The 116,579-nt window shown below is 41.0% G+C and overlaps 6 protein-coding genes and 1 long non-coding RNA gene across 8 annotated transcripts; 3 read left to right on the top strand and 4 right to left on the bottom strand.

Annotated features, from left to right (window-relative positions):
- The first annotated feature begins 5,838 nt into the window (after window positions 1-5,838).
- On the top strand, window positions 5,839-8,512 carry LOC137589585 (uncharacterized). Its single transcript, XR_011034225.1, has 3 exons — window positions 5,839-5,976; window positions 7,919-8,281; window positions 8,355-8,512. It is a non-coding gene; the product is annotated as an uncharacterized lncRNA (long non-coding RNA).
- Window positions 8,513-51,000: 42,488 nt separating this feature from the next.
- On the bottom strand, window positions 51,001-64,130 carry LOC137589375 (cAMP-regulated D2 protein). 2 transcript variants are annotated; one of them, XM_068307097.1, is made up of 8 exons: window positions 63,570-64,130; window positions 62,532-62,733; window positions 62,048-62,181; window positions 61,298-61,425; window positions 61,011-61,129; window positions 60,401-60,541; window positions 59,271-59,443; window positions 51,001-52,007 (listed from the first exon to the last, which is right to left on the bottom strand). In XM_068307097.1, the coding sequence occupies exons 1-8, from the start codon at window positions 64,041-64,043 to the stop codon at window positions 51,555-51,557; spliced, it is 1,824 nt and encodes a 607-aa protein (XP_068163198.1). In that variant the 5' UTR covers window positions 64,044-64,130; the 3' UTR covers window positions 51,001-51,554. The 2 variants fall into 2 exon arrangements, with proteins under 2 accessions (XP_068163198.1, XP_068163199.1); XM_068307098.1 differs by lacking the exon at window positions 51,001-52,007 and adding an exon at window positions 52,780-52,979.
- Window positions 64,131-66,461: 2,331 nt separating this feature from the next.
- LOC137589655 (uncharacterized) lies at window positions 66,462-78,227 on the top strand. The gene is made up of 17 exons (XM_068307518.1): window positions 66,462-66,487; window positions 66,960-67,108; window positions 67,191-67,255; window positions 67,353-67,446; window positions 68,635-68,895; window positions 69,120-69,413; window positions 69,629-69,880; window positions 70,241-70,555; window positions 70,759-70,880; window positions 71,064-71,280; window positions 71,371-71,526; window positions 72,198-72,388; window positions 73,272-73,423; window positions 73,525-73,782; window positions 76,930-77,083; window positions 77,705-77,837; window positions 78,091-78,227. The coding sequence occupies exons 1-17, from the start codon at window positions 66,462-66,464 to the stop codon at window positions 78,213-78,215; spliced, it is 2,964 nt and encodes a 987-aa protein (XP_068163619.1). The 3' UTR covers window positions 78,216-78,227.
- Window positions 78,228-79,739: 1,512 nt separating this feature from the next.
- Window positions 79,740-85,855, top strand: krr1 (KRR1 small subunit processome component homolog). Its single transcript, XM_068307223.1, has 10 exons — window positions 79,740-79,815; window positions 80,460-80,638; window positions 81,611-81,745; window positions 81,946-82,071; window positions 82,582-82,665; window positions 83,113-83,169; window positions 84,331-84,501; window positions 84,714-84,791; window positions 85,046-85,142; window positions 85,227-85,855. The coding sequence occupies exons 1-10, from the start codon at window positions 79,746-79,748 to the stop codon at window positions 85,373-85,375; spliced, it is 1,146 nt and encodes a 381-aa protein (XP_068163324.1). The 5' UTR covers window positions 79,740-79,745; the 3' UTR covers window positions 85,376-85,855.
- A 145-nt stretch (window positions 85,856-86,000) lies between these two features.
- Window positions 86,001-88,789, bottom strand: glipr1a (GLI pathogenesis-related 1a). Its single transcript, XM_068307224.1, has 4 exons — window positions 88,495-88,789; window positions 87,291-87,536; window positions 87,074-87,186; window positions 86,001-86,536 (listed from the first exon to the last, which is right to left on the bottom strand). Exons 1-4 carry the CDS (start codon window positions 88,663-88,665, stop codon window positions 86,344-86,346), a joined length of 723 nt encoding a protein of 240 aa, XP_068163325.1. The 5' UTR covers window positions 88,666-88,789; the 3' UTR covers window positions 86,001-86,343.
- Window positions 88,790-88,967: 178 nt separating this feature from the next.
- Window positions 88,968-112,399, bottom strand: cmah (cytidine monophospho-N-acetylneuraminic acid hydroxylase). Its single transcript, XM_068307222.1, has 15 exons — window positions 112,269-112,399; window positions 100,949-101,159; window positions 100,785-100,876; window positions 97,462-97,571; window positions 96,580-96,770; window positions 94,970-95,050; window positions 94,801-94,867; window positions 94,639-94,720; window positions 94,421-94,558; window positions 94,112-94,247; window positions 93,723-93,866; window positions 93,008-93,182; window positions 91,901-92,017; window positions 91,144-91,259; window positions 88,968-90,838 (listed from the first exon to the last, which is right to left on the bottom strand). The coding sequence occupies exons 2-15, from the start codon at window positions 101,152-101,154 to the stop codon at window positions 90,700-90,702; spliced, it is 1,794 nt and encodes a 597-aa protein (XP_068163323.1). The 5' UTR covers window positions 101,155-101,159; window positions 112,269-112,399; the 3' UTR covers window positions 88,968-90,699.
- A 1,480-nt stretch (window positions 112,400-113,879) lies between these two features.
- On the bottom strand, window positions 113,880-114,529 carry LOC137588990 (2-oxo-4-hydroxy-4-carboxy-5-ureidoimidazoline decarboxylase-like). Its single transcript, XM_068306336.1, has 2 exons — window positions 114,355-114,529; window positions 113,880-114,214 (listed from the first exon to the last, which is right to left on the bottom strand). The coding sequence occupies exons 1-2, from the start codon at window positions 114,527-114,529 to the stop codon at window positions 113,880-113,882; spliced, it is 510 nt and encodes a 169-aa protein (XP_068162437.1).
- Between the last annotated feature and the right edge of the window lie 2,050 nt (window positions 114,530-116,579).

Below are 116,579 nucleotides of genomic sequence, written 5' to 3'. Positions count from 1 at the left end.
AGTATTGTTTAGCATCTGTGTGACATGGAAACATACACACAGCTGCTCCACCTGCCCAATAGAACGTCCCCACTAACAAAATATGTATTGTTATTACTGTCATATTTATTTGTCTTCAAACCCTCGTTTCAGGACCTGCAATATTATGTTTGAATGACTTATTATACTCCAAGAACTGATCAAGTAATAGAAAAAGCCATAAAAATGAATTTTGTCTGCAACGTCTCAAATAGAGAACTTCTGTTTTCATCCTAAACTGAATCAAATAATTTCACAAATTATAACAAATTATGAAACTAATTTGTTAAACGTGTTAAAGTCTATCTTTTAAAGGCCTAAAGGCAAACGAACATACATATACTGTACATAGACATTCATTTATAATCTAAAAAAGCATTGTGGGTAATTTGCAGTTTATTAAATAAACTTGAAAGCAGAAAGAATATAAGCTGCAGACAATATTTGGATTGCCATTTGCCAATGAAAGTGTCTTGTAATACCGGCAACTCACCCAGTTTTTGCCTCTCACGAAATCCCATGACCCTTAAGTCTGAGCAAGACTAACAATAACCAACACGCTTTGAAAAGCCCTGTGAGGTCACAGACAGTGCATACAGACATGCACTATGTCACGCCCATCAGACATGTTTATTGGACGGTGAAGTAGGACTGTTCACCTTGGAGAGTCTAGAATATTTTGTGGTCCAGCCTTCAGAGCAGCAGCAGCAGCTGGATGTTTGGAGTTTTCAAGCATCCACAAGAGGCCTCTTCATTTTTCTTATATACCTGTAAGACAGGAGACGTAACATACATAGAAATCATTACAGTGCGGAACATGATGTGATTTATTATTGAAATGTAATTGAGGCTACTACCCTGCTACATACAGGTGAAGGAAAATCAAATAATTGTCTTATTCCCAACAACAACACAAACAAATCATACTTCATTAAATTACTATTAACAATGTAAAAATGATGTTTTTTGGAGATGATCAAACACTGGTAACTTTTTGGGTTTTATTGACACTAAACCGCTGACAGTGATCCCAGAATCAAGAAGCAAGAATCGGAAGTGGAATCTGACTTGTAATGAGAATCAATAAAATCCCAACAATGCCCAACCTTTAATTAGACAGTATTTCTTCTGGGACACATCAATATCTAACGTATATTGAGGTAATCTATCTGCTAATAAAAACTGTTGTCAGCAGCACAAGGTAGATTAGCAAAAGGGATAAACCAGCAATTGTAAAAGGTCCTATAATAAACCCAAGGCGGATTAGAACAGAGATCTAATTAGTTTAATGACACACTGGATACACAAGCAAAGCAACACAATAACAACACAATAGACTCCAGATTTCTATTGTGATTTAATGATTCAGTGCTTGTGATCTTCAATTAGGGTGCCGCTAGCGTCGTCGGTCCTCACTGTGGGGGACACAAAGGACGAACGTCTAAAAATAAATGCAGCATTGTCTCTACACGTATGGTGCTCATGCATCCTGGCGCTGTCCCAGGGAACTGATGAATTTCAACAACTGTCAGATGTAAATTTGTTAAAAAAAATTTTTTTTTCTTTTTAAATGTCATCTGTTTCTTGAGGCAAAGGAACACAGAAAGAAAATCTGTGAAGGGGGGCGTTCGTACAGCCTGAAGGACACATGATCTGTGTGTCAGTCGTGTGTGTGTGTCATGAACCAGCCGGAGCACGAATACATTAAACAGGTTTAACCATATATTGAAGCATACATACATTTTAACCATATATTGAAGCGTGTTGTCTCATTGTCCCGCCTCTGGCTTTCCTTTGTTCCCCTTATCTTTTCTTGTCAGGTGATGATTTTTGTCTCCAGGCTGTCACCATGGTAACCTACATTCTCAGCTCACCCTCTTCCTGTTCACCTGTTCCCCTTCTCAAGCAGATTCACCTGAGGCCCCTGTTCTCGCACCCACTCCCCACCGAGCGTCTGCAGTAAGGTTAGACTGATATATATCCTGATTCTATTATCTTTTATTTTATTCATTTTTAGTTTATTCTATTATCTTTTGCCTTACTTGATCACGTCCACATTGAGACGTGTTTGAAAGACACTTGTCTCGCTTTCAGCCTGAACGTACTTACATTATTATCAAGATGTAGATAAAGCTTTGTTTATTTATCGTCTCATGAGACCATGAAGTAAAGGCAACTTATGTATTTAACAGAAAAGAACAATATTAGTGTATGTAATTAGAAGTGATGCAGTTCTTTTATCGCTCCCCCTTGGAGGTGGATGAATTCAAACCTCTTCTAAGGTCGTGTTCATCCTTTCAAAACCAGAAACGTGTCGACTAATGTTGGTGAAATTAGTTTCCTGCTGGTCTTCCCAGGAGAAGAAAGAGCCACGACTGTTGAGAGAAACAACCAACAGAGAAGTCGTTAGTTGTCGAACCAGTCCTGGCTTGTTTTCCATTTTCAAAGTTAATTTTTCCTGAGTTCGTCACTCTCCATCTGCATTGTTTTAAAGTATTGTTTGCCTCCTGGGGGGGGTGGGGGGACAGAAAACATTGTCTCCAACGTTTCTCATACATGATACACTTAATTAAATTCTCCCAAACAGCCTGAGGAGTAAAGGAACGTCCACACTCACGCTGCAAAATTAGTTTTTTCTTTTTTTTTTTTAGATTTTCGTACCACTGTTAACAGATTCTTATCCGTGCGGTATCCTCCACTTAGACACACATGCAAGGATGTAGTTTATCAAGCAGAGATGTAATCAGGTTCTTTCATACTGTTTGAGAAATGAGAAATCCTTTTCATTTTTGCAAATTTTTTTAATTTATTTACAAATGAGTCACGACCCACAGCAGTGCAATAGTGACGTGTTTCATTCTAAACAAACAAAGCTAACCTAGTGGAATTTGTGTCACTATTGTGACAAAACAACAGTAGAAAAAACAAAAAAACAAAAAGTCGTGGTCAAAAATGTAATCACTTTAATGGTGATGATTAATAATTGATCATTTATTAATATCAAGTTCTTTCAATGATCTGGGAATCCTGACCATCAGTGATTTTTTCCTGCATGAAGTTTTCATCTTAACATGACTTCTAGCCTGACAGCGTTTCCGGAGGACAAACATAGAAGTCGGAATCATGGTTTTTCAGTGACATTGTGTGTGCTACTTATGCATATGAAAAAATACAAATAAAATATCATTCCAAAATGTTTAATGACGTGATTCTATTTCATCTGGTCATGTTGTGCTCTATGAATTGCTGTAATCTCGTTTTTATTCCAGCAGCCCAGTCTCACAATGAAAAACCTGGTCTGTTTTAAGGGCAACTTTGGTGACATTTGATTCATTTTATCTATTACTTCTTCAAAGCCTTTCGGTTACATGAAACATGTGGACCGTACAGCATGACCTCGGCAGTTTTAAACATGAGGTTACTCTGTTAATGCAAACCGTTCTGGAACACACTTTTCTTTGGATGTTTCTGCAGCTGTCATTCAGAGTGCTACAGCTGAGTATCGCTGCCTCGTCCTTTTTCCCAGACAATTCGCTTGCTTGTACTTTTCCATGCTAGTTTCTATGGCAACAAAAGGGAAGAAGAGGCTGGGGACTGACAGAGGACTTTCAATCAGACAGCACAGGGGTGGTTGGGACCCTCACTAGTGTTGAAACTACCCACAGAACAGAGAGGAAGGCAAAACGGAGGGACGAAAGCTGAGGATGGATGGAAAGAAAGATTCAGGATGATTCTTAGCTGTCTGGTGACTGATTTTATTCATCTATCTATATGGTTGGTCTTTAAGGTCTTACTCCTCAGAGAAAAGCAACCAGTGCGCCCAAAGTCATAGTTTGCTCCCTGGGAAGAATGGATTCTCCTCCTGGTGGAAGAATTCACCTCCTCAGATCGTCATTGATCTGTAGTTTAACAGTTTCCTCACACGTTGAGCATTTTCAATTTTCACTTGCAAGCATTAAAGGGTTTAGATATCAGACTTTTCTACACAAGACTCCATCGTCTCCAGCTTAGACAATTTGTTTAAAAATGTTTACTTTAGTCAATGCAAAAGCTTTTTGTCATGGGTTTACAGCCGGCATCCAGTGGTATTCTGGATGGTGAGGGTGACCTTCTTCACAGCAGACGAGAGAAACAAATTGTATTAAATGGGTTTTAGTTCCATTCCACTCCCAGACAAACATCCAGCGAACCATCATGTACGATATCAGCCTGGAACAAGCTCAACTAAATGTCAGCACTTTTTTAATTGCTATGACATTCCAGAAGGTATGCAGTTATGCAGAACATCATTTCAATCTTTACACAATGAATACAGGTAGTGCTCAACTTAAAAACATTTGACTTACAAACATTCAGAGATATGAACAAATGTGACACCATATCTGGCTATTGTCCTGCAGTTCCACTTTTTGCCACAACCCCTGCAGGGGCAGCACTGCTGCGTCCACACAGCTCGTCTCCCCCTGTTGTTGTCGTTTTTTGTCTCTGTGAGCATCTCAGAGGCTTTGTACCTTATATATTATCCTGTTCATCATGGATTAAAAAGCAATTACATACGTACAGTATGTACTGAATCCGATTATATGCTTTGATTCTTATTTATTCTACAGTAAAATGATATTATATGCTATTAGTGGTTTTCCAATGTTTTTAATAGTCCAGTACTTTTGCGGACACACATCAAATAAAATGATGTAAACTTGATTTTTAATTTTCTGTGAATTTTTTTTAAACCAACACATAATCAAGAATGACTTAAGTCGAAACGACCTGTACCTGTATCATATTTTGTAATGTGTTGTTATTATGACCTGTTATTCTTTCTGGTAAGTCTTAGGGAATAGTACTTTTTTATTTAGCGTAGTAATTTAATAAATATTTAAATAATTTAATGAATTTAATAAATAATGACTTACGAACAATTCAGTTTATGAACAATCATTCAGAACCAACTGTTTTTGTATATTGAGGATCAGCTCTACCAGTGACGTGGTTAATATCTGCTTTAAGAGCTAGACAGAGTGTTGTATTTGCCGTTGATTTAGCAGCATTAACATTAAAAACTGGTTGAAGTCATTACAAGTGTACCACTCATTTTAAAAAAGGGAAGGTTATTTTCTGATCTAAAGTCCGAAGCAGATCTTTAAGCTCTGACGGTTGTCTTATTTTATTAATTAAATCTTGAGCAGGATTAGGACCCAAATGCAGGACACCAGTAGACAGAAGTCTTCTTTCACAGTTTATTCCGAACAAACAAAAATTAAGGTAACACAAGAAAATTCACTAAATCCAATAAACTACAGGCATGAACAGAAATACAAAAACTTATAAAGCCTCAGGCTAATCACCCCGATCAGGTAGAGGTGTGGCTGTTGGACTCGTAGAACTGACTTTAGTGCCTCACTACCATGAACCTCACAGCCTTGTCACTGACCTCTACCCCTTTAGCCTCAATGGGTGATAATCAGACTAACTTCAGCTTTCAATAATGTGCTGTGCATAAACACTTTAGGCCTGGACTTTCGTAGATACTAGAGAACCTACCCTACTCCCCCTTCCTTTCATTGTGTAACCCACAACAAGGTCAATGAAATTATGCCTAAAACACTGTTGACTAAATCCATTTAGATTACAGTCCCATCAGAGCGTGGGCGTGCGTTGGCTCAGTGAGTCAACCTTTATTGTTGACTTGTGCAACGCTGCATACCAACAAACCCAGACTCTAGAAACCACTGACTTCAGACCCTTTACATATCAGGCGTTCAACATGGGTGCTTTTCATTAGGCGTGGCCTTTCTAGGACGCTGCCATTGGATGTACTGGTTGACTGCTTGAATTGGTTGTGTTCATCATTTCGTGTTCTGGTGCTTTCCCTGAAACGAGACACTGACACAGGCTCCCGGTCGTGTAGCTTGCTGCTGGGAGTTGGGGACGGGTGATTGACTGAGAGGTGACAGGGTAAGAATTGAGTATGTGGTATTGTGTGTCACCAGGGACACACACACACACAAACACACACACACACACACACACACACACACACACACACACACACACACACACACACACACACACACACACACACACACACACACACACACACACACACACACACACACTTCCGGGCTCGTGTCAGACTCTGAGGGGGCTTTAGAAGAACAGGAAGTGAAGGCAGCATGTGACGACCACTGGCCAGCAGCCAGCTGTCACAGAACACTTTAGAATTACATCCAACGGAGCCGACACACACACACACACACTCACACACACACACACACACACACACACACAAACACACACACACACACACACACACACACACACACACACACACACACACACACACACACAAACACATGTGTTCTTGTGTCGGCACACACAAAGAAGAAAGGAAGTGGGGGCTGGTCAGACCAATTTCCTCTCTTGCTGAGTGGGCTAATTGGGAAGTAAAGTCATTAATCTACTCTGCAGCTCAGTTTACAGCCTCTATAGAGCCGTGTGTGTGTGTGTGTGTGTTCAAACGTTTTGTATTTCCACTACAGCTGTCTCTGTCCATCATAACCAAGCAGGCGTTTGTTTTGGCTGCTGGCGGAGGAGCTCGCAGTGTTTGACAGGTAGATTGGGGGGAGGATGGGGAAGGAAGAGGAGAGAGGAAAAAGGCAGATCTGAGAAAGGCGTTAACAGTCGGAGAATATAACCCCGAGGCATTGGAAAAACAAGCAACAGCGCTGCAAGCTGTCTAGAATACAAGTAGATACGTGGTAGATAAGAGCTAACAGCCTGGGGCCGTTGCCAGAACTTAGTTCTGACTGGACAACAGCAGAGATCTGTTTTAAAAGCTCTCTTCGGGGATCCGATTGAAGATCCATCGCTCAGTTACCGTTATCTGAGCAGCGGTCAGCCGAGGCCTCACTCCGATTCATCCGTCTTCTCGAAGGAAAAGGGGGAGAGGGTGGAGGGAGGTGGACGCTAATGAAGAAGCAGCTTGTCTCCACGTCGCTCTTCGCTTCTGTCAAATGTGATCAGAATCAGGCAGCGGGTGTTAAGAGAGACGGGAGGAGGATCCACAAAAATAATAATCATATTTCTAGCCTTTGCATTATACAGCTGACTCCATTTACACTTGATTGTTCCATACACAGAATGCCTCCATAAAAAACATAAAACAAACTAGAATTGGGAGTGCAAACAGCGAAATACTGTTAAATATTTATTGATATAAAATAGAATCACTGGCCAGGAAAATAATCTAATTTGATGGTAGAAATATTATAAATGCTGTGAAGTGGCTTATAGTGTGTGACAATCACAACTACGGTATCTCGTGACAATTAAAGCTGCAGAAATATATCTTATGGACTTGTAGGTTCTGTCTCTAATCGTTATATATATAATAAAATGACAGAAATCCCTCCCATAATTCTTACATTTCAGGGCTTCAGCTTCATTTTTGGACTTTTTCACAAGCAGCCCCTTGGTTAACTGGTTTTGTTTTTGGCTTCTGAACACAAACTACCACCACCTGATGGTGCGTGGAGTTCTTTCCTCTCATGCATGTGCAGACCTTAAATGCTCGGTTCTAGAGTTCTATTCTGTTGTAGTCTTTGCAACGTGTTAAGGTGAAAATCTTTGGTTTTCTCTTGCTTCTAGTTTAGTGATTCCTAGGAACCAGGAATGATAGGAACTGTTAAAAATTGTCTCCATTAACTTGAATTAAAAAAGGGCCCACACTGTACAGGTGAATAAACTGAACCATCGCTGATTTCCAGGGACAGATTTGTTTTCTCTGCATTTGATTTATGTGCTGATGGAAACGGAGGAGGAACTGAGACTGCATCTAGAAGGAACAGCTTCTTGTTTCATGTGTGTCTCTGAAACCAGCAGCGGTGTGTGTTTACAGCTACCGTCAGCTGGACTCGTAAAACACGGAGACAGCAGGCGTCCACGGAGCCAACGCCGCACCACCACCGAATGCAGCGTTGTGCCAGACCAGTCCAGAAGCGTGTGTGTGTTCTGCATGTGAGGGTTAAACCACATTCAACACCTACAGAAAAAATACACACAATCTCACAGAAGATGTGGGAGTCATTTGTGTTATCAGCGCTGATGTCATCACATAATAGCCAAACCCCACCCAAAAAATGGAGAAGTATGGCGGACAGACACATGGACAGGGTGAGCGGTGTGCGGCGAGGATGAAGGCTCCATCTGAATCACCAGATCCGTCATCTGACACTCCTTTGATCGCTCAGGATGTAAAGTGGTGTGTAGTTACTTTATCACCCTCATTAGGTTCTTATCAGACCACAGCAGCCATAAATCCACCGTTTTTACAGAATTACAGGGAAGGTGATGACTTATGAGGATGTGGTCGCTGCTTTACATGTGCTGAATTCCCCTGGAGGGACCTTCCTGTGATTGGTGAGCGTCCGGATGACAGTTTGGCCTCCATGAAGGACAGGAGATCTGGGGAAGTTGGATTTCCCGTTCAGGGTCAGAGGACAACTTGAGAATACGGGGGTGGGGTGGGTGACGGGGACAGATGGCAGTGGACGATCATATGTGACATGTGTGAGGTAAACACACACTCGCTGTACATATCCACACCGAAGCTCCATCTGTATGACAACACTTAAAGCAGTGATAGATTTAGAAAAGATGGGTATTTATTATATTTATTGATTTGACATGAGATGAATGTCTACTTTTGAAAGTATTAAGTTGATTTTACTCAAACAACAAAAAAGTCAGAAAGAATTGCTACAACATGTGCAGGTTAAGAATATAATTCATTTTGAAATGACAAACAGGGAAGAAATTTGCAGATTTTTTTTATATTCTCGTCATATTTTATGAGGAAAAAAAACCCTGTATAAATCTTACATTTCATCGTAAAAAATGTTTGAGAATATCTTTTCAAAATTATTTCACCTTTGACGTTTCAGATGACCCCCCCCCCCTTCCCCCTTTTCTCATTTCAGAGTTCACTGATGTCACATCCCATCTCTCTTTACTCCACATGGTCGTCTTTTATCATCTGCCAGCCTTCAGCTTTACTGTCCATTTTGGGGGGGGAGGTTGTGCTGAAAGAACTTGAATCCTGTCCTCTGAGCAGAGAAACAATCTCAGTCATTGTGTTTACCAGCAGAAACACATCAGTGTAACAGCTGCTGTTCTCAGTTTTCAGCTTTTAAATGCTTATAGTCTATTTCTTGTTTTCAACCAGTTTTCAACGCTGGGATCAGAATTGAACTGAGCCAGGATCACAATCATAAGAAGCAAACGTTACTTCATCTGCATCTAAGTGTATTCTGAAGGTGCATTGTGTATTTTCATTTGAAATGACTTAAAGTTAAACCTAATTGTGTGTGTTCAGAGGTTAGCAGATTTCTGCTGGTGCTAAACTCCAAATAAAATGCATCAGACAAAGGCAGAAAATAATGCACATGATCCTGCTGTGACATTCAGTTCTTTTTATTTAACAGTTTTGAGGTTCTTGACTTGAAAAACAAAACAAAAAACAGTTGGAAATCCTGTCGTAAAAGTTTCAATGAAATGAAGAAGAAACTGTTTCATAACCATTATATTTATCTTACCTCAAATCCAAGTGTCAGATTTTGAGTTTAAAATTCAAGACGACGTTCTGTCCTTCAGAATAAACTTAAATTTTAACAGTTTATCCTCTGTTTACCTAAATTTTGTCAAGATTGTATCATCAGGATGAGTGAAAAGGGATGTTGTGGTAATGGATGGAATAATTAAAATCACCGTCGCAGAAGTCATTGCGTTCCACCCATGAACTGTATCAATGTCCTCCCCAGAGATCATGTTGGACCTTTGGTGGTGGTCCTGCATTATTAGTAATCATTATCTTATTATGAATCTATCCATATTTCTTAATCATAGTCATCATAATTATTGTTATCAGTATTAGCCACTTGTGCTGGTCATACATAGTTAATACTGATCCCTTTATTTGCAGTATTTGATCCCATAAAAATAATATAATATGAATAAAACAAATGTGATTTAAACTTTTTTTTTTTCGTGTCTGAAATCATCTGTTTCCATCTAACAGAATGATTGTTTTTATTACTTTTAATACTGTTCAGATACGTTCTATCTGTGACACTCAGCACACATTCTGATTCCAGAAAGATCAGGCATCATTTCTCAGGATGATGAGTTTTGAATTCTGTCATCATGGTATTGGTATCAAGGCTCAGTGTACTGCTCAGTCACTGCTGGCATCCAGTTCATCTCACACTGGTTCATTAAGCCTCACCTTCAAACCAGTGGGCTGTGGTGCTGGCAGTCTGCCTCTGTTACAGCATCCTAACGTTATTTTGTGGTAGGATGGCAAAATCGGCAGCTGTCATCTAAAAAGCAAAGTCTGTGTGCAAATAAACCTGTAAATCAAATTTTCAAGGAGCCATAAATGATTTAGAATTTCACGTTTTAAAAGTTTAGAATTAGGTTAGGATTAATTAGCTCACATGTTTTCTTCACATTGGTCATTTTTCAGAGCTTCTGTGGCCTCTGTAGTTCAGTGGTGATATAAATAGTGACAGAATTCTCACACATCTGCTCCTTAGATGCAAGAAAGCCACAAAACTCAAATTATTTTACGGTAAACCAAAAGGAAATCGGGCTGTACTCTTTCCCGTCTGTTGTTGTGGCTTCCTGTTGTTGTGCAGAGGATGTCGGTGGTGCAGGAGGTCCTTCTTTGAATCCATGTTCACACATCTAACAGAACATCTGTGACACAGACCGGCTCTGAACCTGGCCTCGGCAATCGGAGCTCAGATCCCTCTTTGGCTCGTTCACACCTACCTGTATACTCGGAGCTGTTCACGCAATACGGATGTAAGTACCAGATCTGGACGGGGCTCACAGAACCTGCATCAAGTCCTTAACATCCCAGGAAAGAACAACTAAACTGGCTGGGATGATTCACCATCAATGATGTCATGCTACTCCCCGCATGTTTCACAGACAGCGTTTTGGCAGACCACCTTGAATATTTGCTGCATTACTTTATGTCGTAAAACTGGTTGTTTTGGGTCACATGTTTGAGTTCAATTCAGTACAGAAGTTGAATGGATTCACAGATGGATGGAGAACGATAGGCCAGGAAAGGCTTTAGAATAGCTTTACCCGGAAAGCAACACCTAACATAACCTGAGTTTGTTCATCTTACTAATAATTCAAATCAGCATGCAGTCAGAGCCAATATAACACATCTCAGTATGCTAATGCAGTGGTCCCCAAACTCCGGGTTGTGCACCGGTACCGGTCCGTGGGTCAACTGGTACCAGGTTGCACAAAAAGACAAGAGAACTGGCATTATTTCTGTTTTATTTATTATAAGATCCTGAATTATATTTTCTTTTGTAAAATTACAATATTCTCTCCTTCTAGTCTGTCTATGAGTTACTCGACACTTGTCAAGATGCTTCCCACGGTCACATTGGTATGATAATAAAGTTGATACACACTGGAATCACATTTATTATTATATTTAGAAAAAAAACTTTTTCATGCTGGTCCATGAAAATATTGCCTGACATTAAACCGGTCCATGGAGCAAAGACGTTTGAGGGCCATTGTGCAAAGGGGCAGGGCCGGAGGTCGGGGTTTGTTACCATAGTAACAGACTCTCTGAAGCAAACCTGGTCGGGAGCAGGTTTTACTCAACAAACCCAGGGTTTCCTCTGACTCCGCCCCCTTTTCACCGCCGCTCACATTGTTTCATTTTCACATCGCTCCTTGATCACGTCCGACCTTCTGGCCCCTTCACAGAAAATGTAAAGTGAATTACGAATGGGTGTTTGTTGGTTTGGTGAGTCTGACGCTTTATAGTGCTAACACTGGGTTAAACATTAGCATTTCTCTACTTTTACTGCAGAGGTTTTATTTGAGTCGACCAAAATTCTAAAACAGCATGCAGATTATTATTTTTTGACCATCTGAACTTCTCCACATTGCAATAACATAAAGCAAAGGATAATGAGTACATTATAAGCTTCTAGAACATGTTGTGCCACTGGGATTAGCTCGGCCACCTTTGGTTATTGTACCATTCCCTCTAAAACCCAAAGAGCAGGAAGGAGGAAGAGCAGCGGCACCATCACCGCTAATGTGTGTATGCAGACTGAGGGCAGAACATGGCTGCTGAGGTAATTAACATTTCCCGAGCATAAACGGATGGAGCCCAAGGCTAATGATCTACAGAGACTCCAACAGAACTGTAACGGAGATCAAATACTCACACAGAGCTGAGAAGACCGAAGTGAAACTGAGAGGAAGAACCAACGTTTACACTGAACATCGTCCAGTTAATGTTTAGTAGCATGAAAAAAAAATTATTATTTCATGGAAAGATGTTGAAGTGTTAAGATGGTCTTCAATTTTCATGTTTCTTGATGAAGGAAAATTTGTTGTAAAAAAAGTTGTAATATTCAGATGAGCTCGTCATTTATAAGAAGCTCATTTCTCATGTCTTTTAACAGTTTAATTGAGGTTTTATAAGTTATTACCTGAGCCAGAAAAGTGATGTTTTTGTGTTTGGTTTGCAGGATTACTCAAAAATTTCAGAGCTGTTTTTGATGAAATGTAATGTGGACGTACATAATGGGAGCAATCTATTAAATTTAGTTGGTGATCTGGTTTTGAAGAGTTACCACTGAAACTTAGCAGCCTCTGGCTTCACATTTACGTACTTAGATGAAAATAACACAATGACATAAGATCGAAAGCACATCAGAATCTGTCCCGTGTTAGAAGTTGTATTCTGAACCTGGTGATCCAAAGCTACTTGTCCAGATCCGAAAGGAAATCACTTGTGAAAAACTGTTTATTTTTAATCACTATCAAGCTAAATGACACCGGTGTGGGATGGGTTTTAAGGTGTTCATGGTCATATGAGAGTCGAATGTTCAACCTGCTTCTAGGATCCATGAGATAAACAGTGAACAACCTGGTGGAAGGTTTTTTTACTTCTATGTCATTATGTATGATCATCACTGGAAGCGAGCCTGAGATTTGCTGTCATTGCCATGCATATGATACTAAATATTGTGCAGCTTGTTTCCCTCTGGGTTCATGCACACTGAACTATTAATGGATGCTTCACCAAAAACCAAAATCTGTCTGATCCTTCGGCTGGTTAGTGAGCCTGGCTCACAGCAGCTCCAGAACACAAGTGTGTTTCTCCAGTTCTGTCCTATAATTCCTGATGTCGAGGTCTCACTTCCTCATCTGTGACATTCTGTGATAAATTATTTAGCGGAGCTCAGTTTATCTCAAGGTGACCTTGCATCCACCTCACATTTTCCACTCTTATCACTCTGACAGCTTAGGGGATTGTTTTTTCACTCTCCAAGCTGGCAGCAAAAGAGATCTAACCGTTTTTCTTCTAGTATTGTTTGGAACATTCCACAAGTTGAAAGAGAATTTATAGATGTTGCTTGGTAGGAATATTCCAACTTCATGCTCATCCCAAAGTCTAACTGTGGTTACTAATGAAATATAAGTTGTTTTTACTTAATTAAAACTAAATTATTCAATTAGAGTTCCACATTTAAATAAATTATTTAGATATATTGTATGTTGCTCTTTGAAATAAATTCCAAATAAATTCAACAAAAAAAAATCAACTATAATCAAAAACCATGTTTCTTGTTTTTGGTGGATGGATGGATGAATGGATGGTAGGACTTTTGAAATAACATATTTCCAATTTTAGCATAAATGTCTTGGTGCTGCTTCCTAGCTATTGGTGAGTTTAGTTAACTAGTTAGTTAACTAGTTATACATACAGATATAGAACCTTAAATCATCTGTACTCTCCTGGGATCTCTGCATCTCTCGAAAGATCCCAATCTCGCATTGTTGAATATATTGGAGTATTCGCATTGTAGTTGTTTTATTTGGCTGATTGGTGTGTATAGTATGTGTAGTGCGATGATTATGTTGTGTTTTCAGGATGGATGCATATGTTTTTAAATTGATCCAGATGTCGAATTTATTATTCCATTAGAATAATCGAGTGTTCCCAATGCACTCAGGATGTGACTCTTTAAATTAAGCTATTTGGACATTCATTTCATTTTCTGTGGAGAGGAGCAGATGAGAAGATGGTGCCTTGATGCACGCACAAATTTATTACCCCCATTTTATTGGATAAAGGCCTTAAAATATTTTTTATTTGGGTCTGCATGCGTGGACCAATCAGCAGTCTCTCTTTGGGAGGTCCCAGCAGCTGGAACCCCGATAGCACTGAGTAGATGAGGTGGATGTTGTATATAGATAATAAAACATTATTCATGAATAAATACATCATATGTACATTTTATTAGGAACTTTTCAATAAGGGCAGGTTTAGATTAACGCTTTTGCTATTTGTGTTGTTTCACTGTCACTTCGTTCAATGCAAACAAACAAACAAACAAACAAACAAACAAACAAACAACAACTGTGACTCCTGATTTGGTTTATTTGTTTTCAGTTCTTGTACTTTTCTGGTTTCCTGTTTCTTCCACATTCATGATTCATTACACCTTGTTTCGTTACCCTGATTGTTTCGTTTGGTCTTCAGCCAATCCGTGTTTAGTCCTCCCCCATTGCTCACGCCTACTTAGTTAGTTGTTCATTGGTTCTTCCTGAACCTAATTTAGCTTGTTACTTCCTGGTCTGTGTATTTAACCACCTTTAATGCAGTGCAGGCTTGTCGCTGTCTAGTTCAGTATTCATTTGTGCAGAGAGCTGTGTATGCCTTTTGGTATTGTGGCTTCCTTTTCCTGATTAAAGCCTTCTGATTTTTTAACACTTTGACCCTCGCGACTGTTTCCTTTGGAAACCGTAACAACAACATTGTAGAGAAAGGACCGTCACAGTGCATCTGTGTACTTTTGTGCATGCATTTGGACACACTATTTTGTTACAACTACCAAATGAACAAAAAATGTACAACATCCATTCACCAATTTTCTTAACCTCTTTCCTCCGCTGTCACAGGGAGCTGGAGCCTATCCCAGCTGGCTTAGGCGCGACGCCAGTGCACCGCAGAGCCACACAGACACAAACAAACACGCACCCACACACTCACACCAACGGTCAATTTGGAACCGGCCAATTAACCTGAAGCATATGTTTTAAAATTTTTTTTAAATTTTTTAAGTATCGCTTTTTCATTATTAAGATAAACAAGCAAGACTGCCAGCTTTCGACATCTTCCTCTGAGAAGACACGCACCCAGAAAAAATTGCCACCACCTGAGACAAATGATCACCTCTCAGCATCCAATCACTAAATAAATGTCGTGTATTGCATTCTAATCATTAAAATGTACAAATTTGGAGCAGGTGTTTAATTTACGCATGCGGTGAGATTCTCCCTTAGTGATTGATCATTTTCCAGTTCCAAACATACACCGACTCCCCAGAGGGAGTAGCAGTCATATTAATGGCTGACTTGGTTGCATGGTGAATTGAACATTCCTTTGGGAAAATACCATTCCTGCTGTGTTGTTCCCTGAAGAAATGAGAAGGTAACCTGATTGCTGCACAACCTGGAAATCAAACATCCTCCTTCAACACAGAACTTCCTGTCCACACCTTTCCTCATATGCGTGAGCTTTTTAATTCACCTCACCTAAACAATAGAAAGAAGGAGACTATTATTGCATTCCTTTAATTTTTATAATGGCACATCATAAATTTTTATATTAAACACAGAAAATGAAGTTTGGAGACCTCACCCTGGCCTTTATTCTAAATGTATTTATTCATATAGTTTTTGCACTTTTAATGATTGAGGCATTAAGTGAAATTAAAATAATTATCAGAGCAGCTCTGTCCGATTCAAGACTGAGTCAACTCTAACCATTTGGAAGCAGGATAACTAGCATCAAGATTAATGGTTGGTTAGTCTCAGGTTAAATGTTTAATGTTGACATGAACAGATATTTTACATTTTCAACCAATTCTGGATACACAATTCTCATTCTGTCAACACATCTGCCAGCAGGGCTGTCTCCTATCAGAGGCTTGAGCTTAGATACAGTATACTGTATATATGTAGAGTAAAAAGTGTGATTAAGTAAATCTCAGTTGCAAACTGCTAATGACTCTGTAGCAGAAGAAGTTGAACCACAGCAGAGACACCCTGTGGAGGATCTGCTGTGGTTCACAGACTTAGAACTAGTAGAGGATTATTTCCTTTTGAGACCCATAAGTTTAGCTGGATATTCTGCTATTTGAACAAGAATGATAGAATAAGATTTCCTAGTATTAACATGTTAGCAATAAGTAGCCATCACAATAATTTAAAAACAACAATTTATGTGTATGATGATATTTTTTTTTATATTCCTGACATGTGAATGAGATGATTAGCATTAGCGATTATGGAACATCAGCAGTGAAAAGCTGGCACACTATCAAAGCTCTTCATTAATATGATGACATCGATAGATCCAACATCTGGACTGTGTGTGTATGTGTGTGTGCGTATGTGTGTGTGTTACACTCAATGCATTCTGCATTTTTATATAAAGCACTCATATTTCTCTTCATGTGAATACACATGCATTAAAGTCTTAAGCCCACGGCTCTGCAACTATACGCACTTTTCTATATTTTTATCACATGGGCGTGAGTATGCCTGTCTATATTCGTGACTATTCATAAATTCAGTGTGTGCAGTGGATGTGAGTTTGAGGAGTGTGTGTCTCAGTGGACTGACAGCAGAGCTAAGACTGAATTTAAATGCAGGTCATTGTGCAGCTTGTGGATTCAGGTTCTGTCTCTCTGCACCAGTCTGTGCTCAGGATGGAAAACCATCCAACATGGCACGCATGCCAATAAATGCTAATAACCTCATCACTCTCACTGCAGTAGCCACTTGTGGGGGCAGCTGGTGGGGTTGGCAGGTTATCCTGCAAAGTACTGGTTCCCACACCTTTACTGATTTCAGAGGGGGTATCCTCGGATTGCTGTATTTCCATTGGAAAAGATCTGACAAGGACATGGTGATAATAGGATTGATGATGGAATATGTGTGGCCATTAGGTTCTTATTTAACTCCCCTGACTCATTAGACTTAGAAGCGTGTCTTTAATTATATTCAGTGCTGGCGGATTAAGGCAGGAAATATTGTGTGAATTAAAATTAAAAGTGGGCATCAGAGTGTTGACAGCATCGTACACGTTCCATTAAAAAAAAACAAAAAACTGGAAGGTAACTTCTATAATTGCAATGCAAAAATAACAAGGTAAGATTTTTGCCAAGGTGCATAAAGCAGGCTGAGAATGACTTCAAGGGAAGCAGCGTTGTGATTAATTCAATTCTACACGGATAGAAAAATACTGGGTGCAGATGGGTGTTATTGCAAGAGAAGATGTTGCAGAGAACATCTCACTAACTTAGGAAGTGGATCTAGATAAAGGAGTGATGAATATTGCATGTATTTTATGTGTTTGTGTGGGAGATGTTTGAATCGAAGAAATATTTCTCCTATTTTTTCTCTCTAGTTTCTTCTTTTCCTCTCTGTCTGCGCATCAATAACACCTGTTTGTTAATCCCCCTGGAAGCTGTTTCATTTAATATTAAAATTTGGTCCTGACACATATTAACCTTAATGCACCTCAGTGGGAGTTTGAATTATGTGCAGCTAACAGGTCATCAGCTTAAGATCAGTGAAAATATAGAAGTCAAAATCATACATTTGCGTTAATACAAATTATTTAAAGGGATTTCCAGTAAAGCTAAAGGTGTTGCCTCCATTAATATCATTATATCTCAATGTAATTCTAAAAACTAAAGCCATTAGTCACAGTTAAATGTCTAGAACCTTGCCCAAACCTGAGGAGTGGGCAGTGAGTTAGAAGTCTGCAAAGCGATGCCCCTCGTGTTGATTAAAACCAAGGAAAAATGTGTCAGATATGCAAAAAAGTCAGAGTGTGATCACATTTTCAGCAGTTCAAAAACATATCTGAAGCAAACTCAAAGAGGACCAGCTGGAGAAATTAAAACTGAGCGTTATTAACATAAATCGGAAAAAGCCAACGCTGGTTAAACAAAACAACGAGATAAGGGAAGGAATTATGAAATAAATGCATGCTATATATAAAATTGAAAAATACACTCTGAGTATAACACACACACACACACACACAGAGTGCATAAATTCAGCAGCACTGATACGCTCTTTGATTTGATGCTCCCATCTGCTCTGAGTTTCCCTCTGAACAGAATGTGGATGAGGATCTGTCTCCTCAGCCATGCCTTCATCCGGACCGCCGTTAATAATAAAGCCTCTTCATTTTGGGTCCTAATTAGGCAGCTTAAGCGGCTCGTGATGAGCTAATTATTGTCCATGGTCTGGACGGATTTTAGTTTTGCGCCTGTGCTATGATGGAGGAGCCTCATGCATTCCACTCTGCTGTGTTATTCTGATAAATAACTGCGGCTGCCTACCTATCAGCTGACTTTAACTCCTATCGCCTCTGCAGATTTATTTCTGTGTGCTTTCACCCAGGAGTTAGCCGCCGAGATTCTACATTTTCTTCACAAAAGTGTAATTTATCGGAGGCCAGCGTTAGCGACACGAGGGCGAGTGCTGACAAGCACAAGGTCACACCTGATGTTGCTCACCACAGGTGAGGACACCAGCTATTATAGGTGAGGTTAAATACAAACATAGCTTCCCATTTCCTTTGAGCGTAGTGAGTTATTGGCTCGATGTGGTCAGATCCACAACCATGTGAGCAGATGGTAGTTGTACATATCTAACTGCATTCTACAGCCTGCTGTGGATTGAAGCGGAGCTCGCCATTAGTCCCGTCAAGCCTCATTGACCGACTCGCAAATAAGAGTCCCATTGTCCTCTGCATTTCTGAGCCGTTTGATGATGCAGGCCACTCAGCGAGGGTTTTTTTTGCTCTTATGAGAGGCATCATGCTTTTATCATACTAGTACTTGGCAAGAAGAGCACAAACAAATAATTGTTAAGGGTACAAATAATTCCTTATTAATTCAAAACAGTAGGAGTGAAGAGCAAAGAGGATACCACAAAAAATATGTTCCAGCCCTTTTCTGTTTGCCACCATGATGCTAAAGGACCCAAAGACAATTAAACTTCATGATGTGCTGCTCCGATGGAATTAGAATGATGATTATTTGAAGCCAGATCTAATGAGTGAGCATTCAGGTGGAGATACAACTATAATGAATTTGTAATTCTCAATTTTACAGCTTCAGACTTCTTGCTTGTCAAGCTCCATCTCAACCTGGAGGTCTTTCCAAACAGAGATGAACCAGGACTAGGAGTGTTTTTCATACAAGAAATGTGTTTCATGTTGCCATGGTCAAACACATGCATGAAATAAAGAAGGAGTAGCCGTGTGCGTAATTCATTTTCTTCAGTCTCGTCCTCTGTCTGCGATAATGAGTCTATTTTGCTGTCAGAGCAGTTGATCATGAGAAAAAGCCCCTTTGAGGGGAGACAAAGGATTTTTTCCAACAAGCACATCTTCCAGTCTCTGGACAGAACATCAGTGCACCCCCCAGTAAACAGAGAGGTCACCCCATCAGCTGGTGGGGGTGTTACGGATCCTGCCTGTCCTTCATTAATGTTTTCAAAGCCACTAGAGGATTTTCTGCTGAATTTCTGCGGGCTTTGACGTCACAGTGATTGCGTGCCCCCGCCCCCCACGCCCCCACAACCACACACACACACACACACACACACACACACACACACACACACACACACACACACACACACACACACACACACGCACACACACACACACACACACACACACACACACACATACTACCCCCCTCCCGCCCCCCATGAGAGAACTGCTTATGGAAACACTCACCCTCAATGTGCTCTTGTTGTAAAATAGCCTGAAGGTAGCCATGATGCAGTAGCTTCGCCCATTTTTCCATTCAGTGACACAAACATCAGCCTGCTTTTAAGTCCCGATTTGATTTAGTAGAGAAGTTAACGACGCTGCAAGGAGAGGAGTACACTTCATATAATTAAAGTAATATGAGCATCAATCAAATACTGACGCAATAACCAACAGCTTGCTCATCGCCTGACTTTTCACTTCCCAGAAGGAATTAAAAGAGACATGAAGAAGAAGTGTGTCTGCGTGTTTTTCAGATGTGCTGCAGTAATTATTTTTGATATATTATGGATTATTTATTAGATTGTTCTTCCCCCCGCTGGTTTGGCATAGTTTTACAGCCAATGAGGATTTGGCATTTGGACAGAAGAGTGGATACAGAATGCTAAAAATAGATATTGTTAATATGCACTGAGGAAGTGCAGTGAAGTTTGCATTTGCCTGTTTGATGTGCTAAAAAAGCATTTTTTCCTAGGAAATGAATTTGTAAAAAAGTGAGTAAACCCAAAAACCCAAACCCAGAGAAAATGATAAAATCATGTAGCCTGGCCCCAGGTCAGGATTAGAAACAGAACCTTCCTGGGCGACCTCTTTGTTTTCAGTTTGATAAAATATTCTATAAAATAGAATAACTTGTTCATGATTTGGTGAAAATTGCCCTGTAGGGTTTTCCACAAAGCCTTTCTTGCAGTCGTTGTTCGTGCAGTATGGATAGCAGATGAATTACAGTTGGACTGAAGGAGACGAGCTTGTCTGGTCCAGACACGTCACTTTCCTCCATCTCAGGCACAGATTTGCTTTCAGAGTTTGTAGCTCTTCCATTTCTCCCTGCCGTCCTCTAGAGATGTGTGCAATGACTGCAATGATGTGTGAAATTGTCAAATCGCTAATGACATTTTCCTTGCATAATAGTGTCCCTTGAAATGGTGTTTTAGAGCTGCTTTGATTGAGAAGTATGGTGAATGTGTGAGAGTGTGTTGGTGGGACATGCCTGAGGACACATGTCCCCTATTTTTCAATTTTTTACAAACCAGATGGCCAAACGTGGTTATAAATCTGATTGCATGGATAGCTGTGCCCCCTTTAAAGCCACCTTTTTTCACGTCCTTGACTTCACTTTGACACAGACAACAGTTCGCCAGAGTGCTCTGTCCTGCGCCACTCTTTCAAACTGATTCCAGGTCTTTCCCATCCTCTTGATGTCGGCATCGAGGTCACGGCGCCAGATGTTTCTTGGCCTCCCTCTCTTTCCTTTCCCTCGTGGATTCCACTTCCTGCCTTGTGATGCTGTTGGCTGGCTTCCTCAGAGTGCCCAATCCATCTCCATCTTCTACGCCGGATCTCCTCATCAGCTGGCAGCTAGTTGGTTGCTGCTGATGGTCTCAGGCCAGTGCATCTGAAGGATCCTTCTCAGGCAGCTGTTGATGGAGATCTGCACTTTCTTCATGGTGGTCTTCATAGTCCTCCATGTCTGTGCTCCATACAGAAGTACTGACCTGATGTTGAAGTTGAACAGCCTGATCTTTGTGCAAGTTACAGATGTTCTTAAGCTGCGAGTATGCTGTCCTCGCTTTGCAGATTCTTGCTCTGACATCTGCGTCTGTGCCACCCTGTCTGTCAGTGGTGCTGCCCAAGTAGGTGAAGGTTTCCAGCTCTTCCAGCTCGCTCCCATGAAGTGTGACTGAGTCCTCGCTTGTTGTATTGATCTTGAGGATCTTGGTCTTGTCTTCATGGCTGCTAGCTCTGTTGTCTTATCTTGCACCTGCTGGTGTCTGATGGGAAAACAGGGCCAAGTCATCAGCGAAGTCTAGGTCCTCTAGCTGGTCAAACAGTGCTCACTGAATCCCGTTTCTTCATGGTCCAGTCTAACTTCAGAAGGAAGAGGAAAGGTGACAAAAGTGCTCTGCCCATCTGTGCAGGTGTCACTCTGTTACCTCTATAATGTTTCCCTCCTTGTCTTTGACTGGTCGTTCATGCCTGCTATACTTTCCAGTTTCTTCAGCTGCTCAATATTGTAACTGGCTGTTGCTTCTTCTGCCTCCTCTGCCAGACTGTCAATGAACTTGTGTTTGTCTGTTCTTCTGCTCTTTTTCACTTCTTTGTTGGCTTCTGTGAAGTCTTCTTGTGCTTTGGCCTTTGCTGCTCTCGTCCTGCGAGGAAGCTGCCTTCCTCTGCTTCCTCGCTTGGGTCTTGCGTAGTGTGTCAGCCAGTATCCATTTCTTATGTTGGTTCTTCAGCTTCAGTCTGGCTACTAGCAGACATCAGCTTCTCTTTTAAGCCTCACATCCTGTAGGTATCTGTGATCAATCTGGTTCTCAGGCAATACCCAGGTAGCCCTGTGTAGTCTTCATTGGGGGAAAGTGCTTCCACCAATGACCAGGTTGTTCATTGCACAGAAGTCTGCAAATCTCTTGCCATTAACATTCATCTCGCCCTGTCCGTGTTTTCCCATAACTTCCTCATATGTTGTCTTGTCCGATCTTGGCATTAAGATCGCCCATGAGGTTGTTGACATCTTTCTCTGGGTACTTGGCCATGACATTTTGCAGCCTGTCATAGAACTGGTTCTTAGCGTCTTAGTCTTTGTCATTGGTTGGTGCATTAGACTGGATAACATTAATCTTCTTCTTTCTTCTGAAGGATGCTGTGATGATTCTTGATCCATATGGTTCCCATTATATCATAGGTCTTTGTGCTGGTCATGAGAGTAACCCTTTCTGTGTGTGGAGCGTTTTCTTCTTCGTGGTCAGAATACAGCAGCATTTCTCCTGGGCAGTCTTCTTTTTCCTGACTATGTCCAGTGGGTCCTGGACTTTAATTCATAATTATTCTTGATGAATCTACTCACAAGTCCAAAAGTCCAACCAACAGACTAAACCATGAAAATGATTGAAATGATCCCAAGGATAAATATCACATGTCTGAAGCTGGAACAGCTGCCACTGATATATTAACTGACTAGTTGCTTCAGTTCTGTTTGCATGACCTGGTGGTGGTGGGGCACGCAGCAGAGGACATCCCTTTAAGATGTAATGGAGTAGAAGAAGGATAAGAAGATAGAACTCAAGTATGATAAAGTACCTCTGATTCAGTCACTTTAATGAATGTATTAACGTTTTACAAAGGATAGAAAGTACTCTACATAAGACACCATTTGCCAAAACAACAGTAAGATAAACTGTGGTTCTCAGGTGGCCAAAGGAAAGACACATTTTGGCAAAGTTCTTATTCATTAAATTATATTTTCTCAAGACAGACCTGATTTCTCCCCCCAAAAAACATAGCATTAAAAAAAATTAAACACTCAAAATTGGTGGTTTCGAAACAAACATTTTGCATTTCTGATACCCATATTTTTCTGTGCCGGGTCATTGAGGAGATTATCAGACACAAATGTCTCTAACAACTGAAGCCATGAAGGAACAAATTGTGTCATAAATAGTCAATATTCGAGATTAGTGCTTACAATTATACAATTAGCTTACAATTTCTAAAGTTTCTTACAATGTGTGTTTGGTATGGTCATTGGCACATAAATAGAGGCAGGACAGTGAGTTTGCTTCACAGCTAACACACTGTCTTCATTGTAAGTTAAACAGTGTTTTGTTGTACAGTTTCAAAAGATTGAAAGTTTAGTTCGCTGACAAAATTAACTGCTGCTATTTCAGTCTCAGCAAGTGACTCTGTACGTTTGTGTGTACATACAAGCAGGACTTTTGTGTGTAAGTATGTGTATTTGTATTTTTTCCCTATGAATGAGCACTTCTGTGTGTGGATCAGAACCAAAGGCCTTTTAGGTCAGTCTTGGTATGTTTAGAGCCCCCTAACTGATTGTTGAGTTTTAAATTGCTCATAATCATCAGACCAATGAGAGACAATGAGTGTGTATCTCTTTCTAGCCTTTAGAATAGTGCCGTTATCTGCATTTTTGGGGGGGTCAGTCTTGGCTTTGCTTCAGGCCATGTCAGCCAACGCTATCAAGCTTAAAAAGGAGCCTCTCTACTCACGAATAATAATTAGAGGACTGAGTGCCAGTTCACAAAGAAATGGACCATCTGGGTTGGATCCACCCAGCCTCAGTCTCTGTCGTCCACTGTGATGTGCCCGAAACTTGGACCTTGTGTAACAGGCATGCTTTTTATAGATGACAGAGCGTGTCCTTTGCCAGAGTGCATAATAATCTGTAAAGAGGATTGAAAGACGATTGCAGATAGACAGAAGCTGTTATGTTCATGTTGTAGTGACAAACAATATATAATTTAAAACTGACATTGTCACAACTAACTATAGTTTTATGGTTATGTCCATACATTATAGTAGCTATTAGCTCATGTGAGGTATTGATGATGCAACCCCAGCGTCTCACTATGAGCTTTCAGAGGCAGAGAGTGAAGTGAAGGCTTTTGCTCCTTTCTGGCTCTACATAGACCAACAGAAGGGCTGCTTGCCCATTTCAGTATTATTTTTTTATGCGATTAATCTCCAGGGAGCCACAGGGGAGGCGCTAAAGAGCCAAATGCGTCGGTGGCGGAGCTGCGGGTCGCCGACCCCTGCTCTAAGGCCTAAATTTCAATTCATGAAAATAATACTCGAAACATTTTTTCCCTATGGTATATTTTAAAATATATGTTTGGTTTATTTTAAACAGAAGGCAAAATATTTAGATTTACTTTTTTAAGCGCTTATGAACCCTCCCCATAATGACATTAATCCACCCTATATCTGTATTACCTATTCTAACACTCTAGACTGTTTAAGGTACTTTTGTGTTTTACGGAAATTCGCTGCTTTCCGTGAGTCTTGGAATGCAGCACATTCCCGGATGCTGTCAGCCAATAGCATGCGTGTACAGTATCACGTGACTACTGAAAATCCGCAATGTAGTGAAGCTGTGAATCTTCAAGCGTGAACAAGTGAGGGATTACTGTATACTGTATTTTTTTATCCAGTAGATGTTCTACTAGAGCAAATGAAGTCTCAAGAAGCTTTGCACTAGAGTGAAGCAATTGGTTAACTCCAGCTTGTTAAAGTACTTTACAGTACAGACTGTGTGTTAATGCACCATACAGGACTTAAATAAACTCCAAGGGTTTGTCCAAATCACCATCTTGAGCGGACTGGACAGATATCAAAGTGTAAATGCAGACAATTCACCCAAGACACATTAAGTAATTAAGAGTTAAATGGAGTCTTAATCAGTAAGTGCTCTGTGGAGATAGTCTCGACACAGAATGCTCCCTGTGATAACAGCAGCCTGCACGGAAATTACTCTGAAATTACACCAAAATTAAAATACCATTAAAGGAACAGAAAAATGTCCCTAATATACATTATAAAGTACATATAAAACCATTCTGTAGATGCACCAAGCAGTCATAATGTTCAACTCCGATCACTCGATCTATGAGTGAGAGTATTGATCTGGATGGATTAAGGTCCATTTACTCTAGAATGTGTCTATTGATACCATTCAAGTATGTTGTATGGCTGATGGACAGGTGAGGGCTCACTAAGCTGTTAACCTGTTCGGGTCAACAGTTCCTGAAGCCCTTTTGACAGACAGCTCTATCAGCGCCTGTCAGTGGAAAGACACACTTAACTGACACACTGCAAGAACACAAAACTGTGGTGGCATTAGGATCATGATATGTGTGACAGGAATGATGATGTGGAGGATGATGAAAACGATGATGATGATGTTGACAATGATGGTGTATGCGTTTTGCTTGACCATATGGGCCTCTCAGCTTGATGTACAGTATATTGTACTTTTTGGTAGTGTGTATGTGTTTCTTTTGTATATTGATGTTTATTTTTATTTGCGTTCCTTCATGATTGTGCGGTTTTGTGGAATGTGGGGATGTATGAAAGCAGATGGTATATGTAATTTGCTTCGGGATAAATAAAGTTTTCAATCTTCCTGCCTGCCTCATGTGTGGGGTTAGGATCCATAATTAGTACACCAGCAAAGAAGTTTTCATTCATGGTTTGATCAGATAAGCAAAGATCCAGAAAACACAAGAAACCTCAAAAAGTCCAACCAACTTGATGCATGGGAAGGGTAGAAAACGATCTGGCACAACACTAGTGTTGCCCCCTTTGACACAGAGGTGCTCAGATACACCCCCTCCCAGGCTCGGTAGGTGTTTCTTTCTGAAGCACTACTTCAAAGCCTGCTTCAAACATGGAAAACCCATGTGACTGATGACGTTGGACACACTATCTATCTATCTATCTATCTATCTATCTATCTATCTATCTATCTATCTATCTATCTATCTATCTATCTATCTATCTATCTATCTATCTATCTATCTATCTATCTATCTATCTATCTATCTATCTATCTATCTATCTATCTATCTATCTATCTATCTATCTATCTGCATATGCATATGTCCCAGTGATCAAGGAACAGCAGCGTCAGGGTATCATTGAACCACTGTCATGTTTCACTGTAGATTACATTAGTGCAGATACCATTGATCCATAGGCAGCAACCGTTAGTTTGCTTTCATAGTTCCACAGAAAACCATCTCAGAACTTTGGTGTCTTGTCTAGAAGGGTCTACCGTCTCTAAATACTCTAGTGTTTTTGGAACAACAGCAGTGAATGTTTTGGAGTATTGTGAATTTCCCAGTTCGGGATCATTAAAGTATATCTAATCTAATCTATTGGCCAGCAACCGGAAAAACATTGGAACTCGATGATAGTATTTCGAACATCTAATTTATAAATGAGTCTCAAATGATCGATGGCATGCAGGAGATATATCATTTAGAGACACCAATCATCAATAAAAGTAGCATTTCTGTGTTGAATGTGAGAAAAAACACACGCTAGTCCAAGGAATTTTGTTTCTGAGTACTTTCAAGTTTTATTATGTGACTCAGATTTTATAACTAGCACAAGACTGCAATAACAGCATACAGGGAACTATTAACTATGCAACCATTTAGAGCCACTTGGAGGCCAACAAATTTTCTAACAAGCAGGACAGAGCAGCCTAGAGAGCATTTCATCATGTTTTATGTACCATACAGGCATTTAGGGGTGCACTTTTACAGCATTTCTTCAACCATGGAGACATTTGAGTGAGTATCAAAAGTGAAATCATCCACTCTTTGCAAAGACCTTCAGGGTTGGAGTTATTGGACACAGAAAGAAAGGGTAAAGGGAGATGGAGACTCAGGGGGTGATGATACAGACAGTAGAGAAATTAAATATGGAGTTGAAAGTCGACGAAACCAATTCTGGCTGCTGGAAATTAGTAAAATAACACAAACCCCACAGCTTCTGGACCTCTGGTTTAGATATGCCTCATCTCTGGTTCTACATGTGAATGTTCTTTTTCATTTTCTTTCTGAACACTTGAAACACCTGCAGTGTCTTTTCATCCAGGTGAGTGGTAGAAATAGTAACAAATCAGGTAACAAAATATTTTTAAAAACAAAGTAAAGTGCATGGAGGATAACAGTGTGCTGAGTCCCTGCAGCATGCATAAAACAGGAAGATGTCCTCTGGGACGGAGCAACACCAGCTGCACCAGTGGAGCTGTGAAGGAGTGTTTTAGCAGCTCCCAGCTGGAGAAGCAAAACACAACAAGAGCATAAATTATCACTTAATCTGGAGCGGATGAGTAAAGGTTAGAAAATTAATCCTCTGTGAACACCTTCTCAGTCTGCTGTCTTGGCAAGTACAGATGAAAACATTTGATTGTGTTTTTTCTCGGACGGCGATGACCTCCCTGATGCGTCTTCTCTGATCCATGGAGGAGGCTCCTAGCGCCCAGACCAGTCAGCCAGTGGATGAAACTGGATCAGTGTGACAGTGATGGTGTTTTATGATGCCAATAAGATCCTCTCCCTACCATAGACATACACACACAGAGGTTGTAATGGACTGGGCTGCTACTTGTAAAGCTAGAACACTCTGGCTCATGAGAAATGGGATTCTAGTGGCTTCACTTTGTAAAGAAGGAGATTCAACTATTTTTTGCTTTTTGTGCTTCGACATTGTGCAAAATGATTCAACGTGCAGACCGAAAAAATTATCTCTCATTCCTCCTTGCAGCAACTCTCAGATATATTATAAATAATGGATTACCTTTATATCCTGCTCGACTATTTCTGTGTCCCTGGGGCTTCAGGTTCGCATACCATTGTGTTGTGTGCCTGTGTGTGTGAAGTGCTTTTGATGATGTACAGCCACAAAGGATGTCCATATTAACAGAGTGCACTACTCTGTAAAGCATAGGTACGTTAATAACATCACCGTAGAGGTCGATTCAGTTGAGTCCTATGTTTTCTCCACATTTATTTAAGGACACATGTGTCAGTCTGACTTGTGTGGAGCAATCACATCTCTTTTGGAAATTTATGAACACAAAAAACAAAACCATGCACAATGTTGTTACAAACCATAGAGAAATAAAAAAGTAGGAGCTCTTAATATTAATCTGAGACCACATACTGATGTCTGTACAAAACTAGGACATCTGGTGGTTTAAAGGCTGCTGTGAATATCTGATCATCTGAATCATGAATGCTGCTTGAAAACATGTTAAGAAGATTGTGGAATGAAAACACTCTTTTAATCGAGGACATCAGTGACACAAAAATAGAAACTTGATGGCTTGAACCTGAAGGTCAAGTGGGAGAAAATGTCATTCAACTTGAGTGTGGAAAAATTGTAGTTTTAGATGCATGATTTATCATAGTTACATAACAGTTTGAATACGTAACTATAATGTTATATTTTGTATTTTAATTTTATTAACTGTATTAATCTCCGAGGGGAAATTAGAGATCCGCTCATGGTGCGCCTCAAATGACCAAACTTGTAAAGAGGATGGTGCCTTGCTCAAGGGCGCCTCGGCAGTGCTCGGGTGGTGAGCTGACACCTCCCACTGTCATCTCACACTCCTAGGTGACTTGGCAGGAACTGGAATTGAACCACCGATCTTGTGGATGACCCGCTCTACCAACTGAGCTACCCACACTTCATGCACCCGCTTTCAGGGGTCAGGAAGTGTATATTGAGAGGTCTCTGGTATGGTGTCGGGCTCAATTTAGCCGGTAATTCACACGTGGTCGTGAAAAAAAAAAGAGAGATGGAGTCTTTTGCCCTATACTGGACTTATGAATGCCCAACACCTATCTGCAGGTGTTGCCTTTCCGTATGCGGAGGACAGCAGATGTGCTCCAAGTAGTCAGCTACACAGCTGGGTCATATCCATTGACTTAAAGAACGCATATTTCCATGTGAGTTTACAGCATAAAAGGATAAATTTCAAACAATGGCAGCAAAGAAATCAGGGAAAATAAGCAAAAAATAAGCAGCAGGAAAGTCAGTAGCTTCTATGGTATCTATAATAGGAGTTTTCTGTGAACTCAACATCATACAAACCTATTTTAGCTCTATTTTCTGTCTGAATGAAGTTTCTCTTTTTGTTCCACTACTATTGCACCAGAGCCGGGAAAGAAACGTTGAGATTGTGAGCAAAAATGTTTTGATAAAAATGTCCTCATGTTTCTCCTGCCTGTGAGCTACAAGACTATTCCCCCATTACCAACTGGCAGCGTTTTGAAATTAAATATTCTCCTTCATAAAAGAGAAAACCTCTGATGTGCAGAACTTTAGACAGTACTCTGGTACACTATAGACTCCCAGGCTGCTTCTTATGCAAGACATTTGATTAAAGAAGGGAAATCTGCTGAAAGCAAACTCTCTCTCTCTCTCTCTCTCTCTCTCTCTCTCTCTCTCTCTCTCTCTCTCTATATATATATATATATATATATATATATATATATATGTATATATATATATATATGTATATATATATATATATATATATATGTGTGTGTATGTATGTATACACACACACATATACACACACACACTCTCCATCCCTCTGTGGTTATGGACCTGTCTATGAGTTGGCAGAGCTTGATCAGAGATATTGCCGGTGTCAAAAGACCTTCAATCACGCAGCTTGTGTTGCTGCAGAGGAGCTCCTCCTGGGAAATAAAACACTATTCCAATAGGTCCATCTGGCATTGTGCAACTACGGCATGTTATGTACTTCACTCAACCCTCACCACTGATCCTTCAGTTTAGACATTCTTTCGTTAAAGCTTTAGACCACTTGCATAAAGATGTACTTTGTTGTGGTTTTGGTTCTCCTGTGCATGCTGTGCGGCTTTTTGTGTTTTCCCCTTTTGTCTTTTCCTGTCCTTCCAGGACCTGCAGGGCTGGTGTGTGGAGGGGGTAAGGCCTCTCTATAATGCTGGTCCTGACTCTCACTACAGTGCCAGGTAATTCTGTCTTGTTCGGTAGCGCTATCCAGACTTTTTTGTGACCTCGTGAGTACCTTTTGTTTGCCCCTTCAAAGCGTCTGGACCGGAAGTCATTTGATCAATATTAAATTGAAAATATTGAGGAACACAGATCAGTTTGGGGTAAGACATTTCAAATACAGTGTAGGTACACAACTGGCAGCTGAATGACATGAATAAAACGGGACCTTTAACTGTTTTGTCCTGCTTAATTATTATCCAACTCTTGCTTAGTTTCATTATCTGTGTAATTCCCAAGGTTCCACAGTAATCAATTTGAAACTAGAAAGTCTTGTAAGTCTGCAAAGGTCCAGTGTTTTGTGGTCTGGTTCAATCTTCTAGTGTTTAGAGGAAATCTGTAGTTTTTATTTAACTCTGCTAACAATCAAACCAAACAATCAAGTACTACATTTCCCACAATGCAGTAATTACAACCATTTTAACTTATTATTTTTGTTTATTCATTGGATAGTTTGATCCTTGATTGATGGAGGTCCATGGGTTCAATAACCTGACAAATTAAAAGGTTTTACGTTATAAGAGAGCAACAAGCAAACATTTTTTTTTGGATAACTGTAATGTTTGTAACTTGAATAAGTAATAAATTCAGAGTTATTTCACATTAAGAAGTAGTTGAATTTATTTTACATTACACTGAGTTACATTGAGTTACATTTATAAGTTACATCTGGCCCTTTGAGGACACACATTATGCTGAGGTGGCCCCTCGGTGAAAATGAGTTTGACCCCCCTGGCTCAGAGGAATCCTGTGCTGGATCGTGTTGATTTAGTTATGGCTATGAAGAAGTTACTCAATGTTTTGTGGACTGAGCTAGTTTACCTGACACTACTTCAGCACTCAGGTGCTTGATTTATATTCTTTAATTAAACAGTTCATAATCCCAGTGCAAAGTAAGATGCAAAGCACATTAGGGTTTTGTCTCATTTCCTGATTAATTAATCACAGTTCAGATTGGACTGTGAATTAATATGATCAATGCAATTGCCCATTCTCATCTAGTGTACTGCTTTGAAGGGTGGAATTGGCAAGATTAATTTCTCTGCTAAGGAAAAAATAGAAGAGAAAATGTTCACTTAGCACTGAATGAATCCACCACGACTCCCTGAGGCAGGCAGGAGCACAGAGTGCTCTCAGCATCCAAAAAGGATTTACTGACTATACATCAGGTTGGTCAAAGCTGCAATCTCGTTGTGCTCAAGACCTCATGACAGCAGTGAACCAACAACATGCATCACCACGGAGTCACAGTCACTCACCACAGTGGTCTGTACTCGACAAGATTTAAAATGTTCTTCTTTTCTCTTCAGGGGTGGCCACAGCGAATCAGTTGCCTCCATCTAACCATGTCTTCTGCATCCTCACATTGATGGTAAATCAAATACGAAATGATTTTGTTTCAGATTTTTTTTAATCTGGTCATTTTCATTCGGGAGTTAGTGCAGCTATTCTATCTGTGTCTTAAATGCAGAAAAATAATCAGCTTTTAAAAAAAAATTCTTATTACTTTTTGATTGCCTGGCTACAAACCTGGCTGAATTATCTGATTGAGACATTATTAGCGAACGTTTTGTAGTTTTGTAGTGGAACTCTTTGCTTTCTGGTTGCTAAAGATGGAAGCTCTCAGCTGTCAATGCTTGATATCGCCTGGCTCTCTCCGTATGATACAACCCTAAAAAACAAACAGACTGAAATTGTGGCTTGACATCAACGAGGATATGAAATTGAAAGAAATTTGAAAGAATAACATATCGAAGCTGTTTGTTTGTTCTTTTTAACTAATGATGCCGGGGACCGCATGCTTGGACGTCCGTGCTCTGCTCTTAGAGAACATTTGGCTGCAGTTCATAGCACACTTCAAGCCTCCTACTACAAAAGGACCTGCCAACCCTGACAAATGATTCCTTATTATTTCCTCAAAGAAAATACCAGTTTCATCATTTTTTCAGTTTCTTGCTTCTGGCAAACTTCTGTCAGTAGAAGGCCTCCCGCCTCTGACCAGTCCATGTGTGACAGGTCCTTTTCCGCTCTTCATTGTTTCTTTGGGCTGCCTGACGGTGTCCCTGGGAAATGAGAAGTAATACATGGATGTGGTGCTTTTATTTCATCACACAACAGCTGTATTTTTTAGAAGATATTGTAATAAACACTCCCAGAATTCTGCAACTACTAAAACCCCCATTGGCAGTCATTTTGACTGCTCGGACACTGACTTTAACAGTGAAGCTCTTGTGAATGTGCCACTTCTTCTATCAAACCTGACTTTCACATTATTTTTTCTGTGCGCACTTCAGAATAAATCTTTCAGCTGCTGTGATAAACAGATATGTATGCAATGTTATTTCATTCATTTATTTCATACTTCATTAAATGGAATTGTTAAATAATGCCTGCTCTGAGCCTGCTTACAAAGTCTACACATTTCTTTCCTTTTGCTATAAAAATATCGGGATAGAAAAATTTCCTTTGGCTTGTCCCATTAGAGGTCGCCACAGTATGTCATCGTTTTTCCAGTTTAGAGGAATGCCTATATTTGTTTGGCAAAGTTTTTATCTGGAAAGCCAACTTCCTACACATCAGATTTTTAGTCTAGACTGTTTATGACGTCCTTCCAAGTCCAGCAAACCTCCACATCTGGGGTAAAACTGAGACACCATCCTGTCTCCGCTGCTCAGGATGTGGATCCCTGGGACATTTACCAGGTAGCTGCCAAAAACGTCGCTATCGCTGGCACCACAACCAGGTGCTTAAGGCAGTTGCTGACAGCATAGCCACCTCTATCAAGGCCGGCAAGAGCCACTTCAAACTTAGTACCTTCAAGTTCCATAGAGCTGGAGAGAAGCCCAAAAATACAATCGCGTGCAAAGTCTGGCCTCCTGACCACCGCCACCGATTGGCAACTGGAAGTGGAACTTGATAGGTAGTTGAAGTTCCCTTACGGGATTACATTAGTGAGGCTCCACCCAGCAGCTGATCATTCTGGAGCTCACTGTGCCCTGGGAAGAGCGCATGGATGAAGCCAACGAGAGGAAGCATATCAAGTACCAGGAGCTGATGGAAGAGTGCAGGAGGCAATCCTACTGGAGAGTCACAGGATGTTCACTCTGTAGTCTTTCAGACGATCTTGGACTCATCAAAAAGGCAACTGAAGCCGCAGAGAAAGCTACAAGACGGTTTGGATCAAGAGGGCAGAACCGTGGGCAACGCTGCTGGGACACAGGAGTTTGCATTTTCTCCCCGCGTCTGTGTGGGTTCTCTCTGAGTTCTGTCCTCCCACCTCCAGAAACATGCACTTAAGGCGAATTGGGCGTTTTCAAATTGCCCGTAGGTGTGAGTCTCAGAACGCAGCGCACACAAAAATCTGCAATGTAGTGAAGCCGTGCATCTTGAAGTGCTAAAAAGCGAGGGATTACTCTACTCTGTAACTGTTGGAGTGTTGTTGTTGATTCTTATTAGGTTTTGATGTCCACAATCTAACACGGCACTAGATGTTAATGGTGAAACAAGTTGCCGCCGCCAAAACAAACACAATAGGAAATGACGTAAACACTTCCTGCAACAGGAACAGGAACTAACCGACTTATATCTACCCATGAAATATAATTTTTTTGCTTTGCTTTGCTTTGCTTTGTTTTTTTACACGTGCCCACTCAGCTACGCTGCACCGGGACTCTTTGCTGAAATCTCATAACCATAGTACATGTGGTTGCCATGGAAATTGCAAGACTCAAAGGTGGCAGAAAGGCTTTTGTTTTATTAAATGGCTGCAAAGGATGAAAAAACATACGTGGGTGTGTTGCCTGAAAGATGTACAATCATCTTTTGATTTATTCCTCTTGTTTAATTGGTTCCTTTAGAAATGGAGACAAACGACTGAGAAGGAGGCTGTTGTTTGTTCTTTCCTTAGAGTTCCTCCTTTTCATGGCTCCTCACGGAGCTTTCATTACCGCCAAATGCTGCGGTATTAGATGATTTCAGGACGGAACGGGTTTTGCCTAGTGGCTTCCTACCTGCAGTGTTATTGGAGTTGTGTGTGATTGTAAGACCCAGACTGCTTGTCTGTGCCTGTCAATAACTCTTTTGTCTTCCTCATTGAATGCAAGAAAAGAATTGTCTTTGTTCAGCTGTTTTGCATTCATGTTATCTGCACTGGCAGAAAAAGACTGTCTGAAGGCTGTTCTGAAGAGGAAAAAATAACAGCTTGTTATGAAGTCTTTAAGTGTCTATTGATGTTGAAAAGGACGTCCTCGTCTGTGGGTTGTGATGAGCTATGGCAGATTCCAGCCGTGGATGAGGCTTTTGCAGGCCCTGAAGGGAACATACACCAAATGAAAAGGTAAGCAATTTATTTGTGTTTATTGTATATACAGTAATCCCTCACTTATTCGCGCTTCAAGATGCACGGCTTCACCTCATCGCAGATTTTAAATAGGTAGTCACGTGACGCCGTACGCGCATTCTATTGGCTGACAGTATCAGGAAGTGCGTTGCGTTCCGAGACTGAAGGAACGCTGCACACTTCTGTGTGTTAAAGAAACACTTCAAAGCACTTTAAACAGTTGATAAGAGTGGGAAAAGGTAACACAGATAGTAGGTGGTTTAATATTGGTATGGGGAGGGTTCATAAATGTGTAAAATTACCAGACTTTCTGAGGAGGCTGCGGTTCATCAAGAGTAAAACTTCAAGCTGTGAAAACATTTTCCAAAAATCTATCCCAAAATTATCCAAAAATCTTCTCGTCAACAACGCTCTGATTGTTATTGACAATCTGGGCGTTTTTAAATTTCCTCTCAAAAATGTCCGTTTCTGGGAGGAAACAGACATTTAAAATCAGTATCTGTTCTAACTGGAAATCTTTGACCACAGCATATCAGAACTTAACATTTAATACCAGACATTCCTGACTGCCACTGACAAGTTATCTATTATTCTTAACCATTGAAATTGAGTTGTTCCCATGTAATTGTTCCCTTCCCTGCTAGAGCCCATAAAAACCAAGCTGTCTCCCAGGATTACATGATATTAGTGAAGTTTGACGACGAGAAGAGGATCGTGAATTATCTGTTTCTCATTCTGATGAATGAGGATCACAGCCCTTTCATTTGTTTCAAAGATCATTTCAGCATCTTAAATTTAGGACTGAAGACAACATTTCAATCACTGAATATGATTTTGTTTTGGTGTCTTTATGGGATTTGTTGACTTTAAGGAAAATCCAGTAAACAGCCAGCCAGTCGTTTTAGATTATTATAAGGTTTGTGTAAGGCTCTAATAAGTCATCTCAGTATTTAACTTATCATTTCACCATAGTAGGGCTTTATATGAACAAAATAAAATAAGAATTTTAAAAACGGCCTATTGTGATCCCTTCATGGAAATTTCACTCATGTGGATCTATAGGCAGAATCCTTTTTTACCAATCAATAATCTCATAGTGTTATGATCTCCAAAGGCACCAGTCACGAGAGTCAAAGTGTCCAAAATCAGAAACTTTTAATCAGTCTGTGTCAAAACCAGAAAAATACAGGGACTGCAGCACCAGAGGGATAACCAAACCTCAAAGTGAGAAAACAGGCATGGGTCAAAACCAGAGGATCAGAATCAGGACGGTACACTGGAGGCAGGCCAAAGGTCATACACAGGGCAGCAAGAGACAAGAATCATGGTCAGAACAGACAAAGGTCAAAATCAGGAAAAAGAAAGACTAGGTTAGGCAAACGGTCAAGGAAACAACAATAGTGAAGGCATACACGGCTCTCTGCACAAATGAGTACTGAACTACACTGTGACAAGGCTAAACTGCAGTGAAGGTGCTTAAGTACACAGACCAGGAAGTGACATGCTAACTTAGACTCAGGTGGACCAAATGATCAGCATGAGGGTGAACAATAGGGAGTACTAAACACGAATTGGCTAAATACCAAACGAGACAATCAGACAATGAATCCAGAAAATGGTGGTAACAGAAAACAAGAAATATACATAAATTGAAAATCAATAAATAAAAGACAAGGCCGTGCACATTATGAATGTGGCAGACATAGATCTTCACATATAGTCTGTGATGAATATGATTGTTATGCTCAGATTAGCTCCAGAAACAAGTGTTTATAATGGTGCATCTTTATGGAGATCCTGATGTGCATGCCTGTGATTGGTTTCTGGGTCAGGTCAGTGTCTGTATTTCTGTCTACAAACACACAAACAAAGTTGAGATGCTCTCTCTCAGGAAACGCTTGCGAAGGAAAAAAAATATTGTGCACCATCAAAAAAATCTCATTTGTTCACCATATTTATACAGATGAAGGCTATTGGCTAAAGGGGCAAATGGGGAAAATGAAATAGCCCCCTGACATTCCTCACGCGGTAGACTGTAGGCGAATTCCCGTGTCGAGGTGACACGTAACTATGCACACAGCACTCTTGGATTTTAATTAAGTGAAACTGCACTGGAACACGACGTGCATCCAAACCCAGACCCCATCCCCCCCTCCCACGCTCCTGTCAACGGGGCAAGAATGATGCAATTTACGCAATTTTATGATTCACTGAATACAATTACAGGACCTGTCATGGTTTTGGCAATCTGCTGGATGTGATGTATGCAGTATCTGTATAGTCAGACTCAGTTGGCGTCTCTGCAACACATGGACACTCGGATATATAGTGATGCATACACTGCACATGATTAGGAGTGTGGTAAATATCATCCATGCAGGCAAATATATTCCACGAGGCCGACAAGCTGACATTGTTAATGTGTAGTTGCACACAGTTTTTGTTTTCATGATGCTGCTGACCATGTTTTTTTCTCATGTTAGCGATAGTGACGGTGATAGTTACTGATACTTAGTTACAGGTGACACATCAGGAAATGCATGGCTGTCATCCACAATTGGTCATCTGTGTGGAACCATGTAAACATTGTTATTGTATGTCATTCGTCCAGCGGCGTGTCCCTCATCTCCCCTCTGCCAAAGCCCAATGGCACGCTTTAACAAAGATTCCTGTCTCATTAAAGTGAGCTAGTGTTGGACATTTTACTCCAATGTCATAGGGCAACAGCTCCTCCGAGCCTGGCCGTCCCCATACCTGCTGAATCCCTTTTATATGTTGCTATAGAAACTGTTTGATCAGTGGCAGCATATGAGGCAGCCTTTCTACTACACACACCTTCCCCCGCACACATGGCATGTTGCTCAGTCCCACAGCAGGGGGGTGACAGGATCACATACATACAGGAGAAAGTTTCTGAGTTGGATCAAATATCTGGAGGCAGGGGTAGAGGAGGAGGAGGTGGAGGAAGGGGATGAGTGGGTTGTTTTTTTGTCTTTCCCTTTTCCCTGGCCTTCGTGTTATCTGATGTGTTAATGCACAGAGTGGGCAAAGGCAACGGCCGCAATTTCCCACCGTTAATGATCAACAGCAAGATAGACAATGAGAGAGATTTGATTTTGAAAATCACGTTTATTCATGAAAGCCAAATTACAAGATAATCACGTTGATACAAAATCCAAAAGAGATTCCCACAAAAAGGAATTCACATCTCAAAAACAATGGTAGGATTTTCAACAGCACTCTGTGTTTCTTGAACAAAGAAAACATCTATCACCTGTCAGCCTGTCCATCACCATAGCGCACCTCCACCTTGAACTCCTCTGTCACACCTACAGCACACCTCACCACTGTCTTAAAGTCCTCATACATGTCCTGCACCGCTCTAACATACTTCTCTGCCACTCCAGACTTCCTCATACAATACCACAGTTCCTCTCTGGGCACCCTGTCATAAGCTTTCTCCAGATCTACAAAAACACAATGCAGCTCCCTCTGGCCTTCTCTGTACTTCTCTATCAACATCCTCAAAGCAAATACTGCACATCTACCTTGTTCTTAAAAATGCGCACCAGCACACTTCTCCTCCATTCCTCATGCATCTTCTCACTATCTAAGATCCTGTTGAACAACCCAGTCAGAAACTCTACCGCCACCTCTCCTAGACACTTCCAAACCTCCACGGGTATATCATCAAGACCGACTGCCTTTCCACTCTTCATCCTCTTCAATGCCCTCCTCACTTCATCCTGACTAATCTTTGCTACTTCCTGGTCCACAACAGCAACCTCTTCTAGTCTTTGTTCTCTCTCATTTTCCATGTTCATCAACTCTTCAAAGTGCTCTTTCCAATAGACTTCCATCCCTGTCCTTAATCACCCTAACCTGCTGCACGTCCTTCCCATCTCTGTCTCTCTGTCTTGCCAACCGGTATAGATCAGTCTCTCCCTCCTTACTGTCCAACCTAGCATACAAGTCATCATAAGCTTCTTGTTTGGCCTTTGCTACCTCTACTTTCACCTTACGCTGCATCTCCCTGTACTCCTGTCTACTCTCCTCAGTCCTCTCAGTGTCCCACTTCTTCTTAGCTAAGAAGAGAGCGAGAGCGGGAGATCGTTGTAAGTTCTTGTTTATTCCTTGTTAAGGCAGGATGCCAAATAAAGACCGTTCTACAAGGAATATTGTGTGTGTTATCCTTGTCCACCATAAGAAACACAGGGGGTGTTACAAGTCCATAAGAGTGAGGGGAAAAGTAATACAGATATAAGGTGGTTTAACATCAGTATGGGGAGGGTTCATAAACATTTAAATTACCGTAAATAATAAAACAAATACTTGGTCGCTATATCGCGGTATTTTGTTTTTCACGAGTGGTCCTGGAACGCATTACCCGCGATAAGGGATTACTGTATACACACACACACACACACACACACACACACACACACACACACACACACACACACACACACACATTGTTCTTCAACTTCCCACCAGTATAATGTCTCAGCTCCCAGCAACATGTGGGGGAGGTATTGAGTAACAAGCTAATGGGGCGGGTAGGGGTTATAGAAAGACTTTACCTGAAATCAGTACCCTAAATTGTTGTGTGTGTGTGTGTGTGTGTGTGTGTGTGTGTGTGTGTGTGTGTGTGTGCGTGCGTGCGTGCGTGTGTGCATGTGTCTGTGTGTGTGTGTGTGTGTATGAAGATCACACAGCTAGAGCTGGATGACATATTTGCCAATGGAATTAGATATTTAAGGATTAAAAATCACTTGGCATGACCTTCCATTGGAGTACATGTGGAGCTGTGGGAATCACTCCGAACCCTTAACGTAAATGAGGATGAGACTGTTATTTTAAAGAAATTGCTTTAATTTGAATGATAAATGACAAAACGAAAGTAGAGTGTGATCAGCGTAGTAGACGTGTGGGTGTTCATTCGTGTGAGAAAACCAAGGCGCTGCGTGACAATAGTGGATGCTTTCTGGAGAGCTTTTAATTAAGGTGCGATCAGGTAACAGGGACGTAAGCAGGATGTAAAGACTGTAACGTGTAGCTACTGGCGTCTGTCTTCCCTGAGGGATGTAGGCAGGAGATACAGTATCTGAGACAGAAGAGGAGACTATTGTTAACGTATAATGAAGTTTTTTGCAGGGGAAATTTGAGACTTTCTCTGATGTGATTTTTTACCTTCAGTTTGAGGTCCTTTACAACCACGCCTTACATACACTAGTAGACTTATACAGTACGATAGTTACTCTATAATCTCTCCTCATTGTTAACATTTTATTAGTTTCCCCTGTCTTGTTATTATCTGTGTCATGTGACTGCTTCCCTTTGACTTTGCTACAATACAAATGAGACCCTTACTCACGACTTTAAGCGATGAAATAAAGTTGAAAAACTACGACTTAAGAACTCATAATGAAAGCGATATCAAAATCTCTGCATAGTGATCCTGTAATTATAAGAATTTAAGGTAAATCTGTTATTAGTCGCCTCTTACATTGATGCCAGTGCTCAATCAGTGCTCAGTCTATTCCATTTCAACTTGTCCTGTCCATCTTGGTAGGAGACACTGACAAATGTTAATGTGAAGGTCCAGGCATTGAGTAAGCCCAGTCAGACCTGCTGGAAGGAACACAGAAAATCTGCTGGTCCGACCATGAACAAGAAATCAAAATTCAAACAAAATGACAGCAAATTTTTACAAATAATGCTGAAATATATTTGTCAATTCATCTCTTGACACAAAAAGTTTTAAAAAAAACAACCCCCAAACATGATAACCCAAAGTTATGTATGGAGTCGCTACAGGACATGGGTACAGAAAGGTTTTGAGTGTTTCACAGAAAAGGTTTTGTGCTTATATGAAGGTTTCTAGCACATAGGCAACTCTGTCTGATGTAGCAAAAAATCACTGTTCATCCTACTAGAGAACAGCAGTGGTGCATATGTTCATTTTCATGAACGTAAGAGTTTACTTTATTGGCTTTAACAAGGTTTAATAACGGAAACACGGCAGGAAGTTGTTTGTGCGGTGAATTGTGTAGTGTCATGTCAGCTGCCCTGGAGGTCTGCTTCTCCATGTGACCATCTCTCCATCAGCCAGCAGGTCTGGGCCGATGCCCACGGTAAGGGCACCACCACAAACGTGTCACACCAGGAAGAGCGACACAGGCAGGAAGTGGTGGGGCTGACACATGTGAATGTAATGTGTTCTGATAGTTGCTGAGAGCTACACATGGGAGAAGGGCCACCAGTGGGAGGGAACACTGAGTTTGTTGGCCAGTTTTTAGAACAGCTGTCTGTTTGGCTTTCTGTCACTGGGATTAGAACCAGTCCCATTTCAGGGAGATAATTCAGGGCTTGATGTGATCATTTTTACCAGGATACAAGCAACTTCAGGAGCCTGGTGAAAAATGTTCAAGAAGCACAAAGTTTTAATGAGAATTAATGTATTACTATTAGCATTTATGAACAAGCATTATTCAAAAGATGAAACGAGAGGACGTTTACAGTCCAGAGTATCTGACAAACTGTTTGTCTTGATTTTGTTCTTAGAATTCTGACTTAAATTTGATTCGATTCATCGGTCAGAATGATAAAATCTCACTTATATAAAATTAATGCTGAATAAAATACTGGTTGATGTCCAAGTTATGTCAGAAGTCAACACCATATAAATCAGTACATGATCATCAACAGAATGATAATCTGACTATTAGAGTTAGCCAATGTGCATATGCAATACGGTATATCTCATATATTGTTGTTTTCAAGGAGGTTTGTGTGACCTAAAACTAGCCTCATACGTCAACGTAGGCTCCATTTAATGAACTTAATTTCAATAATTTAGTTATACAGCGACATAATACCACAGAAAAGTGAGGGTTTCTTTCACCTCCCCTTTTTGAATTACTTCTTAATCCTGATGAACCCGATATTTGAATCCACTCGATGTTGGATAGCAAAAAAAACAACAACATTTGCATAGACTATTGAGTTGATTACTTTAATTTAAGATGAATCTTAATAATCCATTCTAATTTCTATAAAAGTTTGAATATAAAGTTTGATTAAACTTTAAATATATTTCATGTTGGCGTACTCTTCTGATTGCAGTTCACTTGATAATTCACTCCTCTGCTGGGGGAGGACACCCTGCAGTGACAAGTGGGAAGGAAAACTAATACGTTTTGACAGAACAGAGGAATTGCAAGTCATTTTCATTCACGCTCAAGGAGCAGGCAGCAGCTGTTAGGACCATGTACTAAGATCTTGTGCTCGTTCCAGTGCTTCCTGACGTGATTATTTCATATAAAGAGGAAATGAGCTCATAAACCAACTTTATTTCGGGGTCCATAAAGCTACTGGCCTGTGGGACTCAGTGTGGTTAAGTTAAGGAGCAGCCACATGCACCTTGAACTGTCAGCAGCCACTCTGAAATGTGCAGTTTTGTCTCACAGCAAAATGTCACAGATGCCACAAGCATCGAGGGAGCGTGCAATTGGCATTCTGAGAGCAGGGATGTCAACCAGATCTGTTGCTCGTGCATTGAATGTTCATTTCTCCACCATAAGCCATCTCCAGAAGCGTTTCAGAGAATATGGCAGTACATCCAACCAGCCTCACAACCGTAGACCACGTGTAACCACACCAGCCCAGGACCTCCACATCCAGCAGGTTCATCTCCAACATCGTCTGAGACCAACCACTCAGACAGCTGCTGAAATAATTGGTTTGCATAACCAAACAATTTCTGCACAAACTGTCAGAAACCGTCTCGGGGAAGCTCAACTGCATGCTCGTCGTCCTCATCGGGGTCTTAACCTGACTCCAGATCGTCGCCGTAACAGACTTGAGTGGGCAAATGTTCACATTCGATTACGTCTGGCACGTTGGAGAGATGTTCTCTTTACGGATGAATCTGGGTTTACATTGTTCAGGGCAGATGGCAGACAGCGTGTGTGGCGTCGCGTGGGTGAGCGCTTTGCTGATGTCAATGTTGTGGATGGAGCAGCCGATGGTGGTGGTGGGGTTATGGTATGGGCAGGCATCTGCTATGGACAAAGAACACAGGTTCTTTTAATGGTGGCATTTTGAATGCACAGAGATACGTGATGAGATCCTGAGGCCCATTGTTGTGCCATACATCCATGAACATCACTTCATGTTTCTGCAAGACAATGCACGGCCCCATGTTGCAAGGATCTGTACACAATTCTTGGAAGCTGAAAATGTCCCAGGTCTTGCATGGCCAGCATACTCACCGGACACGTCACCCATTGAGCATGTTTGGGATGTGCTTGACCGGCGTATACGACAGCGTGTACCAGTTCCCACTAATATCCAGCAATTTCGCACAGCCATTAAAGAGGAGTGGACTAACATTCCACAGGCCACAATTGACAATCTGATAAACTCTATGCAAAGAAGATGTGTTGCACTGCATGAGGCAAATGGTGGTCACACCAGATACTGACTGGTTCTGAGTCCCCAGAACCCCCAATAAAGCAAAAAAAAAAAAGCCCTGCACATTTCAGGTTGGCCTTTTATTGTGGGCAGTATAAGGTACACCTGTGCCTTGATGTCAGATCAGCATCTTGATGTGACACACTGTGAGGTGGGATGGATTATCTCAGCAAAGCAGAAGTGCTCACTATCACACATTTAGACAGATTTGTGAACAATGTTTGAGAGAAATGGTAATATTATGTATCTGGATTGAATTATAGATCTTTAAGTCCATCTCATGAAAAATTGGAGCAAAAACAAAAGTGTTGCGTTTATATTTTTGTTGAGTATAAATATCATTTTTGAAGGTTTGAATTACTTTAAGCAAGACTTCAGGCATCATCTCCACAAGGTTTTTGAACTCAAACACTACATGTAAACTGTTATTTTCCATTTGTGATTCAATATAAAACAGTGAATCCATGATACCCTACTAGACACAAGTTCGGTACAGCAGGCAGAAGTCAATCCGCAGCTTTCTTTTCTCACATTTTCTAATTTTCTTTTCTTTAGACGCAACTGCTGAGGTTTGCTGATACGGCGAGAAAGCTGGTTTAAAGCTGTAATACAGAAGGGAGCTTTCTAGTCTTATCATCCGTGCTGTGTTGATACTCTAGGTGTTCAGCTCAGCACAAAAAAAGCCTCTGTAGTGTTATTGTTACACTAAACTGTGGCAAACTGAAGCCTGGGTGAACTGTTATCTCTTCCTAGCCACCTACACACGCCTCCACTCAGAATTACATCACGTTTCATGATTTATGAACATATTGCTCTGTAGTGCAGCCTTTGAATTCACGCTGAGAGCTCATGGGACTGATGCAGTTCAGCCAGGAGAAGGAGAACAAGAACCCTGGCCGCTGTTTTCCGATACACAGTAAATCTCCAGAGAATGAGACAGAAGTGTGCAACTCAGCAGATACCTAGATATTCTGGAAGCAGAAATTTATATGCATAGGGTATCTGTACTACAATAAAAAAACACCTGATTAAAATTTCTTTCACTTTTAATTGCCTCTTCAGTGCACTTATATGCCTAAAGGGCCTACTTTGCATTTGTTGGTGTTTTTCACACCATATGGAAGTCTTTCATATCAGTAAAGTATAGAGCATCTGGGATTCCCTGTGGAGTAAGAATTTACCAAGAAAGCTGAGGATTAAAGCAGAATAAGAGGAAAATGGAGGGGGGATGTTTTTATACCTCTCATGATGCATGATTTTTTAACCTTTAAAACATTAAAGGAATTGAGCACTTTTAATATGCAATTTCACATTTGTGTAGTTGTTTCACAAACGGGCTTAAGATTTCAAGAAGAACAAAGCCGTTCAGTCCTATAATAAATCTGTAATGTCTAGGCTCAGCTTTTCACTTCAAGCTGAATGTAAAATACATCAAATAGCTGCAAAAAACAAACAAACATTTTTCTGCTATGACAAAGCTGATAATGGTGACAATGACAGAGAGCTCAAGCTGATCAAAAGATTGAGACGATTGAAGTATACAAGAAGAAACAATCTCTTTCCCCCCCTCAGGTGGCCCTGTGATGTTTCTTTTTCACTTCAATTTTTCAAAAGCTCCAAGCAAGACTCTGACATTCAATTATTCACGAAAAGGGCCAGACTAAAGTGGGTCCATAAATCAGCTCAAAGGAATCATTTATCAACGATTCAGTGAATCCCAACCCAGTGCAATCATCTCAAAGCACAGTTTTTAAGGTTCGCTGATCTAGAAAATATAATCACAGCTTTTGGCTTGTGAGATGCAAGTTTGTTTGTTTGTTTGTATGTTTGTTTGTTGTTGCTGCAGATGGTAACTCGTATTTTTAAGCATTTTTAACAAAGAGGAAACTATAACATTGATTACCAATGTAAAGAAAAGTTAAAACAAAGTTAAAGGGACAATGGTGTCAACAGAAATGATGGGTTTGTAGGATCACATGACCTCCTCCTGAGCAGGTTCGGCCTGAATCCATGCATTTTATTCATGTTTACTACGATTACACGGCCTACACATTAGTGAAACCAGCTAAATTGTCTGAAGTATGCTTTGTGTCATGTTTCTGGTGTTACTCTTTTATTTTTTTGGAGACTGATGTGTGTCATACTGTCCTGTTTTATTTTACATTTATTCTTGGGGGTTTTTATGTTTCTTGTTGGGGGGGTTTTTGGTGATACATTGTTTTTCGTATTTATTTTTGGCTTTGTTGTACATTCTCTTTATTCTCATGTCTTTTACATTTATGTTTCTTGTTCTCTTTGTTATTTCCAGTCTCGTCTTCATGGCTTCTGTTTCTTCTCCAATGTTTGACTGCTTGGTTGTTTTTGCCTGTCTATGATTGTTTCTATTATAATTATTGTTTCTTTTTTTTTTAAATAATTATGTCCTCCTCACTGCAATGGTCTTCTCCTTCCTCTGATTGTCTCCTTTTACAATTTCCCCCTTCCTGTGATTGTCTCCTCCTACTTGTGATTGTATTCTCTTCTAGTTACCTTAGGATTTAGTGAGTACGTTTTTCTCTCTTGGTGTCTTCAGGCAGTCCAGCAGCTTCTCCTTATGTTCTCCTACCATTATTTGTGGTTTTTGATTTGGATTACTTTTGCAGTACTTATATGCAATTTCCTCCGGGATTAATAAAGTATCTATCTATCTATCTATCTATCTATCCTTCTGCTTTTTGCCATGGTCCTCTTTATATGTTTTTTTTTATATTATAAAATCTATGAACTGCACCTCTTAGTTGTTTTTTGCAACTGGGTCCTTACACTTCTGAACGGAACAAACCATAATAACTAAATTACCCATTACTCGGCTTTTCAGAAACATTTCCATAATAGTTTGAAAAATGTTAAATTAATGGTATTATTCTGAAGTCATTTTCCAGTCTCTAGACATTGATTGGTTTCACCTCCATCTGCTGGCTGCCACTTGGCCGTGTTCCTCTTTAGAGATGAGCTGTGCTGTAATTATTCCAGCAGAAGGCCGTGTGCTCACCTTTGTCGTTTTAGGGTCTCTTCTTTTGTTTGCTTGTTTGCTTGATTGTAAAGAGCCATTTCAAGTTGTCACTAGATTCTGATCACATTTTTTGTGAGACAAAGCTTTATTTTGTATCACTTCATCAGATTATTATTGATTGATTGATTGATTGATTGGAGGCATTTGACAAATAAAAAGTCATCCAAATATTGCTTTGTCCCAGTCGTAAAAGAAAAACAATAAGCCAGTCAAAATGAAAATACTTAATACTTAAAAATAAGTAATAAAATAAAATAAAAATAAAATAATGAATTTACTAAAAACTATGGACAAATCAAAATTTCCCACGACAAATATTTGAGGGGGTTGATATGTGTTGGGAAACAGAGAGGGGTAGCAGATGACATGTGACTGTGGAAGTCAAGTCTATATTTAAATTGATCCAGATCAACTATTATGGAGAGTCTTTCGGATATAACAGTCTATGATTTTTCCATGATCAAAACAGAATAGTGTGCACACCGTGATTTCTTGTTTTGGAGGCAGCCAGTCCTGAAACATCCTGCAACCTTCAGTGCTGCAGCATTGGAAGTTTGTTCTTTCGAAGAGCAAATTTCATGCCTTCGCTTCGACACACAGTGTGGTTCTCACCAGAGCAGCTCCAGTCACAAGAGCTCAGTGGTCTTCAGCCCTGACTTCATGTGTTTGTTTCTTCTCAGTATGTGGTTGTTTATTCCAAAAAGAATGAAAGATTGATTTGAGAACAGGCTGCAGGCAACATGACAAAAGATGTAGGAAATCCTGTAACAGAGATCACAAGAATATATAGAGATATTTTACAAATAGTGATATATATATATATATATATATATATATATATATATATACATATATATATTTATTAAAATTTTTTTTCAAACAACGGTTTGAAAAAAAAGTAGGTTTTGATGAAATGCGACTTCTAGCTACAGTCTGACAGGGTGTGGTCTCCTCACAATTTAATTTGACAACCTTTTTATAAGCATCAAATAACTGCTGCTATTAATTTCCAGTTTTTTCTGCTTTTTTTTTTTCCAAAACTTTTTTTGACACTTCTGAACTTTTTTTATTCTCTTATTATTCCTTGCAGGTTTTCCAGTAGTGGAGATATTGATCATGCTGATTTTGTCGGTTTTACTTGCTAGGCTACAGGTTAAATGACCCCTTTCTGTCAAAATTAAGGGTCTAATGATAAAATGTGTTGCTTCAGTCTTTGAAGCACCTTGCAATTTATTTGTGGTATTATATTAGACTTTATAGTTAAAGTAGACTTGAGTTACAAATTTGGAAACATAAGTTCCATTTTTGTGACGTTGATCTAAACTCGTACTGATAAAGGCAAGAAAAGTGTTGAAAACTACTCAGCAAGAAAAAGATAGACTCTTCTAGACACTTTTCCCCTCATGCTGAAATGTTCTTTATCTGTTCCTTGTTGTCATTCGATCAGCTAACACTACATTCTTGTGTCACACAGTGGAGAATTTGCACTTGTTCTGGTTTAACTGGCTTGTTGCCTTCTGTGAAATGTTTGCTGACTCTACAGTACCCCAGCTTGAAATATTATGGTGCATAGCACAAAACCAAACAGCTTTGTTCAGAGTATAATAAATAACATCTCTTTTGGCAAAGTTTATCCTCAAAGATATTTGCCTGCAGCACCAGGATCCAAAAGAACAGAGAATCCCACTTTGGGCACAATCAAAGCAAAACTGTAACTGAAAGCATAATGGGATATTTCTGCCAAAGGCCTCTGTGCTCAGTTTCTAAGCCTGGAAATAAACAACAGCAGTTCTAATTTTATCTCTCCCCTCATATCTGCCCTTGAGCCTTCATCATGTTGAAAAAAATCTCAGCATATGTGCTGGTGTGGCTTTTATTTATGTGGCTATGAGCAAAGGCAAAAACTAGAAGTGTTTCGTTCTAAAATCAGAAACAACCTGCTTTGTCAATGACTTTGTAAGTTTTTTTTTATAATGCTCGTTTATATTGCTCTTTGCAGTTTGGTAGGGTTATACATCCTAAAATGTGAATTCAAACTGTGCTTTATTCATTCATCCTCTTCACCTGTTATCACTTCTGCATCACCTTTCATACAGGCGCATTTCGCTGAAAAATGTTTAATTTCCACATAAAATTGGTTTCACGTCATGTTTTTGGACACACTAAAAGAAATCAAGAGACTACACCACTCCAAGAACCATCCTGCAATGCTATGGCATCACTGAGTACTGTTACGAGCAGTTAATGAAATGTTCTGGTCGCTTCCAGTCCTTACCATTGCGTCATGAAACATCGCATCTGTTACCTCATAAAACTGACAGCTAGAGTTGATTACATGAGTCACAGCAGTAATAAATGTGATGTAATAAAGATAATTGAGGTAACAATTGCTGAAACATCTTCAAGAAACTTTCTTAAAGTCCAATGGATTAACTTAAACAATTTTGAATACAGTTGACATCAAAAATTTGGAAATATGTTTAAACAGAAATAAACTTATGTGATATTTGCAAAAACACTCAAAGTTTGACTTTTAAATTTCAAAGTATTTAAATGGGTGACCCATAAAAGTTTAAATCAAAGTTTAATTGGAAAAGTCAGAAGTTTTAATTTATGGTGGATAATTGATATGCGTTGATCAGAGACTACTGTTCTTATTATTTAGATGAAATCAACACAAGACTTTCAACTCAGCAGTTTTAAATCAACTGAACTGGTATTTTCCTACATCATGACTAAAATACTAACACACCTTAATTGGATTGGACTTGTTGTTTTATATAACCTACACTGGACACTCATTCAATTCCAGTACCTTCAAAACGCCAGAAGGAACACTGATTAATTGCCTACAGACATAAGAGATTTTCTCTGGGCATGAAAACCAATGGGACAATTTTCCAAAACATCAAACTATTGCCTCAGGTGATAAATAGCTTTGTGTAAAGTGCTGTTGACTGCGCCATAGCCTCTCGCTGTACTCTGGCTGGTCTGAGCAGCCTGTCGAACAGAGAGCTGTCGACTGATTTTTAATTGAAGCTTCCATGTCTGTAGTCAGATCTTATTAGAATGCACCGTTGCAAAGCAGCCACCGTGGTCTAGTGACAGCCCGTGATGGCCAGACATTGATTCCATAAGAGATCTTAAATTATCTGGGCAACAGACAAGACTTTGTCTGACTCTCCTCTGGCTCTCAGTCCATCTCCCTCTTATCAGTTGTCACTATAATGAGCTGCAGTATTTTTTTTGTGTGTGTGTGTGTGGGGGGGGGGGGGCACCCCTGACCTCCATAGCCACACAGTTATGATGAACTGTAATTGATTAACTGCATGGCCATCTCAAACAGCTCAGTCTCAGTGAGGGTCATGCTTTTGATAGTGAATGACTGGAAAGTAAATGTCTGCTGAAATAATTAAATGGCCTCATCGCGCCCCATGTGCCGGTGCTCTACCAATCAGTGTGTGTGTGTGTGTGTGTGTGTGCAAACAGCCAGTAAGTGGTTTTTTGTGTGAGCAAATGTGTGCAAGTGGCATATTTTAAACCCTTGCCAAAAGAAACAGGACAATTTCCTGTGACATTTATGCCAGTGGATAGTGAAGCATCTTGGCGAGAGAAGACGGGACTGGTGGGCACCTGGAGGCTAGAGAGACAGGATTACAACTGGAGACTTGCCAGTTTAGCTTCTGGTTTGGCTGGAAATATCTGAGTAACTGCTGAAGTAAATAATTTGTCCCATTATATGGTTAATGAAGAGAGGCACCAAATCTCACGATAGTCTACTGAGCAATCATGTTTCACTAAAAACTTCAAATCTAAGGGATGTCCAGATTTCATGGCAACCAATCAAACAGTTGTTGAGATATTTTGGTCTGGAGCAACAGATTCACATCACCATCTGTATGCAGCATGACCAAAGAATTAGCATCAGCTGGTCATGATAAAACAAATGTCCTATATAAGCTTTAATGATCACATCTGTTTGGTAAAGTCTTTTCTCTTGGACAATTATGTGGTTGATCCATCGATTCCAACTCATCACATACTGACGGTGTGAAGTTTGATAGATAGACAGACAGACAGACAGACAGACAGACAGACAGACAGACAGACAGACAGACAGACAGACAGACAGACAGACAGACAGACAGATAGATAGGGAAATATAATGATAATAATAGATAGATAGAAGGTCCATGGCTGGGTTTTAGAAAATATTGATGACGAGTTGTTTACTTTCAAACAGTACTTGAACTCCAGTCTTCTGGCTGACGGTCATGACTGTCACGTCCCATCACCCAGCTAGATGAAAGTATTTGAGAGTGATGCGGTGATGAGGTGATGCAACAACTGAAGGCACTGCATACATCAAGACTACCAGAAACACCTTGATAACAATTTTGCACACTGTTGGCTGAACTGATAGCATGAAGTTGTCACATACAAATCAATGAATAGGTGTTCCTATAGGGAGCTGGTGGAATTCCTTACCTTATTGGGTCTGATGGCATTAGTTGTGGAGTCTGAAGGGGTGCTGATTAACAGTAAATAGTTCTATTCAATATCTGTATTTGAAAATAACCCTAACCCCTACAATGTGTATTGAAGTGCATCTTTAAAATCATTAAATATTCATAAGTTATTATATAGTTACGATGCCTTTGTCATTGCTCTGTAGAATGAAGAAAGTTATGAAAATGAAGAATTAAATAAGAAGGTGTGTCCAAACCTTTGACTGGTACTCCACATGGTGACAGAATGACTTTTTTTCACACAATTGTAACAATATAGAAATCTTTTAAAGGATAATTGATAAGATTTTTATTTGTTACTTTGCCTCATTTCATCTCTGTAAATCACTTGTTCCAATAACAAAAAGGTAGCAATGCAGATTTAACATATATTTTCTGTGTATTGATTTCCGGAGTTTTTAAAGTAGGCATACTCTTTTCAGATGAAATGTGCATGAACAGCTTGCACCTCAATAACAACCCAGACTGACTTTATAGGTGTTTGTCTGATGGGGGGAACAACGACATAAAAATGTGGCAGTCCACAGTTTTTTGTGTCATTATCCTTTTTCTCTCTCTCATACTGTGGTTGGTAGCACCTTTTCATCGACTTTATTGGCGGTTTTACAGTTACAGAAATGTATTCACATTAATGGAAAACACTGGCGAGAGACATAGTTCCCTGTTGCCCTTTTCCAAGCAGTAGAAGCATTTTCTTTCTTCAAACATACCATTTACTGATAGAATCGATGCTTGGTAGTGGTTCAAAAAAGATATATTTAATAACAAGGAAAATGACTTTTTTGGGTACAAAGAAAACAGCATGTATTGACGGTATTTCAGTGCAAAGAAACTAAGCACCTCCCTGCTGACTCTGTTTTCCCACTAATAGATCCCCAGTTGGTCCCAGAAATCACATACATGGTTCCTGGTCCCCACTTGTGCGTGTGAATGCACTGTCAGGTTCATGACCTGCCAGCCACTGTTGTCAGAATAGCGTGGCCAGGCAGGCAGACGCTGCTCCTGACAAAAAGTCGTCTGTTGGGCCTGCGAGGAAGGGTCACCGGTGTGGGCAAAGGCGCCCCAGTAGCACAGCATCCGATTGGACAGCAGCTTTTCTGGTAGCGACAAGGTTAAGTTGGCCACCAGGAAAGAGTCAAAGACAAAAGGCAGCTCAGCGCCATGACAGGCGTGCTGGAAGCAGAAAGTTAGACCTGACCACACACGATGATCTGACACCACGTGGTCGAATACGTACATCCACACCCTGCTGCCTTCAGATGTGCCGGTGCGCGCCGACCTCCTGGACGGACACAGGAAGATGAAGTCGGTGACAATCTTGAGAAATGGAAGAAAAAGATATAGCTGGTTAGAAAATCTTGCAAAAAGACTGATCTTCATTTCTTTCTGAAAATTCTTGACAGTGGATGCTGCCATGATATTTTTTTAGCTCTATCACATAATGATATGCTATCATCATGCGGCAGTGGCTCAGTTGGAAGAGCGGGTCGGCCAACGATCACAGAATTGTTGGTTCGAATCCCACTCCCGCCCAGTCACTTCAGAGTGCTTGGCAGTGCTCCGAAGCGAGCACTGCTGAGACGCCCTTGAGCAAATCGCCGTCCCCTTTGTAAGTTACTCATTAGGGGGCACCAAGAAGGAGGTGCCCGCCACTCTACCTCCCCCCAGTGCAATCTTACAGTCCCCTTGTGTGTGTGTGTGTGTGTGTGTGTGTGTGTGTGTGTGTGTGTGTGTGTGTGTGTGTGTGTGTGTGTGTGTTATAGGGCCTTTACACACTATATATGCAAGTGATCAACTGTAAGCTAGCGTGTGCTACTAATTTCCCTTCGAGGATTATTAATGTATATAAAAAAATAAATAAATCTTTCCGTCTGCAACAGAATATTTTTCTTGTCATTGCTATTCATTCATTCATTCATCCATTTTCTGAACAGCTTCTTCCTCTCCCGCGGGTCACTGGGGTTGCTGGAACCTGCTGGGTCACTGCTGGGTGTGAATGCCTTACTGGGTATCCTGTACTTTCTGCCATGTATTTTGAAGCAAAGAGTTCGAGTCAACAACAAGCTCTCCAACCTCCGACACACCTCGACTGGCTCCCTTCAGGGCTGCATGCTCTCATCTCTGCTCTTCATCCTCTACACCGATGACTGCAGATTCACCCAGCCTCAGTGTCACCTGGCGAAGTACACTGACGACACAGTTGTCCTGTCCCTGCTCTCACGTTCTTCACAGCATCATGGACCAGCTTTACAGTAGTTTATGGAATGGTGTGACAGCTTATGCCTTGAGCTGCATGTGAGCAAAACCAAAGAGATAGTGGTGACTTTTTCTAACAGGCAGAGGGAGCTGGCTGCTGCATCCACCACCTCAATTCATGGAAAGCCAGAGGAGCAAGTGGAGGAGTACAAATATTTAGGCACTATTTTTGATAACGTGGTGAAATTATGCTCTAACACAGAGGAGATCATCAGGAAACGTTATCGGCGGCAGTATCTCCTAAGGAAACTCAATTTCCTTGAAGTCAGCAAAAACACGTTTACACTGTTCATGTTTACACTGTTACATTTACACTATTTACACTGTTCATAAGAACACACATAATGCTGATTATATGAAGCGTTTTTATAGTTTGACAATAGTTTGTTTTTGCATATATTTATTAGCTCATTGTACATACCTGTTTATATTGTACATTTCTGTTTATTGTGCATTTTACTGCTTTATGTGATTTATTTTATGCGCTTTATTTTATTTTGCTTTATTGTGTATTTTACTGCTACGTGTGCTTTCAATTGCCCCTTGCTGACAAATAAAGGTTATTGAATTGAATTGAATTGAATTGAAAAATAATGAGAGAAAGTGATTAGTGTGACATCAACAAGGAGAGATATTTGGGCAGAGTAGAAACAGCCATTTTTGTGTCTCAGATGAAAGGGAACAAAAAGAACGTGAAAGCAGGCCATCTCCCATCTTCTGCCTGTTACCTGGAAACCGGTTCATAAGCATTCTCAACGGCCACATAACCTGCGCCCACACGTTCACTTTTTTCTTGAGTCCCAACATGACTCACCGTAGGCACTGACCGAAGTGGGTACAAGCACAGGTATAAAATAAAATCATACTGCATGTCTTCAACTGTTTCAACTTCTTCCATTTTTTACCGCTCTGTCATGCACAACGCTCTTCCTTATGGCGCCTTGCTCTTGCAAAGTGGTATGGGACTACATCCAACATCAATCTGGATGAGTTAGAATTTTTGGCCACCAGTCTGTACAAACCCTTAGGGATCCTTTTCAAGCTGGATGAGACATGGTATGTAATCCCAGTGAACTCTGGATCTACTCCTTGTTGTACGTACAGGAAAGACTTACATGACCTCAGCAGCATTACACTTATCTATAAAGTGGTGTCTAGCCTCCCTACACAGGAAACATGTTTGCAAGAGCTTTGCAAATGGAGCAATTCACCTTCTGTTAGATTATGTTTGTCCTTAATTTAACTCATTTGGCTGTAGACCCCTTTTAAGTGTAACCACTATCAGATGAAGACATCCACAATGGCTTTTTGACTAGATGTAATACAATTTATCCATGAAACCATCTTCATTAATAACAGTTCTAATCAAAGATCAATCAAAGATTGCTACTATTCTGCATTAGACAAAGAATTAATGACAAAGTGTACCCTTGGTGTATGTGTACTCTATGAGAGCGCTTCTAGTACTGAAATGTAATAATTCCAAAATATTTATTCTAAGTAATTTAATTCCTTCTGCAATTCTAATCAATGATATCTATAGTTTGGAATATTAATTGTAGAAGTTTGTAATGTTCAATTGTAATTTAAAACGGAATCTATAATTGTAATTTAAATATATAATTTAACAAGTCTCATTGAAATTTTTAATAAAGCTGTTCATAATACAGCTGTTATTCACAAACAACTGAATAACAGCTATAAATCTGTTGTAACTAGTTGAAAAAGAATTTTTACAGGTAAAATTTTATATTTAAGGCCAACCACTCACACTCTCACACCAAAAGTCAACTTTGAAGCCATCATTTCAGTTAAGCTTTTAGAGGTTAGACAAAACCAGAGAACCCACACAGACACGGGGAGAACATACAAACTCTGCAACAAAAGTATTCCAACCTGGAACCTTTTTGCTGTCAGGCGACAATGAAATAAAATCTATTTAAGATAAACTGGTTGAAATGGTTTAGAACAAGTGCAGCTTTAAATTACAAAACATGTTTCAAAGATTGTTTCATTAGCTTTTCACAGATGAGCTCATCCAAATCTAGCTTTAAATATATAGAAGATTTTTGTTTTGTTGTTTCAGATGCATTTGGAGAACATGGGTTTATGTAATACAGAGGAAATAAACAAGAACCACAGATCTATTAATGCTATAAATGTCTGAGCTGTCCACTCCAGCCGTCTTTGTGACAGACTGTTTGCCATTTGTGTTGACCCTCAGTCCTCTGGGGAGGTGCCCTTGATGAAGAGATGCAGGGAGGTGTATGTGAGTACTGCACTGTGTACTGCATCTGAATACTAAATATAATACTAAATATGATCAAGAGTATCACCTTGTGGTCCCCACCTTGTATTTTATATCAGAATCATTTAGATGCTGGAGGCTGTAGAGTCCCTCTTGTATCTATGTGTATCTAGATACATACATATATATATAATTATTATTATTATTATTATTATTATTATTATTATCATTATTATTATATACAAATAAGTTACATGAAGATTTAAAGTTCCCTTTGTGTTGAAATTTGTTATTTTGTCGACTGTGGTTCCCTTGACCGAGGAATAATTTTTATGATCTGTTTGTCATCAGGATTACAGAAAAAACACTCTCCCAATTTATATAAAACTTGGTGGGAGAGCGTGTCATTGGCCACAAAAGAACATATTTCGTTTTGGAGAGGCTCGGTTTTTATCTTGTAATCTGCCCTCATGTGCTTCACACTGTTATTGGCTGGGGGCCACTACTCAATGAAAAAGCATAAACAGGTCTTTGAAAACACTACCACACATGTCTAGTGGCTCATAATTGATGACTGATGAGGCTGATGCTGCAGCTACGCACAAATAGTTTTGCATCCACACCTATGGTGGTTGTGTTTTCAGATGTACATCAGAGATCTTTTATGTTATGAGTCACGTATGCAGCATCAGAGACCTTAGCCAGGACAATTTAGACTGAGGGATGTTCTCTCTGAATGCTCCTCTAGTTTGTGATGATTTAAATTTTCATTCCATTACCAAGTCAGTCAATGTTTCTTCCGTGGCCCTCCCTCTCTGACTTCTACTTCATCTGCAATTCATCTGCTGATCCCTCCTGTCGCTGTGAATACTGATGACAGTCACTTCTATGTGGGATTCAGGCTGCTTCTCAAATGGACAAACTGCTTGATGACTGCTGTATTCTTCTCACATGTAAATGATGACAAGGCAAATGAAAACCTGACTGGTCTCTGCAGGAGGCAGTTTCAGAAAACCTGGAGTTGTAGCTCCCTCTGCAGGAAACTGACAGGAGAGATGCCTGAGGAGCACGGGATTGTGGAGTCTGCTGAAAAACAGCGATAATGCAGATTCAGCCTTTCATCATCCCTCCCCAAACTGACGAACATTTTTGGTTTTTTTTGCATGGAACCATCAGAACAAAACAAAGCCAATGTGAAGGGGATGCAGCAGAAGTCTGGGTCCTCCTTCCTTTGTTCCACATCTACTGAGTGGGATCCATGATTGACTGCCCACCTCAAAAAGTCACACAATGACTGGTTACTGATGATTGTGATAATAATAAGGTGGAGATTATTAATTACATGTTCAAATGTAGCCCAAATGTAACCTTTTTCACAAGAGCTGCTCAATCCTGGAGAGATGCTGGGTGCATTTGTGGTTCCTCATAAATTACACACTACTGTCTAAATGTCATCCAGCTGGAAATTTGCTGACAAATTCCTGAGTGCCACTGGGTTGCCAAGAAGATTGATCATGCAAAATGTTACTCAGACCAATCAAGACTTCACTTTTCCTTTTGATTTAAAACTGAACTCCAGCAATTTGTGTGTTTTTTTGATTATTACTCTCAATTCAATAGAAAACCATTGTCTCAGGATTGAAGAGATGACACAATCTATATTGGCTTCCTGCCACTGCACCTTTAGGGAGTTGAGTTTGAAAATGGAAACGGTTCAAAGCATCACCATATTAGAATCTACTTGACAAACGTACAACAAAATTTTAATTTGTGTCTGCAGATCCACGTGTCATGGAAAATCCGTTTTCAGCGGAAGCAGTGTTGCGTAAAGGGGTGGTATAGTCAGTCACTGACAGAGTCAACGGTTAATTTAAATCATCCTGAGGGAAGCCACACAGACAAAGAGCGCTGACACAAGATTATGTACAGCAGGGAAAATTAATGTGTTTGCAAACAGCACCTTTTATTTGCAACAACACCCTCTGTGGCCCCAGCTGTTCAAAATGTGTCTGAACAGTAAGCTATATTATTACCTCCACCAAAGAGGGGATGGTTTCATGCCTATGCTTTGGCTGTTTGTTTGGATGAGTTATTATTAGCAGGATTATATAAAAATTCATGAAACATTTCACAGAAAACAAAGTCGTGTCATTCTGCAGTTAACATTTAGGTATCAAGCCCTCAAAACCTGAGGGTAATTTTCAACAAATCAGTTACCAGGATGAGCAGGTTGTCAAAAACTTCCATTTGGAAAATATGTCAGAGCTACGGTCATTGGATAGAAATGATCATTACATATTATTGTTTAAATTATTTTAATAATTTTTTTTGTGTTTTTGTGTCCCGTCTGTCCAGCAAGGCTTCTAACTAAAACAAAGATAAAGGAACACTGATTGTCTTTTTTTTTTTTTAAATTCCCTTCAGGCTAAAAATTTGTTTTAGAATTCATGTTAACATTTTAGTGCTGACCTTCATAGTCAAGCCCATTCTGATGTGACTGATCTTTGACACCTTTACTGTATGATCATTAAGGTCATCAGACCAGAAAGACGTTTTGAAAACCAAGGAGATCCAGTTTCCAGACCTCAGCACCACAGCTATGGACTGACCTTCCTCTGTCTCTGTGTTGTTTTGGGTCCATCCCATCTTTAAAGAAAGAGCTGGAAAATTATCTTTTAAGACAGGCTTTTATTATTTTTATCAGTTGAACAGCTCTTACTATCCCTCCTGTGATTTTTCTTCTCTTGCTGTGAAATGCTTCATGATTTTTATCTGCGGAGTTCTACAGAAATAAACTTCACATACTTACTTTCTGAGCATGGCTGTTTGGACTGCTTGTTTACGTAATTTCCACACAGGGATCAATAAAGCACTATCTCATCTCTTATCTCTCTCATTGATTCTACTTGATATATCACCATGAGGTTAGGTGTTGCCTTCATCGTGAAATAAATCATGATATTTTGGATCTCGACCCTGAAGTAAACAGTCGTCAGTGAAATCAGATTTTTCTTGAGTGACTATCAAACTAATAATTAAACCAAAGTGACTCTACATGCGATGAGTCATATTATGACCATGGGAGTGATGCCTTTGGGGACAGTCTGATCTCAGTTTAGGTCAGCATTAAAGTATTATTGAATTAAATATAAAACAAAATGCACGCTGCTTTAAGAGATTTACAGTAATTTAATTTTATCTCACACATATAGGATGCTCACGAAAAAGATGATCACCCAAACATTGGTAAATTTTATATATATATGGGTTTTATAAGACGATATATAAATCAAGGAATTGGAGAAGGCTGGGACAATTTCATCAGGAAAAACTGGAGAAATGGGATGTTTGCTTCCTTGTTAGTTCGCCTGACATACAGACCAATTATAGACCAATAGACATACCAGACGTAAATGTGACTGCTTAAACGAGTTAACATGAACCACAAAGTAAAAACAAGAGGATCCATGCTGCACATGCAGCCAGTGTCACCTCTTCAGCACGTGGAGTGAAACTCATGAGTGTCATTTGTCCTTCACCAGCAGACAGCATTTGTCATTAGTCGTCTATACCCCCACATATTCCAGATTGTTTTCACATAAACACTGGATAGTCGTACACTCTGTACTGCAGTGACAAATTTGAAGCAACGCTGTTCCCGTTAGATTTGGTTATTGCTAAACGTATGTTTATTTTGTATGTAAAACATAATGGATTCAGTTTATAACTATGAATAAAACCCTAAAAACTCCAACAAGAATAAGAATTAAATTCAAAGCTGTGTCACAAGTAGTCATGAGTTTAATTTGTCCTCCTTAGTAGGAGACAGAATTAACTTCTCTGTTATTCTAGTACATGATGTTAAGATGTAATGGAATGTTCTTTAGCTCTTTATCTAAATGATCATCATAGAAATGTAACAACATCTCAAATTATTCTGATATAGGGAAGCTTGCATTTGAATTATGGAGAAATTTTATGTATAATGTATATAAAATATATTGTGTGCATATAAATATATTGTGTGTAAATCAATCTCCAGTGCTGAGGCTGTGGAATGTGACTGGAGATCTTACTTGAGCTAACATGTCCCTGTGGTCAGCATCCGTGTACAGAGGCAGGTACTCATGCAGGATCCTCAGGGCGTGCTGTTTAAAGATGGCGGTGATGTAGATGCTACTCTCCACTGCAGACACTGGCCTCTTGAAGACACCATACGCAAAGATGACCCCTTCCTCAGAGGTCGTACCTGCATGACAGACCACCGTACCTCAGTCCAGACAAACAGGTGGATGTCTGTGTTTCCATTGAGTTTTGGTGGATCACGCTTCTCTTTGAATTAAATTTTTTTAATTTAAATTTAAATGTATTGGAAATGTTTACTGCCTGTTATCAATAAGGGTAATTTCCCTAGGGCACGTATTCAGGTTTCAGCTTGAATTAGATTCACGAGCTGCTTAGTTTCCTAGAAAGTGGGATTCTGGCCAGACGAGCCCAGACAGCAATGAAAGAATGCACTGAGGTTCATAATAATAAAAACAGACATGAGAATGAAATTGAGAACTTTTACTTCTCTACTGTCTCCACAATGTCATTCCATTCTGATATCAGCGTGTAAGATATGCTTGAGTGTTCACTCAAGTAAATGTACAAATAACACATTTTAAAAATTGTCCTGTTTTTAAAACTTTGCATCAGTAAATCTGAAGAAGTGTTGTCAGCTAAATGTATTCAAAGTCTGAAAATGAAACATTTTTTTATAGCTTTTTTCTCTCTGTACAGTCTCCATGCTATGCTAAGCTAATTGGGTGCTGCTGTATGTTCACAGACAGGTATAAGACCAGTTGTGGTCTCCTCATCAAACTCCTACAAACATCCCAGGCAGGAAACAAATATGCTCCCCAAATGTCATCAAAATGTTAACATTTAGCCATCAAGAGAGAGAAGAAAGTGTGTGATTTAGCCCTGGGTGTGGGGTCATCAGCTATGTGTCTTAAACATCTACAAATATAATTCAGTAGTTATTAAAAAGGTATAAATATAAAGCGAGTTAAAATGTCAATACACAACCACCTCAATGGTCTTTCGTTGCATTCAGTTAGAAACATTTCAGGCAGTGCCATTTGCTATCCCAACACATTTTTTTTTTGTGTGTGTGTGTGTGCGTGCGTGCGTGTGTGTGTGTGTGTGTGTGTGTGTATCCTACCCAGCAGAACTGGCTTCTCTTTTTGCCAGTGGCCCTTCAGGAAGGCAGCGACAGCTTGCTCCTTTATTAACTCTCCGTCGATGTACGGACCCCACGTCTCAAAAACCTCCAGGAACCTGAAGGGGTTAATAATTTTGGAACCTAAAACCAGGTGAGTTCAAGAAAAAACACACACTGTTTATTACCACAGGCATCTTTATAATTCAGATTAATTAAAATCAAATCTTTAGAAATCCTCTTGTGTCACCAGAGCTGAGATGCCAAATGTGTTTTCTTACACATTTTCGGGGTTGATATTGAGATCAGAGCAGCAGAAAACAGCCGATGACACAATAACTGAGTCAATGATACTGATCAATAACTGTGTAGATACATTACAGTGATTTTCAGCCAGGAGGCAGTTTAATCTCTCTCTAATTGCCCCTCCAGAGGCCAAATGTTCCTCATTTTTCATTACCTTGTTTTCCAACATGCCACTAAGGAAAAATAATGTTTTTTCATCAACTTTTCAGATAAGCATACAATATCCTGCCTCGTTATGTAAGTGTGTGGGTAGCCGTGAGCGTTGCTCTAAATTTGGTGAGCGTAGGATGTGTTTGCATCGCCCTACTTGTTTTCATCTGGGCGGTGAGGACAGCCTGCGGAGTCAGAGACAGCAGGCAGGCAATGTTGCTCACGGTGCAGTTGGTCTGTTCAGCAAAGTCTTTTCCCAGCTTCAGGGCATCATGTCTGGAAAATAACAAAATACCAGTTGGAGTGAAGTATGCTGGGACATCGACTCAAGTACAGAAGGAGCTGAAGAAAAATCCATTCTGAGGGAAAAAAATGAAATCTCTTTGATTCCATGGTAACAGACAGAGATCAGTCACACAACACTAAGCTGAGCTGGATCCTCACCTGGTCTTTAGCGGGATGGAGAAGGGTAGACTCTGCAGGATGGCCTGTTTGAACAGAGGCTGGCTGCTCGGGATCATCAGCTGAAGACTCACCGACTGAGCTCCTGCACTCTCTCCAAAGATGGTCACCTGACAGGGAAACACAGCAAACATGTGTCAAAGAAATCTAGAGACAAACCTTTATTAAACAGCCTATTTTAATAATTACATTTTATCTTTTCCATTAATTTTTTCAAAAAATAATCAAAATACTTCAATTACGGCTGTAATCATCGCTGGGTGTGCTGGATACTGTTAAACATTTAACGACAGTGCATTGATTCTGTGATGGGAAATAATTCATGGTTATGAGGACCTGCAAAAAATGTCAGTCAAACATAAATCAGGTTATTTTTGCTGAAATAACTTCCATCTAAGCTCTGTTATGATGACGTTTATTTTAAATGAAAATAATTAAAACTGCAATTTCTGATTTTTGCTTTTGTTGAGATTTATTTGGACGTTACTGTGAAGTGCCTGATTGATATATCTATGAATAAAATGGAATCCTAGCAGCAGATGTGATGCATTCCAATGAGATTTGGTATTATTGACAAGAATTAACCTTTATGCTGCAGTAGGCAAAGCGTGACGGCACTGATGATGTAATCATCAGTATGTCCAACCATGAGCATTTTTGTCTGCACCATATTTCTATCTGGTAGTTGTAATTACCAGGTGCATGACAGAATGAATGTGTGTGTTTGCTCGCCTTGCTTGGATCACCTCCGAACACCCCAATGTTCCGTTGAACCCAAAGAAGAGCTGCCTGCTGGTCCAAAATCCCATAATTTCCAGCATGTGATGTGTCAAGGTCTTTGCCCAGGACAAGGAACCCAAAAGCACCTTAAATCAAGAATTTACAGAACAAGTGAGACATAACGGACTCTGGAAAGGCATTTATTTCCTCTGGTTTCCTAATTACTGTTGACATTCAATGTATAAGTTCCAGCCTTCCAGTCTTACAGAAAGACAGTCATTGCTAACAGGCTCAGCAATTTAAAATAATGGCTCACAAACATAGACACAAAAAACATACGCTTTCACCAGATGCCTGTTTATTAACTTCCTTTCTCCTGCACATACAATACAATTAAACGAGACAGCAAATAGACACACTAGTGATTCATACACAAAGTCTGCATTTTCCCATGTGATCATGCAGGTTGAAATTTAAAGTGAATATAGTTTCTCACCCAGTCGATACTCCAAGCTTACAATAACAGTGTTGGTGAAGTTACTGAGAAATCGTCCATCGTAAAGCGGCTTGGAGGCAGAACCAGCGATGAAGTCCCCACCATGGATCCACACCATGACGGGCAGTGGGCTCCGCAGAGGGGAGCCAAAGGTCACATCCATAGGAACAAAGATGTTGAGGTAGAGACAATCCTCGCTGACCTTTTGAGGGTGTTAAATGAAATATTCAGTTAGTATTCACTGAATAATATTCAGTGAATATAAATATTTAATACTGACTTAACCTTGAGTGATTGCTTTGTCTGCCTGCAAAATGATATTCCTTGAATGACATATATTTGTACAAATATAGTTTTGTTGGTCTTCCTCATTAAATAAAGCTTCAATGAAAATAACTTTGCTCTATGTATGTATGTATGTATGTATGTATTTATGCAATTTCCTCCGGGATTAATAAAGTATCTATGTATGTATGTATGTATGTATGTATGTATGTATGTATGTATGTATGTATGTATGTATGTATGTATGTATGTATGTATGTATGTATGTATGTATTTATTTATTTATTTGACCCGCAAAGCAGAAAAAGCACCTATAGACGAGATGATTCTGGTCATCTCATCTTCCAGAAAATTGTTGGATGGATTTGTTTGTTTGTTTGTTTGTTCAAATTACGTACAACCCAACTTTCAGCTAAACCCATCATCATCTTTTGGGCTCAGGCATGTATAACTTATAAAGGTTTATTGTTGTGCCTACTCTACTGTAAGTCATTCATTAATATAATTACAGATATTAATGATGTCAATGAGATATTAATTGCATGCATTGATCTCATTTAAAATTGACCCCCTTTTGTGGTTTTTTAACTACGAGACTACATGGAGACAAAAAAAGGGGAAAACATACAGTATATATATACTGTGTATATATACAGTATAAATAATTGCAGATATTCAAACACGTTTTGTCATCTAGAATTGAAATTTAGTGAAAATATGAAAAAGAATGAACATAAATAATCTCTTTCTTACTATCTGAGGACACTCTCCAGCGATGGGTCCACTGCAGACCTGCATACAAGCTGCCCTGGGGTAGGAGGCATCATAAACCCCTCGCCAAGGACTGACAGGTCTGGGTGGCTTCCAGCGGTGAGGTCCGATGGGTGGGTCTGCGTATGGTACCCCATAGAATACATGGGCCTTATCCAGAGTAACACCCTTGATCTGGCCTTCTTTAGTGAACACCACCGGTCCTGGAGCCCCGTTTGTATCCCCGTTGGCTGATGAGTCCTTGGTTTGCCCTGTGACGGAGACCTCATGGCGTCTCAGCTCCTTGGGGGAGTTTTCCTCTCCACTGGTGAGGAACGGATCATCCCTCACCAGCAGCCCAGGGGAGATTCTTCTCAAAAAGCTGACAAGGTTGTTGTCATAATTTTTTGTTTGCTCCTCAGAAGCCAACACCAAACTTAATGTGCACAGCAGCAGAAAACAGTGCCAGCTCTCCATAATGGGAATACCTTGATACCTCCCCAGACAGTGCTGCTCAGATCATGATTTGACCAGCATTATGGTACAGCAGAGGTTGAAAAGTCGCAGCCCCCAAGAAAACCTGCAGACTGAAACTCTCCATAGACTGTGCCAAACTTGTGACTCTAATTTGGCTGACTGCTCAGATTAATCAGACAAAAGCTGCTCTGTCTGATTGCTGAGTGTCGTCCAGTAGACCCTGAACAGCCTGATATGGACATTGTGATGCAGCGCCACTAATGGAAGACAGGCCGTCTTCCCTTTGCTTAATGTAATCACAAAGTCTCATGCTGAAGTTTAACAGGGCTTCAACAGAGCAGCAGGCTTCATGAAACTACGCAGTTTTTGTTAATCAGTTTTTAATGAACTAATTTAAGTAAACTCTTTAATCCATGAATCAATCAATCCATCCATTCATTTTCTTGTAGTAACAATCAATAGTCTTATCTAGAGCTACTTATCCAGGTCAGCTGGAGCATATGCCATTTGGCTACGAGCGAAAGGCCAAGTTGTTTTTGGAAGTGGGAGGAAAGCGATGACACAAACTCCACACAGAAAGGAATTGAACCCAATGTGTCTGTACTGCACAAATCATCTGCTAAAGCATCCACTGCATCTCCAGTTACTGACGATGATGTCGCAGAACGTCCCCCCTGTTCAGAGATGGCTTCTCCAGACGGGTCTTGGCAATGGTTGTTGGACTATGGTTGGCACTGACCACACCTCCCGGGGTTGAGAAGCTGAGGCAGCCAGCCATCACTAGAACTGAGGAAGCCTCTTGGATGAGAGGAGAAACCTCTTGAAGAAATGTTTGCAAAGTCCAGTGGATTGATTTAAACTACTTTGGACAACCATGACCTGGACAGTCACACTGTTAGCCTGACACAGTTTAATGTTAGTTCACTGTTAAACAAGAATTTTTCATTAATTTGATGATATTATATTATGCAGTGCGCCCTCGCGCATTTGCGCATTAATGCTCGTGACTTCACCTCATCAAGGATTTTTGGTAGGCAGTCACGTGACACCGTGTGCAAATTCTATTGGCTGACGGCATCCGGAAGTGTGTTCTGTTTCATGAGTCTCGGACTTATTCTTTGAACAGTTGATAAGAGTGTGGGAAAAGGTAATACAGGTAGAGGGTGGTTTAATATCAGTATGGGGAGGGTCATAAACATTTAAATTACCGTAAATAATAAGATAAATAGTTCATCACTCAATCATGGAATTCGTTAATTGCGTGTGATTCCTGGAACGCATTAACTGCGAGGAACAAGGGTGCACTTTATTATAATAATTATAACATCAATTGCGGAGTTTTAGCTGAGAAATTACTAAAAATGATTGGCCAGCAGATCTAGCTGAAGTCTCAACTCCAAAATACAGTTTTTAAAATTCTACAGGTCAGCATGGGGGCACAGAGGGTAGCGCTGTCGCCTCACAGCAAGTTCTGGGTCCATGTCCTGTTCGTACGTTCTCCCTGTTTCTGCATGGATTCTCTCTGGGTTCTCCGGCTTCCCCCTACTGCCAAAAACATGCAACTTAAGTGGATTGGTTGGTTCCAAATTGCCCATAGGTGTGAATGTATACGTGAGTGGTTGTCTGTCTTTTTTGTGGATCCACGGTGCACTGGAGCAGTGTCTGGAGTGTCCCCCCATTTCTCAACCATATGTCCAATGGGATAGGCTCCAGCCTCCCCCTTGTCTGCGAAAGTGGAAGAAGCAGATAGGAAGATGAATGAATACATGGATGGATGGATGGATGAATACAATTTCCTCCGAGATTAATAAAGTATCTATCTATCTATCTACCTGAATATTGTATCAGGATTATGGGGGTAATGTGGGGGTACAGCAACCACCGGTTTAGCATCATGGTTTTAAAAAACGCTCTATTAATTAAATGTATATTATGTGATTATCATTCTGTCATGTTTAGCAGCCCTCCTTTATCCTGTGTGTTAGATTACGGGATAAAATAACGAAATTTCACGTGTTAAAATGAAGAATTCCTATGGTGTTCACAGGTACATGAAGGCAGCACACACACACCTGACCCTCATTAGGAGTGTGTGTTTCCAGCCGTGCTTCCACTTCACTGGACTAGAGACGAGCTTCTTGCTGGAATTACAAGAAAATGTAAGAAGAGTTTACTATTACTTTCATTTGTCAGATCACTCTTGCAGACTAACCTTTTATATTGTTGATTTATTTTTTTCAGGAACTCCTTACAGTTTTTCTTTATCGTTTTCTCTGTAGCCCAAATCATACCGTTTGGTGAGCAGCACAGTGCACCGACACATCTATGTTACACTATCATTTATTTTCCGCATCATACAGATAATCACTGGTTATTGTTTTAGGATATGGTGACTATATTTTCTTCTCCATATGCTGGATGACCAAAGGAGATTCTCTGGAAAGGTGAAACCAAGAAAAACAAAATTAATCTGCAGAACTTTTAAAGATTGTTTCATTCTGGTAGCAATTCCTGTTTTTGCTCTAAGATTAAATACTCATTTACTAAAAAGACTTAGAGTGTGAAATGATTGGTATCTGGTATGTATACCAAATATACTAATATATAAATATTAGTGTATACACATATATATATACATATATATACATACATGTGTGTTTATACTAATATATATACAGTATATATTTGTATATTTTGAAAATATACTATTCATGAGGTGTTTGCAAAAATTAAATCACACAAGAGCTGATGGCTCCAATGGTTGTTTGTTCCTTGACATTAAAACTAAATAATGATGAAAAACGGCTCAGTCTAGAGGATCAGAGAAGGAAATTATATTTTAGTTGTCCGTAGATTTGAAATTACCTCTGAAAGAAAGATTTGTGTCCAAATTTTATTATGTCTTTTTGGGCAAAGTGGAAACCTGTGGCTCAACGATACAGCTCTAAAAGACATCAGAGAGGAGGGTAAAGTTTCCTCCCTGACCGTGTCCCCAGATGTAGAAAACAAGCTAACCTTTCTGTACAAAGGCTCTACTCAAGAATGGCACTTCAGAATTACCCCAAGTAAGCATCTTTTATGGGTTTTTTAAAAAATAAATTATGAACTGATAGATATTAAATGTTATCTTGAATGTGATAACCAAAGGTACAAATACCATCCGGATCAGAGGCCTGCAGAGACCTCTGCAGCAGCCAACGAACGCCACAAAGGTATAAACGGAACACTTTTCAAGCTATAATTTAATAGAGATTCATGGTCATGTTAGTGTTTTCAGGCTTTTTCAACAATGCATCAGTCTTTCTTCAGGCTTTCCTGGAGATGATGAGTCCCACTGAGGTGTTTACCTGTGAAAATGGAACATCATTTTTCTACCAGAATGAAAACATCTTCCTTGCAGTTGGTGAGATCATCTGCATCCTTTTTATGCCCCTATCCAACAGAATTATTGACCTTGATGGCGGTTTGCACTCCAAGTGCTGTTGTTGTTGGCATAGGGCAGGGATCGGTAACCCAAAATGTCCAAAGAGCCATATTGAACCAAAAAAACCCCAAATCTTCCTTGGGACGCAAAATTATAAGCCTTATATGGAGGCTGTCATTGTATATTGGCTATATTAGGCTACTATCAAAATGACTAAGTAGGCTACAAATAGATAAGGAGCCTAGGCTACCCTATCCCATAACCCCGGTTGTCGGGGAACCACAGACCCGACAATTGATCTGTGACAGATAATTTTCCTCGCCACTGTTTCCATGACCTGGTTTGGATTTCTGATTTAGATTTAATCCTGGGGTGTCTGATGGCTTATGTTGTCATTGTCTCTGGTCTTAATGTTAAGATACTTGAATATCATCTAATGTGGCTTGTTAAATGTAAATTAAGATCATCTGTAATTCAATTACTATAGCTGTTATTGTGTAGTGGTGACAATCAGGTGATTCCTGCTGTATATAGAGATAAAGGGTGTGACAGTTCAATGTTTTCTGATGCTGAAAAAACTGATAAAAAATCTTACTATAAAACATCAAACACACCAGTGTTTATCAGGTGGAGGTCCCTTTCCTGAAACTAGGTTGATTCATTTTTGTGCCTCATGCTGAACCTGATTTGAATTGTACTACTACATGATTAATAGCTGTCCCTGCGTTGCTTTGGGATTGAATTGCAGTGAAAATAAATTACTCTCCTTCCTGCAAGGACCCGTGAGGTGCCCCAGACTCGTTGAAATGCCACTGGCATCAGAACACCAGCATATGCATAAAAAAGTAATGGAATCAAATCAGTGGTATCTATATAGTTATTTTAACATTCAATCTCTGTTTAGTCTAAGCAACAAAATTTGTGTCTACATGAGCAAAAATGGACAGTTCAGATGAGAAATAAATTTAGATGTTGTCTATCTGAGAAATGATAATGAATCACTAATCATTCTAAACGAAGAGTTTTTCCTCTTCTGTTTCATGACATTAAAAGATACAATGCTGGTCTGTTTAATTTATAATTTATGCTTTCATAATGCCCTCAGTTACTAGTTATGGTTTTTGGAATACACTTTATGACTGAACTTCAAATCGGGTCTCATCCTAGGCCACACGACGCGTCTTCCCGTCAAACTCCAGTCCAGCTCTACCTCCATGCTTTTGATCTCCTGGGTGCCCTCAGCTGTGGGCATCAGCAGCCACACCACCACCCTGTATAACACCATACAACACGCATACCTGCGTGTGAGCAGGAACACGACGACCAACAGCCATTACAACTTCACAGCTCTGGATCCCTGCAGCCCATATGTGGCCTGTGTGGAGATGGCAGCCGGTCACTCCCTCACCTGCCTCTCTGCTATTACTGGTATGGAATAAATGTTGACCAGCAAAATGGGGCCAGTTTGAAAATGTTAATATATGTCAGTTAAATCTAGCTTTATTTTCTAGATATTTTAGCATCGTTTATCCAGGTTTTTTTAGAGAATCATCCTTCATCACCCCCAATACAAGAAGGGTTACACTGAGCCTGTACAGAGGAGTGGTGATGGTTAGTTGAAAGCTATTCAATGTTTTTCCTTTTTCCACCAGATCCAGACATTCCCCTGAACTTTAGGGTGACGTCATGGAACAGCAGCAGCATATTTTTGGCCTGGGATTGTCCAGAGAACTGCAGGTTCTCCATGTTCCTCCTCACAGCTTTCTATCTTAATGGAACCGACCACATCACAGAGGAGGTGCCCTTGTGGCACACAGGGGAAGACTTGACTTTTGTCCTTTCAGAGCTGCAGCCCTGCAGTAGGGTGAAGTTTGGCCTTCAGACGTTTTGTCAGGCAGGAACAGACTCCCGCTATAGCAGAATGGTCACGACTGATGGAAACTCAGGTCAATTCTGCACGAGTTCAAAAACTGTCTTCATGAACATGTTTATCCATTTTAACCAATAAACACCACTGGATTGAGTTGGAACTCATTCAGTAGTTTTTATTGATTTATTTTATTGATGAATTCCACTGAGTTTAGTCAGTGACATAGAAAATGAAACCAGCTATTAATGTGTAGAAAAGACCGACATAATCAATCCCCTCTCTGCTCCTCAGCTCACTCCAGCATTGAGGCCTTGTGTCAGACATCATTTGGCCCCAACAACTACACCCTGAGCTGGGACACGAAGACCACCTCGTCTATCTCCATGTTCAGATTATACCATGAGGGGGCGCTGCAGGGTACCACACTCCTCACAAACTACACTGTGCAGGGGCTGTTGCCTTGCCGACCTTACCAGGCCAGGGTGGAAGCCTTGTGTGGAGACAGTGTGATTATGAGTGTCAAGACTATCACAGCACACACAGGTAACGGAATGTGAGGACAGAATGGTTGACATTGATGTCATTACTGTTTCTAAATGTTACCAAAGAACTGTGAGGCCTCTGAGTCATGCGGTGTACTCCAAGAGATGTTGGTGGTTTAGATCTATAAGGAAAGTCAATGTCACTATGGAGAAGTCATTGATATGAAATATACCAAAAGTGCATTTTTTACATTGATACAATCTTCATAATGAAATAGGTAACCCTACTGCTGCTACAGAAGATAGATGGAGAGATGTAGAAAGTGTTGAGTTTATTAATGAAGTAGAATGGACTGGAGCAGAAATGTCTGTCTGTGCATGATCTGAGATTCATGTCTGCATTCATGCTGTGTGTACTCAGGACCTCATGGTGTGTCTGAGCTCAGGTACCGCTCTAATGATTCCACCGCCTTGTGGCTGCCTAGCAACACACACCACCCAGCAATGGCCTTCTTATATGAACTGTCTCTGGAGAATGGCAGACAGTTCCAGAGAAGCCGCGTGACAGACCCAGAGCTGTACCTACCGGGGCTGGAGGATGGGAAGACCTATGTCCTGGATGTGTGGGAGGAGTGTGGTGGACAGTGGACATCACAACGCTCACATATGTGTTTTGAGGCAACCAATTCATCCCTGAAGTTCTTTGGGAGGGCTGCTGAAACTGGTCAAGAGAATGGTCAGCCTGACTTTTGTAAATGACAGTCCTCTGGACATTTAGTGCAACAGCATCCTGTTACTGTGACTTAGAGTGGCAGGAATAACTATTTAAGAAATATGAAATTTAAGTGCAATTTTTTTTTCCTTTGTTCACAGATTATATGTGATTATTTGGGTATTTCTAATTGATGATGAAGCCATCCTGTTGTATGTCCACTCTAGAGCTGTTTTTTGACATTTCAAGTCTGGGACTCACATTGGTTGTTCCCTGGTCACTGCCTGAGGACCTGCAGGATGAGCTGTCGGAACCAAGAGCTGTACTGGAGAAGATTGTCAAAGACAAAGTAGGAGAAAAATTGTGAACCTTATATTTGCTTAAATTGGGCATTTTGGCATGCAAAAATTAGCGTTTAACTAATAGCATGTGTTAAGATATTGTATGAGTCAGGGTATTGAAAGGATTTCGAGCTTCATTCATGGTTTTTCTCAAAAATATAAATTGAAGCAGTTCATCTTGTTTTCTTCAGCTCCAGGATCTGTTGGAAGGGTTTGGTCCACCAGTCCGCATCGAGGTGACCTCCCTCGTGCCTGCAGATGAACCAGACAAAACAGAGATTCTCTTCATGTCATTTGACGCATCCCAAACTGAGGGTGTGCCACTGCCTGCTGAAGATCAGCTGGACTACATCCGCTCCCTCAATGCCACCGATGTGTTTGTTACGGATAGGGTTATTCACTGGAATGGTGAGTGAAGGTGAAACTTGTTCTGTCTGAAGTCTTCTGAACCAAGACTCTCCTGTTTGTGGACTTCATCTAATGTTCTTGGGTTGACAGGTCCAGATTTATGCACGTCTCCCCAGCAACCTTTGTGTCCCCGTAATTCTCTGTGCATCAACAGTCTGGGTTCCTACCTGTGTGTGTGCCAACATGGCTACTACGACGTGAGCTCAATCATTGAGTCTCCAGCAGCTTCACGTCCAGTTTGCAATGGTAACATATCTGGTCCAACAAAGAAAATGTTGCCTCTAGCCAGGCCCATTTTAATGTTTAATGACCAGTTCTGCCAAGCAGTGTTGATTTACATGTTTTTCATTTAAACGTTTAACAATTAAGACACCTGATCTCATGTTTGACTTTCTAATGAAATGAGGTGAGGTCTTTGTCAGTCACCTTAACCCTTTCCTCTTGGACAGCCATCTGCGACTGCTGCCCTATATTTGATTTCCCCAATTCTCCCTGTACCAATCAAGACAGTCATCGAAAGTAGTTTCCTTTACTTAAAATAATAAGCAAAATAATGTTTTTGAAGTTACATTGAAAGACACCTTGAATTTGTCATCCAGCTCTGGTTTTCTTTTGGTATAGAGAAGGAAACTGAGAAGGAGATGGAGGGTAAATCTGAGGGGGTACATCTCACAATATGTTAGCTAGCGGAGTCTCACGGGCAGCAGCCAGGAAGATGGTCTCATGCTCAATGGCAGAAGGGATGTTTACCATGCCTGTGGTAAGCCCTCGTCTGTAGAGTGACATGAATTATCACGCCCTGCAGGCAGGATAAGTGAGGAAAGGGTTCAGACTATTTTCCTCAAGCATCTGGTGTCAGTATTCTTACCTGTTATTCAGTCTGCACAGGCGTGACTCCATCCCTTGTTCTGAAACAGAAAACGGCCTCTTCAGTCTGTGTCTGGATAAACTGCTGACTGGCGGGATTGCAAAACCTTACCTGGCCTCTTTAATGGAAGGGAAGTTTGATGTGAGGCTGAACGACGGGAAGTGCTCTGTGCATGACAGCGATGTTTTCTACTACTTCCGTGCATCGCGAAAAGCTTCTGAATGTGGAACTGAGAGGCATGTGAGTGACTTTTAACAGCTGGGTGCTTTCTTTTTCTCCCCATAACCAGACACTAGAGGGCACTAAAGAAAAGTAACAACAACCAGCTGACACTTGCTGGTCCTTTGGTCAATGGCTTCATATCAGTGTGCCGAATTATGTGCCTCACAGCTTTTAATACATACATTATTTATAATGGGAATAGAATGACCTTCACCTCTCTGTAGTTAATAGATTTATGTACGCTGAAGTATCCCATGACAAAAACAAAGAGGCCGATGCTAGTCAATTCTTTATCATACGCCATTTGTAATTTATCCTTTAAGTATTCTTACCTCCACAAAGCACACCGAAGGTTTCACTAGTTTGTCTTCTGCTGCATGTTTGTCTGTTATACGGATTATACAAAAGCTAGACAACATTTACAGAAACAAATGGCCTGAAGAAACCTCTAGATAAAGAGAAATGTACCCCCTTTAATACTGAAATCCTGATTTCAGCTTATTGGATGGCAGTTATGTTTCTAATAATCGCAGTGTGTCTATAATGTGAGTAAACCTCAAAATAAACCTTCAGATAATATTTGATCTATGCAGTCTCTTCTAGCTTCTCATGTGTTTCCCTTGTACATAGGTTAGAGGGAGGAATGTTCAGAAATAACTCGGTACAAGATTTTCTGTGTGTTCTAATGTAATAAGGGTTTATCTTCCATTAAATAGGATTGCACCTCTATCTTGGCTGCAGACTCCACTGCCCATCATTAGTAGTAGATGTAGGCTTCTGTACAGCAGGCTATACGACAAGGCCACAAAGTAGAGAAACACTGTGCTGTAACAGTTTGTTTCTTAGAGGCCTCCATTCAACCAATGAAAGAGTGACTACATGTGTGTATGTGGTTGTCCAGGTGACGAAGACCCACATCGAGTTCCGAAACACACTCTCAGTGACGTTGAACGAAGAGCAGACCATCAGCCGGAGAGATCTTAAGGTGGTCTGGAAGTGTGTCTACCCCCGACATTACGTCCGCAACACGTCAGTCAGTGTGGATATGACGTGGTGAGATGTCTCCATATGTTGTTCTTCTCATCTCCCCTCAAACTATAGCGTGGCTAATGTCCGAACGATGGACTCACTGAGCCACTGCTCTCTGTCTGTAGGCTCACCACTCTCTCCCTGATGGAGGTCAGCTCCTCCCTGCAGCTGGGCCTGACCATGTTCCTGTTCACCAACCTGTCCTACACCCACAGCTACAGCCACGGAGTGTCTCTGGAGCCTGAGGACACCCTGTTCCTACAGGTGGCTCTGCTGACCAACAACTCCTTTGCGTCAGATGTGCTCCTGCGAGTGGAGTCATGCTGGGCAACTGAGAGTATTGACCCACAGGACACAGTCCAGGGTGTTCTGCTGCAGGATGGGTAGGTGGTGCAGTCATTTGTCATATATAGCAAAGCCTTACCTCCAGACCACCACTGGTTTAATATAGGATATATTTTGTCATGTCGCTTCCCTGCGCCTTAAGGCTGTGGGGGGGGGGGGGGGGGGGGTTCTGACATTTGTGCATACGCACCAAATATCAGTTCAGAGTATTCGGCCTAGTTGGGATCCCTAAATGGGGTCCTTGAAAGGATCCCTGCAGGGGACTCCATTGTTCTCCTGGGGGACTTCAATGCACACATCGGCAATGATGGAGACACTTGGAGGGGCGTGATTGGGAGGAATGGCCTCCCTGATCTAAACCCGAGCGGTGTTATGTTGTTGGACTTCTGTGCTAGTCACGGATTGCTCATAACTAACACCATGTTCAAACCCAAGGATGCTCACAAGTGTACCTGGTACCAGAGCACCCTGGGTCGGAGGTCAATGATTGATCTTGTGATCGTATCATCTGACCTTCGACTGTGTGTTGGACACTCGGGTGAAGAGAGGGGCAGAGCTGTCAACTGATCACCACCTGGTGTTGAGTTGGCGGAGGAAACCTTTGTATAGACCTGGTAAGCCCAAACGAGTAGTGCGGGTGAACTGGGAACGTCTGGAGGAGGACTCTGTCTGCGAGGACCTCAATTCACACTTCCGAAGGAGCTTCTCGTGCATCCCTGTGGAGGCTGGGGTCATTGAACCTGAATGGTCGATGTTCAAAGCTTCCATTGCTGAAGCTGCAGCTGAGAGCTGTGGTCTCAAGGTCTTGGTTGCCTCAAGGGGCGGTAACCCTTGAACACCGTGGTGGACCCCGGTGCTCAGGGAAGCCGTCCGACTGAAGAAGGGAGGCCTTCAGGGGCATGTTGTCCCTGGGGACTCCTGAAGCAGTTGCAGGGTACCGACAGCCCAGAAGGACTGCAGCCTCCGCTGTGATGGAGGCAAAACAGAGGGGTGTGGGAGGAGTTTGGAGAGGCCATGGAGAAGGACTATCGGACGGCACCAAAGTTGTTCTGGAGGACTGTCCGACACCTCAGGAGGGGGAAACGGGGGACCATCCAAGCTGTATACAGCAAAGATGGGACACTGTTGACTTCGACTGAGGAGGTTGTCGGTTGGTGGAAGGAACACTTTGAGGAACTCCTGAATCCAACGAACCCAACTGACCTGTCCTCTGTTGCAGAGGCAGAGCTGGAGGATGATGGGGGATCTGAGTCAACCGCTTGGGGCGAAGTCATCGAGGTAGTTAAACAACTTCACGGTGGCAAAGCCCAGGGTGTTGATGAGATTCGCCCGGAAATGCTGAAAGCTCTGGGTGTTGAGGGGCTGTCATGGATGATACGCCTCTTTAACATTGCGTGGAAGTCTGGGACAGTGCCGAAAGAGTGGCAGACTGGGGTGGTGGTTCCTCTTTTTAAAAAGGGGGACCAGAGGGTGTGTGCCAACTACAGGGGCATCACACTCCTCAGCCTCCCTGGGAAAGTTTACTCCAAGGTGCTGGAAAGGAGGGTCCGGCCGGTTGTCGAGCCTCAGATTGAGGAGGAACAATGTGGGTTCCGTCCTGGTCGTGGAACAACGGACCAGCTTTTTACTCTCACAGGGATCCTAGAGGGGGCTTGGGAGTTGCCCATCCAGTCTACATGTGTTTTGTAGACTTGGAGAAGGCGTATGATCGAGTCCGCAGGGATATACTGTGGGAAGTACTGCGGGAGTATGGGGTGAGGGGGCCTCTCCTCAGGGCTATCCAATCCCTGTACGCCCAAAGTGAGAGCTGCTTTCGGGTTCTTGGCAGTAAGTCGGACTTGTTCCGAGTAGCTGTTGGCCTTCGCCAGGGCTACACTTTATCACCAATTCTGTTTGTGATTTTCATTGACAGGATATCGAGGTGTAGTCTTGGTGAGGAGGCTTTACAGTTTGGTGGCCTGAGGATTGCATCGCTGCTTTTTGCAGATGATGTGGTCCTGTTTGCGTCAGCAGCTTGTGACCTGCAGCGCTCACTGGTCCGGTTTGCAGTCGAGTGTGAAGCGGCGGGGATGAGGATTAGCACCTCCAAATCTGAGGCCATGGTCCTCAGTAGGAAACCGGTGGACTGCCTTCTCCGAGTGGGGAATGAGGTCCTTTCACAAGCGAAGGAGTTTAAGTATCTTGGGGTCCTGTTCACGAGTGAGGGAACAATGGAGCGTGAGATTGGACGTAGAATTGGGGCAGCAGGAGCGGTATTGCAGTCGCTTTACCGCACTGTTGTCACAAAGAGGGAGCTGAGCCAAGAGGCAAAGCTCTCCATCTACCGTTCAATCTTCGTTCCTACCCTCACCTATGGTGATGAGTGATGGGTCATGACCGAAAGAACGAGATCACGAATACAAGCGGCTGAAATGGGCTTTCTCAGGCGGGTAGCTGGTGTCTCCCTTAGAGATAGGGTGAGAAACACTGCTGTTCGCGAGGGGTTCAGAGTAGAGTCGCTGCTCCTTCGCGTGGAAAGGAGTCAGTTAGGTGGTTTGGGCATCTGGTGCAGATACCTCCGGAATGCCTCCCTAGGGAGGTGTTCCTGGCAAGTCCAGCTGGGAGGAGACCTCGGGGCAGACCCAGGACCAGGTGGAGGGATTATATCTCAACACTGGCCTGGGAACGCCTTGGGATCCCCCAGTCAGAGCTGGTGGATGTGGCCGGGGAAAGGGAAGTTTGGGGCTCCCTGTTGAAGCTGCTGCCCCCGTGACCCGACTACGGATAAGCGGTGGAAGATGGATGGATGGATACATTTTTATTTTTGGTGTGTTTCAGTTGAAGGTTTTGCTGTGCTTCTCATCACAATAAGATTACGTCCTTAAGTTATAAGAATGAAAAAATGAAATGGCATTATTATTTAGAATAAGATGAAGAGTAAAACCACTTTTTTTATAATAGTAAAAATGAACGAACTAAGGATGAAAGAGTGGAGCGAAATATTTTTTTAAAATATGTAGAAACAGTTTAAATGTAAGGAAAGGTTTTTACAGACAATCTCTGGATGGTAATAATTAAAGGCTCAAATATTTTTTATTATGCTGACATTTGTATACACTACATCCTTAGTGGGTCCAGTGTGTAATTTGTTGTCCCTCGAGTTTTTGAAGTGAAGTTGATAAGAGCTGTTATCCTCGTGTCCCCAGCTGTCCCGTTGACAACACGTTCCACTGGCTCTCTGTTAACGGTCAGGCCCAACACAGCAGGTTTTCCATCCAGATGTTCAGGATGCCCAACAAGTTGCCCTTCTACATTCACTGCCTGACCAGCATCTGTGGGCACAACGAAGACTGTGTGAAGGTAACTGATTCTCCGTCTCAAGGCCGTGATATCCCAACCTGTTTTCAGCTCTTCATGCCGCTGGTCGCTGGTGACCTTCTGTATTTTAGCAGCTGCTGGATTTGATCCTTGTTTTGTCGTCCTGTACGATTTTATGAAGTTGTTGATGAAAAGTGTTGTTGTTCTTTTCATATCTAAGACATGTTATTAACATTTCCCTCACATTGAAATGGTTCCCACATTGGACCCTCAGTATGCTCGGCAGCACCGCTGCAAACCTTCACCAGGTCTTATCACACCTGATCCACACATTCACAACCTCCACCTTCCTGAAGGGGCAGGTGAGATGGGCTGGTGGTGTTCCAGACCCTGAGGGGCCAACAGATTTATAACTGAGTTAGAAAGGAGCATGAATGATGTCTGAGACAGGAGGCCAGATAACAGAAGATGCTTTTCATATGTAATGTACAAAATAATGTATAAAATAAAGTATGATTGGTTACTAAAATATCAGAGGCACTCATGGCATGTACAAATGGCTCCTTTATTGTTGAAATAGTGCTATAAACATATTTTGAAGGTTTTGATGTGAAAGTGGAGTAGGAATTATGAAACTCACCTTGTTACTATCCCTATTAATAGAGTTGCACCAGTAAATGGCGCAGCCGGCGGTCGGCCAACCAGAAAGGGGAACAGGAGACTGGATCTGCTGTTGTGTCTGCTGGGCCTGTGGTGGTCCACAAGAGGGGTGCATCCCGAAACCCCCCGTCTCACTGTGAGCTTCTGTCTACAACAAGCACACAACTGCATGATCATCTCACATCATTTTTAAAGGGTCCAGCAAAGAAAATTTTGAAATTGCACCAGCACTTCCAGTGTCTTATAGTCTATGTGCCTAGAATCTGTTCCAGTTAACGTTTAATGTTTTTTATATATTTTAGTTAATATGTTTGATTTGTATTTCATACATTGAAATGTTTCTAGTAGAGTGCACTGAGGAAAACAACACACCTGTCGTCTCTCTGCAGGGCCAGAATACATGACAGTTGTCTTTATTGTGGCCGGATCCATCGGCTTTTTGGTCATGACAGCGCTGACGATGAGAGCAGCAAAAGCCATCATGACTTACTATGAACGTCTAAGACGCCAATAAAGTCAATGGAAACACCAACTGTGGCTGTGTCATCAATTCTGGAGCCTGTCGGCTAGACACTAAACAATATAGTTTTTAAAAATTGTAAATTAACTTTAAAATGTCTTCTCATGATGCTTTTGATGCACTTTTTTATTTAGTTTTGTCTGCATGTGTTCTCATAGTTTAAAACCACAAAAGGGGGTAAACTTCTTATGAGATCAATGCATGTTTTAGTCTTGCAGCAAAAGTTGAAGCTGTTTCATTATCTTTCACAACCAACACCTTAATACTCAATGGTATAAAACACCAGAGGGTAGTATTGTTCAGGCACTACTTGGTCTGTATATAACACATCTTAAAGCACTTGTCGTCTGGTTATGCATCACGATTTGAGTTTCTCCTGAAGTGTTTTTAAGTGGGGTTTTGGGTTTGCGTTGACATTTCAGATGGAACTGAATGTGGACATTATTAGGTTGATTGGTTGTAGAATGTTTGCCCCAAGAGGAGGAGTTTAAGTATCTTGTGGTCTTGTTCACCAGTGAGGGAAAGATGGAACGTGAGATTGACGGATCAGTGCAGCTTCCGTAGTGATGCAGTCGCCGTATAGGTCTGTCGTCGTGAAGAAAAAGCTGAGTCGTAAGACAAAGCTCTCGATTTACCGGTCAATTTACGTTCCTACTCTCACCTATGGTCATGAGCTTTGGGTCATGACCGAAAGGACAAGATCCCGGATACAAGCGGCTGAAATGCGTTTCCTCCATAGAGTGGCTGGGCGCTCCCTTAGAGATGGGGTGAGGAGCTCAGTTACCAGGGATGGAGCCAGCTGTGGTGGCTCTGGCGTTTGTTCCGGATGTCTCCTGGACGCCTCCCTGGGGAGTTGTCCTGGGCATGTCCTACTGGGAGGAGACCTAGAGGAAGACCAAGGACATGCTGGAGGGACTATGTCTCTTGTCTGGCCTGGGAACGCCTTGGGATCCCTCCGGAGGAGCTGGAAGAGGTGTCTGGGGAGAGGGAAGTATGGGCATCCCTCCTGAGACTGTTGTCCCCGCGACCCAGCCCCGGATAAGCATTTGTAAGATGCATGGGCGGATGGATGATAGATAGCAGGAGGCCCACCAGGTGGTTAAGGTAAATCTCACATTGTAAGGCACGTCATTGTGCCAATATCACTACGCTCCACTACACTGCAGCACAGGCTAACATCCCATCTCCTCCCCTCCATTCAACTGCTGGCTAACTTCACAAGCTGGCCTGTATCTGTCCTAAGTACTCACGAGAGACAAGCTTCAAGAAACTGACCTGAAAATATTTTAATTTAAAAAATAAAAAGACCTGAAAATAGTTTTCAAAAATAACCTCAGTTTTAAAGTACATTATTACCACAGAACATAGGATCCAAATTAAGGTTATACAGTACAGGTAAAAACAAATTAATGCGACAGTAGGTGGCGATAATGCCGCGCATGATTGAAATGATCTTTTAAAAAAGCCGACTCCGTCTTGAAATTCCGCGAAGAAGAATGTTACGTCACTTCCGCTTCCTCAAATATGGCGTCTTCCAAGGCAGTCGATGGCGTGGGTGAAGCGCAAACAGGCAAAAAAGAGAAAAAGACAAAAAGTGAGGATTTTGTTATGGTTTTTACCATCGTATAAATGAGAACACAGCATCAGTAGATAATCAACTGTGACGCAGAGCAATGTTCTGTTTGTTTATTGGAGGGTTTCCACGGACACATCAAGGCGCTCTCGTGAATTAGCTCTAAGCTAGCATGCGAGCCGTCTTCTGTCGTTTTTACCTTCTTTTGGAGGCTATGCGAAAAAATAAAAGACAAACGTTGTAGACTTTCTTATTTGTTCGACTTGATAATCTTTTCATTTTGAGCCTGTCACATATTTATATTTAGAATATCCCCGAAGTCTCTTGTAAACTAAAACTTAATCATCTGTTATTTACCCAGGAACTAATTCATGTTGGCCTGTTATTGATAACTTACCTATAAAAAATACTTGTTTTGTTTTTCTTGTCAGACTTTTGAAGCTGTTTCTAAGGTTATTTAAACCGATAACAAATAGTATATTTTAGTTCAAGTATTAAATTGTGGACATTAAATCATTTTTTTACCCAGACCTGCTTCTAAAACATGATGTAGTGCTGGATTTCCAAGACCTGTTCATCAGTGTATTGGACATGGATGAATGTGCCGTAACTGAGACAGAGTTTACCGCAGGTGCTAAACGTTCTGGTTCTTATGTTTCTGTCAGTGGTGGATGAATCTGACCTCCTGACTGTTCCTGATGGTTGGAAAGAGCCCACGTTCACTAGAGATGACAACCCTCGTGGTCTCTTGGAGGAAAGCAGCTTCGCCACACTCTTTCCCAAATACAGAGAAGCTTATCTGAAAGAGTGTTGGCCACTCGTAGAGAAAGCCCTGGCAGAAGCAGTAAGTTCACAGCCAGGTGCTGTTCACATCTTAAACCCAACCTGCAGTTTGGTACCAGCACAGAATTACACCTAGTTACTGAACTCAAATATACAGTAGATGTATTTCAGTATAGATGAACTGAAATTCCAAACTTCTATTTTACCATTGTGATTTTGTTGCATTATAATACATGTTTTGCAGACCAGTTTGTTCCTAATTGCATTATAGTTGCTTGCCACTTTTTAATATTACTGAAAATTAACTGTTTCCATTCGGTGCTTTTTAGTATTATTAGTTATTTTCATTTTCCAGTTTTTATTATCAAAAGCTATGGGTGGAATCAAAACGACCACAGTATGTAGGTCACTGATCCGATTGAAAAGAAGTTAATACCCTACATATTTCCGATTGGTCAGAAGAACTTGTTTTTTTTCATTAGCTGCACTCTGATGCAAAATTTCAATATTTTCAAGTCTTTTTTTAACAGTTGATCATATTGCTGCAGCAGTCATCTATCAAACACATCTGTCTCGTTATACTGATATACTGTAGCGACTAAAGCATTCTGTAGTCTGTGCTTAAAGATTTTGTGTTTGAAAAACAGAAAAGTTTCTGGTGTTTCTTGTTTCTGTAGGTTCCAGTGTTTCACTTAATAAATACTGCAGCTTCTCATGACCTGCATAAGTTCAGTCTGGTGTTTCCTGGTTGTTGGATAAGTTATTACAACCTGACTTACCATTCAAATGTGTTTTCTGCAGTGGAAACACAAAAAGGATCAAAGGTTCATTCTAATATGTAACAAACTGACATGAACTAAATGTAACATTGTCATTCCAGGTAAATGTTAGGGAAGATTGAAGTCTGATTGTAAATGGTTTGATCATCTTGATCTAAAACGTGACTGTTTTCTACGTGTGTTCCTGTTTTTTCACCTGTCAAATCTTGATGGTAGTGTTTCAGTCCACACCTAATGGATGTCATTCCTGTCAGCATATCAAAACATCTCTGGACCTGATTGAGGGAAGCATAACAGTTTCCACCACAAAGAAAACCTTTGACCCTTATGCCATTGTGAGAGCCAGAGATCTCATCAAGCTGCTGGCCAGGAGCGTCCCATTCGAACAGGTGAGGATCATCGTGCTCACAACCAGGAGTCTGCTTTCATGTTGGGTAGCGGTTGATTGGCTGCTGGTTGATGTTACCTTGTTGTCTTAGTTTCCTCTGGACGGCAGCTGTTTTAGAAAGTCTCTTGATGAGAATTGATAGCTGTAGCCAACAATGGAGTCAATTTAAGTTGCTGATTGTACTGTTGTTGTTTTTTTCAGGCTGTCCGGATATTACAAGATGACATTGCATGTGACATCATCAAAATTGGGACCCTGGTGAGGAACAGGGAGCGCTTTGTGAAAAGAAGACAGCGGTTGATTGGCCCCAAGGGTTCTACCCTTAAGGTCAGTCCCTCACCATTATATCAGGAAGCTCACTTCCAAAACTAGACTGATAACATCTAAATGAGCAGTACAAGCACATCATGTCTGAGTTCATTAGGGTTCAGTCATTTCCCTTAAAGATGTGAGGTAAATGTGTGGGGGGGGCAGTGGCTCAGTTGGTGGAGCGGGTCGTCCAATGATAGCAGGGCTGGCGGTTCAATTCCTGCTCTCATCCAGTCACCTCGGAGTGTGAGCTGACAGTGGGAGGTGTCGGCTCGCCTCTCTGAGCAAGGCGCCACCCCCCCTACAAGCTGCTCATTTGGGGGCGCACCTGGTTGGATCTGCCCGCCGCTCCACCTCCCACTGTATTTAAATTGCATGTTTACAGGCCGCCTTGTGTGTGATTGTGTTTGTTCAGGGGCCTGTACACACAATACATGAGTGGAAAAAATTATTTCTTCGATGCGAGATTAATAAAGTACATTTCTTCTTCTTCGTCTGTAACTCTGTTGTCCTGTCTATTTTCCACAGGCGTTAGAGTTGCTGACCAACTGCTATGTGATGGTGCAGGGCAACACCGTGTCAGCGCTTGGGCCCTTTGGTGGCCTGAAAGAGGTGAGGCCCCCACAACACCACTGTCTGTTCACTGGGGACTAGAGAGATGTATGGGTGAAGTAACTGACATCCAGGAAGTGATGACAAAACAGAAACCACCAGTGAAAACAGAGTTAAGTGTTCTGTATGTGAGCTAACACTGAACAACATCCCAACATGAACGACTAGCGTGTCTGAAAGCTAAGCTCACTGTTCTGTTTCTGCTTCATACGTCGAAGCATAAAGTTCCCCCAGAGGTTTAATTAAGCTTGGGTGGAGCTGAGATGATACTTCAGCGGTCCCTGTGGGAAATCGGGCAGGTAGCAGCTGTAGCTTTTGGCAGAGTCCTCCCAAAAAAACCAAAATATAGAATCAAGGCAAAAACTGCTCAACCAAGCTTTAGATTGCAAATCAAAAGAAAAATTGAAAAAATCATTTAATGATTTTTCATTGTTCTTTGTTGTTCAGGTACGCAAAGTGGTGATGGACACGATGAAAAATATTCATCCCATCTACAACATCAAGGTAGGCTCTGGCACAAAACGGACTGGTCAGCTGACGGCTGAAACATAGAACAATCTGAACCGGGGTGTCAAACTCATTTTCACCGAGGTGCCACACAAGCATAACAGCACACGTGACTTATAAGTTACTAAATGTCAATCAATGTAATGTAAAATAAATGTAACTACTCCTTAATGTTAAATAACTCTGAATATATTACTTATTCAAGTTTATGACTTATTCAAACATTACATTTGCACAGAAAAAATGCTTGTTTCTGTTATAACATAAATCTTTTTAATTTGTCAGGTTATTAAACCCACAGAACTCCATTAATCAATGATCAAACTATCCAATGAATAAAGGAAAATCACATCAAACACAAGTTAGGACATTAACTTTGTTCAAAACGTTTTTGTCAGAGTTAAAATGGGCTTAATTACTGCATTGTGGGAAATGTAGTTTTGGTCAAAGCACACTTTGGACGATTTTATTTTTAAACACTGACCTTTTATGATCTCTAGGGCCACACAACATGATGTGGCGGGCTTTATTTGGCCGCGGGGCCTTGAGTTTGACACAAGTGATCTAAATGAAGGGTCAACAACCCAAAATGTTTCGAGAGCCATATTTGACCAAAAAAAACAAAAATCAAATCTGTCTGGACCAGCTGTACATCCCTGGTGAATACAGTCAGCTTGAGCTCCAATGACTAACAGCTCCAGCATTTGTGGTGAACTGTTTCCCCACTGCTAGAGACTTTTATTTGGCTCCAGGGCTGCGGGTTGCCAACCCCTGGTCTAAACGCACAGACTCATTCATGCCCAGTGAAGATGTTCTCCATCCTTGTTCTTGATTTCCTGATTGAAATAAATCTCTGGGTTTGTACGCCAAAGCTGGCTCACCTGGATCTGAGGGCATGAAGGAGTCCATATGAGCTGTTAATGATGGGTCCATTTATTAACATCTAATGAAGGCATTATCAGACCAGCTACAGAACGGACACTGAACACACCATCTGGTGGTGCTGAGCCTCATTTAAGTTAATGTCAGCAACACATCTGGACTGCATTTAATATGTGTGGAGAGGTTTTTTTCTGAATACGGTTGTAAAATATGAAAATCTACTACTTTGCCTTTCTCACATCTGGTTCTGCATTCCCTGTGGGCCAAAAACCCCAGACTCTGATGATTAAACAGGAACTGTCCAAAGACCCTGAGCTGCGGGTGCAGAGCTGGGAGCGTTTTTTGCCCAAGTTCCGTCACAAGAATCTGACAAAGCGCAGGGAACCAAAGAAGAAGAGTGTGAAGAAGGAATACACACCATTCCCTCCATCCCAGCCAGAGAGCAAGGTCAGGAGTGAAACAGTGACACACCTTAATGCTTCCTGCTAATTCATGAGGTCAAGATAACGTGTATTCTGTCACATTCAACACATCTTGTATTGTATAAAAAGCCTTGATAGAAGCACCTGCTTTCAAGATATTTTTGGTTAAAAAAAAGTGTTAACAATCAGAACTGTTGAATTCAACACTGATTGTAACCCTGTGCATCACTTCTGCAGGTTGACAAAGAGCTGGCCACAGGAGAATTCTTCCTGCGCGAAAGTGTGAAAAAGAGGAAGAAGATGGAGGAGATCAAGGTGAGCAATGAGCGGACTCACTTCTTAGTGGGCTGTGGTCTTGGTTCCCACCAGGATCTTAAAAAATAATTCAGTCTTGATGCGTGTTAGTCCCTGCTTTCCCTTCCAATATCAGAGAAGCAGCAGTATTAGCATGACCTAATGTCAGATAGCATGACCAGCCTAAATCTGCAGAAGCTCAGCCCAATAGAAGGAGCTGCATCGTGTTCCAAGAACCTGTGGTTGTTATGACTATCATTGCTTCTCGTTCTCAGGTGAAGCAGGCCGAGGCACTGACCAAGAGGCAAGAAGAGCGAAACAAAGCTTTTATTCCTCCTAAAGAGAAGCCGTTGATGAAGAAAACAACTAAAGGTAGGAATAAAGAGAAACCAACAGAGAGCTCATCCTGTGCGCTGTAACTTGCAGCTCACCTCTAACTCGCCATCTTTTTTCCAGCTCCCTCTGAAGGAAAGCTGGACATCGAGGCCATTAAAGAAAAAGTGAAAAAAGCCAAAACCAAGAAGCTGGGGGCTCCGCCAGTGAACCCAGCTCCTCCCACTGACAACACAAGCAATAAGAAGAAGAAGACAAAAACCAAAGGCTGACAGCAGGTTTCCTTCAGGTGGACAATGTGAAGCGACAGTCCTGATGGACAGAGGAAGGACTCTGGAGGACACACAGCATTCTGTCACAGATGCTTTCACTGAGGAGAACCGCTTTGATTTCCCAAGTTTATTACTCTGTCTGGACATTAGTTCGTTCTGGTTTTTTTTTCTTTTTTTGGCAGGACAGAACAGAGAATGTGAAATAGGACAGAAGAGTCGGGGCCTGATGTGGAGTAAATGAAGTGAGCAAACAGGACCCAGGTCTCCCTGCGTGGGGGGACACCCGTACCACTGCAGCACCTCTCAGTCCCATGAAGTGGACCAACTTTTTTTTTTTTTTTGCGTCACTGTTCAAATGATTGTGGTTATTTATGTGTTTAGAGTGCAGTGTGTTCAGGAGGCAACTCAGTGTAAATCAAAAGAGGATTTCTTGCTTAATATCAAGTTTATTTACTTCTGAACATAAAAACCTTCCAGTTCCCTTGTTGTAGAGATGAGTCACTGGGATTTGACATCTTTATTCTTTTCAAGTGATTTGCAAAACTTTGCATTTTATATTAAAGTATGAAGAAAAATGACAAAATGTTAAAGGATCACGTCTTAAATGCATTTCAGCAATTGAATAACAAAAGTTGAAGATAAAGTAATGAAATCTAAGACTGGGGGGAGAAACTTAGTGAATACTGTAACTACAGCTCCAACTACAACACAGTCCTTTTAAATGACACCCTGACTTTTAGACATGAGTTTGTACTTTAGACACACGCTTCGTAAAACAACAAATTCAAAAACAAAACACATGTTTTAAAGTAACCTATCTAAACCAATCACATCTAAAGCAATCCATAACTTATTTCAAACAATTGCAGTAGAATTTTAAAAAAAAATCATCTTACAGCTTCACCTTTAGGTTTGGCTTTTCATGATTTAATATAGGTGAACATAAATACAGACACGTGACAGAGGGTCTATTCGTAGCAGAAGACATCGGGGTAGAAGTGGTGGACTGCATACGCTGTGATGAAGGTGAGGAGGAGGGCGATGGGACGGACAACCACCACAGGTAAATAGTCTGAGTCGCTGGCAGCCAGAGCTGGGTCCCGGTCTGAGGTCCGGTTCCTGCCTTCACGTTGGTAGGGCCTCCATCCATTGACGTTACCCCTGCACAAAGAACCAGGAATTACAGCAGCGTCTTTATTATCAACCACAGACCGGAGACCGGGTTGTGATTCCCCCTCTGACACACGAGCTGTGAAATGCTGCTTTATCAAAGACCCAAAACTAACGTGTCACTCCATCTGCAGGACAACCAACGGAATCCTTTTGTTTTATGACACACACAGACACACACACACCATAACTTCACCTGGAGCAGCTCAGAAGCATAAAAGGTGTCTGAAAGAGGGCGTGGCAGAAAGAGCACTGGTGCTAACTAATGCAGTGATTGTGTGTTGTCCAGTAATCAATAGATGGGTTTTGATTTCTTTTTTTAACCTAATTATAGGATTTAATAGATGGAAATTTCCACATGCTAATTCATGCTTACAAAACAAAGGCTTCACACAACATGTAGTTTTATTTGATAACTACTGATCATGTTCAATCACACCACTTGATCACACAATAGACGCTGGGCTTCTGTGTAAAGAAGTCAGTCTAACATAAGGATTGTTGGTCATAAACTTGAATTGATCTTACGCTGGAGCGTAGTTGCAAACAAAAATGGAGCCCTCTGTAGAAGAAAAGCCAGAGATGCCGTTGGGGCACAGCTGTACGGCACAACCAACTTTGTGGCTGCTCGCCCACACAACCTGAGGACGAGCACAAGGGCCGTTAAACTGAAAATCACATTGTCTATAGTTTGATCCATTTAAAACCACACACACACACACACATGTGGAGTGAAATACACAACCTGTGTGTAGTGACCACAGATAGCGCTGCAGACGTTACTGTCATAGCTGTAGTGTCGTTTCTCATCCACCCAGCTTTTCATGGCTCTCGTCACATCAAATGATGACGGTGGGGATCCTGTCCAGATGTTTTCTCCCACAGAGGAGAAGTCGGGGTGCAGACGGACATCTTTGAGGGAGGGGTTGTGTTCAAACACACAGTTCCCTGCCCAGGTTCTTGCGGTGATGGCCAAGTTCTTATCCCAGGTCTAAACAAGAACAGAACATGACAATGAAAAGCCATCCATAAGGATGTATTCCATATTTTCAAATATAAAGGTTGTTTGTTTTATTCCATCCACATTTAGTTTAACAGGGAAGCTGGCTGCTCAGTCATTAATGACCCCATTATGTCCTACTAATATGCTGTCACAAATATTTGCATAATCGGAGGCCTCTAATCAAAAACAGCTTCAAAATACAAGTAATTCTATCTGTTATCTGGTTTCACAGTGTTGCTGATGGTGATTATTAACTGTAAGTTACCCTGCAGATCTAAAACAGACTTGTATATAAATGAAACATATAAAGCAGGCTAAAGGATCACAGCTGAATAACAACACAACTGATATCCACCCCGACCATCTGACACACTCAATACTTTCAAATCCTCTATATGGAATAACTCTCACCTCATCTCTGTGACAATAACATTTTGCAGAGACTTGATTGGACGGGATTAGAGTTTATCTTGAAATCATCACTATAACCACAACTACTACTCTGGAACACAAGTGAGCAGGAATGAAACAAATGACAGATATCTCATGTAGACGAGTGAGAATGTAAACCTTTGAAGGTCCAGTGTGCAGCATTTAGTGACTTAGTGGACGGATTACTGAACACACCTCCTCTTAACTTCCCCACAAGAAATAGAGCAGTTTTCTGTAATGAAATACACTAAAAAAAAAAGCTGGATTTATCACTGCTAATGGATCTCTTTATATACTTCACTCTAGACTTTCAAACCTTTTGTCAGCACTCAAGTCATTGCTATAAAACTTACTTTACGAAGAACATACTGATTTATTTTATTTTCCAGGCGTTCAGGTCACTACTAAACTAAGAAAGAAGGAAACAGAACTTTATTACATTACATGTTCGATTTATTTAGTGGACTCACTGCTGTGAGTTTTAGTGAAAACAGGAAATGTCAGTCCAGCCTACCATGTGCAGCATATCGCTTGCAGCTGGGCTGACAGAAGAGCGCGCCCTGTTGTGTTCCCTCACACATTCGTCAATGAACTTCACATCAGTGATTTCTGGAAGGGAGACTGAAGACACCCCTGAGTCCAGGATCATCCAGGTCCACAGTAGCATCTCCACCACACACCCCATGCTGGTTGAAATGACACACCAGGAAAGGAAGAAAGAGAGGCTGAGGTTTCTCAAACGTATTTTCACCAGTACAACAGGAAGTTACACACCAGAAAGAAACAGGATGTAAGAACTACTTTTGGTTTTAAATATTCTGAGCAGCATTACTTTGACCCAACCGTATAGTTTAACTCGAAATATAAAGAATTACAAACATGCGCAATGTAAAGCAGAGAATCAAGAATATCTGGCTGTGAGCAGATTGATAAACTGTCCCAATCCGTATTTATAGAACGCTTTTCAAAACCTTGTTACACACTGGTTCCTTAAGGCAGCAAAATGAAGCAACTAGAGGCTAAAAACAGGTCAGAAGAGATGCTCTGTTTAAAAAGGGGATTAAAAAAATGTCACTGGCTCTGCTGAAGTCAGTTTCTTGAGTAAATTGTTCCAGATGCTCAAAGCCTTGGACAGATGAGGACCTTAAACTTTCTGACTTATCAAAGGTATTAAGAGAAGGTATTACGTCGTCCTCAGGCGGAAGAAGGATGATAGAAACCAGACTGGTTTCTAGAAACCAATAGAAAACAACCCCTAATCATTAGTGACCATCAGTAGAGCAGTCTCAAAACACATATACACATGCACACACACACGATTGGTTGGTTGGTTGAAGAAAAATTGTTTTAAAAAGTTTTAAATTTTATTTGACACTGAATTGTACCAGCAATGGGTTATTTCAGTTTAAAGCTCTACTTCTTAGATGCCATGTGTTCATGCTGGCGGGGTCTCATGATCTCATAAGATCATAAGATACTGATTGTTTCATTATCTTAATAAGGAACAGCCTTTTCAAGATCATTAGATAATTTTAGCCCTTATCACACAAACACAAGACATGTAATCTTCAGATAATGCAATTATTAACTTTAGATGAGAGCAATAAAATAATTAGTAGTGCTGCTTTCCATCTGCTAGATGAGGAAGAAGAAACTCCGAGTGAACGTGTTCATCATAAGGATGCTGCAAAAACTATAATTAACAATCTTAATGTATCATTTAACAATTGTATGCTGTGATTTTCCTTCCCAAAAGGAATTTTTTTGTTTCCTTCGTTTATTTCTGGAGACATTTCTGTCTGGAGTTAATCGAGGGGCTCTGCTCTAGACTCCTAATAAGTGTTAGAATATTGTAGTAACAAATTATTTAAGTGCTTCATGGCAGCGACTAAGTTCAATGTCCTGGAGTCTTGTCTGTCAAACAAATAACCAATCAGAGTGAATTACCTGTAATTGGTTATTTAGCTAAAAAATATGGGATAGGCTGACCCAAAATAAGATGAAAAACCGGTAGAAAATGAATGAATGAATGAATGAATTGTCACTGCAAAAGAACAGAAATTGAAGTGTGGAAATTCATACAGGAATACATTACACACTTGAATTTTTATTCCCATCTGGAATCCCAACTGAATCCATTTAGGGTTGATGCATCACCAGACACACATACATGGTGTGATTTTCCTCTCCTGCATCATTTTTTCTAGCAGTTTTCAGACTGATAAGATTTAAACAAGTTTCAGTTCAGTGCAAGTTACAGGAAGTGTTTGTTTGAAGTGCAACTTTTTATCCAATCGAAGACAGCAGGAACCATTCTTGGACTGAACTGACGAAGAGAGACACAGATTATTTACGCATGAGGTAGGGGAACACCGGTGGAACCAATCAGGGACGGGGTTGACAATCACACTGGTGGAAAACTCACATAAAACGAGGAAGTCAAAGTCTGCAAGGGATAACTACCAAAATAACAGGAAGTGGAACGTAACTATTTGGACTCGACAAAGAAAAGTTTTGTTTTCATGTTAAAAGTTACACTGTCTACTTAAAAGTGAATTATAATGCAATAACAATGAACTGACATCCCTTCAAACATCAACTGATTGATTGATGTCTTTGACAGCATTAAGTCTTCATTCTGTTCCACTTGTTTCATCACAGGACCATCTAATCAAAGAATTAGAAAGTTACTAGTTAAAGGTACGCCAATAATCTATAGTCACAACACCACACAGTAGCTCCATCTATTTGGCCTCTCCTGTTGTTTGTCAGTTTGTTGAATGGAAGCTTCCTGTTGTAGGAACTGGTCCCAGAGAGGCCTGTGAACCGGTAGCTCCGTCTGAAAGTGGTTCCAGAACCTGAAGGCAGGAGAGAATGAAGTTTAAGACAATGATAGAGTTATAAAGTAATACCACAGAGGTGTACTATGAAGTTAGACACAACCAGGCTTCCTTTACATGAGCTGGCTGAACAAAATCCTAAAAGCTCAGTCAGAGATAATGAGCATTAAGACGGAGGGTCTGCTCTGAGCTCTGTTTGTACTTCCTCTAAGAAGAAACTGACTCTTTCCACAAAATATGGAACAATAGGTTAGTGGTGATCAAAGACCAAGGCGTTGATCAGTCATAGTTGTAATGTTACACCCTAAGTTTCTGTAGCCGACCTGTGGTGGTATACATCCGGGTCTCGGCTTATGCGGTTTTGGAAACCGATGTACAGGTCATCCCAGAGTCGTCCGTGCAGCACGACGTGTCTCATGACACCAATCCTGTTCTTAATCTGTGTGGAGGAGTCCAAGAAACATTCCCAGTCAAAGTTAAACTCTTCATTCCTGTCTTCATGACTCAAGGTCTGGAGAACATTAATGAATGATTCACAGTAGATTCTGTAGCTTTAATGTGCAGGCTGATTCTCTGAAAGGAGACAGATCCTATCTGGTGGCATTTAATTCAGTGACTAATGGACATTTTGACTCTTGCCGCAGCTAACCTAAATATTCACACTATACTTCCTTGGGGAGAAGATTTGGAATGTTTTACCATACTATGACCCCCTGCTTTGTTAAAAAGCTTGCACCAGTGGGTAAGAATGTCAGTGGTGGTAGTCCAGTGATGAAGTCCAAGGAGATGTGGGACAAGGGACGGGGCGACTGGCCGGCCCTTGATGGGATGGTTTGTGCTGGCTAGGTAGGCTAGACTAGGTAGGCCCAGCTTGGGCCACCAGAACCTCTGCAGAATCATGTCATTGGAACGTTGGACACTTGGGTGACAGGTGAGTCTGGATTTGGGTGGGTACAGTTGGCCCACTGGTGAATGTAGTGGCAGCAAACACAACATGTGGTGTCAACAGACACCACATCTTCTACCTTTTCTTTTGCTATCTGTTCTGCTTTCTGCTTTGTCTATCTTACAACATCTCACCTCAATATAGGAGTGTTCTCTGTCAGGCCTTTCATTGGGGAATGACAGATCCAAAAAGTCCACCAGGTAGTCATAGCCGTCAGCAAGGACTTCAAAATCATCGTCAGTCTCAATCACCTTGAACACAGACATCAGAAAACTTGTATTTCATGAAATGGACATTCACTTAAAAGTTGCCAAAAGAAAGACAGAGTGGGTTAGCCAGTGGAACCAGTTGATAGATAGATAGAAATCAATCCAGTGGAAACAGAAATGGGTTTTATAAGTCAGCAGCCGGCCCCTAAAGGGAAAAGCCGGAAGTAAAAGAAGAAGCTGGAGAGGAACAGTCAAAGCAGGAATGGAAAGAAAAGCAGGGCTCTCGCTTTTTAAAATTGCAATCTTGCATGACATGGCTCCAAATGTCGTTGCAGTACACAAACTGACCAGCAGAGTCCTTCTCTGAACCTGGTGTCCAGGGCTATCAACGTGGAGCAATGCTGCCGATGGAGAAATATCTTATTACTTATGTTTAAACCTTGCCTCAAAAGCTCCAACTTGCTTGCTGGAAATTTGTAAAAATTTAAAAAAAAAAAAAAACAAAGAAAAAGAAAAAAAGTACATTGTAATTTCAATTACGCTCAAAAAGTGGGCTCAGTCTACTCAGTCTTGAGCTGAGGGACCGGAAGTTTCCGGTTTAAGACCCACTTGGAGCAAAACATTTGGCCCAGTGAACACTGCCGAGGCACCCCTGGGCAAGGCACCCCCCACACATATACATGCACCATAGGCCTCTTTCGTATGTGTTGCTTTCAGGGGCCTGTACACACAAATATGTACATTTCAAAACATACACTAACCATGACCAAAATAATAATTTCCCAAAGGGGATGAATAAACTGTATTTCTTCTTCCCTCTGCCTTGCATTGTTTTCCATCAAGAGAAGGTGAAATTGACAATATAATGACATTTTTTTCCTTTTCAACTGCAGCCCATGACTAACAAGCAGCAAAAAAGCAGAAGAAATGTGTTTCCCAATCAACAGTAATCAATATGCCACAACGCAGGGGAAAGGAAAGTCAAAGAATTTGCTTTAGATGAGGAGGATCCGGCTTGTCAAGCATATTTACCCGCACTACAAGGTTGTAGTTCTGAAAGCCTGCCCAGGTGTAATAAAAGCGGATCCAGCTGGGATGTTTAAATATCTCACAGCAGATGGCGCGGTTCAGTTCATCCACATACAAGTCGAAATCCCAAGAGTCCTTGTAGATTTTTGTACCGGCTGCAGGTTTGGTGATGGCTTCACTATGTTTGGCCGTGTAATAAAGACATACACAAAACTAACATTAACATTGGAAGTATAAAGCACAGTGCACAGCGTGGCCGTCGTTCCTTTTGGTAATAATAATGTTGTACGGAGGCAGATGGTTGAGCTTTTCACTCAGCCTTTTTCTAACCTCAATGGTGGTTCTGTTTTGTTTTAGAAAAACTGCAATATATTTCTACAAAACGAGAGGCTGGCAAATGACTCATTTTCATGAAATTAAAAATGATTCCTGTCAATTTTTATTCCCTGTGGCTAGCTGACTTACTAGTATAAGTCAGTTTAAAAAATGTCTGTCTTGGATTTCTAATTATCAGTTACATGTATAAATAACATTAAACTTTATGTCCCAAGAATATAAATGTTGCCATCCTGGTAACAAATAAACCACATTACGGTACTCTTAAAAGTGTTCTAACCTGACCACAAATTAATGTGTTTAAAGCCTACTGGAACTGTAACATGGGTTTTTTTTTTTAATCTTATCTAGTTGTAATGTAAGTCCTTGAGGTATCATTAACCTGTTACTGAGGTCTTTCAAAGCTAGGCCAAGGTCCAGCACTGAGCCTGGCACAGGCGTCCACGTCTTGATATCTGGTGCGAGCTTATTGATCAGCTCATTGAGGTCCTCACCACTGTTTTTCAAGTTAGTATCCTTGATGTATCTGGAAAGATACACGTATACACACAGAGCTGACAAATCCAAAATATTTTCCAGGTCACTAGAGTACAATCAAAATAGACGTGTCCGTGCTTTGTAGCTCCTGATCATTGGTGATCATTTCATGGATTACTTTCCAAAATAGAATGCATGTATGTACGCAGCTGTTTGCGTTCTCTGATGCTGCCATTGGAGATATTTATCTGACATTCATCTATCATCCATGACTCCTGAATAGACAGGCTGTACCTGTCTGATGGATGAGCTTCCACAAAGTAGCCAGCAAACGGACAGTAGATCTTGGGCTGCAGGGACTTCACCAGGTGGGCTTTATAATTCAGCAGTTTCTTCCTTTCATTCTTGATGAAATCTGCTTTCCAGGAATCTGATTACAGAAGTACACCTTGCTTTTATGTACACTCAGTGGCACGCACCAGATAAACTAACGAACACACAGATGAAATGATCCAATTTAATTCCAGCTTTATGATTCAGTCAAGACAGATGTGCATGGTTCACACTGGACGTGTCACTTTTAACCACCGAATGGAGCCTCACCGTTGTATTTCCCTCCACAGAAGGTCATGGGGAATCCAGATGCCCCCCCAGCAAAGTCACTCATCATTAAATCCACATTCTGTGGTAGCCTGTTCCCGTTTGGTCTGGTGCAGTCTACAGTGTTCAGGATCATGTGACCTGCAAATATTTGTGTATATTTTCCACAAGTCAAACAGTGGTAGAGCATCTGAAACATGGAAGTCTTTGAAAAGACTCACCTTTATACTCAACAATGATGCAGGTGTCCATTTCTGGATGGACTCCGTCCATCAGAATCATGAATCTGAGGTGTTTGTCAATCTGATGGAAACCATTAATCTATATTTATTAGGCATTTTATACTTTAAATGAGCTTTACTGACAACCCAGCACTGACTTACATCTTGCCAGACTCCAAAAGGAACAATGTTGATGTTGGTCAGTTTGACTTGGCTTTGCTCTAGATACCTGTTGCATGTCAAGGCAGAGAGACATGATGCTGACTTAAAAACAAAAACATTTCGGTTTTCAAATGTTATGAATTAAACGAAGTTCCATCACTTTACTGACCAAAAGACGGGTCTTGATGTATCACCAACATAAATGGGGATGTCTGGCTGCCTCTCAGACAACTCCTTCAGTGTGGGGTAACTGGAAATTAGATCAGGTCTCAGCTTGTAGTTCAGTCTTTAACAGACTATACAGTGTAAACTATGATCTGATTGACGTGCTTCAACAGCACAGAAAAATCTAGTTATGTTCCCCTTTATGCACTTCTGTATATAATCAGTTTAAAAAAAACATAAACCAAAGACAGAAAACCCTGATATGGTTTTCTGTGAGTGGAAAAAATAATTTCCCCAAGGAGATCATTAAAGGTTGTTTCTTTTGCTTCTTCTTCATTCTTTTGAAACCCTTAACTCTGCAGTTTAGAACACTTACATCTATATCTGTGTGTGAACAATGCTGGTGCATAAAAAAAATAAGCCTTGTTGTGCAAACTGTGTTTCCCTTCCAAGAAGAAGAAAACATTTTAGCGTGTGTGTACGTGTGTGTGGGTCACCATAGAGTAAATACTCCCCGCACACGCTCTAAAAATTACAGTTTATGGTTCCTTCCATGTAGATGCAAAAGCGCCACTGCCACCTACTGTACTGGATGTGCAGTTACACGTGTGTTACAACAATAAAAAAAAAAAAGAAAATGTAGTTTCACAGTCATACACACCTCCCTGGCACACACACACACACACACACCCTCCTCCCATCACTCCCTATTTTAGAATCACTGGTTTAAAGAGACATTTCTTGATTCTTATGTCATGTCTTTTTCTGAGAAGGTTAAAAGTTAAACCGTCTCCCTGTGACATACATAATTAGGGTTAGGGTTAGGTCAGTGTTGGCGTTTATCTCTGAGAAAAAACCCTCTTCAGTTCTTTTATGTCGAGTGACAGGTATATCTTCAGCAACATTAGGATATGTTGGGTGTTAGTGTTAGGATTAGTGTTAGAAATTATGGTTATGGTTCAATTTAGAGGTTAGGATTAGGGTAAGGGTTAGAGGTTATGGTTAGGGTTAGGGGTTAGGACACCAAAAAGCCGCTGCTGAGCTCACTAGAAAAAAAAATCATACATTTTTGTCAAATGTAAACAGTGAACATTCATTCATCATCTTCCGCTTTGTCTGCCGTAGCGGGTCAAGGGAAACCAGAGCCTATCCCAGCTGTCTTAGGGCATGAGGCAGAGAAACTCCAGGGGCAACGCCGGTGCACCGCAGAGTCACACAAAGATGCAGACAAACACGCAATCACACATTCACACACTACAGTCAATTTGGAACGGCCAATTCACATGAAGGGCACGCTTTTATAGGTGGGAGGAAGCCGGAGAATCCGGAAAGAACCCACGGCGACACGGGGAGAACATGCAAACTTCACTCAGAGCGGGACCCTAACCTGGAACTGCCTTGTTGTGTGGTGACAGCACTGCCCACTGCACCACCGTGCCACCCAACATTGAACATAGTTATACATTTTTAATAAATTGTTATATTACCATTAGAAGCCATCTGTGTTAGGACCCTATCTCATCAGAACCCTGGTTACTGCAACAGATTGCTGCTACAGTAATCAGGAAGTGATGCAGATGACAAGAAGGAAGTCCATATGAGAGCAGGACTTACCTGAGGTGGTCAGAGTGCATGTGGCTGATGTAGATGAGATCTGCTGCACACAGCCTGTCCAGGGCATCTATTGGAGGCTCATGGAGAAGCCACCAGCCTCTGGCAAATGCAGGGCCCTTCAACCAGGGGTCGAACATGAACCGCTTCCGTCCCAGCTGGAGCTCCATGCAGGCGTGGGTCAAGTATGTCACCTAAGAAGAAAACTCACAGGTTTAAGGGTACCAGATGTGACACTGCCATTATCAGTACCGTGATGCTTCAGTTGTATTACAATAGACAGAGCTAATAAACAGTTTGGATGATAAGAGAAACGTTTGGATGATAAGAGAAAAAAAAGGAATGATAGCACAATAATCCATTTCTACATGATCTGAATGAAAACTATTCAAAGACAGCCGGTGTAATGTTTTACCTGATGAGCAGATTCATTTATTCAGAGTCTGATGTCATTTCAAACAATTTAGGACACATTTTGAACTCAGGTGACCTCAGAGGGGCACCGACTCATGCAGGAGTGGCATAAAGTATTTGGTCACATATTATAATATATTCCTGTGACTGGTACTGGCCAAAGAGATTGTGTATTTAAATAATACATAGTTCTACAAATTCCTCAATTATAACTCCAAAAGAGAATGTTGACAGTTTTAATCTGGTGTCCAGATGGTTTAGATTTTGCCGTTGTAAATTAAGTCACAGTATAGAGTTTCATTATGTCTAAAACAGTTTGTTTCTGCTTTCTGATGTAAACCTTGTTTAAAGTGAAATTTCTAAAATGTTAAACTTGAGCATTTTCTGAACTTATTCAAAAACATTATTTAACAAAAGATTAATGTGGGATATTGTGTAAACTGTAGTTTCTGTAGTCAGCAGGAAGCCCACTTTGACTTCTCCTTCCTGGAGCTCCAGAATCTCACGAGGGTCAGCCAGCCATGGGTCAGCAGGGTTCAACTCAACCAACTGAAGTCCCCCTTCATCCAAAATCTCTACCTCTGTGGACGACAAAACATCATGTAGTGACATGGTCCAAAAGGAAACAACATGATAATATTGTGATTCACAGATCAACTGACGTTAAGCTTCACAGACAACTGATGAATGAAGGGAACCCACTGACGACCAAGATGGAAATGCAAAAAAGTTTTTTTTTCTATGAAGGTTATATTATTCTTATGATGCACCTATACTTTTAGCTTCATGCAGCAACTACCATTGGACACTGAATAATCACTGAATCTAAATGCCCCATGTATAAATACATTCAGAAGACAAAAAAGTCTCCAGAGAAAACAGAAACAAATATTTATAGATTGATACGCTGATAATATCCATGTGTTAAAGAGCTCAGATTAAGGTTCACTGTAATTGGCTAAATTCAATTTATTTCCAAAGTAAATGAGGAAACAAGCCTGAAAAACTTAGGAGACCCTGCATTTTATAAAATAATAATTTTTTATTTCTTGAACTTCATAACTCGAAGGATTTTTTTTTAAAATTACTCAACTGTATTGAATTATTAGTCCACTCTAGCACGCACTGGTTATTAGTCGCATGCATGTGTATACTCTAAAAATTAATACACACACAGACACACACACACGCGCACACACACACACACACACACACACACACACACACACACACACACACACACACACACACACACACAAGCACACACGCACACATGTACAAGTAAATTACTGGCAGGCCACATGCCCCTTTCTCTCATGAAGAAAGTTCTGTTTGTATTTTTCTCCTGAAAGAGCCAATTTTTATTCATGCTTTCTGAAGATATTCATTTTTTTTAACTTGATGTATAGGCCTTCAGTTCTTTGGGCCGGGCCGTCTTTAATTTACGAGAAAAAGGATTATTCAGTTCTTTTTGCACTTTATTTTTAATTCTGAGGTTTGTGTGTTCTTCAATTCAGCACAAAGGCTTGAAAATTATTTACCTGGGTCTACTTTTATTTATGGTGAGGTAAAAGACCTAGCTGTGCACTCAGTTAAACATATTCTGCATTGAATATTGATCATAAATGATAATGGCTTCGGACCTTTTACTAAGAGGAAATTTTTATAACTGGATCTCTGTGACTTTTAATTGAGTACCCCTGGTGTATACTGTATATGTGACGTACGGTGAGGTTCACGGCGGTGAGGCACTGACGAACCAGATAAAGTGGCGTATAATTACGCCACATTAAAAAACCTGACATTAAAAGCTGATCAGTTTCGATACGAGTGGACCGTTCAGTTTGAACAGGGCGGGTTATTTCCTGATCTGAAGTTTGAAGCAGATATTTAAGCTTATTAATTATATCTTGTTTCGATCGATCGGTAGTGTGATCACATATTAATGGAAATGTACACAGTATGTTGATTGTGTGTATCTTGACACATCAATCTAAACGTTTGCAGACAGTCCTTGAACTCCCTCCCTGGAAGTAAATGAATACCCAACCTGCATTCTTTTTCCCACAGGGGGAATTATACATGGTGCGGTTCTGTTCATTATGACTCATCTTTAGGATGTACACAACGCTGCACAGACCGTCTACTGACAGTTCCTATAGCTCTTTCTATTGGGTCTCATGGACCAATCTGACAGAGTATTTAATTTCAGATTAAATAATTTCAGCAAAAAAACTACTGTTTAAATTACAATTTAAATAATGAATGAATGAATGAATTTGTTTATCTTTGTGAGTTTTATTAAATGAGCTCAAAGAAAAAAGAGTATTTCATTAGATGGCATCTAGTCTTAACTGACGAAGAGACGAGAGAGCAGAAGGTTTTATGAACTGATTTTCTCTAACAATGGTTTGATAAACAACTGAGTACACATTCTGGAGCTTATAGTAATGCAGGAAGTGGTGACACTAGTAATGTATCAAAACACGATGATGCTGGTGACATTGGGGGAACACTGGGGGAACATTGGGGGAACGATGGTCTATTTCACAGGGCCTGTTTCACAAAGCAGGTTCAGTTAAAACCTGGGTAAGTTAACCTTGAAATCAGGGAAAACCAGGGTTTTCGGTTTCACAAAGGGAGGTAACTTTACCCAGAGGAGTAACCCTGACCTGTTTCATGAAGTGAGGTAAACTGAACTTCTGGGTCACCATAGTAACAGACTCTCTGGAGCTGACCTGGTCGGGAGCAAGTTTTATTCCAGAAACCCAGGGTTCCCTCTGACTTTTCTGATGAGGAGGTCTGGGTCTGTTCCTGACTCACTGATATATGATCCGCCTGAGCAGCAGACTGTAATGTGGTCAGTAACCTAAAGATTTACACAATTATTCACTTGTTTCCGTCCTTTAATCTACTCTAATGAATCCACTATACATTACAGGAGAGTTTAATGGTTTTTTGCTGGGGGACAGGGGTTAACCATGGCAACTGAGGCTGCTGACCCCTTACACTGACCCAAGCCCCCAACAGAGCATCAACTGGATTCACTGCCGGGCGAGAGCCCAGGTGGAGATGACCAAAGGCCTGCTGAAAGCCCGTTTTCACTGCCTAGTTCACTTCAGGATGATTCCTGAGAGGGCCAGTCACATAACTGTGTTGTTCATACTTTCTGTATATATTCTTTTATTGTGTCTTATTTATTCCTAATTCTTTTAGCTCTCAATTTTAAATTCTAAATTCTCATTCCTCTTCTCCTGCGGTAATTTCTGAAGCTGAAAGAAAAAGCTATTTCCCCTCCAGGATTAATTAAGTATTCTGATTCTGATTGTGAGAAATATTTTTGTACATGTTAGAAATTGACATAACATGGAACACTAGGATAATAATTTATTTATTTCATTGATGTGCATTTAAGTTTGTACCCTCTAATTTGTTTTCTGGATTTACCTCCTAATCTACTCAGCTCTTCCCTACCCAGCCTCCTCATCTGAGATTCAAATATTTATGATGGACATAGTTGTCCTCACACTGACAATGAGACTACATGCCACAAAGTGACTTCTGAGTTCAATAAGTAATAAGTGATGTGTTACAAAAGAGTCCACAAAGAGTTTAAAGGTCAGACATTTAGAGATGTAACAGCTGAACAATCCCTTCAGACATATCTGGAATGACTGGGAGACTCAGTGATGGTGAACTGAGAGCCAGAGAGCTCCTGCTCTCTGGTCGACTCGATGTTTGCCTCTCAGCCCAGACCAAACACAAGAAACACAAGCATTAGACACAGGACTCACCGAGCTCATCCTGCATGAAGCTGTCAGGTGGGTTCACATACTTCATAGTAGCCACATTTAACTTCCAGTTGTGTTTAGTGCATTTAACCGTCCTGTCAGAATAGAGCAGGCTGTCAGCTGGAACGAACACTCTCCTCCAAATACGTCTGCAACGATGGTCTCACCTCCTGTCCAGGTCTTCGATGTCTTTGATGAATAAGCCTCCTTGGTGCTTGCACTGGTTCTTGCATGCTCTTAGTACCTTGTTGTCCTTGTATATTATGTAACATTTACTGTCCTCTGGGTTTTTCATGAAATTTATTCCTTCCTTGAGTGTGCCAACCTCTTCAGAGTCCAGCGACAACAACACCTGAGCTGTCTGGGCGGTCATTTTACCTAAAATCAAACAGAAAAACAAAAAACAGACATGAAATTTTTATTAACAGAGCCCAAGGAGCCATCTAATTTGTTTAATCCATTTAATTGATTGAGGAAACTTTATTTCCTTTCCAAACCCATTGGAAATATTATCTATTATACTCTTGCCATTTCATCTGTGGCATTAATGAATTTTTTGTGTAACAGAAATACAATTTAATACAATTATTTCCAATAATCCAAAATAAATTCAATAGTTTTGTTCTCTTTTTTATACAAGTAAAGATTTAGAGCTTTTTGCACACAAACGTATTTCTCTTTCATTAATTTGTTCAAAGATTTATGAGAACATATCCTTTATAGTCCCTGAAATTGATGATCTACCTCCAAAAACATGCATTATATTTGAAATAATGAATTGTCCATAGGCTTAGTGTGATTGGTTGCATGTAGCCCGGCGATAAAACGGCAACTTGTGCGTGGTATACCCCCCTACCCTATCAGCGAGGATAGGATTCAGACCCCACTGACCCTGGACAGGATAATTGGTTAATCATTTAACATTTTCATGCTCCAAAAAATGATTTTGCACACATTTAAATAAATTTGCCTGTGTGTGTGTGTAGATCACATGACAGAATTTAAAGGCCTCAATAAACTCCAGCACTCCTCTTCCACTGGCTTCCCGTCCTGCAGCATATCCACTTAGACTCCTCCTAACTCAAAAAGCCCTCCATATACAGGCCTCCCTCCAACCTCACCTACCAGCATCCTCTGCTCCGATGCCAAACTCCTGTCTGCAGTACACATGACCAAGCACTAGACCTGGGGAGTCACCATTAATATCTGTATGAGTTTGCATTTTGCCTGCTCTCCTTAACATACTTCTCATACACTAATAGGTATCAATCTTGTCTAGGACCATGTGTGAAAGCTGTGGTAAGGGTACATAATGGTCATGACACTTTTGCTGAAACTCTTCTTTCACGTTTCTCAAAGGTAAAAGACATGTAGTAGGTTGAAAATCAGTTTACGTTTTAGTTTTATTGGCCTTTTATGCAGCGCGAAAATTAAGACTATGTTATTCATCAATTCCAGTGTGTTTAACACAAACCGTCAAGCCTTCCAGATAGAGCATCACTGTATTCTATAACAAATAGTGCTCCTTTCAAGCTCATCTCGGTTGACTATCTCCATCTTGAACCAAGGGGGCTATGAATACATTCTAGTATTAGCAGATCACTTTACTTGTTTTGCACAGTCCTCTCCGACCAAGAACAAATCAGACAGAATAGCAGTTGAAAAGATTTTCGATGACTTTATTCCATGTTTGGGTACCCTGAAAAGTTGCATCTTGATCAGGGGCGGGAATTTGACAACCACCTTTGCCAGAGGGCTCCAGCGGCTAGCTGGAATTGCCCATTCTCGAACGACCCCCTACCACCTGCAGGGGAATCCTGTTGAGTGCCAGTTGCAGAGTCAGAACCAGTACAGGTGCACACGCCGGCTGCTACACTACCAGCTGAGGAAGTACAGGAAGAACAAGCAAGGGATGACACCTGAACCTGCTTCTTCTGTGGAAGAAGCAGGTTCAGAGGAGCAGGTTGAAAATATTGTGCATGTTGCATAGCTGTCAGGGGAAGAAGCACCACCTTTGAGGAGGACAACTCGAGCAATCAAACCTCAAGAAATGCTCACCGATGATCATTTTGAACCACTGTCCTATCAGTCTTGGTGGCCTGGAGCAAATCTTATGTTCACCTGTGTCCCTTATCACATGCCATATCTTACAGCTGTTCCCCAACCCTGTTATGACCCACCAGTATGGGCATACTGTATCTGTTAAAAGACACACAGCGGCTGGAGGGACATTCACTTGTACAATTGCAATCGACTGTATTTTGGAAGTCAGACTTCCTTGACTCATGACGATGACAATTTACTTTTAAGTGTTTCTAGATGTCCGGAGACATCTCTTGAAGCAGGAGATAGTGTGGTGGGTTGAAAATCAGTTTTAGTAGGACATAAGCACCCCCTTGGTTTTTTTTTGACAACTTTGTTTCGGGTTACAATAGCAGGGTGACCAGAAAGCACTCACAACGCCAGATCGGAGGGTGGCCCTAGCGCACTCCTGTGAATCAAGGGGAGTGGCATCTTAGCAAGCTCTACCTGGCGCAAGTCAGTAATAAAACGTCACTGGCTTGTGAAGACGCTAACCCTGTGTGCCTAGTTATTGATCCACAGCCAGTACACCATCGATTCACAGTGCTTTTAGCCTGTGTATCACATGAGCCAGTCCAGGTTCCCTTAGGTCTGGCACCTGTCACACACAAATATATTTCTCTTTCATTCATTTCTTCAAAGACTTATGAGAACCTCATCCTTTGTAGTCAATCATTCTGAATAATGCAGCATATCAAGATACTGATTAGATAACGTCGTTATTGTGCTGATATGATTTGGTCGCAGTTAAGACCATAAAATGCTTAACTTTAACAGATGTATTTTAAGACAGTGTTCAATTAGTTGTTGCCTGTGAACTGACTGTTCCCCTCACTGCCATATGCTCTGACCAAGATCTGGACGGTACATCCAATGGAATCACCACCAAAGACCACGTGTATCCCCAACAACCCAGGACTGCAAGGATCTGTACATGATTTTTGGAAGTTGAAAAGATCCCAATTCTGCCAGTTACCTGCATTTTTAAATACATACTATAAGAATACATCTCAGCTCATCTGGGACGCTCCTACTGAGCATGCTCCAGTCCGTTAGCTACACAAACCCATTTAATAGGAGTGGTCCAGCACTCAAAGGCTGTAATCAATGGCCTGAGCAGATTGTTAGAATGAGAAGGAGACAGCATAAGACAATGTCTGCTTTTCCGAGGCTTCCCCCAATCACAAAAACTGCAGTGTTCTGCTGTCATTTATTGTGGCCTACCTAAGACTAATCAACCCTATAACACTTGTGTACATAAAATGAGTCTTTTATGTATCTTTTATGTATCTTGTTGTACCTTTTATCTTGATACAGTACAGAGACGGCATTAACAAAAGTTGTCAATGATTCTAGGTGCAATATGGACATCGAAAACTTTCTGTTCTTGTTTTGCTTGACCTCAGTGCAGCGCTTGACACAGTTGACCACAGAATTCTCATGGACAGACTTTATACCCTGGTTGGCATCTGATACTGTTTTAAATTGGTTCAAGTCATATCTTACTGGAAGAGAATTTTTTATAAGCATGGACGAATATTCCTCTAAGAGCTATGAACTGAAGTGTGGTGTTCCCCAAGGCTCAATTTTAGATCCAACTCTTTCTAATCTTTATATGGTACCGCTGGGGGATGTCATCAGGAGGCATGGCATTAATTTCCATAGTTATACTGATGACACACAGCTTTACATAGCTGTGTCCCCTGATGACACTGGGCCAATAGATCCTCTTTTAAAATGCATTTTAGATATTAAGTTATGGATGGCTGGTAACTTCTTACAGCTCAACCAGGACAAAACAGAAGTACTTGTCATCGGTCCTGAAGCACACAGAGAAAAACTTATAAAATATAAAACTCAAAGCCCTGGCTTTTAAGACATCTGAGCAGGTAAAAAACGTTGGTGTTATTCTAGATTCTAAATTGAATTTTAATACTTAAATTAAAAGTACGGTTAAGAATGGTTTTTATCATCTAAAGAACATTGCCGGGATAAGACCATTTTTATCTCAAACCAACACAGAGACACTAATGCATGCTTTTATTACTTATAGAATTGATTACTGCAACACTCTTCTTTCTGGTCTCTCCAAAGAAAGCACTACTCCATTACAACACCTCCAAAACTCAGCTGTATGAGTTCAGACGAGGACCAGAAAGAGAGCTCACATTACACAAATTTTAAATTCTCTGCACTGGTTACCTGTACACTTCAGAATTGATTTTAAGATCCTTTTGATGGTTTTTAAAGCTCTTAATGGTCTTGGTCCTAATTATTTATCTGATTTGCTTTTAACATATACACCCTCTAGATCTCTCAGGTCTTCAGGCACTGCCCTTTTAATTACACCAAAAGTTTTAACCAAAACATATGGCGAGGCCTCCTTTTACCACTAAGGCCCATGTTGGTGGAACAGTTTGCCTGAGAACCTGAGTAAAACAGAGTCTGTGGACATTTTTAAAAGCAAACTCAAGACCCAGCTTTTTAACTTGGTTTTTAACTAAAAATATATTTATCTATTTATTTATTTACTTTTGTCTTTAAAGTACTACTTTCAACCTTTTAAGTCAAAGTCAAAGTCAATTTTTATTGTCAAATGTACCATATATGCACGACATACAGCACAGATGAAATTGCAGTCCTCTCTGACCCACGGTAGACAGTACAACAGGCAGAACAACACAGGGAGGACAACACAGACAGTACAACACAGGCAGTGCAACAAGCAGTACAACACAGGCAGTACAACACAGGCAGGACAACACAGGCAGTACAACACAGGCAGTGCAACAAGCAGTACAACACAGACAGTACATCAGATAGTACAGCACGAAGTATAAGACGAAACACAAGGGATGGTTAACATTTCTATACACTTTAATCTCATAGGGGAAATGACGTGTGTGCAGTCCCTGAGTTGACGGGAGGAGGGAGAGATAGGTAGTCAGGTGCTGGGGGGAGGGCAGGGCAGTGTGAGGGTAGAGTTAGAGGCTATGGCCGGGGGCAGAGTAGGGAGGGAGTTGTGCCTCCTGACGGCCTGGTGAAAGAAACTGTCCTTGAGCCTGCTGGTTTTGGCCCGCAGACTCTGCAGTCTCCTACCTGATGGCAGCAGGCTGAAAAGCCTGTGAGAGGGGTGGGTGGGATCACCTGCAATGCTGATGGCTTTTTCGGGTCAGGCGGGTGTTATAAATGTCTGTAAGGGAAGGGAGAGAGACACCAGTGATATTTTCAGCTGCTCTCACAATGCGCTGCAGGGTCTTGCGGCAGGAAACGGTGCAGGCGCCGTACGGTGATGCAGCTTGTCAGGATGCTCTCGATGGTGCCTCTGTAGAAAGTCAGCATGATGGGGGGTGGGGCTCTTGCGCTCCTCAGTTTGCGGAGTAAGTAGAGGCGTTGTTGGGCTTTTTTGGCCAGCGATGCAGTGTTGCGGTCCCAGGACAGGTCCTCGGAGAGGTGCACACCCAGGAACTTGGTGCTGCTGACCCTTTCCACTGCAGCACCGTTGATGGTTAGTGGAGCATGCTGGGTGCGTGCTCTCCTGAAGTCCACAACAATCTCCTTCGTCTTCTCCACATTCAGATGGAGATTATTGTCCCTGCACCACATAGCCAGGAGGCCCACCTCATTCCTGTAGGCTGTCTCATCGTTGTTGTTGATGAGACCCACCACAGTCGTGTCGTCTGCAAACTTGACGAAGAGGTTGGAGCTGAAAGTTGGTGTGCAGTCGAGTGAAGAGGAGGGGGCTCAGAACACATCCTTGGGGGGGCTCCCGTGTTCAGCGTGATGGTGCTGGAGATGTTGTTACCCACACGAACTGCCTGTGGCCTCCCTGTCAGGAAGTCCAGCAGTCAGTTGCATATGGAGGTGTTGAGTCCAAGCTGGTCCAGTTTATGGATGAGCTGCTGGGGGACGATTGTGTTGAATGCTGAGCTGAAGTCGATGAACAGCATTCTGACGTATGAGACTGCATGTATGCCTGTCTTGACAGGTAGAATCTGATTAAGTTACTGTAAAGAAAGGAAAGGAGGAAAACCGGACACATCAGTGTCTTTCAGATTGAGAGAAGTGAGATGCCTGGAAAGGAGGTTACTCTGTCTGCTATGGTGCTGCTTCATTGAGGCTGCATGTGATAACCAGTTCATGTGAGTGAACACACACAGGCGCGCATTAGCATGTACTTTGTTTTTGTGTTGACAACCCAACCGAAGCCAGGGCTGAATCAACCAATCACAGCATGATTGAGATCAGCAAGGTATGTAGTCGGCTCATAGATTTGCATTTCCACTATTGTGTGACAAATCACATACACACATACACATATATACAAGCTTGTCAGGAAATTCTTCTTGAGGTATTAGGTGATTAAACATATAATATTGCATTTTGTGAGTAACAACATCATATGTTACACCAGTGTCACAAGCATCACCAAGGGCCTTTCACCAAGCTTTGTATTTTCTTTTTATTGGGTGACACAGAGGTGCAGTGGGGAGTGCAGTTGCCTCAGAGCAAATTCTCCTGGGACTTTGCGTGTTGTCCCTGTTTCTGTGTGGGTTCTCCAGCTTCCTCCCCAAAAACATACAGTCAGTCAGTCAGTCAGTCAACTTCAGATTACCACTGCTATATCCCCCACTGTGGGTCACTGGGAGCCGGAGCCTATCTCGGCGGCATAGGGCGTGAGGCGGGGGACACTCCATGCACGACGCCAGTGCACCGCGGCCCAAAAACATACATTGTCCATAGGCTTAATGTGATTGGTTGCATGTAGCCCTGCAATAAACTGGCGACTTGTTTGTGGCGTACCCCACCTCCTACCCAATAATTGGTTAATCATTTAACATTTAGGGGCAGCAGTGGTAGAGCGTGTCGTTCAATGTTACAAGATCGGCGGTTCGATTCCCGCTCCCGCCCAAAAACACCCGGAGTGTGAGCTGACAGTGGGAGGCGCCGTCCCCCTTCACAAGCTGCTCATTTGGGGAGCTCCACAAAGGGGCTGTCTGCCAATCTACCTCCCCTGCCTACAGGCCCCCTTGTGTGTGGTTGTGTGTATTACGGGGGTCTGTACACACTAATATGCATGCGTGTGATTGATTGACTAACTTACTAGAGTGTGCATTCTTAATTTTTATTACAGGATTATTACAGTATATAAAATAACAAAGACAAAAAAAATCAAAAACATTTTCATTCTCCAAAATAAGCCTCTGATTTTGCATACATTTAAATAAATTTGCCTGTGTGTGTGTGTGTGTGTGTGTGTGTGTGTGTGTGTGTGTGTGTGTGTGTGTGTGTGTGTGTGTGTGTAAATCACATGACAGAATTTAAAGACCTCAATGAACTCCAGCACTCCTCTTCCACTGGCTTCCCGTCCTGCAGCATATCCACTTAGACTACTCCTAACTCAAAAAACCCTCCATATACAGGCCTCCCTCCTACCTCACCTACCAGCATCCTCTGCTCCGATTACACACTAATAGGTATTAGTTCTGTCTGGGACCACATGTGGAAGCTGTAAGGGTACATAATGGTCCTGACACTGTTGCTAAACTTTTGTTTTACCTTTCAGGTTTTGAGATATTCATGTCCCAAAGGTGATGTAATCTAACACTCCATCCTCATTGTCTGAAACACATCTGCTCCAAACCAATTTTTCAAGGTTTGACTCAACTAAAGCAATGAAAATTTCACATTGTAACTCAAACATATTAATTTGAGTTAACAGCTTGTTGATGTGGCGGCGCACAACAAAATTCTCAGGTTATACTTGGGACACAATAGGATGGGTGTATCCTCTCTATGCTCCTGTTCCTACACAGTCCAGCAGGATCTCCAATTACACCTGGGTGTGAACATGAGTGTAACTGCTCATCTGGTTAACTATTAACTATGTTTGACCAGAGAACTAAATCCCTCTGAGATAAGATAACTGGCAGACCTCCACCATTGAATGAATCATTGCTCAAAGTAACATCTGGATGAGCTCTTTTCTCAACCAAACATAAAAATAATAATAATAATCCTCTCCAAGAAAACATCACCTTGTCGCGGTGGAGAGGTTCGCGTGCCCTAAGGACCCGGAGAACTGTGTTGTCAGGAGTCTTGTACTCCTGGTCGGGCTATCCAAAGCAAAAGAGTCTCAGGTGCAGGGCCAGTCAAAGAATGGTTCAAATAACCCTATGACAAACAAAGGATGGAAACCAGTGACCTTGCCCAGAGGACACCCTGGGCCCACGTCTTGAGCCTGGTGTCGATGGAGGGCCTGTTAGCAAACGCCTGATGGTCAGGTCTGCCACAGGGCCTGGACCGAAGAGGCAACATGGATTTTCCCCACCCCCTGTGCATGCATAGCCTCGGTTCTGGATCCACACTCATGATCAGGGGCTGGACCTTGTTCTTCTCCGGAGTTGGTCAGGGGTGCAGGGTGGGTGTGGGAATTCTCACAAGCCCCCGCTGAGCACCGCTGTGTTGGAGTTTACCCCAGTGGATGAGAGGGTCGCACCATAAATAGCAGCTTGGAGTATTCGGCCTTCATGGTTTCCCTAAATGGGGTCCTTCACAGGACCCCTGTAGGAGACTCCATTGTTCTTTTGGGGGACTTCAATTCACACATCGGCAATGATGGAGACACTTGGAAGGGCGTCACTGGGAGGAATGGCCTCCCTGAGCGGCGTAATGTTGTTGGACTTCTCTGCTAGTCATGAATCGTCCATAACTAACACCATGTTCGAACACAAGGATGCTCATAAGTGAACCTGGTACCAGAGCACCCTGGGTCAGAGGTCAATGATCAATTTTGTGATTGTTTTATCTGACCTTCGACCGTGTGTTTTGGACACTCGGGGGAAGAGAGGGGTAGAGTTATCAACTGATCATCACCTGGTGGTGAGTTGGGTCTGCTGGCGGGGGAAACTTTTAGATAGGCCTGGTAAGCCCAAAGTAGAAGTGCGGGTGAACTGAGAACATCTTGGAGAGGACTCTGTCCGCGAGGCCTTCAATTCACACTTCCGAAGGAGCTTCTCATGCATCCCTGTGGAGGCTCGGGGCATTGAACTTGAATAGTCGATGTTCAAAGCTTCCATTGCTGAAGCTGCAGCTGAGAGCTGTGGTCTAAAGGTCTGGGGTGCCTCAAGGGGCGGTAAACCTCGAACACCGTGGTAGACCTCGGTGGTCAGGGAAGCCGTCCGACTGAAGAAAGAGGCCTTTGGGGGCATGTTGTCCCTGGGGCCTCCTGAAGCCATTGCAGGGTACCGACAGCCCAGAAGGACTGCAGCCTCCGCTGTGATGTAAGCAAAACAGAGGGTGTGGGAGGAGTTTGGATAGGCCATGGAGAAGGACTTTCGGACGGCACCAAAGTTGTTCTGTAAGACTGTCCGACACCTCAGGAGGGGGAAACGGAGGAAAATGAATGAATGATGAATTGATCGTCTTACTCGCTTCTTCCACCCTTGTAGGTCACGAGGGGTTGCTATAGCCTATCCCAACTTACTTACGGGCGAAACACTCCTGACGGGACGCCGGTGCATGATGGAGCCATACAAAAGAAAAACAACCACTCATACACCTGAAGTGATAGTTCAGTTCACTTCATTTGAATTGAACTATGACTTCATCTGAAGTGTGCGTTCTAGGAGGTGGGAAGAAGCCGGAGAACCCAGAACCTTCTGTGTGGTGATAGGGCTACCCACTGCACTACTGTGCTGCCCCATAATGTGAACAACAATAATCAATAATAATAATAATAATAATAATAATAATAATAATAATAATAATGTGCTGCCTCTCACCCTAAGCCTGCTGGGATAGGCTCCAGCTCCCCGTGACACGCGACAGCAGATAAAGTGGTTCAGAAGATGGATGGATTGATGGATGGTTTATAACATAAAAATCATTACAATAGAAATAATAAAGTGAAAACATTGGAGCATAAAGATAAGGGGTTTAGGAACAAGGGGCCGGAAGGAGTGCTGTGGGACAGGAGCTGCCCCGGCCTCTGCAGCTTTCGGTCCCACACAGTCTCTCAAAGACAAACTACTCTTAAAACATACACTGCAAATTAAAACTAAAACACAAAGATGCCGCTGCAGTAGAAAGGCGTGACAGAGAGGACGAGATCAACAATGGCACCGGTCAGATGACTCTGCTCCTCACAGCAGAAAGTAAGGACCTGGTCTTTGTTCCACAAACAACAGATTTAGATTCAAATCGAACTGATTTTTGTCACTTGCTCTGTAAGTTTTTTATGTTCCACCTCATGCTGCCTTACCTGCTGTGGTTTCCTTAACTGCATTTTATGTTAATTACGCAACTTCCTGTTTTTTTTCTTCTTCCATGACTCACACAGCTATAAGTGATCTCCAACAGAACAAAGCATCGGCCTGCTCACTGACACCTTCATACTGTGTGTTCATACAAACAATTTATGTCTACGTAAAATGCTTCACATTTATGTTCCATTACTAGTGGGGCCACATGAGAGAAAATGACCAGACACAAACATGAGTATTTCATATTTACACTATCGAGTCATTTTTTGCTTGTCATGATACAACTAAAGACTCACAGTAGACCTTCTCACTGCTGGTAACAAGAAGTGTTCACAAGAAGATCCGGAGACTTATCCTTAATGATGAAGTATTAGTAATTGTATTTCCCTCATCAAATATAACATAGCTTCATGTACAATTAAAAGAAGGAGCGCTACATTTTGATATGAAACAAGTCATTAAATTTATCAGGGTGTTCATAAGAAATTCTGCTCTTTAAGTTTCATCATTTATGTCAAAGATGATGATGTTTTATTCAAAGACAAAACGCTTATAGGTTCTAAAGCAGTTCTAAAGTCTCTCAAGTTGTCTAGAAACTGTACTGAAATACATTCACAGGTAAATGAGAAGATTCCAGCATTTCTCGACAATTTCACAACGAAGGAAGACACGTACTGCACGTAATCCGATGTCTACACAGGGAAATAACACCATTACAACCTGATATGAAATGAGAAGATTTAAGACAGACGGAAAAGACGTGTGGTGGCAAGATATGTGACTATATGTGGACTAAAAAAAAATAGATAAATTTTAAAAAATGTATACAAACACACTACTGTATTACATTGGCTGTGCGTTTTTTTTTTTTTTTTTATTCCACACATTGTGTGAAATATATACTGTAGTGTACACCGGAGACGTGGGGTGAGGTTCATGGATGGTGAACATTAGTTTCACATTTACTCATTCGTGAGTCACATTGACGTACATATGATCAAATTAACAGTCTGATTAAAAACTGGTAAAACACTAAATAAATAAATACATAAATAAATAAATAAATAAATAAAAAAATTAAAATTTTCCCAATTGTTACAGGTGTATGACGCCCTTAAGAAGAAGCGGGTTGTTTCCTGACCTGATTTTTGAAGTATATCTTTACACTCCGGTGGTGCTCTTCTTTGGATTAAATCCTGTTTCCGCAGGTAATCCAGTTTTGAGATGTTTTTTTTTTTAAAGTCAATTGCAGCAAGACCAGTAAAGTCGTCAACCTGTGCGCTCAGAAAGGAATCGAACCCTGAACTTGTGAGTGAGGCAACTGCGCCCTCCATCTAGACCAAATACGAAACACATGAACATTAAATCCTTCAGCCTGACTATTGGAGCGCGTATTAAAAGTGAAAACATTATATTTTAGACGTGAAACAGAAACTCCTTAAACAAGTTGGTTTTATTCTAATTCATCTCCAGACGCACTTCCCTGTTTCTGCACCAGAAACGTAAATCCCAGTGTGACAACACTAATATGGAAAAATCCCAAGCAGGAGGAAAGTGAGAATGTTGGTGTCAAGACTTGAGAAAGGCTCTCAGAACGTTTTATGTTAAGATACTAAGTAGAAATACTGGGATCTCAGCTGGATTAAAAACCCTTTCAGTATGCGTGCAATTGAAAATTGAAAATGGATTTAATTTAATTTAAATTTAATTTTATACTGTTGTATATATATATATATATAATTTATTTATTTTTTATACTGTTTTTATATTTTAATTCAATTTTATACTGTTTAGATTTTATTTTATACTGTTTATATCTTAATACTGTAATATTTTTAAATTTTATACTGTTTATATTTTTAGTTATATTTTAGTATATAAGTCCTGTTAATGCTGCATGTGCCTGTCTGTTAGTGTAATGTATGTCTTGTGGTATGTCCTGTGATTTCAGTGTTTCCTTTTCTCAATTCAATTTCCTCCGGGATTAATAAAGTATCTATCTATCTATCTATCTATCAATTCAAAGTGGATTTCTTTTGCCTGAAGATATAGCACAAGGAATGATTACTTTCATTTATTCATTACTAGAATAAATATTAATTACATTACTTATTATGTGTTAGAAAAACTCTTCATGACTCTGTGGTGGTGTCACCCGCACCAAGAGCTCTGCTGTAATTGTTTTGAAGAGAGGAATTCTCTTATAAGTATCAGTATAAGAAGGCCTAGACTTTAAAATGATCTTTTTTCTTTTCTTTTTTTACTGATGGTGAACTCACATCCTTTCTAAGCACAGTGCTGTGCTTCTACATCTCCTTAGTTTACAAACTGTGTCATTGAAAAAAAAAATCATACAAGCTATTATAACTGTATATTAAACAGAAAATAATCTTTGAAATTTTCATCTTGGTTTTTATTTTATTTTCACTCACAGAATCAAAAAATTAGAATCAGAAAGCAATTTTCCAATTTGACAAAGAAGGAAGACCTTATCTGTTTCCAGATTTGAAATCCTTGGACCTAAATTTTACCAAAGGAAAAAAACGTTTTCAAGACATTTTCAGTCTGGAATGACATTTTCACAGAGGTGTCACCTTGGGAGCAGAAGTATAGACAAAAGGGAGAGGAAATCACGCTGTAGGGGTAGCAGTTGTCGTGGATACTAATGGTGGGCATCTAACTGATACAGTCCAAGATGTGGACCTGCAAGGAGTCCACATCTAGACGGATCTCATCCCTTCCAAAAATAAATTCAGTCACTGAGCACAAGACGTTGGAGACGCAGGTGACATATCTTCTTCGCCTCTTTGATGGCCCGCGCTCTTTCCACTGTGCGCTCATTCTGGCAGCTAACCAACAGCTGATTAAATATGCTGACCTTGTTATGCATTCGAGAGCAGATGACAAAAGGGAACCCAAAACGCTGCTGGTACTCCTCATTGAGCCGTGCCATATGAGATACTTCATTGGAGTTCAGCACATCCATCCCGGCTGCCTTCTGTTCCTCGTCAGACTCCCGGCTCAAGGTGCCATTCTGGAATTCCTTCCCTGCAAGGGCCTTGAAACACCTGAGGAGTCCTTCTTTACCTGGAGACAGAGGTGACCTGTCAATATACTGTCAAATGGGTGTCACTTCACACCGAGTTGATTGTATTCCTGGGGAAAAACATTACCAGAGGTCCATCAGACCAAAGCAAATGTGAACCAATAGTCGGTTTGTGTCTCACCTGAGTCTGGAAGAGAATCAATGAATTCGCTGATAGCCTCTTCAAAAGCAATCAAATCCTTAAAGGGACGCCTCGGCCACACAGCAGCTGCAATCAGAGGACATTTTACAATCACATTGTCAAAAATTTTCACAAATTCTTCACAAGGAAGAGCGTTTATTGTAGCAATGTCCATGTCCACCTCGGACGCTTCAAGGCCTATGAAATGTTACAAAACCAGGTCTTCCTTTTGCCTTTGCTGGGCGTGGCCTTTCATAAACAAACATGATTTCATGCTTGTTTAGCAAAGTTGGTTCTTCCCACTTGTCATTAATTGAAAGTCCTTGAGCTAGTTGTGGTCTTGGGATTTTTTTTTTGGTGTTAGACCCCCCTCTATGGGACGGTGGTGGTCATGTGTTTGGGTCATAATCTTTATTGACTTCTTATCTGAGTCTAAGTACACATAATAATGTCTTCATGTAAAAGTGTACAAGTACAGTCAGTCAGTGTTGATCACTACATGTGCAAAAAGTATTTTGAGAGCTTATTGTCAGCTTTGTTAACCATGTGGTTTTGTTGTTGTAGCTCCCATACAGTATGCTCTCTAGTGTAATGATGAAAAACTTCAGTTCTTCAGTTTCTCTCTTTCTTATGTTACGCTACCATTTATGCAGTCATTAGCTCAATAAGGGAAGGATTGAGATTGATTACGTGATAATCAAAACAGGCCTAATTTGACAGTTTTATCTTCCATGAAAATTCTTTTGCATTTTATTTTCTCTTTAAAACAAATAAACAAAAAACATAGTCGACGCTCATTCTGAATTAAGCCTGACTGGGAGATGCTGCCAATGGGAAGATTCATGATCATCTTTTACTCTCTATGAAAGTAAAAGATGATCTATCTGCATATACAGTATTTTCCGCAATATAAGGCGCACCAAAAAACCTTCAATTTTCTCAAAAATCGACAGTGCGCCTTATAATCCAGTGGGCCTTATTTGTGAAAAGTCTTGAAATAGGCTTTATTATATATATATATATATATATATATATATATATATATATATATATATATATATATATATATATATATATATATATATATATATATATATATATATATATATATATATATATATATATATATAATATAAATAGAAATATTTCAATAGAAATATTGAAGGTAGATAGATATACTGTGGAGCATGCACCTTATTATCCAGTGTGCCTTATATATGAAAAATGTTCAAAATAGGCCATTCATTGAAGGTGCGCCTTATAGTGCGGAAAATACTGTACTCTCTATATTACTCTCTATCTGTATGAATGTTATCAAAATAAACAGCTGGATGCCAAAAGTATCATCAGAGTGTCCACAACCGCTACACCTGCCGATATCACGTCACATTTCTGTCTTGTCTGATTTTCTTCTATTGTAATGTACATCCTACAAGACACCATCTGTGAGCATGTCATGATTAGTAAAATGTCATGAATATGATCTGAGGATCTGGTGTGGCGGCCCCCGCCCGACACAGGCAGTACTGGCCCAGTGCCAGGGTCTGGGACTCAACCGCTTGTTGTTCTTAATGGAACTGAGAAACGACAGACTGAAAGATCTTCAATGTTTTAATCAGTGTTTTTATAATTTTAACAAAGATGAGACCACAGGAGTTTAAATCACTCTACTGGACTTTAAATGAACCTGGAGAAAAAAGGTTGAAGGTTCATCTGACTGCAGCACAGAAGCCATTTTAAAAAGAATGCATCAAACAAGAACGTTTTGTATACTTTTACAAACTTGTGTCATGTCAAGGATGTCTTATGTTCTGTGTTGAGTGAGAAGCATGTATTCAGTCATTGGTTGGTTTAATTTATGTATGCAGTATTTTGTTTAGTTAGCTGGTGACACATCCTTTAATTTCACTTACATACTGTAATTAATTAAAAAGGGAATAATCAGTCTGAGGATCATGACTGAGATACTACATGTAATAATCTTCAAATATTCTCATTCAATTGTCAACAAATTTCTTTTTCTGTTTTAATTTTTTCAAAACGGCCTTTTATATATCAGAGCATTCAGCAAACAAGTTTTTGATAGATTCATACTTGACAAAATCAAAAGTAAACAAACCACATTGTTTAGCAGGGTTGCTGCAGCCTATCCCAGCGGACTTGGGTGTTAGGCAGGGTACACTCTGGGTGCAATGCCAGTGAACCCCGGATATATATATATATAT

The sequence above is a fragment of the Antennarius striatus genome, chromosome 22 (assembly GCF_040054535.1).
Source record: "Antennarius striatus isolate MH-2024 chromosome 22, ASM4005453v1, whole genome shotgun sequence".
Lineage (NCBI taxonomy): Eukaryota > Metazoa > Chordata > Actinopteri > Lophiiformes > Antennariidae > Antennarius > Antennarius striatus.
Note: the sequence above shows the minus strand (reverse complement) of the source record. Positions and strands in the feature narration are given on the sequence as shown.

What these genes read in the sequence shown, in the direction of transcription:
- LOC137589375 (XM_068307097.1), bottom strand. Translation starts at nt 64,043, where the DNA reads ATGGAGAGCTGGCACTGTTTTCTGCTGCTGTGCACATTAAGTTTGGTG. An exon ending in CACCGCCCAGATGAAAACAA is followed by an intron (nt 60,542 to 61,010) that starts GTAGGGCGATGC and finishes ACCTGGTTTTAG; the next exon opens with GTTCCAAAATTATTAACCCC. An exon ending in AGAGAAGCCAGTTCTGCTGG is followed by an intron (nt 59,444 to 60,400) that starts GTAGGATACACA and finishes TCTGTCATGCAG; the next exon opens with GTACGACCTCTGAGGAAGGG.
- LOC137589655 (XM_068307518.1), top strand. Translation starts at nt 66,462, where the DNA reads ATGACCAAAGGAGATTCTCTGGAAAG. An exon ending in CACGACTGATGGAAACTCAG is followed by an intron (nt 69,414 to 69,628) that starts GTCAATTCTGCA and finishes TCTGCTCCTCAG; the next exon opens with CTCACTCCAGCATTGAGGCC. An exon ending in GGTGTTCTGCTGCAGGATGG is followed by an intron (nt 73,783 to 76,929) that starts GTAGGTGGTGCA and finishes TCGTGTCCCCAG; the next exon opens with CTGTCCCGTTGACAACACGT.
- krr1 (XM_068307223.1), top strand. Translation starts at nt 79,746, where the DNA reads ATGGCGTCTTCCAAGGCAGTCGATGGCGTGGGTGAAGCGCAAACAGGC. An exon ending in AAAAGAGAAAAAGACAAAAA is followed by an intron (nt 79,816 to 80,459) that starts GTGAGGATTTTG and finishes TGTTTCTGTCAG; the next exon opens with TGGTGGATGAATCTGACCTC. An exon ending in GGAGCGTCCCATTCGAACAG is followed by an intron (nt 81,746 to 81,945) that starts GTGAGGATCATC and finishes TGTTTTTTTCAG; the next exon opens with GCTGTCCGGATATTACAAGA.
- glipr1a (XM_068307224.1), bottom strand. Translation starts at nt 88,665, where the DNA reads ATGGGGTGTGTGGTGGAGATGCTACTGTGGACCTGGATGATCCTGGAC. An exon ending in CAAGCGATATGCTGCACATG is followed by an intron (nt 87,537 to 88,494) that starts GTAGGCTGGACT and finishes GTTCTTGTTTAG; the next exon opens with ACCTGGGATAAGAACTTGGC. An exon ending in TCTGTGGTCACTACACACAG is followed by an intron (nt 87,187 to 87,290) that starts GTTGTGTATTTC and finishes GCTCGTCCTCAG; the next exon opens with GTTGTGTGGGCGAGCAGCCA.
- cmah (XM_068307222.1), bottom strand. Translation starts at nt 101,154, where the DNA reads ATGACCGCCCAGACAGCTCAGGTGTTGTTGTCGCTGGACTCTGAAGAG. An exon ending in ATGCACTCTGACCACCTCAG is followed by an intron (nt 95,051 to 96,579) that starts GTAAGTCCTGCT and finishes TCTAATTTCCAG; the next exon opens with TTACCCCACACTGAAGGAGT. An exon ending in CTTTTGGAGTCTGGCAAGAT is followed by an intron (nt 94,721 to 94,800) that starts GTAAGTCAGTGC and finishes GGTTTCCATCAG; the next exon opens with ATTGACAAACACCTCAGATT.
- LOC137588990 (XM_068306336.1), bottom strand. Translation starts at nt 114,529, where the DNA reads ATGGACATTGCTACAATAAACGCTCTTCCTTGTGAAGAATTTGTGAAA. An exon ending in TGATTCTCTTCCAGACTCAG is followed by an intron (nt 114,215 to 114,354) that starts GTGAGACACAAA and finishes CTCTGTCTCCAG; the next exon opens with GTAAAGAAGGACTCCTCAGG.